The sequence below is a fragment of the Hyla sarda genome, chromosome 9, assembly GCF_029499605.1.
Source record: "Hyla sarda isolate aHylSar1 chromosome 9, aHylSar1.hap1, whole genome shotgun sequence".
NCBI classification, from domain to species: domain Eukaryota; kingdom Metazoa; phylum Chordata; class Amphibia; order Anura; family Hylidae; genus Hyla; species Hyla sarda.
The window spans coordinates 163051619-163164118 of NC_079197.1; the positions used below are offsets into that span (position 1 = coordinate 163051619).

General features: G+C 44.2%; 3 protein-coding genes across 7 annotated transcripts in view; 1 reads left to right on the forward strand and 2 right to left on the reverse strand.

Moving 5' to 3' along the window:
* Positions 1-6787: 6787 nt before the first annotated feature.
* Positions 6788-76716, reverse strand: VARS1 (valyl-tRNA synthetase 1). Of its 5 annotated transcripts, none has more exons than XM_056539525.1 (30): positions 76676-76716; positions 52383-52719; positions 52150-52293; positions 48715-48829; positions 45362-45522; positions 45083-45265; positions 42734-42861; positions 41306-41470; positions 41117-41198; positions 40913-41032; positions 39218-39331; positions 39054-39137; positions 38880-38970; positions 35939-36063; positions 35560-35663; positions 33894-34052; positions 33484-33574; positions 33122-33227; positions 25547-25617; positions 25235-25360; positions 24139-24243; positions 22942-23010; positions 22666-22744; positions 22143-22270; positions 15700-15855; positions 15403-15609; positions 14294-14405; positions 9743-9918; positions 9431-9580; positions 6788-7065 (listed from the first exon to the last, which is right to left on the reverse strand). In XM_056539525.1, the coding sequence occupies exons 1-30, from the start codon at positions 76699-76701 to the stop codon at positions 6997-6999; spliced, it is 3783 nt and encodes a 1260-aa protein (XP_056395500.1). In that variant the 5' UTR covers positions 76702-76716; the 3' UTR covers positions 6788-6996. The 5 variants fall into 5 exon arrangements, with proteins under 5 accessions (XP_056395500.1, XP_056395498.1, XP_056395501.1 ...); XM_056539523.1 differs by having other exon boundaries at positions 6795-7065; positions 45083-45268; XM_056539526.1 differs by lacking the exon at positions 76676-76716 and adding an exon at positions 75005-75030 and having other exon boundaries at positions 6795-7065; positions 45083-45268.
* Positions 76717-84085: 7369 nt separating this feature from the next.
* On the forward strand, positions 84086-104037 carry LOC130291108 (fucolectin-1-like). Its single transcript, XM_056539529.1, has 7 exons — positions 84086-84203; positions 92720-92749; positions 93495-93777; positions 96332-96480; positions 100667-100746; positions 100831-100897; positions 103848-104037. The coding sequence occupies exons 1-7, from the start codon at positions 84134-84136 to the stop codon at positions 103892-103894; spliced, it is 726 nt and encodes a 241-aa protein (XP_056395504.1). The 5' UTR covers positions 84086-84133; the 3' UTR covers positions 103895-104037.
* A 7669-nt stretch (positions 104038-111706) lies between these two features.
* Positions 111707-112500, reverse strand: part of LSM2 (LSM2 homolog, U6 small nuclear RNA and mRNA degradation associated) — a 5570-nt gene continuing 4776 nt past the window's right edge. The window contains exons 4-5 of the mRNA XM_056541277.1: positions 112246-112305; positions 111707-112134 (exon numbers count right to left, since the gene is read on the reverse strand). Of these exons, the coding sequence (XP_056397252.1) occupies positions 112009-112134; positions 112246-112305 (186 nt within the window). The 3' untranslated portion in view covers positions 111707-112008. The remainder of the gene's footprint in view (positions 112135-112245; positions 112306-112500) is intronic.

The window sequence follows — 112500 nt, forward strand, 5'->3', positions numbered from 1 at the left end:
ATATATATATATCTGTGTGTGTGTAAATTTATATTATATAAATATATATTTTTTTCATTATATATATTCACACGTCATAGAAATGAAGAGATGTCCAGCGCAGGTTCCAAGCAATATGAAAAATATTTATTCAGCAGTAACACAACATGATGACAGATAGGTAAATTCACACGTTATATAATATATACATTTTTTTACAATTTTTTTATATATATATTTAGTAAAAAAAAAAATGTGTGTATTATATTTTTTTTATATAATGTGTAAATATTTATAATAAAATATATATTTATATAATATAAATTTACACACATATATATATATATCTGTGTGTAAAGTTATATTATATAAATATATATTTTTTTCATTATATATATTCACACATTATATAAATAAAAATACATCATTTTTTACTAATTTTATATATATAATTAGTAAAAAAAAATGTATGTATTATATATTATTTATATAATGTGTAAATATATATAATGAAAAAATATATATTTATAATATAAATTTACATATATATATGTGTGTGTGTGTGTGTGTGTGTAAATTGATATTATATAAATATATATTTTTTTCATGACATATTTACACAGTATATAAAATATAATACATACTTTTTTTTTACTACAAATATATATATATTTGCTTCATTATTTTTACTGTATCTTATATAGTGCTTAGAATAAATATATATATTATACATATATTTTTTTTAAATGATATGATAATTCTATACACACACAAAAATATTTTTATTATTTTCAGATTATACAACTATATATTTTTTATTAGTATTATTTATATTAAATATTTTTTTACATTATATATATGAAAAATATAACAAATAAAAATATATTTTACATATATAGAGGTTTATTATTTATATTTATACTATAGAAATAAAAATACATATTCTTTTTCTTACTTTATATATTATATAACTATATATGTACGGTATTTTTATTATATTTGTATAATGGATTCTTTTTTATAATATATTTATGCACTAATATGTAAATGAGTGGTATTCTCAGAGAATAGCGCACTTGTTATCCTGATCTTATTCCTTGTTATTTGCAGCATTGTGAATGGGATTAGATTCTGAAGCAGTATCATGGGACCGATCCCCGCAGAGAGGACGCCGCTCGCAGCTGCAACAGCCTATTAACTCTTTAGTCTCCTTAAAGAACCTTGCATACCCTAAGAAATTGTCACCTGGGTCTGCGCCCACCCTGTGTGTCAGGGGGAGACGCCATTGTTACATACAGCTCATCATATGCTGAGTTACCTTTATCTTAAAGGAACAGTACACTTATAAACTGTACACTTTAGTATGGCATCACTGAATATTGTTTAGATCAGTGTTTTCCAACCACTGTGCCTCCAGCTGTTGTAAAATCACAATTCCCAGCAGCCTTCAGTGGTCCGGACATGCTGGGAGTTGTAGTTTTGCAGCAGCTGGAGGCACCCTGGTTGGGAAACACTGCTATATTTATAGTACACCATACTCCCAGAACGGTGTCGGCCTCCTTCAGCTCTAATCTTCTTACTTCCTCTGCCTCCAGACAGACGTTACTAAAACAAACCAAGTCCTTCCCTATCTTGTAGGGGAAGTAATAATATGGTCATTTTTTTATGGTCCATCTTACCCAGTCATTGACTGTACAGACATGACTATGGCAGCCATACGCTCTAGTACACTGCAGACAGTACATAGGGCTCCAAGTCCGCAATCGCCTAGAACGGCCGACCAACATCTCTTCAATGTGGTCACAACGACTGCGCAATTCATATGCAGACAACACGATGTCCTAGTCGGACATCGCACAACTACTTCCAAGAAACGGCCCCCTAAAGTGCAAAACAGGGGACTTAAAGGGGTACTTCGGTGAAAAAATTATTATTTTTTTTTTTTTATAAATCAACTGGTGCCAGAAAGTTAAACAGATTTGTAAATTATTTCTATTAAAAAAATATTAATCCTTCCTGTACTTATTAGCTGCTGAATACTACAGAGGAAATTATTTTCCGTTTGAAACACAGAGCTGTCTGCTGACATCACGAGCACAGTGCTCTCTGCTGACATCTCTGTCCATTTTAGGAACTGTCCAGAGTAAAAGGAAATCCTGATAGCAAACAAATGCTGTTCTGGACAGTTCCTAAAATGGACAGAGATGTCAGCAGAGAGCACTGTGCTCGTGATGTCAGCAGAGAGCTCTGTGTTTCAAACGGAAAAGAATTTCCGCTGTAGTATTCAGCAGCTAATAAGTACAGGAAGGATTAAGATTTTTTAATAGAAGTCATTTACAACTTTCTGGCAACACTTGATTTAAAAAAAAAAAAAAAAAAGTTTTACACCGGAGTACCCCTTTAACGACGCAGAAAGTATATTTACGCGGTGTCCCCGCGTCATATCGGGTCGGTTCCGGCGGCCATCAATGGCCGGGACCCGCGGCTAATACAGGACATCACCAATCGCGGTGATGCCCTGTATTAACCCTTCAGATGCGGCGATCAAAGCTGACCGCCGCGTCTGAAGTGAAAGTATCCCGGCTAGTCAGTCGGGCTGTTCGGGATCACCGCGGTGAAATCGCGGCGTCCCGAACAGCTTACAGGACACCGGGAGGGACCTTACCTGCCTCCTCAGTGTCCGATCGACGAATGACTGCTCCGTGTCTGAGATCCAGGCAGGAGCAGTCACGCGCCGATAACACTGATCACAGGCGTGTTAATACACGCCAGTGATCAGCATAGGAGATCAGTGTGTGCAGTGTTATAGGTCCCTATAGGATAATAATGATCAGTATAAGAGATCAGTGTGTGCAGTGTTATAGGTCCCTATGGGATAATAATGATCAGTATAAGAGATCAGTGTGTGCAGTGTTATAGGTCCCTATGGGATAATAATGATCAGTATAAGAGATCAGTGTGTGCAGTGTTATAGGTCCCTATGGGATAATAATGATCAGTATAAGAGATCTGTGTGTGCAGTGTTATAGGTCCCTATGGGATAATAATGATCAGTATAAGAGATCAGTGTGTGCAGTGTTATAGGTCCCTATGGGACCTATAACACTGCAAAAAAAAAGTTTAAAAAAAAAATGTGTTAATAAAGGTCATTTAACCCCTTCCCTAATAAAAGTTTGAATCACCCCCCTTTTTCCATAAAAAAAATAAAACAGTGTAAATAAAAAAAAATAAATAAACATATGTGGTATCGCCGCGTGCGTCAATGTCCGAACTATAAAAATATATCATTAATTAAACCGCACGGTCAATGGGGTACGCGCAAAAAAATTCCAAATTCCAAAAAAGCGTATTTTTGGTCACTTTTTATACCATTAAAAAATTAATAAAAAGTGATCAAAAAGTCCGATCAAAACAAAAATCATACCGATAAAAACTTCAGATCACGGCACAAAAAATGAGCCCTCATACCGCCCTGTATGTGGAAAAATAATAAGGGGTGTGGCTTTGCTAAGAAGGGGCGGAGCTTAAAAATTTCAAAATCAAGAACATATCATAAAACGGCACTCAAATTTTAATGCAAGTTTCTGGAACAAATTAACCAATAGGAGGTGTAAAGTTAGAAGGCAGAAGGATTTATTAAAGATGCGTTAAATTTATCACAAAGCGTGAACCAATGGGATGAATCTAGCACATTCTAATGGACTGCAACTCCCAGCATGTCCGGAGAGCCTTTGGCTACCCGGGCATGCTGGGATTTGCAGTTTCCGATCATTTTTGCATGCCTAAAGCACATCCCATATTTACATAGACAAGAACAAATGTTAATGCTGCCTGTTAATATATGGTAGATTTTTGTTTTGATATAATTGTTTGGTTTATAATTTTTTTTTATAATGTATATTTATATGTATTTGTATCATTTTTATATTCTGACATTTTTTTTGTTGTTTATCCATGTAAGGGTTAATGGTGTTGTATAAATACCACTGACCCTCCCTGTTCCCAATATGCCTGATGAAGCGATTTTCCGCAAAACGCGTTGCATTACGGGTAATAAACTTTCACACCATTGAAGAGATCCATGCGTCTTGCTTGATCCCGAGATCCCCCCCCTGGAGGTGTTTGTTTGATCTACAATCCTAGCATGTTTGGAGATGTAGGTTTGCAACAGCTGGAGGCACTTTGGTTGGGAAACACTGACATAAGGAGATGTGCAGCCAACAATGGTGAAAAGGAAGGGCTTCTACGTGTAAAAAGCTTCTTATATGAACACCGACCTACTGGATTGGACTCTGTTTCTTGCATATGAAAGGCTCTGACTGTCTATATTCCAGGGTTTTCAAAACTGGGTGCCGCAATACATTAGTGCAGTGTTTCCCAACCAGGGTGCCTCCAGCTGTTGCAAAACTACAACTCCCAGATTAGTGCAGTGTTTCCCAACCAGGGTGCCTCCAGCTGTTGCAAAACTACAACTCCCAGCATGCCCAGACAGCCTTTGGCTGTCTGGGCATGCTGGGAGTTGTAGTTTTGCAACAGCTGGAGGCACCCTGGTTGGGAAACACTGCATTAGTGTGTTAACAGCAATCCCTGGTGCATCGTGGGACCATCCCATCCCACAGCAGCAGCTGCTAGTCATTGTTATTAGGAGGGAACAGGCCCTACAGCTGATCTTAGCAAGACAGCCGGCATCGGGCCACTTTAAAGGGGTACTCCACTGGGAAAACATTATTATTTTTTTTTTTTTATAAATCAACTGGTGCCAGAAAGTTAAACAGATTTGTAAATTACTTCTATATAAAAATCGTAATCCTTCCAGTACTTATCAGCTGCTGTATACTACAGAGTCTGACCACAGTGCTCTCTGCTGACACCTCTGTCCATGTCAGGTACTGTCCGGAGAAGGATAGGTTTGCTATGGGGATTTGCTCCTGCTCTGGACAGTTCCGTACACGGACAGAGGTGTCAGCAGAGAGCACTGTGGTCAGACAGAAAGGAAATTAAAAAAAGAAAAGAATTTCCTCTGTAGCATACAGCAGCTGATAAGTACTGGAAGGATTAAGATTTTTTAATAGAAGTAATTTACAAATCTGTTTAAACTTTCTGGCACCAGTTGATTTTTAAGAAATTGCCGCATGTGGCACATGGGGGTTTCAAGGAGGGAATAATGAAATGGCACAGGGGGAATCAAGAGTGAAAATGAAGTATTACAAGGGGGGATTCAAAGGGGGGGGGATTGCAATGGCACAGGGGGTGATGAGATGGCTTAGTGGGGGGTAGCAGTCACATTTGTAATGCGGATACTAAATACTGGCATCACTTCGTGCTTTGTAAGATGCAATTGGTTGTACAGCGAGGGGTGTTTTACCAAAACCAAGTACAAAAATAAAGGGAGGAAGACTGGAGGCCTCGCTCATAGAAACCAACTGACTTGCATATTTTGTTTAGTTAGTGCTCAACTATTTTTCTCTAAATTTGTGAAGATGAACAAACCCTTTAAAGAGGTACTCCGCTGGGAATATTTTATTTTTTTTTTTTAAATCAACTGGTGTCAGAAAGTTTCAGGTTGACCCTAGGGCAGTATTGTAGGATGTAACCAGCAAGATTTAAAGGGGTACTCCGCTGGAAAAAAAAACATTTTTCTTTAAAAATCAACTGGTGCCAGAAAGTTAAACAGATTTGTAAATTAAATGTAGTAAGAATTGAGGACGGCACTCGCCCAAGATGGTAGCTTCAAAAAGGTTCTTTATTGTGTAACCACGGTGGCGGTGTCAGACTGGTGAATGAACAGGAACACTGAGGCCCTCGGCGTTCCTGTACAGTCATCTGTCTGACACCGCCACCGTGGTTACACAATAAAGAACCTTTTTGAAGCTACCATTAGAGAGGAGCGAACTTACAGTAAATTCGATTCGTCACGAACTTCTCGGCTCGGCAGTTGATGACTTATCCTGCATAAATTAGTTCAGCTTTCAGGTGCTCTGGTGGGCTGGAAAAGGTGGATAGAGTCCTAGGAGACTCTTTCCTAGGACTGTATCCACCTTTTCCAGCCCACGGGAGCACCTGAAAGCTGAAGTAACTTATGCAGGAAAAGTCATCAACTGCCGAGCCGAGAAGTTTGTGACGAATCGAATTTACTGTAAGTTCACTCATCTCTAGCTACCATCTTGGGTGAGTGCCGTCCTCCATTCTTACTACATTTACATTGGATTGCATCTGCTGTCTTTGGACTGAGCACCACAGAGATTTGGGTTTGTGCTTCTGCTTTTCATCTGTTGCCTGATTAATTGCCGCATATACAGCAGTGCCGGATTCTGTACCTATATCCTGTTAGATTTGTAAATCACTTCTATTTAAAAATCTTAATCCTTCCAGTACTACATATACAGTATACTACAGAGGAAATTCTTTTCTTTTGGGATTTCTTTTCTGTCACGACCACGGTGCTCTCTGCTGTCCATTTTAGGAACTGTCCAGAGCAGCATAGGTTTGCTATGTGGATTTTCTCCTGCTCTGGACAATTCCTGACACGGACAGAGGTGTCAGCAGAGAGCACTGTGGTCAGACAGAAAAGAAATCCAAAAAGAAGAGAATGTCCTCTGTAGTATACAGCCACTATTAAGTACTGGAAGGATTAAGAGTTTTTAATAGAAGTAATTTACAAATCTGTTTTAACTTTCTGGCACCAGCTGATAAAAAAAAAAAAAGTTTTCCACCGGAGTACCCCTTTAATGTTAGAAGAATAAACAAAAGTAAACTAGTCAGATAAGAAATGATTAGATGAATCTCCACTTTTCCTATTCAAGAAGTTTTTTCTGAACAGCCACCATATACATTCCATCCTCGGCCCCCAGGAAACCACACACTGAGCCTTCCTTGGTTCTACAGGATTTATTACATACAATACACCCTGCATGGCATACAATACATCTGCTTTTATCCTTCTCTAAAAAATATACGGTTTAGGAGCAGCATCAGGGCCAGTGAGACTTTCCCGGGCAAGTGGAAAATAAATTACTACTAAACAATCTTCTGGAAACTGCTCACGGCCTCCTCCACCTTCTGGTATTCTGTTTCAAACTGCTTCATCTGAGGAAAGATAGCAAGAGTAAAAATAATGTAGGAAGTGATGTCACAGTAAGGAAATATCCCTGTACTATGAATCCATGATGTCACAGTACAGGGAAAACATAGAAAGTGATGTCACAGTAAGGAAATATCCCTGTACTATGAATCCATGATGTCACAGTACAGGGAAAACATAGCAAGTGATGTCACAGTACAGAGAAAATACATATAGTGATGTCACAGTACAGAGAAAACATAGAAAGTGATGTCACAGTACAGGGAAAACATAGAAAGTGATGTCACAGTACAGAGAAAATACATATAGTGATGTAACAGTACAGAGAAAACATAGAAAGTGATGTCACAGTAAGGAAATATCCCTGTACTGTGAATCCATGATGTCACAGTACAGGGAAAACATAAAAAGTGATGTCACAGTACAGAGAAAATACATATAGTGATGTCACAGTAAGGAAATATCCCTGATGTCACAGTACAAGGATGATGTACAACACAGTGATGTCACAGTACAGGGAGTTACATTAGCCCCTCAAGTTACAATACAAATTTGGTTCCAAGGAAGACCATTGTATGTTGAAACCATAACTCTATGGGAACCTGGTAATTGGTTCTGAAGCCCCAAAAATGTCATCCAAAAAAGTGAGGATTAAAGAAAAATAAGTAGATAACTAATACAAATTAAGTCCTGAAATTAAAAAGTAATAAACATCTGCTGGGAGCTGTAATCACTGTCTATGTAGAGGACAGGAGCTTCTTCAGGGTCCTGTACAGTACACAGTGTCCTAAAAAAGTAACATGGAGCCGCCCTCACCTGGTGTCCAAAGGAGCAGCTAACCCTGGTACAGGTAAAGAGTACAGAACATGTAATATCTCCCTGTACTGTAGGGGGCGCTACCAGACACCAGTCAGTGCATACACTTCAGTAATACAGGTAAAGAGTACAGAACATGTAATACCTCCCTGTACTGTAGGGGGCGCTACCAGACACCAGTCAGTGCAGGCACTTCAGTAATACAGGTAAAGAGTACAGAACATGTAATACCTCCCTGTACTGTAGGGGGCGCTACCAGACACCAGTTAGTGCATGCACTTCAGTAATACAGGGGTTTCACCAGTGAATGCCCATTCTGATTGGTCGGTTCTTTCAGCCATTGACACGTTTCATAGATCTGTACTGTCTGTAGTATTGTATGTTGAGTCTGGTTTCATGTTACAATGGTCCAGAAAAGACAATTATATGTAATAAAATATTGCAACCTGAGGCCATTATAAGTGTAGTGATGACTGCGCACAGTGATGTCACAGTACAGAGACAACTCCCAGCATGCTCTGCCTTTCACAGAGCCATATTTTACCCTGGCTTTAAAACGCAAGTCCCAAGTTGCAGGCCCTCGCGTTCTTCAGCTCCAGCGGCGGGGAGACGCAAGCCACGCTGACGGTAGGGTTGGTGAGGCAGCCATACTTTGCTCAGCATGGTTCCGTGCATGAAAGCAATTCATCAGAAAAGGGCTCTTGCATGGAGCGTCACTGGGCGTGGCATGGTGGTCTCACCAACTGTACTGCTCAGCGTGGCATGCATCTAACCATACTGGAGATTAAAGGGGTACTCCGCTCCTAGACATCTTATCCCCTATCCAAAGGATAGGGGATAAGATGTCTGATCGTGGGGGTCCCGCTGCTGGGGACCCCCATGATCTCCCTGCTGCACCCAGTGTTAGTTTAGAGTGTCTGGTGCAGAGCCAGAGGCTCGTAATGTCCCAGCCGCACCTCGATTGTGACGTCACGGCAACGCCCCCTCATTGCATGTCTATGGGAGGGGGCGTGACTGCCGTGACGTCATGAGCCTCCGCCCCACATCGCCAGTCATTCGGCACGGAGCGAACGTCGCTCCGTGCACCGGATGTCTGGGGTGCTGCAGCCAAGATTATGGGGGTCCCCAGCAGTGGGACCCCTGCGATCAGACATCTTATCCCCTCCCTGCGGCACCCAGTGTTCGTTTAGAGCATCTGGTGAAGAACCAGAGACTCGTTACGTCACAGCCACGCCCCCTCAATGCAAGTCTATGGGAGGGGGCGTGACGGCAGTCACGCCCCCTCCCATAGACTTGCATTGAGGGGGTGTGGCCGTGAACTCACGAGCAGGGCGCGACCATGACGTCACGAGCCTCCGCCCCGCAACGCCAGTCATCCGGCACAGAGCGAAGTTCGCTCCGTGCACCGGATGTCTGGGGTGCCGCAGCCGAGATCGTGGGGGTTCCCAGCGGTGGGACCCCTGCGATCAGACATCTTATCCCCTATCCTTTGGATAGGGGATAAGATGTTTAGGGGCAGAGTACCCCCGGGCCTAAAACTTGGGCTGGCCTCACCTTTTCAGAGTCTTGCTGTTGCACTGCTGGGGGGACCTTGGCGCTGTAATCTGCTCCTCCCATCCGCTCCCGTAATTTTGACAGCTGTCGGCTCAGCTCAGTCTTCTTCACCTGCAACTTGGCCAGCTCCTTCTCCACATCAATGAGCCCCTGCAGGAGGATACAAAGCGTGTGCTCTTACAAGGTACAAGCCCATACTGGGGTTTATAGAGTGAGCCTGAAGTCTTTTGAGCTGAACCACCAAAGATGACTAGTAGCCAGCCATTGCTGCATCTATGGATGACCTAAAACACTGACGGGGATTCCTCTTACCTTGAGGTTCATGAATACAGTAGCCTTATCGGAAGCCGTATTGACAGCACTTCCCTCCGGGGCTGGATCCGAAGGCTCGAGGATTACCAGGGATCCCGAAGAAGAGAGGACGATGATATAGGAGGTGTAAGCGACCACCACGGATTTGGTATCTTCGTCCTGACATTTCACGTAACCTGTCAAAGCACAAGGACACGTTAATAGTTGAGGAGAAGATTACCCTATGGCACTGGGTTTACATGGCCTCTTAAAGGGGTACTCCACTGGAAAACATTTTTTTTTTATTTTTTTTTATCAACCTGTGCTAGAAAGTTGAACTTCTATCTACAAATCTTAAAGGGGTACTCCAGGAAAAAACATTTTTTATATCAACTGGCTCCAGAAAGTATTTGTAAATTACTTCTATTAAAAAAATCTTAATGCTTTCAATAATTATCAGCTGCTGAAGTTGAGTTGTTGTTTTCTGTCTGGCAACAGTGCTCTCTGCTGACACCTCTGCTTGTCTCGGGAACTGCACAGAGTAGAAGAGGTTTGCTATGGGGATTTGCTGCTAAACTGGGCGTTTCCCGAGACAGGTGTCATCAGAGAGCACTTAGACAGAAAAGAACAACTCAACTTCAGCAGCTCATAAGTACTGAAAGGATTAAGATTTTTTTTAATAGAAGTAATTTACAAATCTGTTTAACTTTCTGGAGCCAGTTGATATATAAAAAAAAGTTTTTTCCTGGATAACCCCTTTAATCCTTCCAGGGCTTATCAGCTGCTATTTGCTCCACAGGAAGTTCTTTTCGTTTTTGGATTTCCTTTCTGTCTGACCACAGTGCTCTCTGCTGACACCTCTGTCCATTTTTGGAACTGTCCAGAGTACAAGCAAATGCCCATAGCAAACCTCTCCTGCTCTGGACAGTTCCTGACATGGACAGAGGGGTCAGCAGAGAGCACTGTGAACAGAAAGAAAGGAAATTCAAAAAGAAAACCACTTCCTGTGGAGCAAATAGCAGCTGATAAGTACTAGAAGGATTAAGATTTTTAAATAGAAGTCATTTACAAATCTGTATAAAACTTTTCTGGCACCAGTTGATTTTTAAAGAAAAATGCTTTTTTCCAGCGGAGTACCCCTTTAATCTTGCTCGTTACACCCTACAATACTGCCCTAGGGTCAAGCTGAAAGAGCAGGTGGGCTGCTGCGGCCCAGGCCGCTAGTGCTGTGGGGGTGATGCTGCAGTCCTGATACCAACCCTATCACCTAGAGACTGCTACAGAGTGGTCCGTCACCTCCAAAGTATTTATATAGTGCTGATCAATGTCAGATAAGGAAGGGTGAAGAATTTTATCTTTTCATGGCTATAAAGGGTTAATATGCAACCAGCCCTCATGGCGATAACAGCATAGACAAAAAACTATATCTAGACATAAGCTGGAGCAAAGTCCATACACTGTATATCAGTGTTTCCCAACCAGCGCGCCTCCAGCTGTTGCAAAACTACAACTCCCAGCATGCCCGGACAGCCGTTGGCTGTCCGGGCATGCTGGGAGTTGTAGTTTTGCAACAGCTGGAGGCACCCCAGTTGGGAAACACTGGTATACAGAGACTTCACCTTGATGCTGAATAGCCTGCTATACATGTATGTCAATGGCCACCTACACAGATTTTTAAAGTAGCTTTGTAAATATGTATTTTTTTTTTTTTTTTATTAGGATTATTTGGCACTTCATTTTACATGTAAACATTATATAAAAAAAAAAAAAATAATAAATAAAAAAAAATATTTGGGAAGGTAGATTTAATCCTTTCGTTGCCAGGACAATTTCTAGAGTATTGCCTGACGCAGATAAAACTTGAATAAAAAAAATAAATAATAAAAAAATAAAAAAAATAATCATATCCTCAGAAAAGCGAAACGGACAGCAGCGTCACCCGCACTAAGGCCGGGTTAACACCACGTATTTGCTATTCACTTCCCGTATACCCTTTCAATGTGAAAACCGTACGGAACTGTATAGAAAACCGTATGCATTGACTCTCCATTGAAAACCGTATGACAAAAGATTCATCAGGTTGTGTCCGTTTTGCATGCTGTGCGGTTTTGTCAGTTTTTTTCCCGTACCCAAAGCCGTAGCCTACCACGGTTTTTGGTCCGGGTGAAAAAACCTTATTGAAACGTATAATTTTTTTTTCTTTTTTTAACATGGGAGTCAATTGGAACCGTACAGAACTGTATGTGCGTACTGTTCCATCTGGTTTTCACCATACGGTTTTTGATTTTGTACAGTTTTTTTCTTGGAATTTCAATCAAACAAGTGAAACTTTATTCATAATGGAATGAAAAAGTTAAAACGTATACTTTTTTTTCTTTAAAAAAACAGATGCAACTAGACATCATTTTTCAAAGCGTATACGGTTTTCAACACGTTTTGATTCAGTTTAGGCTGGGTTCACACCACGATTTTTCAATACGGTTCCTGTATCAGGTTTTTGATAAAAAATGGATTCCTCAAAACCGGACTAAACTGAATCAAACGTGTGTACAAATTTTTATCTGTACACGGTTGAAAAATTATGTCCGGTTGCATCAGTTTTTTAAGAAAAAAATATATACGTTTAACTTTTCACTCCATAATGAATAAAGTTTCACTTGTTTGAATGAAATTTAAAGAAAAAAAAAATGTGCAAAGTCAAAAACCGGATGGAACAGTACGCACATACAGTTCTGTACGGTTCCCATTGACTCCCATGTTTTAAAAAAACGTATACGGTTTAATGCGGTTTTTCACCCAGACCAAAAACCGTGGTAAGCCACGGTTTTCTGTCCGGAAAAGTAAACAACTGTATGGTTTGAAAAACGGAGACAACTGTATACATTATGGTGCATACAGTTTTGAATGGGAAGTCATACAGGCACGGTTTCTGTACGGTTGCATACTTTTTTTTTTTATGAAACCGAATGCCGAAACCGTATAGCAAAATCGTAGTGTGAACCCACCCTTAGTCCGGTTTTGAGGAATCTGTTTTTTATGAAAAACCTGATACGGGAACTGTATTGCCAAAACGTGGTGTGAACCCGGCCTAACCTGCTTTTACTGTGGGGGACGCTGATCACTGATGCTGGTTTTAACCCTATTCTTCTAGGTGCTGGAGGTCCTGAAATATTGCTAAAAATCCTTATATGTACATGAAGCTCTTGGTGCAGAAGTTAGACTGAATGGGATGTGGCGTTTCCCATTCATTGTTAACCAGACACAGCGCCAATCATTTGTAGTGGTCGCGCCTGGTATTGCAGCTCAGTCTCATTGACTTGAATAATATTGAGCTACAGAAAGCTGAATGGGTCACAACACTCACTGGAGCACCACGGCTTCTTCTTATTGGCCAAGGTGTAATATGTAAATGAAGCTCTTGGTGCACAGGGGGCGGTCCCTAGCCCTGAGCTGCTCTGGTTTTCCTTCCCTGCCAGTCCCTGATTCCCGCCCCCTAATGAATATTCATACTCTCTTCTCTTCACATAGCTGCTACAAGCGAGCACAGATCTCCAGCATGGCCGGTCCAGAATATCACCACACACATATGTCATCGAGGCTTGTAGTAGCTAAGTCCTGAATCCAGGACTGGCAGGGAAGAACCAGTGGACCTAAGGGCTAGGGAACACCCCGGATGCACCAGAAGCCTAATATAAAGGGGTATTTCACATGAACTGGCTCCAGAAAGTACAAATCTCTATTAAAAAATCTTAATCCTACCAGTACTTATCAGCTGCTAAAGTTGAGTTCTTCTTTTCTGTCAACAGTTCTCCCTGCTGACACCTCTGTCTGTTTCGGGAACTGACCAGAGCAGTATAGGTTTGCTATGGGGATTTGCTCCTACTCTGGACAGTTCCTGAGACAGTCAGAGGTGTCAGCAGAGAGCACTGTGGTCAGACAGAAAAGAACAACGCAACTTCAGCAGCTGATAACTACTGGAGCCAGTAGATATGAAAAATAATGTTTTTTCATGGAATACTCCTTTAAATATTAGGATTTTTAGCAATTTATTGTGACTGCCACGACCTACAAAAAAAGAAAGGTGAACACCATTTTGATCAGGGCTTCCTGTACTAACAGGCTGTACCGGCAGGTAAGTGCGGGTGGTGTTCCTGTGGGTTTTCCTTTAAATGTGCCCTCATGCAATTTTGCATTAAAGGAAAAAAACACATAAATGTTAATGGTTTGTGGCTTAAAGTCTGACTGAAGCAGAAACAACCCCTACTAAAAATAACAGATCAGAATATGTAGAGTTTATACACGGGGCTTGAGCCTATGTCTACATCTTGTCCCATATTCACCAAGTAATAAATCCGGCAGTCTACTATAAACGGTGATGCATGGAAGATGCAGAAGGCAAAATGTAAAACAAAAAAAATATGGAAAAACTTTTCCTTTTTACCCAAACAAAACATAACTTTCAATGAAAGATGAATTCAAAACAGTCCATACAGCAAGGTCCCACCAGAAGGGGCACTAGTTATGATATCATAATCTATACCAGAACTGGTCACCGGTCACCCAGATACTCACAGTCAGCCTTAGTCTTGGTGAGATTGTAGTCGGCCCGCAAAGACCGGATAGATTTCACAATAAGCAGAGCGAGCTCCATTTTTCTCTCTATTTCTTCATCCCGCCATTTGTACTAAGAAGACAGAAACAAAAATGGTCAGTGCCATCCTAGACATGGACTCGGACACAAACGGTCATCAATATAAGATCTGTGGGGGTCATTAGGTCATCGATATAAGATCAGTGGGGGTATCCGAAGTTAGACCGAAGAGGTTGCGGCGTTTCCCATTTCTGTTAACCAGACACAGCACCAGTCATTTGTAGTGGTCGCGCCTGGTATTGCAACTCAGTCTTATTAATGGGGTACTCCGCCCCTAGACATCTTATCCCCTATCCAAAGGATATGGGATAAGATGTCTGATCACGGGGTCCCACCACTGCCTGGACGTTGCCTGAGATCACTGGGGTCCCACCACTGGGGACCCCCACGAACTCAGCTGCGATGTGGAGCAGCGGCTCGTGACCTCACAATCACTCTGTCACACCCCCTCCCATAGACTTGCATTGGTGGGGCGTGGCCGTGACGTCACGAGCGGGGAGTGAATGTGGGGTCACGAGCCTCTGCCCCGCAACGCAACTGAGTTCGCGGGGGTTGCTAGGGGTGAAATCCCCGCAAAGTCAGGTAGCATTCAGGCAGTGGTGGGACCCCCGCGATCAGACATCTTATCCCCTATTCTTTGGATAGGGGATAAGATGTCTAGGGGCGGAGTACCCCATTAATGAGATTGAGTTGCAATACCAGGCGCAACCACCACAAATGACTGGCGCTGTGTCTGATTAGCAAGAAATGGGAAATGCCGCAACATCTTCAGTCTAACTTCTGATACCCCCACCGATCTTATATTAAACATCCTTTGGATAGGGGATAAGATGTCAAGGGGCGGAGTACCTCTTTAACGTGAATGGGATTATGCTGCAGGAAGTGAATGGGTTGCAACACCCCATGGCTTCTTCTGATTGGCCAAGGTGCCGTGAATTGCAAAAACCAAAGGCTGATGGGGCATGCTGGGTGTTGTAGTTTTGCAACATCTGGAGGCACTAGAACTTGATGTGACTATGGAGGTGCTCACCTCAGTAGCTTCAGGATAAGGAGTGACAGACACACTTGGGAACGTCTCGGAAGAACGTCGGGGGAGTCTCTGATAAAGTTCTTCCGTGAGGAAAGGCATGATGGGTGAGAGGAGTCGGAGGCCGGCGTCCAGACACGTGTACAGTGTGTTTCTTGCTACTGCTATGGCGACTTCATCTGTGCTGGCAAACAAAGGCTTCAAACACTCCTGGGGGAGGAAAACAAGACGGACATTGAACGTGGTGGATCATGACAAGAAGATGGATAAAGATAATTGTACTGAATCGCATGTCCTCACCAGGTAGACGTCACACAGATCATACAACCAGAAGTTGTATATGGCAGTGGTGATCCCCGGGAAGTCATAATTCTGAAAGCCAGTGTTGCAAAGATCCACCGCTAAACTGAGGCGACTCAGAATCCAGAGGTCCGCCAGACTCTCCTGTCCGGTGGGCTGAAACAATACAACATTATAGGGATCACTATATGAGGGGAGAATAAGAATGGACTATGAATACTACAGCGCTGCAGAATCTGTGTGTGCTTTATAAATAAAAAAATTGTTAATATTTATTAAATCTTTTTTTTTTAAGTTAAATCATATATTTTTTAATATTAAACAATGACTATTAATTAAAAAAAACAAAACAAAACAAAAATATTAGTTAAATAAATAAATAATAAATCAGCTGTCACCAGTCCTTAGCAATTTGGTTCTCTAAGTGTAGAGTCATAAAACAACATGGCAGCCTACACTTTCCCCTTAAAAGTGAATCTTCAGTGAAATCAAGAGAGAGTTTCCCATGTGAATCATGGCATTAAAGGGGGTACGGTGGAAAAAGGAGATTTTTTTAATACTTACCGTAAAATCTCTTTCTCGAAGGTTCCAATGGGGGACACAGACCATGGGTATATGCTGCTGTCTCTAGGAGGTATGACACTATGGCAACAAAAAAGTCGGCTCCTCCCAGCAGGATATACCCGCCTCCAGGCCCTGAGCTAATCAGTTTTAGATCCAGAGCAATAGGAGAGGACCGATAGGTCAAGGAGAAAACACGAACTGTCCAAGAACCAGAAAAAATATAACTGAACTCACCCTCGGACAGAGAACCAAAGAGAAACCCAAAAGGGCGGGAGCTGTGTCCCCCAATGGAACCTTCGAGAAAGAGATTTTACGGTAAGTATAAAAAAAATCTCCTTTTCTCTATCGGCTCCATTGGGGGACACAGACCATGGGACGTACCAAAGCCGTCCCTTGGGTGGGAAGAAGAAAACCCGGTTAGGCGGACGGCAAAACCACCGCCGCCTGCAGTACCTTCCGGCCCAGACTAGCATCAGCCGATGCGAAGGTATGAACCCGGTAAAACCTCGAGAAAGTATGCAAAGACGACCAGGTAGCCACTTGCAGATCTGCAAGGCCGAGGCCCTGTTCTGGAGAGCCCAAGATGCCCCAACAGAAGGGGTAGAATGAGCCAAAACCCTGAAGGGAGGGATCTTCACCCTACAGCGATAAGCTTCCGAAATGGCAGACCGGATCCACCGAAAAATGGTGGCCTTGGAAGCAGGTTGTCCCTTGCAACGACCTTCCGTAAGGACGAAAAAGGAATCGCACTGACGAAAGGAAGCGGTGACAGAGAGGTAGGACCGAACGGCCCGCACAACATCCAGATTGTGGAGTAAACGCTCATTGGGATGAGAAGGAGGGGAACAAAAGGACGGAAGAATGATGTCCTCATTGAGATGAAAAGCCAAAACGACCTTAGGCAAAAAGAAGGATCTGGCCGGAAAATGACCTTGTCCTGGTGAATCGCCAGAAACCAAGAACGGCAGGAAAGAGCTGCCAATTCGGACACTCTCCGAATAGAGGTGATAGCTATAAGAAACGCCACTTTCCAGGAAAGACGGCGCAAGGACACTTCCCAAAGAGGTTCAAAAGGGGGACCTTGGAGGACACCTAGAACCAGATTTAAGTCCCATGGGGGAGAAGGGGACCGATAAGGAGGGGGCAGCATGTGCCACTCCTTGAAGGAAGGTCCGGACATGAGAAATAGAAGCCAGAGGATGCTGGAAAAGAATAGAAAGGGCCGAAACCTGACCCTTAAGGGAACTGAGAAAACCCCAGTTCCAAGCCCAACTGCAAGAAAGAGAGAAGACGGGAAACCAAAAAAGTAACAGGACACAAGACCGGAGCTTCACACCAACTAAAGTAAGACTGCCAGGTACGGTGGTAAATTTTTGCCGAGGAGGGCTTACGAGCCCTGAGCATGGTGCGAATGACTTGGGAAGAAAAACCACGGGCTCTCAAAACCGCGGTCTCAACCGCCACGCCGTCAATGCAGCGACTGTAAATTGGGGTGGCAAAGAGGACCCTGAGACAGCAGGTCCGGAAGAAGTGGAAGGCGCAGCGGAGCGTCGTCCAGGAGCCTGACTACGTCGGCGTACCACATCCTTCGGGGCCAAACTGGAGCTACCAGTATGGTGGGAACGTCCTCCGCCTTGAGCTTCCTCAGAACCCTGGGAAGGAGCGGAAGGGGAGGGAACAGATAGAGCAGGGTAAACCCCGCCCAAGGAATCACTAGGGCGTCCACGGCTAGAGCCAGGGGTCCCGGAACTTTGACACAAATGGAACAATCTTCAGAATGTGCCGAGACACGTAAAGGTCCACGTCTGGAATGCCCCAGAGGTTGCAGATCTGCGCGAAGACCTCTGGATGTAGAGACCACTCGCCGTGGTTGGCTGAGGACCGGCTGAGGAAGTCCGCTTCCCAATTGAGCACACCTGGAATGTGAATCACCAAAATGGCCGGAACCTTGTTTTCCACCCAGAGGAGAATCTTTGTTGCCTCGGCCATGGCTGCCGAGCTGCGAGTGCCGCCTTGCCGTTGATGTAAGCTACGGCCGTGGCATTGTCCGACTGGAGGCGGACAGAGCGGGACTGAAGCAGGGACTCCCAATGAAGAAGACAAAGAAGAATCTCCCTCAGTTCCAAGATGTTTATTGGAAGAAGGGCTTCCCGGGGAGACCAGAGGCCTTGAACCGTCCAATTCCTGAACACACCGCCCCAGCCCGACAGACTGGCATCTGTTGTAACTACCTGCCAGTGGAGGGGAAGAAATGATCTCCCCTGAAGAAGAAGAAGGGGGGAGCGGAGCCACCAGAGCAGAGACTGACGGATCCGAAGAGGGAGAGCAATCTTGCGATCGAAAGACAGAGGAGATCTGTCCCATCGAGAGAGAATCGCCAGTTGAAGGGGACAGTAAAGAAACTGGGCAATGGGTAAGGCCTCCAAGGCCGCTACCATCCGACCCAAGACTTCCATGCAAATGCAGATGGAAACCGGGACCTGGGCTCAAAGGGAGCGGACTCCTGACAGGAGAGTCAGACGTTTGTCCGGCGGAAGGCAAATCCGGGCAGAGGCCATGTTGAATTGAAGTCCCAAGAAGATCAGAGACTGGGTGGGAGAGAGGACAGACTTGTCCCGGTTGTCCATCCACCCAAAGTGAACCAGGGTCTGGAGAGTGAGAACCACATTCTCCAGAGTCTGGACTCTGGTGGGAGCCTTGATGAGAAGGTCGTCCAGGTAAGGGATCACTGAGACTTCTCTCAACCGCAACAGTGCTATCACAGGCGCAAGGATCTTGGTAAAGACCCGAGGAGCAGTGGCCAGACCAAAGGGGAGGGCTACGAATTGAAAATGCCCCTCCGGAACCGCAAAGCGGAGGTACCGCTGATGGCCGGGAATATTGGAACATGGAGGTAGGCATCTTTGATGTCCACCCAAGAAAGAAACTCCCCTTGTTCCATGGATGCCACGGAGAGATTCCATTCGGAAGTGGTGGTTGAGAAGATGACGGTTGAAACGTTTGAGATCCAGGATTGGCCGAACAGAATCGCCCTTCTTGGGGACCACAAAAAGATTGGAATAGAAACCCAGAAAATGTTCCCCTGGAGGAACGGGGACAATAACTCCCTGGAAAAGCAGGGACTGGAGGGCCTGCCGAAACTGCTTCGCCAGAGAAGGTGACCGGGGGGCCGGGACTGAAAAAAACTATTCGGTATCCGTTGGACACCACGTCCATGACCAAAGAGTCCAGAATGTGTGTGGTCCAGATGCCTCGAAAAAGTAAGAGACGACCTCCCACCAGAGAAAAATCTGCGGGTGGGGGCTTCACTTCATGCGTTAGTGGGTTTGCGGTTGCCCAATTTGGCCGCAAAACAACCGGAACGGTTGGTGTCCGACTTCCAAGCCCAGAACGAGGGAGCCTTCTTGTCCCGCGAAGGCGCCTGCCCAGACCCCTTATTGGGGCCAAAAGTCCGAAAGAACCGGAAGGAAGAGGACTTCCTTTGGGAAGTAGTCAAGGCGCTTGCCAAAAAGACAGATACCAGTAAAGGAAGCTTGGCGAGAGACCTTTTGGAGGCGGCTTCCGCATCCCCCGCCTTAGGCCACATGGAATGCCGGAGGGCCGCTAGGTGAGCCAAAGCAAAGCCAGTAGAAGTCCATGCATGGAAGTTCCCAGCTTTAGAGCATTGGAGAACCAAAGCAGACAGATCCTCTGGGGAGGATCCGCTAGGATACAATGACGGAGTTTTGAGTACCACACCGACAGGGCCTTGGACACCCATGCAGAGGCGAAGGTAGGAAGCAGAGAAGAGCCTGCTGCTTCAGAGGCAAACTTCGCCAAGGACTCCACCTTCTTGTCCGTCGGATCCTTGAAGGCAGCTGCGTCTGCTAGCGGCAATGTAGTAGCCTTAGAAAGGCGGGAAATTGGTGGATCCACTGAGGGAGGGGTAACCAGTTTTGAGACAAGGTCCTCTTGAACCTTCTTCATACCTGGGAACCTCTTGTCTGGATGTTTCCATGCAGATTCCAGAAGGGTGTCAAATTCAGCTTGAGAGCTGAACATTTGAGGTGCTGGTTCAGCACGATGAAAGGATACTTCAGGAGTCACGTCCGAAGATCCTGGGTCCTCTAAGTGAAAGGGGTCTCTTATGGCCGCAACCAATGAGTTCACCGTTTCAACTGTATCCGAGCGGTCCTCAGAGTCAGATGCCGATTCGGAAGCCTCATCCGCCAGTTCACCAGAGAATGTATACGAGTGGAGACAGCCCTGGAGTGGGCGACCCTTATCGGGGTACGCGGCTCTGGCGAGGCAGAGCGGCGACTCCGGGAACGTCCTCTGGAGGAGCGACGTTTGTGACCAGATGACAGGGGGGGGCGGGACCCACGAGGGGGGCACCCACGTCTACTTGAAGGCTCAATGGAAGAGTCAGAAGAAACACCCCTTGTTACACTTGTGAGAGCGAGAGGCATATGGAGAAGAGGAGCGGGATCCTACAGAGGGCCGGCGCAGGGCAGACCTCTGCAAGGCAGACACCACGTCACGGGAGGCCTCAGCCACCGAACGGGTGACTTGAGTCAAGTCATCCATATACTGGGATAGGGAAGAACCCAGGCTGGAGGGGCGGCCAAATCCACCGGGACTGCTAGAGCATCAGGGGTGCCAGGGGGTCTGGGGGAGCAGTGGAGCAGGCAGAGCAAGTGGGTTCAACAGAACCAGGCATTTTGGAATTACAGCTCTTACAGACAAAATGGCAAACTAACACTCCAGTTGTCTGTTTAGAGGGAGGAACAGTTCTGGGTACAGACAATGAAAAAAGAACTCTCCCCGAGTCTGTGTCCCCAGAGCAGCTGCTGTGAGGAGAACTCCGCTCTGTGTAGATATAAAAAAAACAACCAATAGCCAGAGAGGGGCGTGCCTGAAGCAGGGGCACTGTCTGATTGGCCCCTGTCACCTTATCGCGCGCACGGCGCTGATTGGAGAGCGATTTGTGCCTCCAGTAAGCTCTGAATGCTGAAGAAGAAGAAGGTAATGGAGCCCGCTCCTTGCCCCGAGCGCACGTCAGCCGCATATGCAGCCCGCAAGCACCACTGCTGCTCTATTCATATGTAGAAAAAGGTGCCCTGTTTTTGTACTTAGTGGGGGTCCCAGTAATCTGACTTCCACCGATCAGTAATTTAATCCCCCAATATTTGATAGGTGATCATTTTTAACTCTAAAATAACCCTTTTAGTTATAGTTACTGATCACAATGCTTATTGAGCTGTGTACTGTTTATATAGCTTAAAGGGGAACTCCGGTGGAAAACATTTTTTTTTTTTTTTTTTTTTAATGAACTGGTGCCAGAAAGTTAAACAGATTTGTAAATTACTTCTATTAAAAAAATCTTAATCCTTCCAGTACTTTTTAGCAGCTGTATGCTACAGAGGAAATTCTTTACTTTTTGAATTTCTTTTTTGTCTTGTCCACAGTGCTCTCTGCTGACACCTCTGTCCGTGTCAGGAACTGTCCAGAGCAGCATAGGTTTGCTATGGGGATTTTCTCCTGTTCTGGACAGTTCCTGATAGGGGCATCAGGTGTCAGCAGAGAGCACTGTGGACAAGACAAAAAAGAAATTCAAAAAGTAAAGAATTTCCTCTGTAGCAAATAGCTGCTAATAAGTACTGAAAGGATTAAGATTTTTTAATAGAAGTAATTTACAGATCTGTTTAACTTTCTGGCACCAGTTCCTAAAAAAAAAAAAAAATTTCACCGGAGTACCCCTTTAACTAACTACCATATTGTGGTTACATTATGTTACATGCACAGCATAAAACCGACATCTCATGTCTTATGTAGTAAAAATACGAGCATTGCTACAACTACAATGTGACCTTGAGAAAACTCCCTCTTACCACACTCACCAGAGAAGATGGAGAAGGGGTGTAGCCATCTCCCAGGCCACGCATAGCGAATTTGGTTGCGTTCCACAGCTTGTTGCAGAAGTGGCGGTAACCAAGGATCCTGTTCACATCTAAGTTAATATCTCGTCCTAAAAGGAAATATTAAGAGAGCTATATAACATTAGGACTCATCAATGTCTGTCCAATGCTTAAAGAGGTATTTCCATCTTGACATTAGGCATTTTTTGGCCACCTCCGGCCTGTTTGCAGCTGCAGGGGGTGGTTGGGAAAGCCAGAAGCAACCAAAAACGGGGAAGTTATACAATTGGAGTAACTCCTATTAACTTTAATGGGAGTTGTGCAAATGACATCGCCCTATAAGCTACTCCAGGATTAAAGTCAATGGAAGCCAATTGAAGAGATGGCTTTTTAAGTACTGAGCATACTGTGGCATACATTTACAAACGGTGTGAACAATCTATGAAGTGAGCACGTGGAAACATGAAAAAAGGTGAAGATCAACCCTAAGAGACTACAAACTTACCCTGACTGGTATATGCACACAAAGCAAATCTAAGAGCGTCTGTTCCGCACTCAGGGATCCCCATGGGGTAGTCAGCTTTCTGAGGAATAAAAGGAAGAGAAAAAAAAATTGTATGCAATATCCAGTCCATCGTTTCTCAAATATTTTGGGTCTTTAAAAAAAAAAAAAAAATTATTGAGATATATATATATATATAACAATCAAAGTTTGGCAATATATAGATATGCAGCACAGTAGTGAATGGGGCACAGGACTTATCCGCAGATCTGGACTCACCTGTCCTTCCTTGGCTCTTTCCATCTCGGCAGGATCCAGATTACTGTCCAGAAGCTGAGCATGAAGACCCTAGTGAAGTAAACAAAAGGATTATCTATCCATCTCCTATCTATCCATCCGTCTATCTCGTATCTATCTGTCGCTCTCGTATCTATCTGTCGCTCTCGTATCTATCTGTCGCTCTCGTATCTGTCGCTCTCGTATCTGTCGCTCTCGTATCTGTCGCTCTCGTATCTGTCGCTCTCGTATCTGTCGCTCTCGTATCTGTCGCTCTCGTATCTGTCGCTCTCGTATCTGTCGCTCTCATATCTGTCGCTCTCATATCTGTCGCTCTCATATCTGTCGCTCTCATATCTGTCGCTCTCATATCTGTCGCTCTCATATCTGTCGCTCTCATATCTGTCGCTCTCATATCTGTCGCTCTCATATCTGTCGCTCTCATATCTATCCATCCATCTATCTCATATCTATCTATCTCATATCTATCTATCTATCTCATATCTATCCGTCTATCTCATATCTATCTATCTCATATCTGTCTAATATCTATCTATCTATCTCATATCTATCTATCTCATATCTATCTCATATCTATCTATCTATCTATCTCTCATATCTATCTATCTCACATCTATCTCATATCTATCTATCTCATATCTATCTCATATCTATCTATCTCATATCTATCTAATATCTATCTATCTCATATCTATCTATCTCATATCTATCTATCTCATATCTATCTGTCTATCTCATATCTATCTGTCTATCTCATATCTATCTAATATCTATCTATCTCATATCTAGCTCTCATATCTGTCGCTCTCATATCTATCTATCTCATATCTATCTATCTCATATCTATCTATATATCTATATATCTCATATCTATCTATTATCTATCTATCCATCTATCTCATATCTATCTATCTCATATCAATCTATCTATCTCATATCTATCTATCTCATATCTATCTATCTCATATCTATCTATCTATCTATCTATCTATCTCATATCTATCTATCTATCTCATATCGATCCATCTATCTCATATCTATCTCATATCTATCTCTCTCATATCTATCTTATATCTATATCTATCTATCTATCTCATATCTATCTATGTCTATCTGTCTATCTCATATCTATCTATCATAAACACAGATTTGACATCACCCACTATATTATGTCCTTACCTGTATGGTAATTCCCTTGATCACATCCAGAGGATCAATGACATTGCCCAATGATTTACTCATCTTGCGCCCATGAGCATCACGTACTATAGCATGGAGGTATACCTGAGAGAGCACAAAGACAATTTGTGTCATGGGAAACAGAATAAGCAGAAATGGCAGAAATCATGGAGAAGAGAAAGCAACGAGAACCACGGATTTAAAGTGTCCCTGTCACAGAAAAAAAAAAAGAACGTTGAAATTTCGCCAACAAATATGTAAAAAATGTTGGCTGGCCGGGGTCTCAGTGCTGCGACCCTCACTGATCATTAGAATTAGTGGGGAGAAGAGTGCGGTAACACGCCTCATTATTTGGCTTGCAGTAATCTCTGTCAAGCTTCACTAGACAGGCTCCATAAACTTAAAAAGTTACTAATTACTGATCCTGAGTTATATCCTGTATTTTACCTCAGAGCTGTACTCACTCTTCTGCTGGTGAGGTCACTGTGTACATACATTACATTACTTATCCTGTACTGATCCTGAGATATATCCTGTATTATACTCCAGAGCTGTACTCACTATTCTGCTGGTGAGGTCATTGTGTACATACATTACATTACTTATCCTGTACTGATCCTGAGTTATATCCTGTATTATACTCCAGAGCTGTACTCACTATTCTGCTGGTGAGGTCACTGTGCACATGCATTACATTACTTATCCTGTACTGATCCTGAGTTATATCCTGTATTATACTCCAGAGCTGTACTCACTATTCTGCTGGTGAGGTCACTGTGTACATACATTACATTACTTATCCTGTACTGATCCTGAGTTATATCCTGTATTATACTCCAGAGCTGTACTCACTATTCTGCTGGTGAGGTCACTGTGTACATACATTACATTACTTATCCTGTACTGATCCTGAGTTATATCCTGTAGCAGCTGACTCCTTCAATGGCTCAGAGTGGCAAAACCACACACAACCTGATAAAAGGTGTGGCACTGTTATTGGAAGAAACAAGACATATTTTTCTTCTCCCCATTTATGAATACCGTATAGAAAATAAAGCCCGCACTAGCTATCACAGTAAATAGTCAGGTACCTCACCTCTTTGAAGGGCAGCTCCCCAGTAAGGGTTAGACCTAGCATCACCATTCGGGCCACCCAGAAGAACAAGATGTCGTGTCCAGTCTCCAGGAGAGTGCCGGGATAGAAAACCTTTAAGTCCTCACTCTACAGGAAATAAATAAGATATCGGGTTACCTTATATTCTTCATCACAGACGTATGCGCTGCCACATTCTTAAGATGGCCGCACAAACTAGGGTAAAGTCATCCAATCACAATGGAGGTGCCCCTCCTAGTGATAGTCCTATATGACGGGAATACCCCTAAAGCTGCCATCTTTACCGGTGCTTACCTCGTTGGGCCAGCCAAAGATGGAGAATGGGAAAAGTCCAGAAGAAAACCAGGTGTCTAATACGTCTTCATCTGAAACAAAACAGGTGCATAGAGTTAAAATCGGCGATAACATATTCTGCATATTCTAACAGGAAAAAAGGAACAATAGTCCTGCGCAGAACATGTTATTTCACAATTTTATTGTAGTGAGATCAAACATGGTAAAAAAAAAAAAAAGTAATGTGACGCATTTTTGGTGTACATCACTTTTACAGGGGTTATCCACCATAAGGTGATTTTATTATGTACCTGGCAGACAGTAATGGACATGCTTAGGAAGGATCTGCGCTTGTCTTGGGGCTAAATGGCTATGCTGTGAGATTACCATAACACTGTGGCTAGCTTTTTGTGAACTGGGATTTCGTTCTCAAACTACACATCCAATAGTTCCTTGTATGTGTGAGGTGACTTTCCTCCCTCCCACACATCAGCTACCCCACCTAATGAAACTTAAATGACCAGTGTTTTCAAACCAGGGTGTCTACAGCTGTTGCAAAATGATCTCTCTCCCACTCTGAGGTTGCTCCACCCATTGAAGCGGCACTGTCTCAGTCATCTCCTGACTAGTGATGTCACGTCTCAACGCACTGCAATCCGAGACCAGAGTAATTTTGTATGCTGTTAAAAATTAATTTTGGGAAACCCCTTTAATTGTACGACTAGTATGAATAAGGGTGATGAACATGTGAAAAGCGTCTCATGACATTTTTTACCATGTCTGATCTTACGACAATAACATCTTTAAATGGGCGCTGTCAGATACAAAAACTTTTGATATGTTGTAAAGCATGTATAACCAATAGGTCATAGTGAAAAAGCCAGTAAAACAACTGCCCCCCCCCCCCCTGTCTGCTTGGACACATACTAGTCCTGCTGTGTCCATGCGTCATCACCTATGTCATGGACACACTTCCTTGATTGACAGCTGTGAGCGCAGGGCTCAGAGCTGGAGGAAAAATCCTCCCACTGTCAGCTTGTGTCCCGCTACTGTCAGTGAGGACAAGCTGGGAGTTGTAGTTTTGCTAATGCTAGGGGAGATGTGAGCATTCTGAGGGAGGGGGCGGAGACCTGCACAGTGAGGCCACGCCCCCTCCCTTTGAGAGGAATTCAGACCGGTGAGATAAATTAAAAATTTAATAAAAAAATAAATAAATGTGCTAGACACATAAAAATTAGATGTACATGGTCAGGATTAGGTACTGAGTGATATATAAAAAAAATGTCTTTTTGTTGGATCTGATTGGGACGCTTTAACCCCTTAACGACGCAGGACGTATATTTACGTCCTGCGCCGGCTCCCGCGATATGAAGCGGGGTCGCGCTGCGACCCCGCATCACATCGCGTCGGTCCCAGCGCTCATCAACGGCCGGGACCCGCGGGTAATACCACACATCGCCGATTGCGGCAATATGCGGTATTAACCCTTTAGAAGCTTTGACCGCCGCTTCTAAAGCGAAAGTGAAAGTATCCCGGCTAGTCAGTCGGGCTGTTCAGGACCGCCGCGGTGAAATCGCGGCGTCCCGAACAGCTTACAGGACACCGGGAGGGCTCTTACCTGCCGCCTCGGTGTCCGATAGACGAATGACTGCTCCGTGCCTGAGATCCAGGCAGGAGCAGTCAAGCGCCGATAACACTGATCACAGCCGTGTTAATACACGCCTGTGATCAGGATGAAAGATCAGTGTGTGCAGTGTTATAGGTCCCTATGGGAGCTATAACACTGCAAAAAAAAAGTTTAAAAAAAGTGTTAATAAAAGGTCATTTAACCCCTTCCCTAATAAAAGTTTGAATTACCCCCCTTTTTCCCATAAAAAAAAATAAAACTGTAAATAAAAAAAAATATAAACATATGTGGTATCGCCGCGTGCGTTAATGTCCGAACTATAAAAATATATCATTAATTAAACCGCACGGTCAATGGCGTACGTGCAAAAAAATTCCAAAAAAGCGTATTTTGGTCACTTTTTATTCCATTAAAAAATGAATAAAAAGTGATCAAAAAGTCCAATCAAAACTAAAATCATACCGTTAAAAACTTCAGATCAAGGTGCAAAAAATGAGCCATCCTACTGCCCTGTACGTGGAAAAGTAAAAAAGTTATAGGGGTCAGAAGATGACATTTTTAAACGTATAAATTTCCTGCATGTAGTTATGATTTTTTCCAGAAGTGCGACAAAATCAAACCTATATAAGTAGGGTATCATTTTAACCGTATGAACCTACAGAATAATGATAAGGTGTCATTTTTACCGAAATATGCACTGCGCAGAAACGGAAGCCCCCAAAAGTTACAAAATGGCTTTTTTCTTCGATTTTGTCGCACAATGATTTTTTTTTCCGTTTCACCGTGAATTTTTGGGTAAAATGAGTAATGTCAGTGCAAAGTAGAATTGGTGATGAAAAAAATAAGCCATAATATGGATTTTTAGGTGGAAAATTTAATGGGTTATGATTTTTAAAATGTAAGGAGGAAAAAACGAAAGTGCAAAAACGGAAAAACCCCGAGTCCTTAAGGAGTTAAAAGGGGTACTCCACTGGAAATTTTTTATTTATTTTTTTTAAATCAACTGGTGCCAGAAAAGTTAAACAGATGTGTAAATTACTTCTATTTAAAAATCTTAATCCTTCCAATACTTATTAGCTTCTGTATACTACAGAGGAAGTTCTTTTCTTTTTGAATTTCCTTTCTGTCTGACCACAGTGCTCTCTGCTGACACCTCTGTCCATGTCAGGAATTGTCCAGAGTAGGATAGGATTTATATGGGGATTTGCTTCTACTCTGGACAGTTCCCGACATGGACTGAGGTGTCAGCAGAGAGCACTGTGGTCAGTCAGAAAGGAAATTCAAAAAGAAAATAACTTTATCTGGAACATCCAGCAGCTGATAAGTACTGGAAGGATTAAGATTTTTTTTTTTATAGAAGTAACTTCTCTAAAAAAAAAAAAAAAAAAAATAGTTTTCTAGGGTTGTACCCCTTTAACCCCTTAAGGACCAAGGGCGTACAGGTACGCCTTTGCTCCCTGGTACTTAAGACGAAGGGCGTACCTGTACGCCGGTGGGAATTTCGGGGACCGGACCGGGTGACTGCTGATATCGATCAGCAGTCACCCCGCACAAATGCCCAGGGGGGTCATCAGACCCCCCCATATCGGCGATCGGCGCAAATCGCAAGTGAATTCACAATTGCGATTTGCGCGATTACGGGTCAATGGTGACTCGGATTATAAGGGGGATCGTGGTTGTCCAAGACACCCACGATCCCCCTGAAGGGATAGGAGTGAGGTGGCAGGGGTGCCACCCCTCCTATCCCGGCTATTGGTGGTCTAGACGCGACCACCAATAGAAGATCGGGGGCGGGGGGGTTAACTTTCGTTTTCCCCGTCCTGCCCACCCACAATAGGCGGGGCAGAACGGGGAAACGACACATGAGCGGCGCTGGAGTCCACTTACCCTGTGGGCGAGGCTGCAGGCGACGATCGGTGTCGGAGATCGGCGGGCGGCGACGTCGTGCAGCAGGCTCCCTGGATCAGACGGAAGCCGGTAAGTTGCCTAGCAACATTTGGAGGGCTACAGTCCGAGACCACTATACAGTGGTCTCTATACTGTAGCACTCCAGATGTTGCAAAACTACAACTAACAGCATGCCCAGACAGCTGTTTGGGCATGCTGGGATTTGTAGTTTTGCAACAGCTAGAGGGCTACAGTTTAAGACCACTATATGGTAGTCTTTGAACTATAGCCCTCCAGATCTTGCAAAACTACAACTCCTAGCATGCCCACACAACTGTTTGCTGTCTGGGCATGCTGGGATTTGTAGTTTTGCAACATCTGGAGGGCCACAGTTTGCAGTGGTCTCTATACTGTAGCTATCCAGATGTTGCAAAACTGCAAATCCCAGCATGCTGGGAGTTGTAGTTGAGATCCCTCCAGCTGTTGCATAACTACATCTCCCAGCATGCCCTTCGGCCATCAGTACATGCTGGGAGTTGTACTTTTGCAACAGCTGGAGGCACACTGGAAAATATTGAGTTAGATAACAGAACCTAACTGAATGTTTTCCAACCAGTGTGCCTCCAGCTGTTGCAAAAGTACAACTCCCAGCATGCACAGTCTGTCAGTACATGCTGGGAGTTGTAGTTTTGAAACTGCTGGAGGTTCTCTCCCCCCCCCCCCCCCCCCCCCATGTGAATGTACAGGGTACATTCACCCAGGCAGGTTTACAGTAAGTTTCCTGCTTCAAGTATGAGCTGTGGCAAATTTTTCGCCGCAGCGCAAACTCCTTGCAGGGAACTCACTGTAAACCTCCGCCAGTGCGAATGTACCCTAAAAACACTACACTACCACAAAATAAAGGGTAATACACCCCCTTACACTGTCCCCCCCCCCCCCCAATAAAAATTAAAAACGTCTTGTACGGCAGTATTTCCAAAACAGAGCCTCCAGCTGTTGCAAAACAACAACTCCCAGCATTTCTGGACGGCCAATGACTGTCCAGGCATGCTGGGAGTTTAGCAACAGCTAGAGGCACCCTATTGGGGAATCACTGGCGTAGAATACCCCTATGTCCACCCCTATGCAATCCCTAATTTAGTCATCAAATGCACATGGCGCTCTCTCACTTCAGAGCCCTGTCGTATTTCAAGGAAACAGTTTAGGGCCACATATGGGGTATTTCCTTACTCGGGAGAAATTACACTATAAATTTGGGGGGGGGGGGCTTTTTCTCCTTTTACCCCTTATGAAAAGGAAAAGTTGGGGTCTACACCAGCCTGTTACTGTAAAAAAAAAAAAAATGTTCTACACCAACATGTTGGTGTTGCCCTCTACTTTTATTTTCACAAGAGGTAAAAGGAAAAAAAGACCCCCAAAATTTGGAACGGAATTTCTCCTGAGTACGGAAATACCCCATATGTGGGCGTAAAATGCTCTGCGGACGCACAACAAGGCTCAGGAGTGAGAGCGCACTATGTACATTTGAGGCCTAAATTGGTGATTTGCACAGGGGTGGCTAATTTTACAGCAGTTCTGACATAAACGCGAAAACATAATTACCGACATGTGACCCCATTTTGGAAACTACACCCCTCACGGAATGTAACAAGGAGTATAGTGCGCCTTAACACCCCACAGGTGTTTGACAAATTTTCATTAAAGTTGGATGGGAAAATGAAAAAAATTATTTTTTTCACTAAAATGCTGGTGTTACCCTAAATTTTTCATTTTCACAAGGGAAAATAGGAAAAAAGCCCCCCAAAATTTGTAACCCCATGTCTTCTGAGTATGAACATACCCCACATGTGGATGAAAAGTGCTCTGCGGGTGCACTACAATGCTCAGAAAAGAAGGAGCGCCATTGGGATTTTGAAGAGAAAATGTGTCCGGAATTGAAGGCCACATGTGTTTACAAAGCCCCCATAGTGCCAGAACAATGGACCCCCCCCCCCATACACACATGTGACCCCATTTTGGAAACTACACCCCTCACGTAATGTAATAAGGGGTACAGTGAGCATTTACGCCCCACAGGTGTCTGACAGATTTTTGGAACAGTGGTCTGTGAAAATGAAAAATTGCATTTTTTATTTGCTCAGGACACTGTTCCAAAGATCTGTCAAATGCCAGTGGGGTGTAAATACTCACTGTACCCCTTATTACATTACGTGAGGGGTGTAGTTTCCAAAATGGGGTCACATGTGGGGGGTCCACAGTTCTGGCACCACGGGGGGCTTTGTAAACGCACATGGTCCCTGACTACCATTCCAAACAAATTCACTCTTCAAAAGCTCAATGGCGCTCCTCCTCTTCTGAGCATTGTAGTTCGACCGCAGAGCACTTGACGTCCACACATGGGGTATTTACATACTTAGAAGAAATGGGGTTACAAATTTTGGGGGTAATTTTCCCCTATTACCCCTTGTAAAAATGTAAAATTTGGGTGGGGAAACAGCATTTTAGTGAAAAAAAATGTTTTTTTCATTTACACATACAACTTTACCAAAAAGTTGTGAACTACCTGTGAGGTGTTAAGGCTCACTGTACCCCTTGTTACATTCCTTGAGGGGTGTAGTTTCCAAAATAGTATGCCATGTGGGCATTTTTGCTGTTCTGGCACCATAGGGGCTTCCTAAAAGCGACATGCCCCCCCAAAATCATTTCAGCAAAATTTGCTTTCCAAAAGCCATATGTGACTCTTCTGAGCATTGTAGTTCGCCCGCAGAGCATTTTACGTCCTAACATGGGGTATTTCCATACTCAGAAGAGATGGGGTTACAAATTTTGGGGGGCATTTTCTCCCATTACCCTTTATAAAAATGGTAAATTTGGAGAAAAAAAAACTACACTTAAATGGGCACTGTCACCAACTTTGTTTTTTGATATGTTGTAGTACTTATGTACTACAACATATCTCTAATATATTGTCATTATTTTTTTTTTGCTCATCAGGGTGAAATTTACGTTTACAAACCGCTGCAGCCTGGCGTGACGTCACGCCTGAAAAAGGACTGATTTTGGCCTGGCAATCAGTACTTTTTCACTTAGGCTGCTCTCGCTCCCTGCCTGTCAATCAGACAGGCAGGAACGAGCGCATTGGCTCCCCGGCCACTCCCCGTCATTTTGAATACTTTGAGGGGGTGCAGTTTTTATAATGGGGTCATTTGTGGGGTATGTCTAATATGAAGGCCCTTCAAATCCACTTCAAACCTGAACTGGTCCATGAAAAATTCTGATTTTGAAAATGTTGTGAAAAATTGGAAAATTGCTGCTGAACTTTGAAGCCATCTGATGTCTTCCAAAAGTAAAAACCATGTCAACTTTATGATGCAAACATAAAGTAGACATATTGTATTTGTGAATGGTTTGAGTGGCATTGGGGCTGCTCTGCCAGTGGGTCGTTCCCCCCCGTGGGCACTGGTGTCGCGGCGGTGGTGGTGGTCGCCGCCCGGTGCTACGCCATTTTATGCTAGGGACGTTAGGGACCCACTCTAAATAGGTGGCCTTGACGTGGCGAGTGGGCTTGTACTTTTTGATCAAAAATGTATACTAACAACCTGTTAGTTTTTGATATTATACTGAGAAGCAATCAGATCATTATACAAGATTGTAGATGTGCGACCATGTCTGTTTTCTACTCGAATTCACAATATATAATTTATTTGGAAAGTCTATTTTCCCTACAAGCAGAGAGCTTCAAAGTTAGAAAAATGCAAAAATTTTTCATCAAATTTTGGAATTTTTCCCCAAGAAATGATGCAAGTATCGACAAAACTTTACCACTGACATAAAGTAGAATATGTCATGAAAAAACAATCTCGGAATCAGAATGAAAGGTAAAAGCATCCCAGAGTTATTAATGCTTAAAGTGAAAGTGGTCAGATGTGCAAAAAATGCTCCCGTCCTACAGTGAAAAGTGGTCTGGTCCTTAAGGGGTTAAACTACATGTTCTGCACTGGACTATTGTTCCTGGTTCTTGCCTGCATTGAGTCCACAGACACACAGTGTGTTAGTAATAAGTAATATACAATAGGACTTACCCTGCTTAAGTGACACCTTCTCAGGGCCAACATTGAACTGTTTAGCCGTCTTGGCTCTCACCTCCTGCTCTGATCGGCCACTGATCCAGTACTTGCCATCAGTATCCTGCACAAATACAAACCACATATAAATATCTAACACATATAAGTTCTACTCGTACTACAATCCAAGACCTTAAAGATTCTGCATGATATCCTAACCCAGTGTTTCCAGCTGTTGCAAAACTACAACTCCCAGCATGCTCGGACAGCCATTGGCTGTCCGAGCATGCTGGGAGTTGTAGTTTTGCAACAGCTGGAGGCACCCTGGTTGGAAAACACTATCCTAACCTAATAATACACAGCCATCTTAACCATCTTACCTCCCCGGGGGGCACTGACGGGTCATCAATTGTAACAAAGTAAGCAGGGATCCGATGACCCCACCAGAGTTGCCGAGAAATGCACCAATCCCTGCCAAAAAAATAGAAATTCGATGTCAGCCGAAGTACAATTGGAAAAAGGAGGTATACTCTATGGGGGAGATTGATCAAAACCCGTCCAGAGGAAAAGTTGCCCAGTTGCCCATAGCAACCAATCAGATCGCTTCTTTCATTTTTCAGAGGCCTTTTCAAAAATGAAAGAAGCGATCTCATTGGTTGCTATGGGCAACTCAGCAACTTTTACTCTGGACAGATTTTGATAAATCTTCCCCTATAATCTCATAGAAACAATCCCAAAATAACCAAATATCTAACGCCAATACCCCCCAACCAGACGGCGCAATGCTCACCTGATGTTATCCATCCAGCTGAACCAGGTTTTGGTGTGGAACTCGGGTTTGATTGACAGGGTCCCGTCGCGGACGGCATCGGCCGCTCTCTTGCCCATCTCATCGCAGCGCACGTACCACTGAGGCTTCAGGAGCGGCTCCACGATATCCTTGGAGCGGCTAAAGAAGTAACAAAAACACAGATATAGCAAAGCTGAGCAAGTCATTTGGCACAAATCGTTATGGGGGAGATTTATCAAAACCTGTCCAGAGGAAAAGTTGCTAAGTTGCCCATAGCAACCAATCAGATCGCTGCTTTCATTTTTGAAAAGGCGTCTGCAAAATGAAAGAAGTGATCTGATTGGTTGCTATGGGCAACTCTGCAACTTTTCCATTGGGCAGGTTTTGATAAATCTCCCCCTATATGTGTGTTTTTTGGGGGGTAGTGATGCAAGCAAATCTACAGAAAAGCACTACCATAAAAGGCCTATTCACACTACAAATTTCCCGAGTGGAATACGTTACACCAGCAGCCTTCCATTGTTTTCAATGGGGATCTGCTGCACCACTCACACTATGGAAATTCTACGGCAGACATTCTGGACGCCAGATGCAGCTGAAAGAATGAACATGTCCATTCTGTCTGCAAAATCCACCTGGAAATGCATTGCAGTCTATGGGGACGGCGTATCTAGAGAGCCCACTATAGATGGAATCTCTGTCCGGAATATCTCCAGGCGAAGATTCTATAGTTTGAATGAGCCTTAAAGGGGTACTCTGCTGCTCAGCGTTTGGAACAAACTGTTCCGAACGCTGGAGCTGGGAGCTGGTTACTCCATAGCCCCGCCTCTCATGATGTAACACCCCGCCCCCTCAATGTAAGTCTATGGGAGGGGGCGTGGCGACTGCCATGCCCCCTCCCAAAGACTTACATTGAGGGGGTGGGGCGTGACATCATGAGGGGAGGGGCTATGACATCACGAGCTCCCAGCGCCGGCTCCAGTGTTCGGAACAGTACCCCTTTAACTTTTTAGGGGTTCTATAAAATTGGAAAAAACATAAAATTGTCAAGATTTATCCCAAGAAACAGCAAAACTCATCTCCCTGGGCTGTGTTTGGTATTGCTTAAAATGGGACTAAGATGCAATATCTGACACAACCTGTAGAAAAGAGGTGGCGCTGTTTTTGAAATAATTTATTTTTATATTTATGAATATGAAAAAAACTGTAACTTTTTCTTCTCCCTTACTTCTCAGAGGGTGGAATATAACCTGCCACACAAGTTCCACCAGACAGGCTGTTACTTAGATAAGGCTCTGTTAGAAGCATATTCCAAAATATTCCAATGAAAACTCTGGGACAAAAATTGTGCAACACCCATCCCTATTTGTCAAGTAAAATATCAGACACCATACCGGAAGCCCTGCGGACCCCATTATGGGTCAATGGGGTCGATCAGGTGCCATAGCAACTAAACAATGTAGAACAATGGAAAGCCCTAATAGAGTTGTGAACAAGTCAGTGTATCCAAACCAGGGTGCCTCCAGCTGTTGCAAAGTTAAACTTCCCAGCATGCCTTGACAGCCTTTGGCTGTCTGGAGCATGCTGGGAGGTGTTGTTTTGCCACAGCTGGAGGCACCCTGGTTGGGAAACACTGCCCTAAGCAATGGTTTCAAGGGCTTGTTACCTGCAGACTGGGACCACCATAGGATTGTCCTTTATTTCCTTGAATAATCCCTTATCTTTCAAAGCTTGCAGGACGGCTTTCCTGGCTTCAAAACGTTTCATTCCCTAAAATAAAACATAAAATAAAATAAATAAATATATATATATATACACACACACACACACTTTATATATAAAGATTATATTATAATGTTATAATTAAATTACATTTATTTGATATAAAAATATATATCTATCTATATCTATAAATATCTATCTATCCCTATATCTTTATCTATCTATCCCTATATCTATCTATATTATATATCTATCTATATCTTACACACACACAATATCACGAATAAGCATCACTGAAAAGGACCATTTGCTCAGCTTCTCACCAAGAACGGTGAAGGAACGTTCACCAGCAGCCCGTTGTCGTCCATGATGTTAATAAAGCCCAGAGAGTGTCTCATCCCGACCTCGTAATCGGTCTGGTCATGAGCCGGGGTGATCTTCACCGCTCCTAAAATGGTGGAAGAGAGAGAAGATGATGAGAAGACAAGAGCCACTTTCCTAGATCGGTGTTTCCCAACCAAGGGTGCCTCCAGCTGTTGCAAAACTACAACTCCCAGCAAGCCCAACAGCTGGAGGCACCCTTGGTTAGTAAAAGTAGATTTCTTTTATACTTACTGTAAAACCTCTTTCTCTGAGGATCCATTGGGGGACACAGGATCCGTGGGTATATCTTGCTGACACTAGGCATTAACAAAAATGAAGTCGACCCCTCCTGGCAGGATATACCTGGCCACTGACTCTGAGCTAATCAGTTTAGTCCCAAAGCAGTTGGAGGAAACTGACAAATCACTACAAAGTGGGTGATGTCGCCCCCAGTGGATCCTCTGAGAAAGAGATTTTACAGTAAGTATAAAAAAAATCTACTTTTCTCGTTCGGCTCCATTGGGGGACACAGGAACCGTGGGACTTACCAAAGCAGAACCCAGGGTGGGAAAGCAGAACCCAGCCAGAGAATCGGGCGGATGGCAACGTCACCGCCGCCTGCAAGACTTTTTCGCCGAAAACCGGCGTCACCGCAGAAGTGTGCACCTGGTAGAATTTGGTGAACGTGTGCACGTGCGCCTTACATACCTGCAGGGCAAAAGCCCTGATGAAGACCGCCCAGGAGGCCCCAACAGAGCGGGTGGAGTGTGCCGTAACCTGGAAAGGGGGGGGGGGGGGGGGCCTTCCCCTTAGAACGATAGGCCTCTGATTTGGCAGACCGGATCCATCGGGATATTGTCGCCTTAGAAGCTTGAAGCCCCTTGCGCCGGCCTACCAAAATGACGAACAGTGAATCAGAGTGGCAAGAAGAAGAGGTGGCCGAGAGATTAACACGCAGAGCTCTGACCACGTCCAAGTTGTGGAGAGAGCGCTCCTTGGGGTGAGACAGGGCCGGCAGAAGGAGGGAAGGACGATATCCTCATTAAGATGGAAAGAGGAGGCCACCTTCGGAAGAAAAGAAGGCAACGGTCGAAGGGGGGGGGGGGGGTCTGCAGGAGAGAGCCGCCAATTTCAATACCCGCCGGATGGAGGTCACAGCAATGAGAAAAGACACCTTCCAAGAAAGGAAGCAGAGAGAGATCTCCCGAAGGGGTTCAAATGGGACACCTTGCAAAGTGGTGAGAACCAAATTCAGGTCCCAGGGCGGAGTGGGAGGCCTGTAAGGAGGAGCGTCGTGTGCCACACCCTGAAGGTGCTAACATGAGGATCAGAAGCCAGGGGCGCTGAAAAAGAATGGAAAGCGCGGACACCTACCCCTTGAGGGAATTAAGTTCCAAACGCGTTTCCAGCCACGACTGCAGAAAGGAAAGCAGGTTTGGCAAGGAAAAAACAACAGGAGATGGAGCGGGCGTCGCACCACTGAAAATAGGCACGCCAGATTTTGTGATAAATCCTGGCAGAGGACGGTTTACGTGCCCAAAGCATGGTGCGAATAACCCGGAGAGAGAAACCGCGAGCCCTCAGCAACGCGATTTCAACTGCCACACCGTCAAACGCAGCGGCAGTGTATTGGGGTGGCAGAGAGGACCTTGAAAGAGAAGGTCGGGCCGATCCTGGAGCCGCATGACAACGTCCGCCACGAGACGAATCCTTGTCACCTTCGCAATTTGCCATGAGGCTGCGAGTGCCCCCTGGTGATATAAGCCACAGCCGTGGCGTTGTCCGTTTGGACCTGAACGCCCACGGAGTAAAAACTCCCAGTGGAGGAGACAAAGAAAGATTGCCCGAAGCTACAGGATGTGCGCGCTGGCACAGGATTGAAAGTGGCTCAGTAAAGAGAGGTGGAGCGCCGGGCCGCGCAAAAATAGTGGGCGGAGCTAACCACCGGAGGAGCAGAGCTGAAGCCGCAGGCTAAATTTACAGGCGCCCGCTGGCTGCGGCCCCCACTTCCAGGCACCACGTGCTGCCAGAATTAATATGGAAGCCAGCTGCTGACTCCGGGGGTAATGGGATTGCGGTGGCAGGAGCCGTAACAGGGCTGTGCGCATACAGAACGCCACGGCCTTAACAGAGCGCCAGCCCATGTGACTGTCATAAAGACTGTCGCACCGCTGATGAAAGGAGCTCCGCATGTTCGGGCAGTGGGAGGTCCGCACAGAGATGTCGGCAATGAAGGACTAATGAGGTACTGGGGGGGACTGGACCCCCGATCAGGCTCCCTGCCCAAGGAGAAATAAAGTAATTGATAACAAGGATCCGTAGAAGCCTAAAAGGGAGAGAGCTAAAGGCCGGAAGGGATGGAGTAGGGGGAGAGAGTTAGGGATACTTACCTAGAAGGAAGATATTCCCTATACTCACCCCTGAAGTCTTCAACCAGCCTGGTGCCACACTGCATCATGCCCGGCTATAACAGCGGGGTGAGCAGTGGCAAGAGGGGGCTCGGACCCAGAGCACGTCCCTAGAGCTGGTCGTGGCGAGAAGGGGTTAATGGTGCATACTTTATGGACCGTGCCCCTTGTTTGCAAGTGGGGGATCAGGCAGCGCCATGCTCCTGTTGCCCCAACCTAGATAAAATAACAAAGGAGAGAAAAAATTAACTCTAGCAAAACAATAAAAAGAAGACCAGGTCTGAGAACTCCAGACCTGTGTCTGCCTCCTACTAACACTAAGCTAAAAACTGATTAGCTCAGAGTCAGTGGGCGGGTATATCCTGCCAGGAGGGGCAGACTTCTTTTTTGTTAATGCCTAGTGGCAGCAAGATCAGCAAGATATACCCACGTTCCTGTGTCCCCCAATGAAGCCGAACGAGAAAACACTGTCTTACGTGGTTCCCACACTTACCAGTGCCGAAGCTCATATCCACAAACTCATCCAAGACTATGGGAAGGAGTCTGCCGGAGAACGGGTGAACCACAGACTTTCCTCTCAAGTGCTGGAATAATGAAAAAGGGCATAAGAGAGTAAGACTTATTAAAGAACATCCCAAAAATGTCATAAAAAGGAACACTCCTATACCTGGTACCGCTGATCCTGTGGATGTACCGCCACGGCCGTATCCCCCAACATGGTCTCCACACGAGTGGTGGCCACCACAACCTCCTCACCTAAGAAGGACATGATGAACAAGTCATAAGAAGACAAGAAAAAGGGACCTGGAGAGATATCAAGGTATATAGGACCTCACCTGTATCTTGAACCTTATATGCAAAGGAAACCAACACCCCAAATTCCACCCCCTCAGTGTATCCAGGCACTGGCAGTACTGTGCGACCCGTCAGCTCCTTCTTGTCTACCTGCAATACAGTATTTGTGGGTGTAAATGGTTAAATTTTGGAACAACCTAGAGCAGTGTTCCCCAACCTCCAGCTGTAAAACTACAACTCCCAGCATGCCCTGTCAGATTTAGGTATTTCAACAGCTGGAGAGCCACTCGGCAAAGATATATTTTTACTTTCTGAATATATCAAAAGTTTTTTTAAAAATTGGCAATTTTGCTAATGGTCTTCATTTAAAATTTCTTATGCAGACCTGGGTGTCTCCATGGTTACAGACTACAAAAAGACGCTGTGTAGTCAGACCATGCAGCCATATTCACTCTATATATCCCCCTACTTCTGACCTATCTATCCAATGTACGTTAGCAAGAAGTATCTTATAGTCATTATATAATTTATTTAATTTATTTAATTAATTTCTTATTTTCAAGATCTCTACTTGCAGTCAGTGAACAGAATTATTTTTTGTTTGCATCTAAGGCAGAGTTTCCCAACCAGGGCGCCTCCAGCTGTTGCAAAACTACAACTCCCAGCATGCACGGACAGCCTTCGGCTGTCCGGGCATGCTGGGAGTTGTAGTTTTGGAACAGCTGGAGGCGCCTAGTTGAGAAACGCTGATCTACAGGCTCAAAAAGGGTAATCCATAATAAAATAAATGTTTTCAAATCTGCTGGCACCAGAAAGTTATACAGATTTGTAAATGACTTCTATTTAAAAATCTTAATCCTTCCAGTACATATCAGCTGCTGTATGCTCCAGAAGAAGTTGTATAAATCTTTCCAGTCTGACCACAGTGCTCGCTGCTGACACCTTTGTTTGTGTCAGGAACTGTCTAAAGTAAGAACAAATGCCCATAAAAAAAACCTCTCCTGCTCCGGACAGTTCCAGGTGGCAGCAGAGAGCACTGTGGTCAGACTGAAAAGAACTACACAACTTCCTCTGTAGAAGACAGCAGCTGATAAGTACTGGAAGCATTAAGATTTTTATGTAGAAATAATTTACATTATTATCTGTATAACTTTCTGTCACCAGTTGATTTTAAGACATTTTTCTCCTCCAGAGTACTCTTTAAGCCCTTAAGGACCAAGCGTTTTTCAGTTTTTGCATTTTCGTTTTTTTCCTCCTTACATTTTAAAAAATCATAACCCTTTCAATTTTGCACCTAAAAATCCATTTCATGGCTTTTTTTTTTGCGCCACCAATTCTACTTTGTAATGATATCAGTCATTTTACCCAAAAATCTACGGCGAAACGGAGAAAAAAAAATCATTGTGCGACAAAATTGAAGAAAAAAACGCCGTTTTGTAAATTTTGGGGGCTTCCGTTTCTAAGCAGTAATTTTTTTGGTAAAAATGACACCTTCTCTTTATTCTGTAGGTCCATACGATTAAAATGATACCCTACTTATATAGGTTTAGACGTAAGAATAAATATAAGAATGTTCCCGTTCTATGACAGCAATCAGAGATCTTAAATGGTAGCTAAACTAGAAAGCTACACTATACTAACCCAGCCAGTAAATAAAAGCCAATCTAACTATCTTCTAGGACTATAAATAAAGAAATCCCCACAGTATCTGTCCCTGCAGCCTTTCCTCACCTCTATATCGGATATAGCAGAGTTGAGGGTGCACGACCAGTTGACAAGACGCTTGCTGCGGTAGATAATTCCGGCTTCGTGCAAACGGATAAACGCCTCCTGAACGGCTTGCGATAGTTTCTGCAGGAAGTAAATAAGAGAATTCATATGTAGGGAAGGAAAAAATTATAGAAAAAGCAATGAAGGAACATGGTGGCTTCTTACTGGTTCCATTGTGAAACATGCCCGATCCCAGTCCAGTGAACTTCCAAGAATCCTCAACTGGTGATAGATCCGGTCTCCTTTTCTAAAAGGGAAAAACCATGTGAGGCCCAGTAGTGTTTCCCCAACCAGTGTGCCTCCAGCTGTTGCAAAACGCTGTATGCAATGATGTGTAACCAGACTGTGACTCACTCTGCCTTCCACTTCCAGACCTCCTCTATGAAGCGCTCTCGGCCCAGGTCATGTCGGTTCTTCTTGTGTTCCCTCCAGAGCTTCTTCTCCACCACCACCTGAGTAGCGATCCCCGCATGGTCACAACCCGGATTCCATAAGGTCAGCTCGCCGCGCATCCGATGCCTTAACATACAGCAATAGGTGTAAGGCCGGGTTCACACCACGTTTGTGCAATACAGTTACCGTATACATTTTCAGTGTGAAAACCGTACAGAACCATATTGAAAACCGTATGCCAAACGATGCGTCAGGTTGTGTCCGTTTTGCATCCTGTACGGTTTTGTCCGGTTTTTACCCCGTACCCAAAACCGTAGCCTACCATGGTTTTTGGTCCGGGTGGAACACCGTATTAAACGGTATTTTATTTTTTATAAACGTGGGAGTCAATGGGAACCATATGTGCATACGGTTCCATCCGGTTTTCACCATACGGTTTTTGACTTTGCACAGTTTTTTTTTCATGGAATTTCAATCAAACAAGTGAAACTTTATTCATAATGGAGTGAAAAGTTAAAAACCACCTACGTTTTTTTTTTTTCTTAAAAAACGGATGCAACCAGACATCATTTTTCAAACCATATACGTTTTTTAACCGTATACGGGCTAAAATTTGTACACACGTTTTAATACAGTTTAGTCCAGTTTTGAGGAATCCGCTCTTCATCAAAAACTTCATACGGGAATTGTATTGCAAAAACGTGGTGTGAATGCAGCCTTAGGGTGGGTTCACACCACGATTTTGCTATACGGTTTTGGCATACGGTTTAATTTAAAAGACAAACAAAAACGTATGCAACCGTACGGAAAACCGTGCCCATAGACTTCCCATTCAAAAATGTATGCACCATAATGTATACAGTTGTCTCCGTTTTTCAAACCTTACGGTTTTTAACTTTTTTTTTCCCGGACAGAAAACCGTGGCCTACCACGGTTTTTGGTCCGGGTGAAACCGTAAACGTTATATGAAACCGTAAGCGTAAATGTAATTTTTTTTTAAACATGGGAGTCAATGGGAACCGTATGTGCGTACGGTTCCATCCGGTTTTCACCATACGGTTTTTGACTTTGCACTGTTTTTTTTCTTGGAATTTCAATCAAACAAGTGAAATTTTATTCATAATGGAGTGAAAAGTTAAAAACGTATATGGCTTTCTCTTAAAAAACTGATGCAACCGGACATCATTTTTCAACCGTATACAGATAAAAATTTGGACACACGTTTTGATACAGTTTAGTCCGGTTTTGGAGAATCCGTTCTTTAATCAAAAACCTGATACGGGAACTGTATTGCAAAAACGTGGTGTGAACGCAGCCTAAGAGATACATGTTCCTGCGCCATCGCATGCATCTTGAGAATGTCTTGTTATATGGATTATGAATACTCACCAGCGGGTCAGGCTGTCCTGGATGGCGTTGGTGAGGGCATGGCCAAGATGTAGAGATCCGGTGACATTTGGGGGAGGGATACACATCATAAACATGCCCTTCGGGTTGGGTTCTGAGATACTTTTTCTCTGTAGTACAAGAATAAACAAGATGATCCAATGATGGTCTCCAAACTGCAAAACTACAACTCCCAGCAATAAGGGGATGAAAGACTAACCCAACAAATCATATCTATCTGATCCCATATAGATGTCTCAATACTTTCAAAGATTCTACTTTGATAACAAGGTGGAAAGCCCGGCTTCAGAACCGTTATAGCAGTGTTTCCCAACCAGGGTGCCTCCAGATGTTGCAAAACTACAACTCCCAGCAACAGGGGACAATAGTCAGGGGTGCGGAATACACAGTGCGGTAACAGAGGGAGCGGAAGGAATGATGTGGCACATAGGAGATCAGATGGGGATTAAAGGGGTACTCCGGTGGAAAACTTTATTATTTTTTTTTTTTTTTAATCAACTGGTGCCAGAAAGTTAAACAGATTAGCAAATTATTTCTATTAAAAAATCTTAATCCTTTCAGTACTTATTAGCTGCTGAATACTACAGAGGAAATTATTATTTTTTTGGACCACAGTGCTCTCTGCTGACATCATGACCACAGTGCTCTGTGCTGACACCTCTGTCCATTTTAAGAACTGTCCCGAGTAGGAGCAAATCCCCATAGAAAACCTCTCCTGCTCTGGACAGTTCCTAAAATGGACAGAGATGTCAGCAGAGAGCAGTGTGGTCATGATGTCAGCAGAGAGCTCTGTGTTCCAAAAAGAAAATAATTTCGTATGTAGTATTCTGCAGCTAATAAGTACTGGAAGGATTACGATTTTTTTAATAGAAGTCATTTACAAATCTGTTTAACTTTCTGGCATCAGTTGATTTAAAAAAAATGTTTTTCCACCGGAGTATCCCTTTAATAATCCTAATCCATCCAGTACTTATTAGCTGATGTACCAGTTGATTTAAAAAAAAATTAAAATAAAGTCTTCCACCGGAGTACCCCTTTAAAAAAAAAAGGTACAGGGGGTATCAGAGGAGAGTTGAAGAGGCACAGGGGGTATCAGAGGGGGTTGAAAAGGCACATGGGGTATCAGAGGGGGATTGAAAAGGCACGGGGGGGGGGGATCAGGGGGGAGGGAGAGGTGTGGCACAGGGGGTGAATTGATTGGCACGGGGGGGGGGGTCAGAGGGGAAAAATGGCACAGACGGTGATACAGGGGGGGGGAATAGCACAGGGGGGGATGAAGAGTAGAATGAAATGGCACGGGTGGGGGGGGTATCAGGGGAGTTATAATATGGCACAGGGAGTGATACAGGGGGGGGGAATTGTAATAGCATAGGGGGATCAAGAGAAGGATGAAATTGCACAGGGTGGGATCAAAGGAAGGAATACGTGGCACAGGGGGGATAAAGTGGGGAATAAAATTGCTCAGTGTTTCCCAACCAGGGTGCCTCCAGCTGTTGCAAAACTACAATTTCCAGCATGCCCAGACAGCCAAAGGGATGAAATGGCACAGAGGCGTAGCAGCCACATTTTTAATGCTGATACGTGGAATTGATGGTATGGCGAGGAGTGTCTCACCAAACCATGCACGTCTTTAAATTATGTCAACAACATAAAAATTTGGGGAAAGCTCTGATCTACAGCCTTGGAGGACTTAGCATGTCTATCCATTACATAGGAAAACACATTGATGGGTGTAATGCTTCATTTCCCCTGTGCATGGAAACCAAACACTCACTGACAGGTTTCCCCTCAGATCACAGCTGATCAAGGGGGTTGCCTGTAATCATCTGATCTTTAGGGAAACGTCTTAAAGGGGTACTCCACTGGAAAACATTTTTTTTTTTTTTTTTTTAAATCAACTGGTGCCAGAAAGTTAAACAGATTTGTAAATTACTTCTATTATAAAATCTTAATCCTTCCAGTACTTATCAGCTGCTGTTATGAGATTCACAGGATGTTTCTTTTCTTTTAGAATTTCCTTTCTGTCTGACCACAGAGCTCTCTGCTGACACCTCTGTCCATGTCAGGAACTGTCCCGAGTAGGAGCAAATCCCCATAGAAAACCTCTCCTGCTCTGAACAGTTCCTAAAATGGACAGAGGTGTCAGCAGAGAGCACTGTGGTCAGGAAAGGAAAGGACATAACAGCAGCTGATAAGTACTGGAATTTACAAATCTGTTTAACTTTCTGGCACCAGTTGATTTAAAAAAAAAATAAAAAGTTTTCCAGTGGAGTGCCCCTTTAATAAAGCAGACAAACCCTGATGGAGGACTAAGGACAACATGACACTCACCCCATACTCTGGTTTGAAAAATCCTTCCTTCTCCCACCACGGGTACCAGGCAGCCTCCACATACTGAGGACTATAGGAATCCGGCATAGAACTAGAGACATCCTTCTTCTCTCCTGGAGGGGTCGGGATATCATAGGTGATCACACCGAGCTCCTTCTTGTCTTTCTTCTCCACCTTCGGTTTCTTCTGTGGTTGAGAGCAGAAGAGGAGAGACAATGGTGGGAAACATGAAGGTGGATGCTGGAATAGAAGCTAATGGCCGATCTGTGGCCTCCTCACCTCGGTCTGCTGTCCCTTCAGCTTTTCCTGCTTCTGCTGGAAGCGCTCCAGCTTCTCTTTTTTCTTGGACTCCTTCTTCAGCTGGGCAGCGGTCTTGGGAGGACCATTAAGTAGAGGAGGGTCTGATGTAACAACTGGAGGGCTCAGGTCACTCCTGGCTTCTGAGCGGGGGAACAGAAGGCGTCACAACAGCATTACATTAAATTGGGAGAAAGCAGCGCATTTTTGTGCCAATGGGGTGACACAGGGTGCCCTCGCTGTCTTACTCAGTGTTTCCCAACCAGGGTGCCTCCAGCTGTTGCAAAACTACAATTCCCAGCATGCCCGGACAGCCGAAGGCTGTCCGGGCATGTTGGGAGTTGTAGTTTTGCAACAGCTGGAGGCACTCTGGTTGGGAAAACACTGGTCTGACTGCTTAGATGTCACGGTCACTAATGACCTCTGTAGCTGCAACAGAAAGTCAGGAGTGCCCCCATATTCTCATACTATACATTCATAATGCTGGGCACTAAGGTAAAAATCAACTGTGTGCATAATGTTATCCCCTGTTGTCCCACTGCCGGATCAACCCGTACACAATAAACCTATCTGTAACAACCTGACATGAAAAAATACCTTAAAACCACACATATAAGATAATGAATAAAAATACACATTAACGTAGGAATGGTTTTAAAGGTATTTGGCTGTTACCGATATGTTTTTTGTGTACGGGTTGATCCGGCAGTGGGACAACAGGGGTTAAAGGGGTATTCCAAGAAAAAAATGTTTTATATATCAACTGGCTTCAGGAAGTTAAACAGATTTGTAAATTACTTCTATTAAAAAAATCTTAATCCTTCTAATAATTATTAGCTGCTGAAGTTGAATTGTTTTGGCTGTCTGGCAACAGTGCTCTCTGCTGACACCTCTGCATGTCTCGGGAACTGCACAGAGTAGAAGAGGTTTGCTATGGGGATTTGCTTCTAAACTGGGCGGTTCCCGAGACACGTGTCATCAGAGATCACTTAGACAGAAAAGAACAACCTTAACTTCAGAAGCTTATAAGTACTTAAAGGATTAAGATTTTTTAATAGAAGTAATTTACAAATCTGTTTAACTTTCTGGAGCCAGTTGATATATAAAAAAAAAAGTTATTTCCTGGATAACCCCTTTAATTCCCAGGATTATTCCCTGGAACTCCTCCTTCCCACTTCCGGATCCCCATATATACCTGACTATTCCTAAGACTTCGTGTGCATAGAAGAAGGGTTTTACCCGAAACGCACCCACACTGTCTTTCTGTTGCTGTTTTATTGGCTGTTTCGCATATTTTGCGGTTTTTACTGGGATCCGAATAAAGTCTTCATGATTTACCACTGGTGTTTCTGCACTTTATCCATATCACGTTGGAGTCAAGCCGTGTTGGGGATCAAGCGAGCGGACCTCCTCCCTCTCCATTGAGTGCATAGTGTGTTTCTACATTGCATGTTTAAAATTTTCCCTTTATTATCTACTTTTGCGCTATTTTTGTGTTGGCTGCGTAATTTTATGGGGGAGTTTTATCAAAACCTGTCCAGAGAAAAAGTTGCTGAGTTGCCAATAGCAACCAATCAGATCGCTTCTTTCATTTTTGAAAAGGCTTCTGAAAAGTGAAAGAAACGATCTGAACTTTCCCTCTGGACAGGTTTTGATAAATCTCCACGGTGTTTGGTGCCTAAGGGTTAAAGGGGAATTCGACTACTAGGACCGCATGCAATTTCAAGAATGGGGCCCATCTCTCCCCGCTGAGCGCTCTCTCTGGGCGCCACCTCCCGAGACAAACTGGTATCAGCAGTGACGGACCATGATAGACTATGGATAGGGGATATGTTTTTTAATACTTTTACCACCTTTTGAGGGTAGGATCACACATCAAGCATACTTGATACTGTGGATGTGCTTCCGGCAGTCACGGAGCAATGGCAGAGCAAGCGCGCTTGCTCTGCAGTCGCTCTGTGACCATCAGCAGCGTGCCCGCAGTGTCAAATGCCGCTGATGCAAGGTAAGCCTATCCCCACCCTTATAGTACATTCAGACGAGCGGATCCATAGCGTATTTTACGCCTTTAGATGGGCCTGCTCAGAGCAGCACTATGCCGCTACGAGCAGACACACTGTGCAATGTGAGAGAACGGCCGTGATGTGCGAGTACACTGCACATGGTGACTCGCACATTGCAGTGTGTCTGCACGTAGCAGCGTATGGCCACTCCGAGCAGGCACATCTGAGGCCCCCTGTAACGGTCCTTCGGCGGCGGATCCGCAGTCCAAAATACGCTGTAGATTCGCTCATCTAAACGTACTCTTAGGGTGCGTTCACACGTGAGTATTTTTGCTGCAGATTTGCTGCTACAGATTTTGTTGCCCATTGACTTCAATGGGTAGCATAATCTGCTACAGCAGATCTGCAGCAAGAACACGCACATGTGAACGCACTTAGCGTGTATTCACACGTACAGTATCCTGTGCATATTTGATGCTCAGGATTTGAAGCGGTGTTCAGTCATAAAATTTACATTGAAATCTGTGGCTTCCAATCCTGGCCATGAAATATACGCAGAATACATACGTGAGAATACACCCTTTAAGCATCAAACAATCAAGCAGTCTAAGTAAAAATTCAAAGAGAGTGTTACTACCAGGGCTCAAGTCCTGCAGGAATGCGTGGGAACTGAGTTTCTGCACTTTTTCCACAGCAGGAATACCATTCCCATTAGCAGGAGTCCAGCAGGACCAGCCCTTAAAGGGGTAGTCCGCCCCTAGACATCTTATCCCCTATCCAAAGGATAGGGGATAAGATGTCAGATCGCCGGGGTCCCGCTGCTGGGGACCCCCGGGATCGCCGCTGCAGCACCCCGCTATCATTACTGCGCAGAGCGAGATCGCTCTGCACGTAATGACGGGCAATACAGGGGCCGGAGCATCATTACATCACGGCTCCGCCCCTCGTGACGCCACGGCCCGCCCCCCGTCAATACAAGTCTATGGGAGGGGGAGTGGCGGTCGTCACGCCCCCTGCCATAGACTTTCATTAAGGGGACAGGCCGTGATGTCATGAGGGGCGGAGCCATGACGTCACGCTGCTCCGGCCCCTGTATCACCCGTCATTACGCACAGAGCGAACTCTCTCTGCGCAGTAATGATGGCGGAGTGCCGCAGCGGCGATCCCGGGGCTCCCCAGCAGTGGGACCGCGGCGATCTGACATCTTATCCCCTATCCTTTGGATAGGGGATAAGATGCCAGGGACGGAGTACCCCTTTAAGTGGGAGTTCCTACACATTTTTTTCCCCTGGACTTGACCCCTGGTTACAACCAACAGTGCCGATTCCTTACCTCCGCTTAGTGGGGCCACCTCTCCCAAAATCTCTTTAAATTGCGGCTGGTTTATACAGGTCAGGAACCAGCGGGTGACATTAGGAATAGACTGTCTGAAGAAAGGAGAGAGGACCTGGAACGGGCAACAGAGGAAAAGAAAAGGTTACCAACACTGGTAATACTTTGCAAAGGAGGCTGCTTCCCTATACAGCTCTTTAGTCAGATGAGCCAAATATATCTGTTCTGTGACTGGGATGTATGATGATATAGGGTCATGTGACCTGCGGTTGGGCTCGGACTCCAGGCCGTATTATATTCTTGTGAAAAAGGCCTAAATACGGGATTGCACGGTGACATTAGTTGGTTGCAACACCTGGAACTGGAATGACACAGTAATGCACACATTTACATATTGGCCCTGATTTACTATTAAAGGTTAAAGGAGATCTGTAGAGAAATATAAATTATCCCCTATCCAAAGGATAGGAGATAAGTTAAAGATCGTGGGGGGTCCCAGACGGTCAGACCCCCCGCAACCTCCTGAACAGGGTGTGCAAACCCCCGCACGGAGAGCCGGCAGACATGTCTGCCGGCTCTCCGTGCGGGGGTTGGCACACCCTGTTCAGGAGGTCGCGGGGGGTCTGACCGTCTGGGACCCCCCACGATCTCCCATAGAGAAACATGGAGGGGGCGTGTTGGCCGCGGCTTCTTGTGGGGGTTGGAACGGCTGCTTCCGGCAAACTGGTGGACCCCGTTTAGGAGATCACAGGGCGTTCCAGCCGTCAGAACCCCCCCGTGATCTATAAACTTATGCCTATCCTTTGGATAGGGGATAAGTTATTTTTCGCTTCACTACTCCTTTAAAGGGGTACTCCGCTGCTCAGCTTTTGGAAAAAACTGTTCTGAACACTGGAGCCTCCCCCTCATGACCTCACACCCCCTCCCATAGACTTGCCTTGAGGGGGCGGAGCGTGACGCCATGAGGGGGCGGGGCTGTGACGTCACGAGCTCCCGACATTGGCTCCAGCGTTTGTTCCAAACGCTGAGAAGCGGAGTACCCCTTTAAGAGGTATTAGGGTTTTCTGTTAAGTTGAATTCCCTTCCCAACACACTGTTTTAGACTGTATTTACTCTTCTGGCGCACGCTCAATTTTGTTGCAGTGCGACATACAAAGTTACGCGTAAGCACTAGAGATGAGCGAACTTACAGTAAGTTCGATTCGTCACGAACTTCTCGGCTCGGCAATTGATGACTTTTCCTGCATAAATTAGTTCAGCTTTCCGGTGATCCCGTGGGCTGGAAAAGGTGGATACTAGGGATGTAAGAAAAAATCGATTCTCGCGATAATCGCGATTTTTTCATTTGCCGATACAGAATCGATTCAAAATATTTTTGAATCGATTCTTTTAGGGATGTGGAATTTTTAATAAAACGCACTTTTCTTACCTGCCAACGAGCCCGCGGAGCTCCGGTACAGGTGTTCGGGTCCCCGGGCTGTATTCTTCTTACTTCCTGTTAGTCCGGCACGTCACATGGAGCTTCAGCCTATCACTGGCCGCAGCGATGTCCCGCCTCCGCTGGTGATAGGCTGAAGCTCCATGTGACGTGCCGGACTAACAGGAAGTAAGAAGAATACAGCCCGGGGACCGAACACCTGTACCGGAGCTCCGCGGGCTCGTTTGCAGGTAAGATAAAGTGCGTTTTATTTTTATTTTGCAGCCCGGACGGGATAACATAAAAAAAAGTGTGCACCGGAGTACTAGATCGCCGCTGTCAAAGCTGACAGCGGCGTCTATTGGGATCTATGAATGCTCCCAGGTGGGCGATATATTCGCGATGTATCGTCACCTAGACGGTATCGCGATATATCGCGATATATCGAATCGCCACACTGGTATCGCGATTCGAATCGAATCGCCAAATTCTTGGCGATTCACACCCCTAGTGGATACAGTCCTAAGAGACTCTTTTCTAGGACTGTATACACCTTTTCCAGCCCACCGGAGCACCTGAAAGCTGAACTAATTTATGCAGGATAAGTCATCAACTGCCGAGCCGAGAAGTTCGTGACGAATCGAATTTACTGTAAATTCGCTCATCTCCAGTAAGCACAGCTACAGGGTAGGAAAAAATTTGGTCCCCTGCTGATTTTTTATATTTTTTTGCTCACTGAGAAGTGATAAGTCTAGATTTTATTGCTCAGCTTATTTGAAAAAAAAAATAAAAACATTTTTTAAATAAAGTTATGAAATTATTTAGAATTTATTTGTATTCGATCAACCAACAAGATTTCTCCCAGGTGTCTTTTAACCAGGTTAGGCTGCATTCACACCACGTTTTTCCAATACTGTTCTCGTATACGTTTTCAATGTGAAAACCGTACAGAACTGTATTGAAAACCGAATGGATTGACTCTCCATTGAGAACCGTACGCCAAAAGATTCATCAGGTTGTGTCCGTTTTGCATCCTGTACTGTTTTGTCAGTTTTTTTTTCCCGTACCCAAAACTGTAGCCTACGACTGTTTTTTGTCCGGGTGAAAAACCGTATTAAACCATATACTTTTTTTTTTTTTTTTTTTTTTTTTAACATGGGAGTCAATGGGAACCGTGCAGAACCGTATGTGCGTACAGTTCCATCCGGTTTGCACCATACGTTTTCTTTTTACTTTGCACAGTTTTTTTTCATGGAATTTAGATCAAACAAGGGAAACTTTATTCATAATGGAGTGAAAAGTTAAAAACTTATACTTTTTTTCTTTTAAAAAAAACGGATGCAGCCGGACATCATTTGTCAAACCGTATAGAGATTAAAATTTGTGCACACGTTTTGATACAGTTTAGTCCGGTTTTGAGGAATCCGTTTTTCATCAAAAACCTGATACGGGAACTGCATTGCAAAAACGTGGTGTGACTGCAGCCTAACAAGTGGAGAGTAGCAGCCTATTCTAGGGCTAGGTTCACATGACCTAAAATGCGCGGACTGTCTGCCTGGAAAACACTGGAGGACAATCCGCATATTTGCTTGTTCTGCCAATGCTGGGGCCGCTCGGAAATGCGCCGTCTCCATAGACGGCAATGCATTTCCAAGCAGAATCCGCACAATCAATGAACCTGTTCTTTGTTTCTGTGGACGTCGAAATGAGGATTTGCGCGACCGAAACATCAAAATGCCAAATATGAGTGAAAAAACACATTAAAAGGAAAAAACGCCAAGTGGGTTTGGCGTTTTATGAATCCCTATTGAAGGCTTTAGCCATATTGTATCTCAGTGTTTCCCAACCAGTGTGCCTCCAACTGTTGCAAAACTACAACTCCCAGCATGCCCGGACAGCCTTCGGCTGTCCGGGCATGCTGGGAGTTGTAGTTTTGTAACAGCTGGAGGCACACCGGTTGGGAAACACTGTTCTGTGAGAGATGTCCAATATCTCAGCCGATCTACGGGAAATCTTACCTTGCTGTACGGATGGATGAGACAACAGGACACAGCGATGTCGGCCAGGCTCAGGCGCTCCCCTACTAAGTAAGTCCGTACTTTAAGGTGGCCCTCTAACACTTCCAGGATCCTCTTGAGCTCCGCAAGGGAGCGCTCTTTTATCTACAACAAGAAAAAAAATCAACAGAATACAATATTCGGCTAAAAATCCATGAATATAACAATTTATCGTCACTACACTATGGCTTTACCTGCGTATGGTCCACTCCATAGGCCGCCGGTAACAGGTCCGATTCGGCGTAGTTCACCCACTGCTTAATGAGAGAGAACGTTCTGGGGTCCCCTCCCCCTGAGAGGGTCTCAGGAGCCAGCATGTAAGACACGGCCCAGGCCCCCCATACTGAGCCAGTGGCGGGAGACAGCAGGCATGGGAGGGGAAGACCGCGAGGCCCTGTCTCCACCTCCTGCACCGCCGGCCGAGGGTGCGGAGAGTACTGTCCGGAGATGCGCACCCACACGCATCGCGGGTCTGAGGTAGAAGACAGAGGAAGGTAGAGAGTCGACATGGTGGAAGGGGGAAGCCAATACCTGCAAAGGAAGGGGACAACAGTAAAAGTATGGCTCCTAGAAATACAGTGAGCTACAGACCTAGGGGGAGGAAAAGTTGCTGAGTTGCCCATAGCAACCAATCAGATCGCTTCTTTCATTTTTGAAAAGGCCTCTGAGAAATGAAAGTGAAAGCGATCTGATTGGTTGCTATGGGCAACTCAGCAACTTTTCCTCCGGACAGGTTTTGATAAATCTCCCCCAACAGGCTTATACTTAGTGCCATTCAGTGTGCATGCTTCTGACAACAATATACACTTACTGGCCACTGTATCAGGTACACTTCATACTTTCTACAAGGTGCTGCAAACATTCCTCAGAGGTTTTGTTACATATGGACACGATGACATCCCACAGTCCCTCCATCAGGGACAATATGACATCCCACAGTCCCTCCATCAGGGACACGATGACATCCCACAGTCCCTCCATCAGGGACACGATGACATCCCACAGTCCCTCCATCAGGGACACGATGACATCACACAGTCCCTCCATCAGGGACACGATGACATCCCACAGTCCCTCCATCAGGGACACGATGACATCCCACAGACTGTCTCCATATGGACACGATGACATCACACAGTTCCTCCATATGGACATGATGACATCACACAGTTCCTCCATATGGACATGATGACATCACACAGTTCCTCCATATGGACATGATGACATCACACAGTTCCTCCATATGGACATGATGACATCACACAGTTCCTCCATATGGACATGATGACATCACACAGTTCCTCCATATGGACATGATGACATCACACAGTTCCTCCATATGGACATGATGACATCACACAGTTCCTCCATATGGACATGATGACATCACACAGTCGCTGTAGATTTGTCGGATCCATGATGAGAATCTCTGGTTCCACCATATCCCAGCGGTGATCATCTGGTGACTGTGGAGGCCATTTGAGTCATGTGACCTCATTGTCCTGTATGAGATGATGTCACGTGACCTCATTGTCCTGTATGAGATGATGTCACGTGACCTCATTGTCCTGTATGAGATGATGTCACGTGACCTCATTGTCCTGTATGAGATGATGTCACGTGACCTCATTGTCCTGTATGAGATGATGTCATGTGACGTCATTGTCCTGTATGAGATGATGTCATGTGACGTCATTGTCCTGTATGAGATGATGTCATGTGACATGGGGGATTATCCTGCTGGAAGTATCATCAGAAGATACAGGGGACACTGTGGTCATAAAGGGATGGACATGGTCAGTAACAATACTCAGGTAGGTTGTGGTGTTTATACCAGGATCAAGTGGTACTAAGGGGCCCAAAGTGTGCCCAGAAAATGTCCTCCCCACCATTACACCCCCACCAGCCTGAACCTGATACAAGGCAGGATGGAAAACACCGTTAGAGTAAAGTTTATAGTGAGACCATTATGTGGCAGTTATTCTCCACCTTTATAAATTGGTTCTATGTCCAGTAAGTCATTTCCATATTTGCTTGCTGTCAATGAATGGCACCATTCTAGGTCACATCTAAAATGTACAGTGCCAATGCTATTTCACAGCTGAGTGTTTGTTACAGTTGCATCCAGCCTTGACAGCTCCCTGTGAGCTAGATACATGAGCTGTCAAGGCTGGATGCAACTGTAACAAACACTCAGCTGTGAAACAGCATTAGCACTGTCCATTTTAGATGTGACCTAGAATGGTGCCATTCATTGACAGCAAACAGATATGGAAATGATGACTTACTGGACATAGAACCAATTTATGCTGGGCCTTGTAGTCACCATAAAAGGTGGAGAAGAACTGACACATATAGTCTCACTCTAAACTTTCCTCCAGCTGTTACAAAACTACAACTCCCAGCATGCCCGGACAGCCGAAGGCTGTCCGGGCATGCTGGGAGTTGTAGTTTTATAACAGTAGGAAGCACGGAAGCACTGCTCTAACCCCCCGCACTGTTACCCCATCATCCCTTATACTAAACCCCCCATTTACCCCCACATCCCCTCACTCACTTTTCAGCTCCTCGCCGGTGACGTCACACACAGTCCGCCCCACGTGTATTTTCATTCCCCATTCGACTTCCTACTTCCGCCCTCACAGCGCAGCGCCGAAGGACCCCCCCAGTTTGCCCATACAGGGCTGCCCAAGGCTTCCGCCTGCGTCTAAAGCCGACTTCCAAAATACGATTCCCATATTTCCCTTGACGTATATCTTTGAATAAAATAACACTATACACAGCTTAAGTTGTGTCACAATGTAACACGCTAGGATCTATCTACACAGGGGCTTACCCTGGCGATTCCTATTCAGGGAATAGTCAGGACAGCCCCTAATATTTGAATACAGAAGCGACATCTAGTGTTGGAGGCTGGTAATGACAGCCTGATGCAATCACATGGACATAGTAGTTCTAGGGCAGGCAGCTGTCAGTTTGTCCCTGTCTGACTAATAGTGACATTTATTAAACTTCAAAGCTTATAGTGTCATCTATTTAATGGTAAAGAGTCAGGGGGATGTGTAGGATGAGGCTGACTCAGGTCTGTGCATTTATGACTGTTCTTACAAAGAGGCGCTAAGTGCGTTTATCAAGTTGCGACCTGAATAGGTTTGCATCACGCCATGTCCGGCTATATAGGCCGTTGTAATGGCCGCCAAGATTATGTCATATCATCGTATTTATTCACGGATTCCTGGATGTGAATTATTTTTAGCATCGCATTCAACATTGCGATTTCTGCATCCGCTTAAAAAAAAAAGTATTGTTAATACAGGACGGCCTAAAACCGTATCCTAAAAAATAAAAAAACGTATGTGTCTAAAAATCCGTATACGGCAGACGTATGTTGGTATATTTTTATATGTTTTTGTCCGAATTGTAATATATATATATATATATATATATATATATATATATGGTGTACGAGTAAATGGATAGAAACGTATGGTAATAGGATTCCGCGCAATTTACATAGACAGAAATGTTTAAAGGGGTACTCTGATGGAAAACATTTTTTCTTTTTTTTTTTTTTTAAATCAACTGGTGATGCCAAAAAGATAAACAGATTTGTAAATGACTTCTATTAAAAAATCGTAATCCTTCCAGTACTTATTGGCTACTGAATACTACAGAGGAAGTTCTTTTCTTTTTGGATTTCTTTTCTGTCTGACCACAGAGCTCTCTACTGACACCTCTGTCCATTTTAGGAACTGTCCAGAGCAGCATAGGTTTGCTATGGGGATTTTCTCCTACTCTGTCTGGACAGTTCCTGACATGAATAGAGGTGTCAGCAGAGAACACTGTGGTCAGACAGAAAAGAAATCCAAAAAGAAAAGAATTTCCTTTTTAGTATTCAGCAGCTGATAAGTACTGGAAGGGTTAAAAATTTTTTTTATAGAAGTAACTTACAAATCTGTTTGAACTTTCTGGCACCAGTTGATAAAAAAAAAAAAGTTTTCCACCGGAGTACCCCTTTAAAATTGTGACAACATTTGTATTTTTATTTTTAGTTAATAAAAAAAAAAAAATAATGGATGAAAGCGTAAACAGATGTCGCCAGACATTCCATATGTGTGTGTGTGGGGGGGGGGGGGGGTGTCCATACACAGGAGATCCCAGTGGTCGGACCCCTCCCCCTCGGATCTATAACTTTTTCCCCATTCCTTTGGATAGGGGACAAGTTATCTTTCACTACAGAACTCCTTTAAAGGGGCGGTGGAAAACTTTTTCTTTAATTTTAAATCAACTGGTGCCGGAAAGTTAAACAGATTTTTAACTTACTTCTATCAAAAAAATCTTAATCCTTCCAGTACTTATTAGCTGCTGAATACTACAGATGAAATGCTTTTCTTTTTGGAACACAGAGCTCTCTGCTGACATCACGACCACAGTGCTGTCTGCTGACATCACGACCACAGTGCTCTCTGCTGACATCTCTGTCCATTTTAGGAACTGTCCAGAGCAGCATATGTTTGCTATGGGGATTTTCTCCTACTCTGGACAGTTCTTAAAATGGACAGAGATGTCAGCAGAGAGCACTGTGCTCGTGATTCAGCAGAGAGCTCTGTGTTCAAAAAAGAAAATAATTTCTTCTGTAGCATTCAGCAGCTAATAAGTACTGGAAGGATTAAGATTTTTTTTAATAGAAGTAATTTACAAATCTGTTTAACTTTCTGGTACCAGTTGGTTTAAAAAAAAAAAAAAAAAGTTTTCTACCGGAGTACCCCTTTAAGGAGACTTATCTCAAGATCAAAATTTATCACCCATCCCACATAATATCTGTTCAGGGAGAAGGGGGGGGGGGGGGGGGATCTGACTTCTGGGACCCCCATCAATCAGTAAAATGGGGCTTCCTTGTCTTATAAGTGAATGGAGCCGCAGCATGCATACTCCGTCACCGCTCTATTCACTGGCTATGGCACTGCTGAAGATAGCCGATAGAGATGAGCGAACTTACAGTAAATTCGATTCGTCACGAACTTCTCGGCTCGGCAGTTGATGACTTATCCTGCATAAATTAGTTCATCTTTCAGGTGCTCCGGTGGGCTGGAAAAGGTGGATACAGTCCTAGGAGACTCTTTCCTAGGACTGTATCCACCTTTTCCAGCCCACGGGAGCACCTGAAAGCTGAACTAATTTATGCAGGATAAGACATCAACTGCCGAGCCGAGAAGTTCGTGACGAATCGAATTTACTGTAAGTTCGCTCATCTCTAATAGCCAAGTGCAGCCCTGATAAGTAAAGAAGATTACGGCATCTACTGGTAGGTAAAAACTTCCATAAGCTTTATTTCTCTTCCAGGTGCAATCAAATAAAACACATAAATACAATGATTGCACAAGGGAAAGAAATAAAGTTTACGGAAGTTTTTATCTACAACTGGATGGAAACTTCATTGTGTGCTTAGTATTTATCCTGTGCAACCATTTAAACCAGTGGTGTCCAAACAGTGGCCCTCCAGATGTTGCAAAACTACAACTCCCAGCATGCCCGGACAGCCGTTGGCTGTCCGGGCATGCTGGAAGTTGTAGTTTTGCAACATCTGGAGGGCCACCGTTTGGACACCACTGATTTAAACCATTACTGTGCACTTCAAGGGAATGTTCACATTATGGAACTCCGCAGGCAGCGGTTGCCGACAGAATACGGCGGTGTTGGACCACTCGGAAATGCGCCATCCCCATAGGCCGGGGATTCCGCAGAGGACATGTCAATTCTTTCCATGGACCCCCGAATCAGAACTTCTGTGGCAGATATTTCTGTTGTGGAAATTCTACAGTGTGCACGGTGCAGCAGAATCCCACTGAAAAGAATGGAAGTCAGAATGGAATTTCGGAGAGAAATTCGGAAATTCCGCTGTGTGAACATATCCCTAAAATTCCACAGTGTTCACACTGCAGAATTTCTGCCGGAGATCGAGCCGGCGGCGCTAGGACGGAGCAGACGGCATTGCTGCCCCCATAGACTGCAATGCATTTCCGGGTGGATCTTTTGGAAGATCTGCTCAGAAATGCATTGCCATCTATAGGGAGGGCAATGTAGTCTGCGCGGTCCTAGTGCCGCCGGCTCGATCTCCGTCAGAAATTCTGCCCAGAAATTCCACAGTGTGAACTCAGCCTAATTCAAGAGGAATTTACTCGAGTAATTCCTCTTCAATTCTCCGCTCCATATTAATCCACATCCCCTCTGCCCATTGACATTAATGTTATTTCCGCTGTCCTGTTGACACTGCGGAAATTCTGCTAGCAGCATTCCGACGCTGAATTCCATTCCGCTTGAAGAAAGAACATGTTCATTCTTCAAGAGGAATCCGCTAGCAGAAATCAATTGAAGTCAATGGTAAAAAAAAATTCCACCCGACATCATTTTCGCGCGGAATTTGCACGGAGATGGCTGAAAAGCCCTTCACTTCTTTCTCCCCCATGTATGGGCGCAATTCCGCACAAATTGCGAATTACCCGCGAAAAAAAAAACATTATTTCCGCCCGTAAATTTTTCAGCGTGAATTACTCTCCATTTACTCCGTGTGAACGCACCCTAAGACATCTCTCACTTCCGAGGGAAATCCTACTCGGAAATTCCATTGCAGCAGAGTCCCATTGGTTGCACCGTGCACCCGGAAGAATTTTTGCAAAGGAAACATCTGCTGCGGAAATTTTGATTCCGGCTTCTGCAGAAAGAATAGACATGTCGATTCTCTATGCAGAATCCGCTTGGAAATGCATTGCTGTCTATGGAGACGCATTTCCAAGCGGTCCTAGCGCCGGCATGTTCTCCATGCTGTCTGTTGGATGTCCACATAAAAATGTATTCCGCCGTGTAAACATGGCCTAAGAGTCAGCGCATTATGTACTTGTGTAGACTTTATACAGCACTGCGCTATTTTCAGAGATCTATTCACTCAGGGGTCATCCGGCAGATACTTATCATCTGTCCTGTGGATAGGAGATAGGTTTGGGATAAACTCTTTAAAGGGGTACTCCACACCTAGACATCTTATCCCCTATCCAAAGATGTCCGCCGCTGGGGACCACTGGGATCTAGGCTGTGGCACCCAAGACATCTTCGCTCCGTGCCGGATGACTGGCGATACGGGGCGGAGGCTCGTGACGCCATGGTCATGCCCCCTCAATGCAAGTCTATGGGAGGGGGCGTGATGGCCATCACGCCCCCTCCCATCGACTTGCATTGAGGGGGCGTGGCCATGACATCATGAGTGGGGCGCAGCTGTGAGGTCACGAGCCTCCGGCGCTGAACCCGACGCTCTAAACGAACTCCGGTGCAGCATGGAGATCGCCGGGGTCCCCAGAAGCGGGACCCCGGCAATTTGACATCTTATCCCCTATGAGATGTCTAGAGGTGGAGTACCCCCTTTAAGACACCCTATATTAATGTGAGGCTTCAGACCAAGACCTCTGTACTAAATTCAAACTCCAGATCAGATCTCTGTACTAAATTCAGGCCTCAGAAGAGACAACCCCCCCATTCCCCTCCCCCCACCCCACAAAAAAATATATATATATAAATCTATCCACACCACTATATTAAAATCACATCTGCTTTTTATATTGTAAAATTTTAAATAAATACTTTCAAAAAATAAAATAAAATCACATCTGCTAAGTTCAGCCCCCCACATACAATATATTAACAAACACTAGGACCCCTGGCTAAGAGGGCATTTACTGCCTGTCAAAAATAAAGGCCAGCAAGTGAAACAGCGGGGACCATGTCTCGATTGAAAATGTAATTCATTTCCAAAATACCATAAATGTCAGACAACTCTATTAAATAATAGATAATGGCTGACTCCTTTGGGATGTTGCTCCTCCTCCCCCGGCAATCAGGCGACAACTATATCACTGGGTGACCAGGATGGAAAATAGGGCAAATTTGGGCAAGAATTGACTTGAGAACGGGATGCCAGCTATGAGAACTGGATGCCGGCTATGAGAACTGGATGCCGGCTATGAGAACTGGATGCCGGCTATGAGAACTGGATGCCGGCTATGAGAACTGGATGCCGGCTATGACAACTGGATGCCGGCTATGAGAACTGGATGCCGGCTATGAGAACTGGATGCCGGCTATGAGAACTGGATGCCGGCTATGAGAACTGGATGCCGGCTATGAGAACTGGATGCCGGCTATGAGAACTGGATGCCGGCTATGAGAACTGGATGTCGGCTATGAGAACTGTATGCCGGCTATGAGAACTGAATGCCGGCTATGAGAACTGGATGCCGGCTATGAGAACTGGATGCCGGCTATGAGAACTGAATGCCGGCTATGAGAACTGAATGCCGGCTATGAGAACTGAATGCAGGCTATGAGAACTGGATCCTGGCTATGAGAACTGGATGCTGGCTATGAGAACTGGATGGTGGCTATGAGAACTGGATGCAGGCTATAAGAACTGCATGCCGGCTATGAGAAGCATGGGTCTTGTCCACCATTTGGCCCTTTTGTCACATTAGAAGTTGCGCACAGTAGGGTAAGTGCCCTGCAGGTTTTGTACTGGGGCCTGGGAACGTTGAATTATGTCACAATAAGCTCAGCCCTGGTGAGTTGGCAGTCTAGTGAATGGGTTGAGTTGGGAGAAGGAAGGACAAAGGTAAGAATTTCAATGAAGAAAATTCCATATTAGTTTTCAAAACCATTGTTGGACCAGATCGCCAAATGTCCATTATAACAAGGATAAGCCCAAGCTCTTCTACTGTTTGGATCCAGAAGAAGGTAAAATATCCCGTGTCTATGGTGATGATAACTGCTTACCTCATACTGTGAGGAGATCTGCAGGTTACCTGATCAGTGATCAGGTCCAAATACCAAAGGGACCCCCGACTATAAGCCACTTATAGGACCCCCCATAATAAGCGAATGGCCTACCTGTCGCCCTTCCACTGGCCGGGTATAGGAATCCAACGCTGCTGTTATAGCAGTCTGTGTAATAGTGAGAGATCAGACTCTGCTTCCCTGGGATGAGCGAAACCAACATCAAAGGCGAGGAGAGAAGCGGCTATTGTTACACGTTGCAGCACTTACTCACCGAGTCCCATATTACAGGATTCTATCCTTGTGTAGTGACGCCTTAATGTGCTCTTCTGTTCTGCACTATTACTGGTCCTGTCTATGTCTTAGGTTGTCTGACTCCAATGCACCTTACAGAGGAACCATTTATAAATACCCTATTATAAGGTTCTGATTTAAAAGAGGTACTCCGGTGGAAAACGTATTTATTTATTTATTTTAAATCAACTGGTGCCAGAAAATTTAACAGATTTGTAATTTACTTCTATTAAAAAATCTTCATCCTTCCAGTACTTATTAGCTGCTGAACACTACAGAGGAAATTATTTTCTTGTTGGAACACAGTGCTCTCTGCTGAGATCACGAGCACAGTGCTCTCTGCTGACATCTCTGTCCATTTTAGGAACTGTCCAGAGCAGCAAATGTTTTCTATGGGGATTTTCTCCTACTCTGGACAGTTCTTAAAATGGACAGAGATGTCAGCAGAGAGCACTGTGGTCATGATGTCAACAGAGAGCTCTGTGTTCCAAAAAGAAAAAAATTTCCTCTGTAGTATTCAGCACCTAATAAGTCCTGGAAGGATTAAGATTTTTTTAATACAAGTAATTTACAAATCTGTTTAACTTTCTGGCAGCAGTTGATAAAAAAATAAATAAAGAAAAAGTAGTAATACCCCTCTTAAGGTGAAAATGGGCTTGGTCCTTAAGGGATTGAGTGGGTCTCTGTAGGGAAAGTCTAGTCCTACAGATCTCACTTGGGGTCTCCAGACCAGGACTTGCGGCCGTAAGATGTTTGTGTAAAACCGGCCTTATGCTTAGTGTGTCCTGAGCCTAGAAATCTGTGGTATGTGCAAAGTTGGCTAAAATGTCTCTTATCAAATCACTATTCAGACAAGTATCTGCTGCTTCAACTTGGACGTAGACCTTAAAATCTTTGTACAGCACCAGTCGGGTCAAGTGAAAGTTCTGGCTTTATTTGAGAATTCAATATAAAACATAAGAACATGCAATAAAGAAACACCTGACGTGTTTTGTGCTCTCTGGCACTTAATCATAGTGTGCCAATAAAATGTATGAGGAGGCTTTTCATTTCCTAGCTATATCTCAATGAAAAATAAAAAATGTATCTAATCGAGGGGGGGTACGACCGCTGGGACCCCCCACGAACTCCCGTACGGGGCCCCGGCTCTGCTCCTGTAATGACATGTTGCACCAAGCATGGACGTTGGTCGAAACACGCCCCCTCCATTTATCTCTATGGGAGAGGCGAAGACATACGAACGCTATGTCTCCGCCTCTCCCATAAGGATGAATAGAGGGGGCGTGTTTTAACCAGCTCACGGGGGCGCTAAAAACCACCTCACACCAGTGTGAGGTGAGATTTCCGAACCCATGCAGAAACCGAACCGCTCCTCCCCTCAGCTCTTTCGCTCCTCCCCTTCGCTCTCCGAAGTCTTCCGAAGCTAATGATACGCGCATTAGAGGAGCAGAGTAAGGGCCTCGTATGGACCCCCCCCCCCCCCACAATCAGGCACTTTTTTCCCGCCGCATATCTTCTTTATTGAAAAAGTTTTAATAATATCCAATATGGCTGCCATTACTGCTTTATCAAAGGATGATACCCAGCTTTTTCAAAATACTGAATGGAAAAACTTGCCAGTTATGGATTACTATATCCACGGTACTGCATAAGGGCCCATATCTGAAGAGAAGTAGTTCCAATGATTTCGTATTACCACATACCACCATACAGTGCCATACAATCTGTGATAAAACACATCATTGTGCCTCTTTATAAAAATCTGAGGCATTTAGAGGTACAATATAATTGTATAATAGATTGGTACAACACAGATCTCTGATTTGTAAATGACTTCTATTGAAAAATCTTAATTCTTCCAGTACTTATCAGCTGCTGTATACTACAGAGGAAGTTGTGTAGTTCTTTCCAGTCTGATCACAGTGCTCTCTGCTGACCCCTCTGTCCATGTCAGGAACTGTCCAGAGCAGGAGCAAATCCCCCATAGCAAACCTCTCCTGCTCCGGACATTTTCTGACACGGACAGAGGTGGCAGCAGAGAGCACTGTGGTCAGACTGGAAAAAAAAAACCACACAACTTCCTCTGGAGCATACAGAAGCTGATAAGTACTGGAAGGATTAAGATTTTTAAATAGAAGTCATTTACAAATCTGTTTAACTTTATGACACCAGTTGATTACAAAAAAAAAAGAAAGAAATGTGCATGAGGCTTTAGAAATAAGAGACGGCTTCTAAACTTATCACAAAACTATAAATAATATTAAAAAAAAACTTTATATAAAAGGCTTATATAAAACTTTACATAAAACTATATATAAGATTTATTGTTGTTGAAAAAGGCAAAACTACACCCAAAATGACACATCATGAAAGGGATATAAACTTTATGGTAAGTCGTCTTAACTCCTTTTAAGATATCCTCAGTAATCATTGTAGAACATCCCTAAATACATTATAAAACTATTCACAGTGGTGTTTCCACACCTAGGTGCCTCCAGCTGTTGCAAAACTACAACTCCCAGCATGCCCGGACAGCCGAAGGCTGTCCGGGCATGCTGGAAGTTGTAGTTTTGCAACAGCTGGAGGCACCTGGGTTGGGAAACACTGAATTTCAGGGTGCTATATTGTGCTGCGGATGTTGTGTGATAGGGTCTCACAGCTCTACATCCCCCCCCCTTGTGATTATAAAAACGTGAAACGTATCTGAGGGTGGGTTCACACCAAGATTTTGCTATACGGTTCCTGTATCAGGTTTTTTGATTAAAAAAAACGGATTCCTCAAAACCTGACTAAACTGTATCAAAAAGTGTGTACAAATCTATCTGTATACGGTTTGAAAAATGATGTCCGGTTGTATCTGTTTTTTTTAGAAAAAAAAACGTATACGTTTTGAACTTTTAACTTCATTATGAATAAAGTTTCACTTGTTTGATTGAAATTCCAAGAAAAAAAAATGTGGAAAGTCAAAAACCGTATGGTGAAAACTGGATGGAACCGTATGCACATACAGGTCTGTACGGTTCCCATTGACTCCCAGGTTAAAAAAAAAAAACGTATACGGGTCAATGCGATTTTTCCCCACACCAAAAACCGTGGTAGGCTACGGTTTTCTGTCCAGGAAAAAAAAAAAAGAGTAAAAAAACGTGTGGTTTGAAAAACGGAGACAACCGTATACAATATGGTGCATGCGGTTTTGAATGGAAAGTCTATGGCCACGGTTTGCTGTACGGTTACATAAGTTTTTTTGTTTTTGTTTTTTTTAAAGTATCCAAAAACTGTATAGAAAAATCGTGGTGTGAACCCACCCTGAGAACTAAGCCAAAGATGTAGAAAGAAGAGGAATAGTAATGTGAGGATCTGCACTTTTTAGGCTATGAGAATTGGCGCAGTTTGCACCTATAGGGGGAGATTTATCAAAACCTGTCCAGAGGAAAAGTTGCTGAGTTGCCCATAGCAACCAATCAGATCACTTTCACTTTTGAAAAGGCCTGTGAAAAATGAAAGTAGTGATCTGATTGGTTGCTATGGGCAACTCAGCAACTTTTCCTCTGGACAGGTTTTGATAAATCTCCCCCCATAGGGTCTCCATGGGGTAGAAGTGGGTCCTAATCTGACCAAGGACCACTTCTACATGGAAGATTTCCTCACAGTTCTTTGTTTTCCTCCATTAGTCTCCTATAAGTAAAGCCATATATACCAAAAATGAAAGTTGCCTGAACCCACCGATTCCGGTGGGATTGGCCGACCATCTAATGTAGATATGGGGGGGGGGGGGGGGAGACGGACATCCATTTATTTCACTACAGCAGATTTCAGGACAAGAGGAGGAGATGTTGGATTCAACATGCCCAATACTTTATGGAGATATCTGGCAGCGTCTTTCACCCCTCTCCCGATTCAGAATACATGCACGCTCAGCCAAGCCGAGTTTGTATATGTGTAGCGGCTGTACAGTTATCTAAAATGTGCGGCCAGATTAAAGGGGTACTCGGGTGGAAAACTTTTATTTATTTTTTTTTTAAATGAACTGGTGCCAGAAAGTTAAACAGATTTGTAAATTACTTCTATTAAAAAATATTAATCCTTCCTGTATTCATTAGTTGCTGAATACTACAGAGGAAATTCTTTTCTTTTTGGAACACAGAGCTCTCTGCTGACATTACGAGCACAGTGCTCTCTGCTGACATCTCTGTCCATTTTAGGAACTGACCAGAGCAGAATGTGTTTGCTATGGGGATTTTCTTCTTCTCTGGACAGTTCTTAAAATGGACAGAGATGTCAGCAGAGAGCACTGTGTTCCAAAAATAAAAGAATTTCCTCTGTAGTATTCAACAGCTAATTAGTACTGGAAGATTTTTTAATAGAAGTAATTTACAAATCAAAAGTGAAGCACAGTTCTATTGAATTTACTCATCATGTACCATTTTATGGTATTAGTCTAGAGGCTTATGGTACCTTTCCTCTTTTTATAATTTAAAAAATCTGTTTAACTTTCTAGCACCAGTTGATAAAAAAAATTAAAACATTTCCAACGGAGTACCCCTTTAAGACTCTACAGTACGCGTGTCAGAAATAAAGACGTCACATTATGAGCCCTATTGATGTGGGTATTGAATATATCTGCACATGACTGCAGAATATATTGGCGTTATATAATGCAACAAGAAATAAAGAACGAGAACTAACATCAAAGAATCTCCGGGATACAAAACACAACTAATGTCCAGAATAAAGGAACTGAAAAAAGCTCTTACAGCGGGTGAAATAAGACACCATTGTGACTGACATAACATTTCCCTAGATGTTAAGAACCCAGGTAATCCATACATACATACAAAGACACCAAAACAAATATGATCAGACATAAGGTTATGTGCAATATTGTGAGATGACACAGGGAAAAAGTAGGGAGTCGCAAAAAAAAAAAAAAAAAAAAAGGCATGGAAAGCCAAGACAACAGCTGAAATCAGTAATTAAAAAGCAATCTAGATCCATTGTCAGTGCAAATTAATATCAGGTGGTTCAGACCCAACTGATAGTTACAAAAAAGGTCTCATTGCCAAGGTGTCACACAAGACACAACTCATGATGGGGAAAAGCAAAGAGCCGTCTGCAGAACTTCACAACCCGATTGTTGGATAACATAACAATGGCGTTGGTTACAGGCGCATTTCTAAGGTTCTGAATGTCCCAGTGAGCAGTGTTGGGGCCATAATACAGAAGTGGGAAGACAATAATGTCAACATAAATTTGTCTCGACCAGGTGCTCCTCACAAGATACAGAGGAGTGAGAAGAACAATCAGTTGTCCAAGAGCCGAGGACACTTGTAGAGAGCTTCAAAGAGACCTGGAGTTAGCCGGGACTGTTGTCTCCAAGAAGCAGTATTTGGTATGAAAAATGGTGACGTGTTCAATACTTCAATACCCCTATGGCAGGGGTCGGATACATCTCAATCAATGCCATTGCACATACACAGTTGAGCGTTCTATCAAACTGTAACACAGCTCCTCCTATGGTAATATTTAGTATTACATTAAGCCCATCAACGTCAGTGGACAACCATAATGAATGGTCATGTTGAGTCCTCCAGAGGAAGAAACGCTTTATACACTCTCAATGCAATAACAGGCAAAAAGACAGTCGGCGACTCACCAGTCTTCGTCTTCACATCTTGACTTTATTGAAACATACTCACATAAATGGTTACAGGAGAGGGACAGTAGGGGGGGGGGGGTACAGCAGGCAACGGTAGCCGTTTTGTACGGGCTAGTGCTTCATCTGGCCTCAACGCTCTTCTGAATTGCAGGTACACATATACAGGTAAGTGAATTAGACAACCTATCACCTAGAGTTCACACCCATTCACGTAATTAAAATATGACAAGGATGGGAGGTAACCCGCATTAAAGACACACTGCCAAGTCTACTTTATCGTTCAAGCCTAAAGGACCTGTAGCATTAGTTTGGATAATCCATTGAACTTCTCTTTTCAATAAATCTTTATCAGACCTTATTCCAGGAGAAGGTATCATTTTTTTAAGTCCCAGAAATCTTAAAGGGGTACTCTGGCCCTGAGACATCTTATCCCCTATCCAAAGGATTGGGGATAAGATGTCTCACCGTGGGGGTCCCGCCGCTGGGGACCCCCGCAATCTTGTATTCTCCACCCACCTGTTTGAGCTGCACGCCGCGGTGCCAGTTCACAAACAGCCGGGTGGCGACCACGGGGCCGGAGTATCGTGACCTCACGACTCCGCCCCCGTCCACCCCCAGCTCAAACAGGTCGGTGGCGAATATAAGATTGCAGGACCCCCACGGTGAGACATCTTATCCCCTATCCTTTGGACAGAAAATAGCGTAAACAATATTTTTAGAATGACAGGTAATGAATTAATTTACAGTATGTTCTATAGGACCTATTCGCAAAGTTTTTGCGCACATATTATATTTGCAAAAATTGCAATTTCTGCACTGAAGATTTCCTTTTGGTACAAAGGCATCTAACCACATCAGGTTTTTGATTTTTATTTGTGTTTTTATGTATATCGCCTATAGTTTTATTTTTCCTTTATGCTATAAGGGGTTTCCTTTTTGCTATAGCTGTTACGTCTTCATCTGCTTCTATTATATACCAATTTCAGCGAATTTCTTGTTCTATTATTTTATTCATAGTTGTATTCTCAAAAGTGAAAACGAATCTTCTCTCTCGTTCTTTCCTTCTGTTTTTTGGTGTTAATAACTTGGTTCCATCTTGATGCTCTGCTTTTTTTTTCTACCTTCCTGTATTAAAGGACATGTCACTTTTCTTATTGTATCCGTTCCGGACTGCAACAAAAAAAGAAAATAAGCTTTCTCTTGCCTACGCTCCCCCGGTGCTCCGGTACAGGTGTTCGGTCCCCGGGCTGTATTCTTCTTACTTCCTGTTAGCCCGGCACGTCACACGAAGCTTCAGCCTATCACTGACCGAGGCGGGACATCGCTGTGGCCGGTGATAGGTTGAAGCTCCGTGTGACGTGCCGGGCTAACAGGAAGTAAGAAGAATACAGCCCGGGGACCAAACGCCTGTACCGGAGCACCGGGGGAGCCTAGGCAGGTAAGAGAAAATGTGTTTTCTTTTATTCTTCAGCCCGGAACGGATAAAATAAGAAAAGTGAGCACCGGACATCTCCTTTAAAGGACAACTGTAGTGGTACAGTTTTATATATGCCCGTGCCTGGGCCTTAAAAATAAACAAAATAAACTCATACATACCTTCCTACAAGCCCCCGTTGGTCCGGCACATGCCTCACGGCCGTAGCGATGTCCCGCCCCCTGGCCTGTGATAGGCTGAGCCCACTGTCATGTAAGAAGCCGGCCAGAGCTCCTTACATGACATTGGGCTCAGCCTATCACCAGCCGGGGCATCACAGGACAGCAAAAATATTTCTAAAATCTTGTACATCCATCTCCTTGAGCCGGTAAATATAAATACATGCTGAACATACATATGTGATAGCGGACTGTGATAACAAACTGATCCTTTGATAGTGTTGAGCAGCATAGGCCATATTCGAATTAGCGATATTTCGCAAATATATGGACGCATATTCGTCATATATTCGCTAAATTTGCATATTCGTAATATTCGCGTTTTTATTTTCGCATATGCGAAAATTCGCGTATGCAAAAATTTGCATAAGCGAACCATCCTGTATCAGGTTTTCCTGGTATTAGTCTAGAGGTGAATGGTCCCCATTTGTTTTTACTGAAATTGTTTTATTGTACTTTGTGGTGTAAGTACTATCCATTCATACCTCGACTAATTATTTGTGAGCTGCACTCCACTATTTTCTTTCTTTTTTTAGATTTGTAAATTACTTCTATTAAAAAAATCTTAATCCTTCCAGTACTTTTTAGCTGCTGAATGCTACAGAGGAAATGGTTTTCTTTTTGGAACCCAGAGCTCTCTGCAGAGAGCACTGTAGTCATGATGTCAGCAGAGAGCTCTGTGTTCCAAAAAGAAAACCATTTCCTCTGTAGTATACAGACCCTAAAAAGTACTGGAAGGATTAAGATTTTTTAATAGAAGTCATTTACAAATCTTTTTAACTTTCTGGCACCAGTTGATTTAAAAAAAAAAAAAAAAGTTTTCCACGGGAGTGCCCCTTTAAAATCCAACAATGTATTTTTAGCTACTGTTTTGCAACCTTCTTCTCTACTACCCGTCATTAGTATGCTTTTATATACCTAAGCAGTGCCAAACAGAACTTCCTTTGCATTTTCCTTTATACACTCTAGCGGTGGATCCCCGACTTGAAGATGTAAAAAGGCGTATGGGTGGGATTGTCCTAAGTAGGCGACCCCTTTTATGTATTATATAAGCACTACGGTCTAGTTGTTAGCTCTTCTCAATAGAATTTTTATTGAAAAATTTTAAAAAGTAAAAAAAAAAAAAACATGTTAGACAATATTTTGGACAAAATAAAAGAAGAACATAGAGTATGCAGGTGTTTCCAGTACTCGACAACATTATATGAATATATGAGAGAGAAATTTTTTTTTTTGTGTTGTTCGTAAGTATATAATAGTATACAAGTGATCCCTCAACTTACAATGGCCTCAACGTACAATGGTTTCAACATACAATGGTCTTTTCTGGACCATCGTAAGTTGAAACCAGACTCAACATACAATGTACGGACAGTCCAGATCTGTGAAACGTGTCAATGGCCGGAAGAACCGACCAAGCAAAATGGGCATTCACTGGTAAAACCCCTGTATTACTGAAGCGTATGCACTGACTGATGTCTGGTAGCGCCCCCCTACAGTACAGGGAGGTATTACATGTTCTGTACACTTTACCTGTCCCAGGTAGAGATGAGCGAACTTACAGTAAATTCGATTCGTCACGAACTTCTCGGCTCGGCGGTTGATGACTTTTCCTGCATAAATGAGTTCAGCTTTCAGGTGCTCCTGTGGGCTGGAAAAGGTGGATACAGTCCTAGTAAAGAGTCTCCTAGGACTGTATCCACCTTTTGCAGCCCACGGGAGCACCTGAAAGCTGAACTAAGTTATGCAGGAAAAGTCATCAACTGCCGAGCCGAGAAGTTCGTGACGAATCGAATTTACTGTAAGTTCGCTCATCTCTAGTCCCAGGATTAGCTGCTCCTTTGGACACCAGGTGAGGACGACTCCATTACTTTTTTCGGACACTGTGTACTGTATAGGACCCTGAAGAAGCTCCTGTCCTCTGCATAGACCAGTGTTTCCCAAGCAGGGTGCCCCCAGCTGTTGCAAAACTACAACTCCCAGCATGCCCAGACAGCCTTTGGCTGTCCGGGCATGCTGGGAGTTGTAGTTTTGCAACAGCTGGAGTTCTCCCTGCTTGGGAAACACTGACATAGACAGTGATTTACAGCTCCCAGCAGATCTTTCTTACTTTTATATGTAAGGATTTGCTTTATCTATATTAGTTATCTACTTATTTTTCTTTAATTCTCCCTTTTTCCTATTTTTGGATGACATTTTGGTGGCTTTAGAACCAATTACCAGGTTTCCATAGAGTTCTGGTCTCAACATACAATGGTTTCAACATGCAATGGTCGTCCCAGAACCAATTAATATTGTAACTTGAGGGACCACTGTATAGTGCTATACCACTATGTCTCAACTCTACTAAAAGCATGTATAGATCCTGTAGTTGAATATTGGAGAGAATTAAAGGGGTACTCCCGTGGAAAACTTTTTATTTTTTTTTAAATCATATAAGTTAAACAGATTTGTAAATCACTTCTATTAAAAAAAATCTTAATCCTCCCAGTACTTTTTAGGGGCTGTATACTAAAGAGAAAAAAAATAAAGAAATGCATTTCCTCTGATGTCATGACCACAGTGCTCTCTGCTGACCTCTGCTGTCCATTTTAGGAACTGTCCAGAGCAGCATATGTTTGCTATGGAGATTTTCTCCTGATCTGGAAAGTTCCTAAAATGGACAGCAGAGGTCAGCAGAGAGCACTGTGGTCATGAGATCAGAGGAAATGCATTTCTTTTTTGGATCTCTCTTTAGTATACAGTCCCTAAAAAGTACTGGAAGGATTAAGATTTTTTTAAAGGGTACCTCTCATCAAATAAACTTTTGATATATTTTAGATTAATGAATGTTGAATAACTTTCCAATAGCATGTTAATGAAAAATATGCTTCTTTCTATTGTATTTTTCCCGATCAGTCCTGTCAGTAAGCATTTCTCACTCCTGCTGGAGTCCTAAACACTCAGAGCTGCCAGCCTGCTTTGTTCACAGCCAAACAGGCTGTGAACAAAGCAGGCTGGCAGCTCTGAGTGTTCTCCTTTGTGAACAAAGCAGACTGGCAGCTCGTAGTGTTTAGGACTCCAGCATGAGTCTGAAATGCTTGCTGCCAGGACTGGTAGGGAGACCCCTAGTGGTCATTTCTTCAAAGTGGAAAATTAAATAGAAAGAAGCATATTTTTTAATAACATGCAATTGTAAAGTTATTCTGCATGTTATTCTGCATCTATAATATATTATTCATATATTAATATTCTGCATCTATTAATCTATAATATATCAAAAGTTTTTTTGATGAGAGGTGCCCTTTAATAGAAATGATTTACAAATATGTTTAACTTTCTGGCACCAGTTGATTTAAAAAAATAAAATAAAAAATTCCACGGGAGTACCCCTTTAAGCAAAACAAGAAGTGTCTTAGTCGAGATGGAATGAAAGTTAAGAAGTGTGGAACGAATTATAAACCCGAGTGATGAGTTAGAGATTTAGATTGGTGCGCACCGGAACCGAGTGAAAGTATATCTTAAATAGAGGCAGTAGGAAAAAGATACTGGCAATAGTTGGTACGTGAACTAGTACATACCTCTCTGTGATAAAGTGGTATCCCTGGACCCCGCCCAAAGCCTCCTCGGCACCTACACATGTCGAATTGGTGGAGTAGCAGTGGAAGTCAAGTGGAATTAAAATGGTCCTAGTCGCTAGCTCAAAAGCCTCCACCATGATGTGCCTCATAACATGTGAAAAGGCTCTGTGTACCGCACTGCAGAATATGTTGTCTCTATTCAAGTAAAAGGCGATCACCAGGTAAAAATGACCTACCCATCTAAGTACGCCTGGGAAATGACCTACCCATCTAAGTACGCCTGGGATATAGCAAATCCATCTCACCTCCTGCATTCACCTGTGTCTACCAGGGTTAGCGAACAATATCTTTGCACAGACAGTTATACCCGTCACCCACCATTGCTTGCCATACTAAAAAACTCCAAGTAATCCCCAGATTATAGCACCGAAAGCCTCTTAATAAACACACTTGTGAAAATCCCTAAAATATCCAGGTACTAATCCCAACAAATCTGTATGATCTCCCAACATGGCAGACAGGAATGATACGGTAGGAGCCTTACGTGGAGGCCATCTTGAAACATTCCTGAGTGGATCCGTCATCGGGTCTTAGAAGACACCAAACATAGTCATGATCTCGTCATCCTCATATAAGAAGAGCTGACAACCTTTTAAGGTTTATTGAGATGGTAATAAATGTTAGGCGCTGCGATAATGCTCTCTTTACAGATCATAAAGACCACCTGTGAATCCTCCCCTGTATTTACAAGCATTGTTTGGCTGACGCGTCCATCACAGCTATCATCGCCCCGCAAAGCCTTCAAGAACTTCCTAATAGGCATAATCTGGTGTAGTATCGGGGCATATAGACGACAATGCACTACAGTGACTTCCGTAGATCTGGGGGCCTATAGGATTTGCGGCCTAGTTCCTGCTCACTTGTGACTTACGCAGAAAGACGCTGAGTTATGTATGTTGGAAATTCTTAGAACAGTATTTTGGTTGGATTTTTCATTGAGCTGAGTGGGATGTGTTGATATGATGTTTAGCTTTTAGGTCAGGGGTATTAGAGTATTTTTGTTGCTACGGAGATTTATCTCCAAGGGCATTCTACCCTAGATCAGCGGTTTTCAACCTGCGGACCTCCGAATGTTGCAAAACTACAACTCCTAGCAGTGTTTTACCCTTTATTATGTGTTAGTGTAGTGTAGTGTTTTTAGGGTACATTTGCACTGGCTGGGGTTTACGGTGAGTTTCCCGCTAGTAGTTTGCGCTGCGGCAGGAAGCAGGAAACTCACTGTAAACCGGCCTGTGTGAATGTACCCTGTACATTCACATGGGGGGCAAACCTCCAGCTGTTTCAAAACTACAACTCCGAGTATGCACTGACAGACCGTACATGCTGGGAGTTGTAGTTTTGCAACAACTGGAGGCATACTGGTTGGAAAACCTTCAGTTAGGTTCTGTTACCTAACTCAGTATTTTCCAATTAATGTGCCTCCAGCTGTTGCAAAACTACAACTCCCAGCATGTACTGATCGCCGAAGGACATGCTGGGAGATGTAGTTATGCAACAGCTGGAGGTCTGCAACTACAACTCCCAGCATGCCGAGACAGCTGTTTGGGCATGCTGGGAGTTGTAGTTTTGCAACATCTGGAGGTCCGCAGGTTGGAGACCACTGCCTTAGATGTATGTATGCAACCAGTTCAGACCTGGGGGAATACTAGGAACGCTCTGTCTCCATAGATTCTTTTCAGAGCAGAATCTGCAGAATCAATCAACATGTTCTGAATTTCCACGGCAAAAACATTTTGTCGTGGAAATTCCACCGTGTGCACATTGCAGACGTTTCCAAGCTGAATAATTTCCGCAAAAATCCGCTTAAAAATTTTGGCGTGTGAACATAGCTTTACTGGAAGGGGGAAGAGACTGCACTTCAACATATTTTGGGGACCACAATAACATAACACCCACTTCCCTAAATCCGATAGATTATCGATATACAAAATACTGGTAGTGAAAAACTGACAAGTAACAAGACATTGGAAATCCTTGAAGGTTCCTACTAGAGATGAGTCAATTTACAGTAAATTTGATTCGTCACGAACTTCTCGGCTCAGCAGTTGATGACTTATTCTGCATAAATTAGTTCAGCTTTCAGGTGCTCCGGTGGGCTGGAAAAGGTGGATACAGTCCGAGGAAAGAGTCACCTAGGACTGTATCCACCTTTTCCAACGGGAGCACAGGAAAGCTGAACTAATTTATTCAGGAAAAGTCATGAACTGCCGAGCCGAGAAGTTCATGACGAATCGAATTTACTGTAAATTCGCTCATCTCTAGTTCCCACCATACGGAATTAATAACTCAACTTCAACACTTTTACACTTTAGAGGTGATTTAGGTAATTAAAAAAGGTCAGGTCCGGACATTTTATGAGATTTGGGATAGAAGGCGGTTGTATCAGCGTTCACAGCACGTTCTGTGTTACTCCCTATATATTCTGCTGTATACATATTTCTGCTTACTAGATGTCAGTTTAAAGGGTGCGCTCCCACCTGGCGTATACGCAGATTTGCTGCAGCAACGGGAAATACGCTGCGTATTCCTTGCTCTCTATACACACAGGGCTTTCCGGCAGCAGCCCTATGCGTGTAGTGAGTTTCGGAGGTGAAGCCGCACGTCACAGTCACGCCGGCACACGGACCCACCTCCAAAACTCACTACATGCATAGGGCTGCCGCCGGAAAGCCCTGTGTGTATAGTGAGCAAGGAATACGCAGCATATTTCCCGCCGCTGCGTGTACGCCAGGTGGGAACCTACTGTTTTCATTTTATTAGTTAGGTTGTCTTTTACCTATGTTTCATTTGGTGTCTTGTGTTTTATTTCTGATTTATGTCCATATGGGATTTATTAATATGCTTTATACTGCTGTAAGATTCATATTTCTTACTTACACTACTGACATGTTTTCCCCATACTGTCATACTGCTATGTTGTTTTAAAAATGTGCAAAATTTCACAATAAAAAACTTTAAACTTTGAGTATTTTTTGCGCTATTTTTCCCTCAATTACTCCACCTTGGAATTGTGGGGGAGATTTATCATAACCTGTCCAGAGGGAAAGTTGCCCATAGCAACCAATCAGATTGCTTCTTTTTAAAAATGAAAGAAGCGATCTGATTGGTTGCTATGGGACTCAGCAATTTTTCCTCTGGACCGGTTTTGATAAATCTCCCCCTATGTTTTTACAAGCATTTTGCTGTTTTCTGTAGAAGTACTAAGAACTTTTTGCACCCCTCGGCAACATTTGCCATACACATGGAGGTAGGGGGCGCCATCACCCCCCTCCAAGAATGGGATCGTTGGATACCCAGTAATTGTCATGGCAATTAGGAGCCTAAAGAAAACCCCCAGGCCAGCTGTGATAGTCAATTAAAATGGACGCCCTTAGCTTACTGTATCAGAATGCCACCCTAAAGTGAAGAGATCATTCAGTGTCCTAAAACCTCCTTCCAGTCCAGTCTGACTTACAGCAGGGACATGTACATTGTTCTTAGTTACCCTGACAGGATTTTGGAGACCCAGATGGAGCCACAACATCAGCAGATGAATGTGAAATAGGACAAAATCTTTCAGATGCTGATGCTGCAGCCTTTATCTAGGCCTCCAAAATCCTGTCAGGGTGACTGAGAACAACCTTCATGTCCCTACTGCCGATCAGCCTGAAATGGAAGAATGTCTTACGCTGCTCCTATGCACGTCTCCAATGGCGCTTGTGTGTACCCTTCACTTTGGGTTGGGTTTCTAATAGGATAAAGTGATGGCGGCCATTTTAATTGACTACAATGATCATCCCCAGACCAAAAAGTATTTATTAATTTACCTATTTTTATAGATTTTTTTTATTTTTTATATTTATTTTCTTAGTCCATCAGTTTTTGCAAAATTTCCATCAGTTTTGACAAATGAGGCCCATTGTATTTAGTATGCTTCTCCCACAAGGTATCACTCCCTCTCCTGTAGGATTCCATTGGTTATGTTCACACAGGGCAGACATGCTGTACATTTACAGTATATTACAGTATCAGCAAAGTGGATGGGATTTGATGAACTCTCATCCACACCCTACAGACAAATTCTAAAAAAAATAAATCATGCAAAAATGGATTTAAAATCTGTAAGTAATTTAATGTTGCAGATACGCTGCAGATTTATTGAGGGTTGGGAAACCATCAACCATGTGTGTCAGCCGTGTAGTTTGCAGGATCGGTTTCTTGGGTGCAAAAGTGGGCGCCAACAAGCCTCTCAGGGTATTTATGTCCAAATCGTGGACAATGTCATCCTTGCCTCTGCCAAACTTCCCCATACCTGACATAACCCACATACACAACAAACAGGAAGAGGGAAGCGTCTGTAGCAGTAATTCCAGTCTAGTATTATCAAGGCTCCTCGTCTACAAGACTTTTCATCACCCACAATAATAACCCCAGTAATCCTGCCCCCCATGTTATTAGCACCACTTACCTTTCCCAGGATTTGAGGTATTTCATGTTCCCGTCTGTATAAGGCGACTGCTCAGCATAGGAGGAAGACAAACATAAACAGAAGTAATAAATCAGGTGTCCTGGTCCTCCATGCGTCTCACATCATGCGTCTGTCTCTTCTAAGAAGTGATGTCTGGGAAGATCCTTCCTTAAATCCATCACCCGCTTCCCCAATAAAATCTGTCAGTAATCGTTACATCATGTCATAAAACTGCAAAGGTTTACATTGATCCACCCAATACACCTTATGTAATACACCTCACGCTAGCTGTCTGTCCTACAAAGTCTGTCTGTCTATCTATCACTTATTTATTTATTTACCTCATATCTATCTATCTATCTATCTATCTATCTATCTATATATCTATCTCATATCTATCTATCTATCTCATATCTATCTATATATCTCTCATATCTATCTATATATCTATCTCATATCTATCTATCTTTCTATCTATCATCTATCTATGTCATATCTATCTCATCTCATATCTATCTATCTCATATCTATCTAAGATAGTGATGAGCAGCACAACCCAAAGTGTAAAGGTACGCTGGGTGCCATCCGTACAGTCCCGGTCACGGTCTGTCTTGTAGTATATAGAAAAAGATGTTCCGCAGCACTCCAAATTTGTGCAAAAAATGGTGATTTATTATGCCATAGCAAAGGTGATACAACGTTTCACCGGTCTCATAGCGGCTTTTTCAAGCGTCATGCTTGAAAAAGCCGGTGTGAGACCGGTGAAACGTTGTATCACCTTTGCTATGGGATAATAAATCACCATTTTTTGCACAAATTTGGAGTGCTGCGGAACATCTTTTTCTATATATCTATCTCATATCTATCTATCTATCTCTCTTTCTATCTCATATCAATCTATCTGATGGTAAACATTAATACCAGGAGGGGTGCACGCATGTCTGAAACCGCAGTAACCTGGTCCAATACTCAATATGAAATGGATAAATGCAGCACACCGGAGAGATTAAATCAAAATAGTGATTTCATCAATGATGTATCAGAGAAATTTTTGTAGCCTCACGCTTTCTTTTTCAAGAGTTGAAATAGGTAGCGTGAGGCTACCTAAACATTGTTTCTGATACATCATTGAATAAATCACCATTTTGATTTCATCTCTACGGTGTGCTGCACTTATCCATTGCATATCTATCTATCTCCTATCTATCTATCTCATATCTATCTATCTATCTATCTCATATCTATCTATCTATCTATCTATCTCATATCTATCTATCTATCTATCTCATATCTATCTATGTATCTCATATCTAACTATACTTTTAATTAATTAGAAAGATTTTCCAGTTATTTTTATATGCTATTTGTTTAAATACCTAAAATAAATAATGATTAGTTGCTTCTCCTAAAACCTTAAATTTTAGAATACCGGTAATGTGAACTTGTCGCCTACATTTATTTTTACCGACTAGAGCCAGATACTGAAACGTGTTCTTTTTTTCCGACCTCTTTCTATTTTCTTATTGTACATTTTTATAAAATTTTTAGTACTTTATATTCATAGATTGTACGTTTTTTGCGAGCAGGGCAAATATGGTTATTGGGAAGAGTTACTGGGCAAACATGGTCCAAGGCACTGCACAGTGGCTGTTGTCCTATTGTGCTGCACCTTGAACCATGTGTACCCAATAATCGCCTATTGGAATTAAATTTCGTGGTGAGTGCCGCTACATTATTCTTACTGCTAAAAACTGATGCAAACTGGATAATGTTGTCTACATTGTAAGCTGGGTACCATAATACGTGTTACGCCGAGCGCTCCGGGTCCCTGCTCCTCCCCAGAGCGCTCGCGGCGTTCTCCTCTCTGCAGCACCCCGGTCAGACCCGCTGACCGGGAGCGCTGCACTGACATTCACGATGGGGATGCGATTCGCATAGCGGGACGCGCCCGCTCGCGAATCGCATCCCAAGCCACTTACCCATCCCAGTCCCCGGCTGTCATGTTCTGGCACGCGCGGCTCCGCTCTCTAGGGCGCGCGCGCGCGCCAGCTCTCTAAGATTTAAAGGGCCAGTGCACCAGTGATTGGTGCCTGGCCCAATCAGTCTAATTAGCTTCCACTTGCTCCCTGTCCATATAACCTCACTTCCCCTTCCCTTCCTTGCCGGATCTTGTTGCCTTGTGCCAGAGAAAGCGTTTAGTGTTGTCCAAAGCCTGTGTTTCCAGACCTTCTGCTATTGCTATTGACTACGAACCTTGCCACCTGCCCCGACCTTCTGCTACGTCTGACCTTGCCTCTGCCTAGTCCTTCTGTCCCACGCCTTCTCAGCAGTGAGCGAGGTTGAGCCGTTGCTGGTGGATACGACCTGGTTGCTATCGCCGCAGCAAGACCATCCCGCTTTGCGGCGGGCTCTGGTGAAAACCAGTAGCAACCTAGAAGGTCCACCGACACGGTCCACGCCAATCCCTCGCTGACACAGAGGATCCACATCCAGCTAGCCGAATCATAACAGTAGATCTGGCCATGGATCCCGCTGAGGTGCCGCTGCCAAGTCTCGCTGACCTACCCACGGTGGTCGCCCAGCAATCGCAGCAAATTGCCCAACAAGGACCGCAGCTGTCGCAGTTGACCGCCATGTTACAACAACTTCTGCCACTGCTACAGCAGCAACCATCTCCTCCGCCAGCTCCTGCACCTCCTCCGCAGCGAGTGGCCGCTCCTAGCCTTCGCTTGTCCCTGCCGGACAAATTTGATGGGGACTCTAAACTCTGCCGTGGTTTCCTGTCTCAATGTTCCCTACATATGGAGATGTTGTCGGACCAATTTCCTACAGAACGGTCTAAGGTGGCGTTCGTAGTTAGTCTTCTGTCTGGAAAGGCCTTGTCTTGGGCCACACCGCTCTGGGACCGCAATGATCCTGCCACAGCCACAGTCCAGTCCTTCTTCGCTGAAGTCCATAGTGTCTTCGAGGAACCAGCCCGAGCTTCTTCTGCCGAGACTGCCCTGCTGAACCTGGTCCAGGGTAATTCTTCAGTAGGCGAGTACGCCATCCAATTTCGTACTCTCGCCTCCGAATTATCTTGGAATAACAAGGCCCTCTGCGCGACCTTTAAAAAAGGCCTATCCAGTAACATCAAGGATGTGCTGGCCGCACGAGAGATTCCTGCCAACCTGCAAGAACTTATCCATTTGGCCACCCGCATTGACATGCGTTTTTCTGAAAGACTCCAGGAGCTCCGCCAGGAAAAAGACCTTGATCTCTGGGCACCTCTCCCACAGTATCCTTTGCAATCTACCCCTGTGCCTCCTGCCGAGGAGGCTATGCAAGTGGATCGGTCTCGCCTGACCCATGAAGAGAGGACTCGCCGTAGGGATAAAAATTTATGTCTGTACTCCGCTAGTACCGAACATTTCTTGGTGGATCGCCCTATTCGTCCTCCACGTCTGGGAAACACACGAACGCACGCACCCAGCTCCCGTGGGTGTGGCGTCTCTTGGTACGAAGTCTGCTTCTCCACGTCTCACTGTGCCCGTGCGGATTTCTTCTTCTGCCAACTCCTCCTTCTCAGCCGTGGCCTTCTTGGACTCTGGTTCTTCTGGAAATTTTATTCTGGCCTCTTTGGTTCATAGGTTCTGCATCCCGGTGACCCGTCTCGTCAAGCCGCTCTACATTTCTTCGCTCAACGGAGTGAAGTTGGACTGCACTGTGCGTTACCGCACAGAGCCCTTGCTCATGAGCATTGGACTGCATCACGAGAAAATTTAATTTTTCATCCTGCCCAACTGCACCTCTGAAGTCCTCCTTGGTCTGCCATGGCTCCAGCATCATTCTCCCACCCTTGACTGGACCACCGGGGAGATCAAGAATTGGGGTCCTGCTTGCCGCAAGAAAGGCCTCACGTCTGCTCCCAGTCCCGTCTGTCGGGCCTCATTGTCTCCTCCTGTGCCTGGTCTCCCCAAGGCCTATCAGGACTGTGCCGTGCCTCCTCATAGCCCCCGTCCTGGTGACACTCTGCCCCGTGACAAGCTTCACCCTCTGACCCCCCTCCCCATTCCCTCTTCTTCTGGATTACCGGCCGCTGATGTAGCTACCCAGGACTTTTTTTTTGTTCCGGAAGGAAACTCAAGAGGTGCCCCCTATGTTCTCTTCTCATTTGAAGGGACAAGGAGACAAAAAGAGAGGGAGACCTGAGGGGGGGGGGGGGTACTGTTACGCCGAGCGCTCCGGGTCCCTGCTCCGAGCGCTCGCGGCGTTCTCCTCTCTCCAGCGCCCCGGTCAGCCCCGCTGACCGGGAGCGCTGCACTGACATTCACGATGGGGATGCGATTCGCACAGCGGGACGTGCCCGCTTGCGAATCGCATCCCAAGCCAGCTGTCATGTTCTGGCGCGCGCGGCTCCGCTCTCTAGGGCGCGCGTGCGCCAGCTCTCTAAGATTTAAAGGGCCAGTGCACCAGTGATTGGTGCCTGGCCCAATCAGTCTAATTAGATTCCACCTGCTCCCTGTCCATATAACCTCACTTCCCCTTCCATTCCTTGCCGGATCTTGTTGCCTTGTGCCAGAGAAAGCGTTTAGTGTTGTCCAAAGCCTGTGTTTCCAGACCTTCTGCTATTGCTATTGACTACGAACCTTGCCGCCTGCCCCGACCTTCTGCTACGTCTGACCTTGCCTCTGCCTAGTCCTTCTGTCCCACGCCTTCTCAGCAGTCAGCGAGGTTGAGCAGTTGCCGGTGGATACGACCTGGTTGCTACCGCCGCAGCAAGACCATCCCGCTTTGCGGCGGGCTCTGGTGAAAACCAGTAGCAACCTAGAACCGGTCCACCGACACGGTCCACACCAATCCCTCGCTGACACAGAGGATCCACATCCAGCTAGCCGAATCATAACAATACGGTGAGGAGTCCTCATTTTTAAAATTAGAACTGCTGTAAATGATGGAGACGGATAGTGCTGATACATTTCTTATTATATTATAATATTATAGGGGCAGCCATCTTGCCTGAAGTGTCTTTAACAGCATTTAGAGATATGCTTTACAGCAAGACCAATGGACATGGAAAATAGACCAGAGGGGCCCTATTCACTACTTTGGGACAGTTTTCTAGCTATGCTCTGTGATCTGTGCAGAGGTCAATGTGAAGGAAGGGGGGGGGGAGGCTGAGCTATGACCATCACCTATTGTGAATGGTCCGATCCTGTCTTATCTATATCCTGATATCATCTTTCATTGTAACCATGCCTGTAATGATGAGAAGTAGACTGTGATTTCTACAGAATAGGAAGGCTCAGCTAATTATTAAGCCTTATTTTATATTAGTAAAAATGTAATAAAAAAAATATATAAATATTTAACATAAAAACTTGAAACAATTACAAATTCCTTTTAACACTTCGTCTTCCAGTTGATGTCATCGTTCTTATATGACTCTTGACCTCAGCACCACCTATTTTACTATAAATACTCACTTTACGGCATCTTTGCTCAGTGACTTTGTGTTATAGATTGAGGTTACTAACGCGTTCTCACGCAGCCATCGTCATCCTCAAGCCCTTCGTATGAGTAGACCAATGACTGCACAATGTTACTACATCATATGAACACATCAGGCTGGAGGCTCCTATATACTGGGGAAACATTAGGACAGGATTAGTGAAAAGTGTCTATGTACTCTGAATAGGATTTTCCCACTCTCATGACTCATATATACGTTGTCGAATACGTCATTGAGAAACTAGCTAAGTCACATTATATATAATGTTCCTACTGCATGTTATAGGAATATCATTTTGGGGTGCATTACTACTCATAATACACACTTCAGCCGCTGCAGACGGAGTCTGCAGCGGCTGAAGTGTGTATTATGAGTAGTAATGCACTCCCAAATGATATTCCTATAATATACAGTAGAAGCATTATATACATATAATGTGACTTAGCCTGTTGGGGGCATTAAAGGGGTACTCCCGTGGAAAACTTTTTTTTTTTTAAATCAACTGGTGCCAGAAAGTTAAACAGATTTGTAAATTACTTCTATTAAAAAATATGAATCCTTCCAGTACTTTTTAGGGGCTATATACTACGGAGGAAATGCTTATCTTTTAAGATTTCTCTGATGTCATGACCACAGTGCTCTCTGCTGACCTCTGCTGTCCATTTTAGGAACAGTCCAGAGCAGCATATGTTTGCTATGGGGATTTTCTCCTACTCTGGACAGTTCCTAAAATGGACAGTAGAGGTCAGCAGAGAGCAATGTGGTCATGACATCAGAGAAATCTAAAAAGATAAACATTTCCTCTGTAGTATATAGCCCCTAAAAAGTACTGAAAGGATTAAGATTTTTTTAATAAAAGTAATTTACAAATCTGAATTCGGGTAGAAAACAGACATGGTGCACATCTACAATCTTGTATAATGATCTGATTGCTTCTCAGCATAATATCAAAAACTAACAGGTTGTTAGTATACATTTTTGATCAAAAAGTACAAGCCCACTCGCCACGTCAAGGCCACCTATTCAGAGTGGGTCCCTAACGTCCCTAGCATAAAATGGCGTAGCACCGGGCGGCGACGACCACCGCCGCGTCACCAGTGCCCACGGGGGGGAAACGACCCACTGGCAGAGCGGCCCCAATGCCACTCAAACCAGTCTATGGGTCGCGCGCCCCCCCCCCCGCAGACATGGCGCCACGGCAGCAACGGACGCCGCACAGCACCACACCAGTGTGAACAAGGTGTAACAGCTCACTTACCATGCTCTCCCAGTCAGACTGGGAGGCTGCTAGGAAAGAAATGGCCCTTGTGTAGCTAACTACTACTTATATAGGGTTGGGCTGAGGGGGTGGGGAATTAAAAAATCTGTTTAACTTTCTGGCACCAGTTGATTTAAAAAAAAAAAAAAAAGTTTTCCACGGGAGTACCCATTTAATGCCCCCCAACACCCTAAGTCACATTGTATATAATGCTTCTACTGTATATTATAGGAATATCATTTTGGGGTGCATTACTACTCATAATACACACTTCAGCCGCTGCAGACTCCGTCTGCAGCAGCTGAAGTGTGTATTATGAGTAGTAATGCACCCCAAAATGATATTCCTATAACATGCAATAAGAAAATTATATATAATGTGACTTAGCTTGTTTCTCAATGACGTATATATATGCAAGGGAATAATATTTGCCATGATGCAAATTATCTTCCATTGACAGTAGTGTTCTTCAATGGTACGACCAACCAGAATTCCAGAGAACTCACTCCCCCCCATATATCTCAACTGCTTCACAATACATTTACATACGAGTGGTGCGAGTGGTAGCAGCAGCTCTATGTATATTATATGTTGACTTTAGGCTTAGCGACTATTGACTGCAAGGATCTTCATATACTAACACAGTCCTAATTTGCCATGTAAAATAACTGGGCGGTGGAGGGACACAGAGAGTAATGGATGAGGATCTATGTTATTATCTGGACAACTGGAAGAGATGGAGACAATCCAGGCCGTTCTCTTATTCCTCGTGTTCGGAGGTAAGTGATATCAAATATAATTATTCCTTAAATCTCTTACTATAAAATACTATGGGATATCAGATAAAAGCTGAAGGAATGCTTTGGACTCACTACATGGTACTCGGAGCAATCCATAGGCGGTGAAGATCCACTAGGCTCTGACTGACAGCACTTACCCCTTATCTCCATGGAGTACTATTGAGTTCATGCTCCTCCGGGTACCCTACCGCCTTCCCCTCCATCCTTCCTTCATTCTTCCTCCCTGTTTGGGTCTAGAGTGACAGTGGTAATAATGGCCGGACGTCATCCACTGTACGGCTCCAGGTAATCCCTCTACCGTCTCTGCAGTTGTCCTAGCGAATCTGACTCTTCTTTCCCCTGTTTCGCCTCCCTTGAATGTTATCTTCATGGAGTACTTACCCCTTATCTTCATGGAGTACTTTTGGGTTCATACTCCTCTGGGTGCCCTACCGCCTTCCCCTCCATCCCTCCCCTTCCCTGGTTTGTTCCTATTAATCTGGGTTCACCTCTTGTGTTTTATGGATCCATTGGATGGTTGTATTACATGTTTTATTTTCTTCCTCCATTTGGGTCTAGAGTGACAGCGATAATGGAATTCGGACGTCCTCCACAGTACGGCTTTTTGTAATCCCTCTACCGTCTCTGCTGTATTGTCCAAAATGTTCAGTAAATACAATGGGCCTCATTTACTAAATGTAGAGTGTAGTTATCTTTGTGGGTTTTTGTTTAGGACAGGTATTTTTCCTCTGTATTTACTATTATATCTTGTATTCAGCCATTTTCCCTACATTTTGCCAAGAGCAATCGGGTTCTCTAGACCTCTAATCCACCACATTTCATGTGGAAACTATCACGTATGGGCAGGGAACAGTGAAGCCCTAACTCTCCCACAGCCACTGTCCCTTATCAGCCCTAAGCGACGGATTGACAACCACAATGACAAACCCTCCCTGTTTAGTGCCAAAATAATAAAATACAAAAACAGTAGGAGTCGGTAAACAGCTGGAGGCACACAAACTAACAGAGATACACTAAGACACACACATGGTCAAATCAATGTCAGACTAGCCGAGGTCGATACCAGGAAATAGCGGAGTACAGGAATGCAGAGCAAGAGAAAAGTCAAGGAAAAGCCAAAGATCAATAAAAAAGCAGGTATCCAGTAAGCAGGAGGTGTCAGCTAAGGTACAACCTTTCACAGACAATGAACTGATCACTGATCCTAGCTTATATAGACAGGTGATCAGGGATACAACACCCAGACGACACAGGTGAGCTCCCAGCAGCTCCAGCCCAACTAGAGTCATTTAACTCTTCGTGTTTGGCCAGAGACAGACATTACAGAAACATTAGTAAATTTGTAGGTTTGTTTACAAAATGTGTTTGTTTGTTTTTCAGAGACCCGACCCTTTTCCCTGATGGTTCACGCCCCTTTGTAGGGTTTTCTGAGTAAAGTGGAAAGTTAGTAGGGTTTTTTGGATTATTTTTGTCGGAAATTCTGGGGCATGACACATTAAACCCTACAAAATCTACTGGGAAAAACCTTAGTAAATGAGGCCCATTGTTTAAAAAAAAAAAAAAAAGATTACTATGGGAAGGTGTGAGGGAAGGGTCTTATGTGGCCATCAAAGTGAACTACATGAATAAAACAACATCTAATAGATTGGATGGCCAGGCATCCATAAGAATCCATAAACTGCATTACTTAAAGGGGTACTCCGCCCCTAGACATCTTATCCCCATCCCAAGCATAGGGGATAAGATGTGTGATTGCGAGGGTCCTGCCGCTGGGATCTCTCCTGCTGCACCCCCATACATCAGCAGCCTGGAGCTATGTTTGCTCCGTGGCTGATGACGGGCGATACAGGGGACGGGGTATCAAGATGGCACGGCCTCGCCACTCATGATGTTACGCCCCCTTAATGCAAGCCTATGGGAGGCGGCATGACGGCCCCTGAGGCCCGCACCCAGAGTTCGGAACAAAATGTTCCGAATGCTGGGGCAGTGCACTACCCCTTTAAGTACGCAGCATAGTTCCCCCCACATTATGTTGGCAGGATAGTCTCCCCCCCCCCCACATTAGGTTGGCAGCATAGTCGTCGTCCCCCCCACACATTATGTTGGCAGCATAGTTCCCACACATTAGGTTGGCAGCATAGTTCCCCCCACATAGTTCCCCCACATTAGGTTGGGAGTATACTTCTCCCACATTAAGTTGGCAGTGGTCCCCGCAGACATACAGCCTCTAGCCATATAAAGCGTATGGCTGCAGGCTGTATGTCCTGTGTTGCTGTGTGAACTGCTCCTCCGGTCCGGGGTCACAATCTAGGCAATAGCAGCAGTTTCCGGGAGGAGCAGTGCGGTAGTCGGGGCACCGAAGCTGACATGCCGCTGGTAACTTACAATGCTGGCCTGCGCGCGTCCTCCTGCTCTTATGGGCGCACGCATGGGACGTCAGTGACGCAGGGCCACAGAGAGTTAATCAGAGCATCCTTCTGTCCCGAAAAGATCCTCCCCCCCCCCCTGTATCCGCCACTGCATAGCATTGTGTAATGCCAGCGGTTTGCCTCTGCTGGTGAACTGTGTCCTTGCACTCACTGGTGCGGAGCTGCATTCTCTGCTCCATGTTTCCACTGCTCTGGACTCACTCCTGTTACCACTGTTGCAGTTCCTGCTCTGCCCTCTAGAGTCTGTGCATGAGAATTGTCTAACTTCATAGGTCAGTGCGGTCTTCTCTAAAGATTCCCTCCCAATCCCTGTCAGGCATAAGGTTGTTGCAGTCTCTTGTTCCCTGAGCAATTTATGTAGTTTACTACTAGCTAACGTGTCTGAATTCATCTTGCTGATCGATGTTCCTAACCTGTGCCTGTTATCCTGACATTGCTTCTGCCTTATCCCTCAGTACCTTGCTGATTTTCCAGTGTGTGTCAGAATGTAGACCAAGCTTCTCAACTCTGCTGTGCTACAGACTCAGCACTGCGTAAACAACTTTTCAGCTCTACTACTCTGTACTTTGCTGTGCTGTGCTGCGCTACTACCAACTACAGCATCAGCTCACCCCCTCCTTCCTGTATCCCCTGTACTCTGCAACAGGGCCTTCTGAACTGCCTGGCAGTTGCCACCTCTTGCAGTAGTGGCCTGGTATCTCCCCTGCAACAGAAGCCCAGCTCCTGCATCCTGGAGCGGGATAAAGGGTGAAAACCATGGAAATATTTAGTTTGCGCTCCCAAGTTTGGCCCAAAGTCAAACTGGTAGGTGGCACCGCATGTCCACAGCCGTTATGACGTTACATATTGGATTTAAAGTGAGGGCGAGAGTTTACACCACCCAAAGGGAAGGATAATGGCTTTGTTTTTTTTAAAAGATGGTCGCAACAGGTCTTCTAAAATAACACAAGCAATGTGTATTAGCCTGAATGACATCTACACTCCCCCCCCCAAAAAAAAATAAAAAAAAAATAAATAAAACAATACAGTGTCACCTCGACATACAATGGCCCTGACATACGATAATTTCAACATGCGATGGCCTCTCAGAGGTGGGTCCTCTTCGGGATCCCCTGCATCGTCGGCGCTCTCCATCGACGTCATCACGTCGCTGCGCACGCCGTCCCGTCATCCAATAGGAGCGGCGTGCGTAGCGACATGATGGTGGCGACAGAGCGCGCGGATGCCGCGGGAGCAGAGGCCTTACCGGAGCGTCGGGGACACCTCGGGGACGCAGCGGCAGCGATGGACAGCGACATCCCGGGCAGCGGTGGGGGCGGTGACGGTCCGGAGCGGCGGGGACAGGTGAGTACAACTTCCTCTAACAGTGGTCTACAACCTGCAGACCTCCAGATGTTGCAAAACTACAACACCCACCATGCCCGGACAGCCAACGGCTGTCCGGGCATGCTGGGTGTTGTAGTTTTGCCACATCTGGAGGTCCGCAGATTGGAGACCACTGTCCTATACTTTACATTGCACGGATCCCTCAACATACGATGGTTTCAACAAACGATGGTCCGTTTGGAACGGATTACCATCGTATGTTGAGGGACCACTGTACTTAGAGTACTAGGTAAAAACAAACATGAACTACACACCCACAAAATACAAGATCATAAGTCTTGGAAATATAGAAATCACAGGATCTATAGACATGCTAATGATATGCAAAAAGTCATTAGTTTCACCAGGACTAACCTGTTGATACAGGTGTGTAGTGCAGGTGAAACTAATGATAACCATACTTACCTGTCCCCAATTCGTACTCCTGTTCACCAGTTATCTTCCTTGTTTGGGCAGCAGGCTTGGTGCGCGGGCTGAGCTTCAGAAGCACCCCGACATCACCGCTGCTGCATTTCTGCTGGGTCCGGCTGCGAGCAGGGAAGCAGCAGAGGTGTCGTCAGCATATTCTTCCCTCTTTTCTTGACCACGTTAATCTTAGGGAGCTCATAAGACCCCATAGAAGTAACATGTTTTGCCAGTGTATTGCTTTAATATATCATTATATACACTGCTCAAAAAAATAAAGGGAACACTTAAACAACACAATGTAACTCCAAGTCACTGACACTTCTGTGAAATCCCACTGTCCACTCAGGAAGAAACACTGATTGACAATCAATTTCACATGCTGTTGTGCAAATGGAACAGACAACACGTGGAAATTATAGGCAAATTGGCAAGACACCCCAAATAAAAGGAATGGTTTTGCAGGTGGTGAGCACAGACCATTTCTCAGTTCCTATACTCAGTTCCTATGTTTTGGGGACTTTTGAATGCTGGTGGTGCTTTCACTCTATTGGTAGCATGAGACGGAGTCTACAACCCACACAAGTGGCTCAGGTAGTGCAGCTCATCCAGGATGGCACATCAATGCGAGCTGTGGCAAGAGGGTTTTCTGTGTCTGTCAGCGTAGTGTCCAGAGCATGGAGGCGCTACCAGGAGACAGGCCAGTACATCAGGAGACATGGAGGAGGCCATAGGAGGGCAACAACCCAGCGGCAGGACCGCTACCTCCGCCTTTGTGCAAGGAGGAGCAGGAGGAGCACTGCAAAATTACTTTAATCATACAGGTAAAGAAGAAAGCGTAGTGGCACTCACCAGGTAGGTTACTTCATAGGTAGCTTTATTCCATAAGAAGGTGCATTAACATGGGCGGCATCAGATCGGCCGGACCGGGACGCCAGTGCGTTCGCTTGCTGGGTTACAATTGTTTCACGCTTGCGCGCTTCAACAGACGAGGGTCTGTTGAAGCGCGCAAGCGTGAAACAATTGTAACCCAGCAAGCGAACGCACTGGCGTCCCGGTCCGGCCGGATCTGATGCCGCCCATGTTAATGCACCTTCTTATGGAATAACGCTATCTATGAAGTAACCTACCTGGTGAGTGCCACAACGCTTTCTTCTTTACCTGTATGATTTTGGACAGTCTACATTTCCAAGTAGTTGAGCACCTCCATACGCAGTCCCCCTTGCGAATCACTTCCGACCAACACAGAGAGAGACAGAGCAGTGCCGATCAGCTGTTTCTACCTACCAGGACTTGTGCAAAATTACTTTAAGCAGGCCACAAATGTGCATGTGTCCACTCAAATGGTCAGACACAGACTCCATGAGGGTGGTATGAGGGCCCGACGGCCACAGGTGGGGGTTGTGCTTACAACCAGACACCGTGCAGGACGTTTGGTACTTGCCAGAGAACACCAAGATTGGCAAATTCTCCACTGGCGCCCTGTGCTCTTCACAGATGAAAGCAGGTTCACACTGAGCACATGTGACAGACGTGACATAGTCTGGAGACGCCGTGGAGAACGTTCTGCTGCCTGCCCTCCAGCATGAACAGTTTGGCGGTGAGTCAGTAATGGTGTGTGGTGGCATTTCTTTGGGGGGCCGCACAGTCCTCCATGTGCTTGCCAGAGGTAGCCTGACTGCCATTAGGTATTGAGATGAGATGCTCAGACCCCTTGTGAGACCATATGCTGGTACGGTTGACCCTGGGTTCCTCCTAATGCAAGACAATGTTATACCTCATGTGGCTGGAGAGTGTCTGCAGTTCCTGCAAGAGGAAGGCATTGATGCTAATGACTGGCCCGCCCGTTCCCCAGACCTTAATCCGATTGAGCACATCTGGGACATCATGTCTCGGCTCCATCCACCAACACCACAGACTGTCCAGGAGTTGGTGGATGCTTTAGTCCAGGTCTGGGAGGACATCCCTCAGGAGACCATCCTCCACCTCATCAGGAGCGTGCCCAGGCATTGTAGGGAGGTCATACGGGCACATGGAGGCCACACACACTACTGAGCCTCATTGTGACTTGTTTTAAGGACATTACATAAAGTTGGATCAGCTTGTAGTCGGGTTTTCCACTGTGATTTTGAGTGTGACTCCATATCCAGAACTCCAGGGGTTGATAAGTTTGATTTCCATTGATAATTTTTGTGTGATTTTGTTGTCAGCACCAGTGTTGCTCGCGAATATTCGCAATTCGAATATTATTCGCGAATATCGCATATTCGCGAATTCGCGAATTTCGCGAATATAGCGCTATATATTCGTAATTACGAATATTCATTTTTTTTTTTTTATTTTTTTTTTTTCTTCACAGTACACATCACAGTGATCATCCCTCTCTGCTTCCAGCTTGTGTGGTGTAAAAAAGGCTCTAATACTACTGTGTGAGACTGGCGCGCGAAAATTCGCATATACGAAAATTAGCATACGCTAATTTTCGCATATGCGAATTTCCGAGCATGCTAATTTTCTATATGTTAATTTTCGCATACGCGAAAATAAAACGAGGATATAACGAATATGCGAATATTCGCGAATATATGACGAATATTCGTCCATATATTCGCGAATATTCGCGAATTCGAATATGGCCTATGCCGCTCAACACTAGTCAGCACATTCAACTATGTAAAGACGAAAGTATTTCATACGATTACTAATAGTATAAATAGGGAAGCAGTCCTGCTAGGCTAGATAAGAGTAAAAGATATATGGTCAAAAATTAGAAAGAAGAGAAAGAGAAAACGTGTCTAAAATAGCATAAAATAATGACATTTATTTAGAAAATGATGTGAGGTCTGCGGCAGGGCCCTTGTCGCAGACTGGTCACTAGATAAAATGTATACAATGGTATAAAATACTAAAAATATTAAATATAAACAGTGATATTGCACTTCAACAATTGGACAATGAGACAATGAAAGTGCGGCAATGGGACAGTGCAAACAGTATCTTTTTAGTTCTACTGTAAAGTCATATTATAGGAGACGGGATTAATCCAGATGCAAGTGCATGGCAAAAAAGTTAATAATCCAATAGGGCAATTTTCAGTATTCAGTATACGCGTCTTAACACCAGATGCGTTTCGGGGAGCTGCGTCCCCGTTTTCTATGGTGGAGGTTCATACAGTCTTCCTGAACCTCCACCATTGAAAAAGGGGACGCAGCTCCCCGAAACCCGTCCCATCGGGGTAGAGAGGATACCTCCAGCGCTGCCATATGCTGCTACGACCGCTAGGCTACACAGCGCTGCCACACGCTGCTTCCCAGCCATCATCTCCGACCCCCCGCACCGGATCCTATCACCCCTCCTACATTTCTACATTGCCACCGGGACGTGCATCTGGATCGCAAGCACAGCCGCACACATCTGACCGTGCACACTGTAGTAGGTAAGAGGCACTAAGTGCCTGAACTGTATAGCGATTGCCCTCTTGCATTCAGTCCCCGTGCCTTCGGGGTAGAGGGGGCATCGCCTGTATCTCTGCACCTAAAAACGTTTATAGTGGGCCCCAATCTGGGAGGCTCCAGAGCTACTGAAAATTGCCCTATTGGATTATTAACTTTTTTGCCATGCACTTGCATCTGGATTAATCCCGGCTCCTATAATATGACTTTACAGTATAACTAAACAGATACTGTTTGCACTGTCCCATTGCCCCCACTTTCATTGTCTCATTGTCCAATTGTTGAAGTGCAATATCACTGTTTATATTTTTAGCATTTTTATACCATTGTAACCATTTTATCTAGTGACCAGTCTGCGACAGGGGCGCTGCCGCAGACCTCACATCATTTTCTAAATAAATGTCATTATTTTATGCTATTTTAGACACGTTTTCTCTTTCTTTCTAATTTTTGCCCATTTACCCTTTACTCTTACCTAGCCTCGCAGGACTGCCTCCCTTTTTATACTATTAGTACTCCTCATTGGCACATGGGTATGTGCAACGCAGTATCCTCGGTATAGGTTTTCCCTCTTTTTTACGTAGAGCTCCCACATTTTTTGTATATATTTCATATGATTAGTTCATTCATTCAGATCTAGGATGTGTTATCTTAGTGTTCCCTTTATTTTTTGAGCAGTGTATATGCCAGTGTTCTTCAAAAAGGTGGAAATTCTGGAGAACACTGGTTAATACTTACGGCATTTTTGTCTGTGCACTAACTTCAGAACAGACTGTTGCCTGTATACAAGATGTTCATACATGATATATATGTTGTTTTACAGGCCTCAAGTATACAAATGTGGAATCTGCCGGTAAGTAAATGGTTTCATTGTTCTAATCGCATGTTCTTCCAATGTTCTACTTTCCAAACTCTGTGGCTGTCAATTGATTGGCAACTGAAGGTGTTATCTTGGTGAGGGCCACAAAAACTGTGCCAAACTCTTATATAAATGTCCTAACTTTGGCTTGGTTCAGACTTGGTTCTACTGGCAGAATGGAGATAATGTCTCCTACATAATAAGGCCCCAGTGTCAAAGATTTTCCCCGACACGGTCCAAGCTTCTCCTCTCAAGTCTTCACCTAAAAGGGTTATGGTAAATGGTCCTTTTTACCAAAATGTTACTATACTTTTACAAGCACCAAAATACTTACTGACTCACTTCTTCCATAAATGACAATGGATGCTTTGAGACCCCCTCCATTGACCCAGCACTTTTTAGGCCTTGGCAGATTAAAAAAAAAGTTTTTTTAAAGTGACAGTGACCATTTAGTTGACACCTGCAAAAGTTATAGTCCATCCATTCATATAATCCATGGACAGTGCTGTTTATAAGGTGTCAGGAGGCATTTTTATTACCCTTGTTGTCTTCGGTCATATAGGTGTGCTGGGTATTATAGATCCATCATCACCCTAAATGGACAGAAACTCTAAAATTTGTGAAAAAGGGAATATTACTTTTGGCCTAGTAAACAGACTGGTGATAGATATGAAGGTAATACTACTGGATCTCAAGTCAAGTCCATACATATGATAGGAATGTTTTTCCTCTCTTCCAGTGTTGAACGTGACTCTGCAGGGTCTCGCCTTTCAGTCCAGCTCAGTCTCAGGACAGGGAGAAGCTCACTTAGCAATAGATGGCAACACAAATACCGATTTTTTGAAAGGGTCCTGCAGTCAGACGACCAACGAGTACCAGCCATGGTGGACTGTGGACCTAAGACGTGGCTACTATATCTCCAATGTCACCATCACTAGCCAACTTGCAACCACAACTCAGGTGCCCTGGGCTGAGATCCATGTGGGTGAGAGTCTGGAAAACTATGGTGTGTATAACCCAAGGTGAGCACAGGAAGGTAAAACCTGATTGGTATCCACTCTTATCAGGAACTGCTAATATTATGGTATCGGGTACCAATGTTTCCCATAATATTTTCCATAAAGCCCTTCAAAAGAAGATATATAGGTGGGCACCAGTCCTTTTGCTATCTTTCCTTAAGCCTGCCAGAATCCATTTTGAAACTTTACAGCGAGGTAAAGATTAGGGATCGACCGATATCGGTTTTTAGGGCCGATAACGATAATCGGTGGAGGTTAGGGCCGATAGCCGATAACTTATACCGATATTCCGGTATAAGTTATCGGCTATTTATCCCCCCTCGACACCGCTGCAGATCATTGATTTAAAGCGAGCGCTTTAAATCAATGCACTGCAGTGGCTTTTGCGGTGCCATAGGCCGCCACCGCCGCCACCCGCTTCTCTCCCCCTACCTGTCAGGGTGGTCTGGGCCATCCTTCCTGTAGTGTCCGGCGACATTCCGGGTGAACCGGTCAGGGCTGTCCTTCTCCTCCGGGGGTCATCTTCTCCACTCCGGGCAGGCTCCGGCCTAGTACGCTGCATAGACGCCGCTGCGCAGTGACGCCCGTGCGCAGCGACGCACCTGACGTCACGGCGTCTATGCAGCGTACTAGGCCGGAGCCTGCCCGGAGTGGAGAAGATGACCCCCGGAGAAGGACAGCCCGGACCGGTTCACCCTCCACCCGGAATGCCGTCGGACACTACAGGAGGGAAGGATGGCCCAGACCACCCCCATTACGGGTAAGTTTAATTTTTTTTATTGACTCGGAGGGTGGGGGAGAGGCCCGACCGGTATAGCGGTATGGGCAAAAATCCATACCGGTATACCGCCCAGCACTACGGTGGGGGGTGCGGTGCGGTGGGTCGGGGGGGGGGGGGGGGAGTTTCGGTCGCGGTGCGGGCGGTGCATTATCTGCTTATCGGCAAGGTAATTGCCGATACCGATAATGCCCAAAATCGTGATTATCGGCCGATATCGGCCATACCGATAATCGGTCGATCCCTAGTAAAGAGGCGGGTGGTCTATCAGTTCCCAACTAGAACCTCGCGGCTCGGCCGTTGCGGACTTTAGCCTACATAAATTAGCTCAGCTTTCAGGTGCTCCGGTGGGCTGGTAAAGGTGGATACAGTCCTAGAAGACTCTCTCCCTCTCTATTCCCAACCCATGGTTATATTTTTAGGGGCACAAGTTCAACAGCTGAACAGTTGGGACTTGCATACTTCTATGGGGTGTGCTGGTAACTTAGTATCTAAGCCTCTTGGAGGGGTGACCCTTATTTATCTGTTGGAGATTGCAGCGCAGACTAGTAGGCCCCCAGACCTTACCCATACTTTTATTCTAATCCACAAGGTGTGGATAAAATTTAAGGCTCTTATGAAATATACCCCTTGTGGAATATCCTATTTTGCCTGATCTTAATACCCGTTCTTATTCCTCTCTCTGGTCTATATACTTTATAGAGAATCACTGTCTTCTTATCATAGGGCATTCCCGCTGACCATTAAGGAGAAGTGGGAGTTGGATGTTGGTCCTATGTCGGATGAGCAGTGGGCTCAGGTTGTGGCCATTACCCCGAGATTTGCAGTCTCAGAGGCTCATTGTGTCTCTCAAATGTTTTTGTTGCACAGAAGTTACCGGACACCAGCCTTTCTCCACAAGGATTGGAGTTTGGCCGCACTGCTGCTGTCCTCGATGCTCCCTCCCTTATGCCCATCTACTACACGCGATGTGGGACTGTACTCATCTTACACAATTCTGGAGGGAGGTGGTCCCGCTCGTTAGGCGGGTGTATGGTCTTACGATCCCTACATCTGCTCTTACTTGTATCCTTGGATTTCTGGAGGGGTCTGATGAGGATAATGGAATGGACATTGGGGTATGTACCAGGCACCTAAACTAATAGCGCAAACTGGTTGGAGCTTCCCTGCCGACTCTGCTTGAGCTTATTTAAAAAAATGAATAACACTATCTGCCTAGAGAAGGGGTGAATGTGACATGAAAGGCTATGAGGAAATACACGTACCCGCAGCAGTCCCATATTAAGGGCGTATCTGAGGGGGATGGGAGCTGACAGTCACTGTTATTTTACCCGGGGGAAATCGCATGTTGTGCCCCCTGGATGTATTTATCGCTCTATTGTCTACTAGTTTACTAACCCTATTGGTTTGTCATACTTTAGCTCTGCCTACATGATGTACATACCGGTGATCTGGGCCGCGACTGTTGATCGTGCCCGTCTCGTTTCAGCCATTTGAGATGTTTGTTATGACTATTTTGGCTATGTTACTGTAGTCCCTTTTGGTTTAGTTTTTTTTTGATCACTCGTTCTTATATTAGTCTGGGACATCACAGCAGGTGTAATTCATGTATCTTATAATAGCCTATAATGAGGGAAGGGGGGGGGCAGGCGGGAGTTCTTTGGGATTTTTTTTGGGGGGAGGGGTATGTTTGCATTTGTTTTTCTTCTTGTGTGAACATTGAAAATTCAATAAAAAGACAGATTTAAAAAAATAAATAACTTTCCTGCCTTCTTTCAGCTGCTCGGTCATCTCCTCTATGCGTGCAGGAACAACAACGACCTTTCCATGTGGCGGGATCTATGGACGGTATGTCACTGTGGTCATACCGAGCCGCACTGATACCTTAACCCTGTGTGAGGTTCAGGTGGGAACCCTGAATGTACCAGGTAAACATGTCTGCAGAGTCTTACACGAACACTAAATGCAATACACTGACGGCTCATACCACTCTTATGCAGCTTTATCTGTTATTGCAACACAGGTGGTTTCACTTACAGTTTTTAGATTCCAAAAGTTAAAGGGGTACTCCACCCCTAGACATCTTATCCCATATCCAAAGGATAGGGGATAAGATGTCGGATCGCGGGGGTCCAGCCACTGAGGACCCCCGCGATCTCCCTGCTGCACCCACCTGTTTCTGCTCCGGAAGCGCTGGAGGGTCTGGGTCCCGACCACCGGAACGGAAGTCTGTGACGTCACGACTCCGCCCCCCGTGTGACGTCACGCCCCGTCCCCTCAATGCAAGTCTATGGGAGGTGGGTGCCGCATGCTATATTGCGGCGGTCCCCAGCGGCGGGACCCCCGAGCTCAGACATCTTATCCCCTATCCTTTGGATACGGGATAAGATGTCTAGGGGTGGAGTACCCCTTTAAGTGACAGCCAATGTGCCTACAGATCTCCTCTATGGCCGATAATTCCTAATAATGTTTTAAGGCTTCTTAAGTGGGTTGAACATTGACGAACAGCGAAGCTACCACTAATACGTACAACTAGAGAGCACATTTTTTAAAGGGGTACTGCGGTGGAAAACTACCGTATATATTATTTTTTTAAATTAACTGGTGCCAGAAAGTTATACAGATTTGTAAATTACTTCTATATAAACATCTTAACGATAATGGACGTAAATGGACGTCATGGTGCAGTGGTACTTAACGCACCACGACGTACATTTACACTCCTCCATGACCACGAGCACCAGACCGGTGCTTGAGTCATGCATGGCAGGTCTGGCTGCTATCAGCAGCCAGGGACCCGCCGGTAATGGCAAACATCCCCAATAGCGTGGATGTCCGCCATTAACCCCTCAAATGCAGTGATCAATACAGATCACTGCATCTGCGGCAGTGCGGTACTTTAAATGAATGTTCTGATCGCCCGCATCGCTGCCGCGGAGATCCCATCATCCAGCATGGCAGCCAGAGGTCCCTTCACCTGCCTCCTGCCGTCTCCTGGGGTCTTCTGCTCTGGTCTGAGATCAAGCAGACCAGAGGAGAAGATAGCCGATAATACTGATGAGTGCTATGCAAACGATTGCTATAAATAGTCCACTATGGAGAGAAAAGTCAAAAACATTTTTTAATTTTTAAAAAAAGTAAAATTATGGGAAAAATCCGGAGGATGTGAAAATGTAAATCATCCATTTTACCCCAAAAAAGCTTAAAAAATAAATAAATAAATATATATATATATATATATATATATATATATATATATATATATATTTTAATAAAACATATTTGGTATTGCATCGTGCGTAAAAGTCTGAACTATCAAAATATATTTTTAATTATCCCCTACGGTGAATGGCATAAACATAAAAAAAAAATTTTAAAAAAAGGAAAAAAATTGCTGCTTTTTTGTCACATTATATTCAAAAAAATACTAAATTTATTAAAATTATATTCCCTTATACGGGAAAATTAGAAATTTATAGGTGGTCAAAATAGGGTAATTTCAAACATATTAATTTTGTTAAAATAGTTTGCGATTTTTTTTAAAGTAGTACAATTATAAAAAGGCATACCATATATACTCGAGTATAAGCCTTCGGCTGTCTGGGCATGCTGGGAGTTTTAGTTTTGAAACATCTGGAGGTCCGCAGGTTGAAAACCACTGCCTGGGCCTTCGTCATCATCCAGCCCCCCCCTCCCCCCTTTAGTTTTGTACTCACCTCCGCTCGGCGGGACGTTAGGGTGAGCTGGTCCGGGCCATCTGTGCTGCAGGGACCTTCCGGTGGGGAGGGATAGTCGTTCTGGGCTGTCCATCTTGACCGGGTGGGCCGACGTCTCGCGCAGCTGGCCTGGACCAGCTCACCCGAACGTCTCGCGGAGGAGAGTACAAAACAAAAGGGGGGAGGGGGTCTGGATGAGGACGAAGGCCCGGGCAGTGGTCTTCAACCTGCGGACCTCCAGATGTTTCAAAACTACAACTCCCAGCATGCCCGGACAGCCGATGGCTGTCCGGGCATGCTGGGAGTTGTAGTTTTGGAACATCTGGAGGTCCACAGGTTAAAGACCACTGTTAACTCAGGCATTGACAAGCGGTGATGATGAAGGGGGTGATGTGGGATGATGACAGGGTACTGATGAAGGGGGGATGATGACAGGGTACTGATGAAGGGGGGATGATGACAGGGTACTGATGAAGGGGGGATGATGACAGGGTACTGATGAAGGGGGGATGATGACAAGCGGTGATGAAGGGGGGATGATGACAGGGTGATGATGATGAGGGTCTGGATGATGACAGGGGGGGATGATGTATTTCCCACCCTAGGCTTATAGTCGAGTCAATAACTTTTCCTGGGTTTTTGGGGTGAAATTAGGGGCCTCGGCTTATATTCGGGTCGGCTTATACGCGAGTCTATACGGTAACATGGGTATCATTTTAATCATGTTGACCCACTGAATAAAGAAAATGTCATTTTTACCGAAAAGTGTACAGCGCGAAAACAAAACCTTCCAAAATTTGCCCACATAAATAATATTTTCTTGGTTGCGCTGTACATTTTATGGTAAAATGAGTGATGTCATTAGAAAGTAAAATTGATGACGCAAAAAATAAGCCCTCATATGGGTCTGTGCATAGAAATATAAAAGAGTTATGATTTTTAGAAGACGAGGAGGAAAAAACTAAAATGCTAAAATAAAATTGACCTGGTCCTTAAGGCCAAAATGGTCCTGGTCCTTAAGTGGTTAATCCTTCCAGTACTTAGCTGCTGTATGCTCCAGAGGAACTGTCCAGAGTAGGAGCAAATCCCCATAGCAAACCGCTCCTGCTCTGGACAGTGACACGGACAGAGGTGGCAGCAGAGAGCACTGTGGTCAGACTGGAAAGAACTACACAACTTCCTCTGGAGCATACAGCAGCTGATAAGTACTGGAAGGATTAAGATTTTTTAGTAGAAGTAATTTACAAAACTGTTTAACTTTCTGGCACCAGTTGATTTAAAAAAATAATAAATTAAAATAAAGAAAATTTCCACTGGAGTTCACCTTTTAACTCCTGGAGCAAAGCTATCTTGCTTACTTTCCCCCCTAAAGCAATGTATGGTATATATATCTCCATGGCAGATTGGTACTTTTCCTAATGCAGTGTCTACCAACAAGGGTGCCTCCAGTAGTTGCAAACCTATAACTCCCAGCATCCCTAAATAGTCAAAGTCATCCTGGTTCGGAAACATTGCCCTAAGAAGACACGATTCTGTAAGTTATACAGGTTGATGTCCAGCTATGCTGGAAAATTAAATAGTACCAATATGGAACAACCAAAACCAGCAGCTAAATAAACAGAGCGAAGATTATGTATTTTAAAAGGGGTACTCCGGAGGAAATAATGCTTTTAAATCAACTGGTGCCAGAAAGTTAAACAGATTTGTAAATTACTTCTATTTAAAAATCTTAATCCTTCCAGTACTTATCAGCTGCTGTATGCTCCAGAGGAAGTTGTGTAGTTCTTTCCAGTCTGATGGCAGTGCTCTCTGCTGACACCTCTGTCCATGTCAGGAACTGTCTGGAGCAGGAGCAAATCCCCATAGAAAACCTCTCCTGCTCTGTAAAGTACCTGGCACAGACAGAGGTGAGAGCACTGTGGCCAGACTGGAAAGAACTACACAACTTCCTGTGGAGCATACAGCAGCTGATAAGTACTGGAAGGGTTAAGATTTTTATATAGAAGTAATTTACAAATCTGTTTAACTTTCTAGCACCGGCTGATTTGAAAACATTATGTTTGTCTGGAGTACCCCTTTAATGGCAACATTATATTTAGAGTTCGGCTCTGTTCACATTACCATCACCTGTTCTTAAAGGATTCTCCAATGTCCAAAATGTATTGCTAACCAGAAAGTGATAACAAGCTGATCAGTGGGCGTCCAATCCCTCGCTCTGACATATAGAAAAGGTAATGGCCCCAAACCAAGCAAATATCTTCTCCCGTCCTGTATGTGCCTTCAGTAACTGCAATTAAAAACCTGACCATATAAACACAGCCTTACGCAGTTTTATAAATGTATCAGATAATTGTACTTGGCAGCGATCACTCAATAATCCCTATAAATCTCCCAACAGATCGGCAGCTCGGACTGATGATCACGAGCACATCAACTCCTGGAACAAATGTCTTACAAAGCGCAGAAATAATGCAGGCGGTAAGTGACCCCTCCCCACCACCACCATCATGATCGACCCCTGTATTTTTTGTGATACATAATAACATTTCATATAATTATCAGCTCCGGGAGAACATCAAGACTGACAACCGGGTCCTGGGCATGGGCATTGACAACGTCCTGCAGAGAGGCGAGTCACAGGAGAAAAACATTATAAGCTTTAAAAGGGGTATTTCGGCTCTATACATCTTATCCAAAGGATAAGATGTATGATCGTAAGGATCCAGCCACTGGGGACCCCTGTGATCTCGGTGCAGCCCCCAGCATTCTGTGCCGGGCGCTGCCTCCGAAATGGGGATGACATGTCACACCATCCCCCCTCCATTCAGGTCTATGGGAGGGGGCGTGACGGCCGTCACGCCCCCTCCCATGGACATGAATGGAGTGGGTGTGGAGTGACATCACTAGGGGGTGTGGCTGTGACATCACATCCCCGTCTCAGAAGCAGCACCCGGCAAAGAATGCTGGGGGGCTGCACTGAGATCGCGGGGGTCCCCAGCGGCGTGACCTCTGCAATCATATATCTTATCCATTGTAAAGGGGATAAGATGTATAAAGCTGGAATACCCCCTTTTAAGCCCAGCATTGTATTATATTGTATTTTTTTCCTGCATTGCAGAAACATTTATCTGTAAATACAAAAGTTCAGGAAAAAAAAAAAAAAGCTTTACATACCTTTTCCGGGTGTTGGGGTTCAATATATATATATCAATTGCCGATAAGCAGTAGTGCCCTGCTTCAGTCAGAAACCTAAAAGATTGCAGTCAAGACTGGACCAAAAAAACCAAAAACAAACAAAACAAAAAAACACCTTCCACTGGATAACCCCTTTAAATTAAACAATATTCCTAACATACATAACTTGCTACTATAGTGTTCTCACAAGTTGTACTAGCTTCAGGATGTTTTTGCTTGAAATACCCGACAGGAAGTTGTGTAGTCCTCTCGTTGTCAGTGGGGTGTGGTCTCAGTCTCCTTAAACCGGGCTGGATTGTGTCAGAGCTCTTACCCCGCCCTCTGAGTGATGTCATTACCTCTGACCAGACCCTACAGCCTACATCACAATCTCCCTGACATATACATCTTTATTGGGACATTTAGGGAAGCAGGGGAGTGCCTTGTGCTTGACAGGAGCGCGAGAGACAAAGCGCGAGAGACTGATGATTACGAGCACATCAACTTCTGGAACAAATGTCTTACAAAGCGCCAAAATAATTCAGGCGGTGAGTGACCCCTCCCCACCACTATCATGATCGACTCCTGTATTTTTTGTGATACATAATAACATTTTATATTATTATCAGCTCCGCGAGAGACAAAGCATTGGTAGTAGTATGGAGGTCGCAGGGAGCAGTGTATAGGAGATAGGGAGTAGTATGTGTGTAGCACAGGTGTGTAGCAGTATCAAAAATTGAGTTGTTTTTCTGCAGTAGTCATGAATTTAACACGGGCAATGTTTGGGCCTACAAAACGGGCTGTGAACAGCATTTGTACAATGTCGCACATTTTGGCACAACGTACACAAAAAAAAAGAAAAAAAGTGTACTAGCCCCATATTGCTCACATGCCGTGCAACTATTCAATAAAATTTGGCGCACGTACACACTCCTTTACTTACAATACCCTTGATAAAAACCCTAAATGAGGCTAAAAAGCTTTAGTCAGCTCTCCCTTTTCTTGCAAGGATATATGGAGGAGAGGAAATATATATATATATATATATATATATATATATATATATATATATAAAAATAAATAAAATATAATATATATACCGTTGTAACCAACTGTTTTTAATTAAGATTCATGTGGTCATGTGACCAAACTCATGTGTATTTTAACCTGCATTATTGAGTGTATGTCTATCTACGACTAAGCACCTGAGGGTGCGAAACGCGTCAGATTGTGTCCTGCCTAAGCGTGTGAATAAAGCCATTGACAAGTTTTACCTGCATCTTCTCGAGTGCCGGACGTTTTCTTTTCTGTGAGATATATATATATATATACACACACACACACACACACATACGTAATCCACTGAGGTACTAGTCCGTACCGTATTTTGTTAGGTCTCCCAGTAATGTATAGAACAATTAGTAGCGCAAAGGGAACCTTTTAAATATTTTATTGTATAAACATAACACTCGTGGTGATGATTAAAAATCCGTATTAGCCACCATACACTACTTATATTGCCGCATCCATTTTATATCTGTAGAGATGTATCACAGGTCGTAGTCCATATATTTCTCTAGGCCACAATGTTCATCAGTGCGTTTTTAAAGTGCATATGTGAATGTGCGTTTTCTACTTGTTCATCAAGGTATGCTTGTATACTTGTGTCATCTGTCTTCTGTATGTGCCTCCCACACACCTCTATGGAAAGTAAAGCACACTAAATATTTCTGTTAACATATGCACATAACAAGTAACTGTCATTACACATTGTGTAATGACAGTTACTTGTTATGTGCATATGTTAACAGAAATATTTAGTGTGCTTTATTTTCCATAGAGGTGTTTCACTTGTATGCCTCTTTGGCAACTTAATGTCCATCGGTTAGTGGCAAATTATATCAGTCTTTTAGATATTTGCACATTATACATATTGCACATTTGGAATGTGTCTATTTGAATTGTTGCACACACTTATTGCACATATTCCTTATTGCACATTGCACTTATTCCGGCTTTTCACGTAGTTGGTGCTAATTTTTTCTTTCGGATGGGAGACTCTTTTTAGGTAATATAATATAAAAAAAATACCACACACACACACACACACACACACACACACACACATACATACATACATACATACATACACATATATACATATATATATATAGAAAAAATCCAAAGAGAACAGTACTCCTGTAGTTCCTTACAAAAATGATGAGGTGAGCTAGCCGAAACGTCGCCACCACGCCTATGTGAAGACCGCTTATTTGCATCTTATGAGAGTGCTGTCACCTATATCGTTTGCTATATATATTGACTTTATTTTCTCTCCTCCATATATCCTTGTGAGAAAAATATTAATATTCAGTGTAAAATAACATGTATTTTTATTTTTACAGTGAACCAGACCTGTATCCCTGTGAGGACAGCGAGTACTGCCGCCTGATAATATCTTCAGCATCATCTATACATACATAAAGAGTATGTAAAAAAAAAAAAAAAAAAATAGAAACTAATAGAAAAATAGAAAATAAATAGAAACAAGAAAGAATGCTAAAGAAAAATACATATAGATGCAATAAAACTGTATGTCCATCCGCAGTGATCTCCTCTATCTCTCATTGTATATGTATAGCAGATCGGCATTTATATTGTATAAAAGCAAATGAATGGTTTTATTAAAAAACCAAACGCTACACCAGTGCTCACCAAACTGCGGACCTCCAGATGTTGCAAAACTACAACTCCCAGCATGCCCGGACAGCCGTTGGCTGTCCGGGCATGCTGGGAGTTATAGTTTTGCAACATCTGGAGATCCACAGTTTGGAGACCACTCCGCTAGCCATTTTAATTTGGCCAATAACTATCCTATGATCCCTCATACACACAGTCAGGTGTAACGAAATCCAACTCAACAATTCTTCTCTCTCATCATCTGACACCACACACATAAAAAGGCAGGGTCAACTACCTTTTAAAATGGGTTAAAGGGGTACTCCAGTGAAAAGCTATTTTTTTTTCATATCAACTGCCTCCAGAAAGTTAACAGATTTGTAAATTACTTCTATAAAAAAAATCTTAATCCTTCCAGTACTTAGCTGCTGTATGCTACAGAGGAAGTCGAATTGTTCCTTTCTGTCTGACCGCAGTGCTCTCTGCTGACACCTCTGTCTCTATCAGGAACTGTCCAGAGAAGGAGCAAATCCCCATAGCAAACCTATCTAGCTCTGTACAGTTCCTGATATGGACAGAGGTGTCAGCAGAGAGCACTGGGGTCAGACTTGAAAGAACAACTAAACTTCCTATGTAGTGTACAGCAGCTGATAAGTACTGGAAGGATTAAGATTTTTTAAAATAAATAATTTACAAATCCGTTGAACTTTCTGGCACCAGTAGATTTGAAAAAAAAAAAAAAAAAAAATTGTTATCCACTGGAGTACCCCTTTAACACGTATCCAGGATTTGTAACTTGATTTCTTAAAAAAAAATAAAAAAATAAAAAAGGAGAAAAAAATTAAAAATAAATTTAAAAAAACAGCGCCACATCTCCTCAGGTTATGTGTGGTATTGCAGCTCAGTACCAATGAAGTTAAAGGGGTACTGCAGCCAAAATTAACTTCTCTTCTATCCACAGAATAGGAGATAAGTAGCTGGTTGCAGGGGGTCCAATTGCTCCAGAATGGGTCCCGGTTCCGCGTCAGGAGCGGGTCCGGTACACGCACCATTCATTTCTATGGGAGGTCCGAAGAGAACCGAGTCCTGCACTCTAGCATCATCGGAGCTCCCATAGAAATGAATGGAGCGCCTGACGTGTGGATGACACGCACTCCTCACTGAGTAGGCGGCGCCCCAGCGACATAAAAAAAAAAAAATTGGGCATTGTCGTTACAAACACATCCTATACTATTTCTAATAATTTGTAAATCCCATTAGTTACCAAAAATGACTCCTTGTACCAGAAAAATAGCTCTAAAGTCTTGGCCAACACCACTAGGTGTCTCACTTCTCTGCAGTTTGATGTCTGGCACGATGGCATAGCAGAAAGGAATATAGGGGGAGATTTATCAAAGCATGTGCAGGGAAAGGTTGACAAGTTGCCCATAGAAACCAGATGACTTATTTTTCAGAGGCCTTTTTAAAAATAAAAGAAGTGATCTGATTGGTTGCTATGAAAAACTGGTCAACTTTTCCGCTGCACAGGTTTTGACAAATCTCCCTCTAGGTGCTGTGATTGCTCAGACAAATAAGAGAGGAAGTCCATTTTGAGTACTGGTGGCAAACAGCCCAGCTCTGGTCCTGAATTTAGAAATAGCTGTGCACCATAGAAGAGGCTCTCAATGGCCCAATAACAGCAAGAGAACTAAAATGACATTGTCAACCCTCTGAAGGGTCAAAGGGGTACTCCACTGGAGAACAATTTTTTATATTTTTTTTTTATTTTATTTTTTTTAAATACAGGGATGATTGATTTAGAAATAGTCTTCCATCACCACCAGTTGACATTTATTGGCAGCAGCAGCAGCACACCTAAGACTACAGATTTGCAGCTGCCACTCATTCATTCATTGTTACAAAGCAAAGGCCTCACATTTAAAGGGGTACTCTGGTGGAAAACATTTTATTTTTTTAAATCAACTGGTGCCAGAAAATTAAACAGATTTGTAAATTACTTCTATTGTCAGCAGAAAGCACTGTGGTCAGGCAGAAAGGAAATTCAAAAAGAAAAAAAAAACACTCCTGTGGATCATAACAGCAGCTGATAAGTACTGGAAGGATTAAGATTTTTTTTTAATAGAAGTCATTTACAAATCTGTTTAACTTTCTGACACCAGTTGATTAAAAAAATAAACATTTTTCCAGTGGAGTACCCCCTTAAGGACCCAGCCCAAATATACCTTAAGGACCCGGCCATTTTTTGAACATCTGACCACTGTCACTTCAAGCAATAATAACTCTGGGATGCTTTTACCTTTCATTCTGATTCCGAGATTGTTTTTTTGTGACATATTCTACTTTATGTTAGTGGTAAAATTTTGTCGATACTTGCATCATTTCTTGGTGAAAAATTCCAAAATTTGATGAAAAAATTGAAAATGTAGCATTTTTTTAACTTTGAAGCTTTCTGCTTGTAAGGAAAATGGATATTCTAAATAAATTATACATTGATTCACATATACAATATGTCTACTTTATGTTTGCATCATAAAATTTACGTGTTTTTACTTTTGGAAGACACCAGAGGGCTTCAAAGTTCAGCAGCAATTTTCCAATTTTTCACAAAATTTTCAAAATCGGAATTTTTCAGGGACCACTTCAGTTTTGAAGTGGATTTGAAGGGCCTTCATATTAGAAATACCCCACAAATGACCCCATTATAAAAACTGCACCCCTCAAAATATTCAAAATGACATTCAGTCAGCGTTTTAACCCTTTAGGTGTTTCACAGGAATAGCAGCAAATTGAAGGAGAAAATTCAAAATCTTCATTTTTTACACTCGCATGTTCTTGTAGACCCATTTTTTGAATTTTTACAAGGGGTAATAGATGAAAAATCCCCCCAAAATTTGTAACCCTATTCCTTTCGAGTAAGGAAATACCTCATATGTGTATGTCAAGTGTTCGGCGGGTGCACTAGAGGGCTCAGAAGGGAAGGACCGAAAATAGGATTTTGGAGAGGGAATTTTGCTGAAATGTTTTTGGGGGGCATGTCACATTTAGGAAGCCCCTATGGTGCCAGAACAGCAGAAAACCCCAACATGGCATACCATTTTGGAAACTAGACCCCTCAAGGCACGTAACAAGGGGTCCAGTGAGCCTTAACACCCCACAGGTGTTTGACGACTTTTCGTTAAAGTCGGATGTGTAAATGAAAAAAAAAAATTTTCACTAAAGTGCAGTTTTTCCCTTAAATTTACCATTTTTACAAAGGGTAATGGGAGAAAATGCCTCCCCAAATTTGTAACCCCATCTCTTCTGAGTAAGGAAATACCACATGTTAGGACGTAAAATGCTCTGCGAGCGAACTACAATGCTCAGAAGAGAAGGAGTCACATTTGGCTTTTTGAAAGCAACTTTTGCTGAAATGGTTTTTTGGGGGCATGTCGCATTTAGGAAGCCCCTGTGGTGCCAGAACGGCAAAAAATACCCACATGGCATACTATTTTGGAAACTACACCCCTCAAGGAACGTAACAAGGGGTCCACTGAGCCTTAACACCCCACAGATGTTTGACGACTTTTCGTTAAAGTTGGATGTGTAAATGAAAAATTTTTTTTTTTTTTTTTTTTACTAAAATCCAGTTTTTCCCCTAAATTTTACATTTTTACAAGGGGTAATAGGAGAAAATTACCCCCAAAAAGTGTAACCCCATTTCTTCCGAGTATGGAAATACCCCATGTTAGGACGTAAAATGCTCTGCTGGTGAACTACAATGCTCAGAAGAGGAGGAGCGCCATTGAGCTTTTGGAAAGAGAATTAGTTTGGAATGGTAGTCAGGGGCCATGTGCGTTTACAAAGCTCCCCGTGGTGCCAGAACAGTGGAACCCCCCCACATGTGACCCTATTTTGGAAACTACACCCCTCACAGAATTTAATAAGGGGTGCAGTGAGTATTTACACCCCACAGATCTTTGGAACAGTGGGCTGTGCAAATGAAAAATGTTATTTTTCATTTTTACGGACCACTGTTCCAAAAATCTGTCAGACACCTGTGGGGCGTAAATTCTCAATGAGGGGTGTAGTTTCCAAAATGGGGTCACATGTGTCGGGGGTCCATTGTTCTGGCACTATGGGGGCTTTGTAAACACATGTGGCCTTCAATTCCGGACAAATTTTCTCTACAAAATCCCAATGGCGCTCGTTCTCTTCTGAGCATTGTAGTTCGCCCCAGAGCACTTTAAATTCACATATGGGGTATGTTCTTACTCAGAAGAGATGGGTTTACAAATTTGGGGGGGCTTTTTTCCTATTTCCCGATGTGAAAATGAAAAATTTAGGGTAACACCAGCATTTTAGTGAAAAAATATAATTTTTTTCATTTTCCCATCCAACTTTAATGAAAATTCGTCAGACACCTGTGGGGTGTTCAGGCGCACTATACCCCTTGTCACGTTCGGTGAGGGGTGTAGTTTCCAAAATGGGGTCACATGTGGGTATTTTTTATTTTTTTTGCGTTTGTCAGAACCGCTGTAAAATCAGCCACCCCTGTGCAAATCACCAATTTAGGCCTCAAATGTACTTGGTGCGTTCTCACTCCTGAGCCTTGTTGTGCGCCCGCAGAGCATTTTACGCCCACATATGGGGTATCTCCGTACTCAGGAGAAATTGCGTTACAAATTTTGGTGTTTTTTTTTCTCCTTTTACCGCTTGTGGAAATAAAAAGTATGGGGCAACACCAGCATGTTAGTGTTAAATTTTTTCTTTTTTTACACTAACAGGCTGGTGTAGCCCCCAACTTTTCCTTTTCACAAGCGGTAAAAGGAAAAAAAGCCCCCAAAATTTGTAGTGTAATTTCTCCCGAGTACGGAGATACCCCATATGTGGCCCTAAACTGTTGCCTTGAAATACGACAGGGCTCCGAAGTAAGAGAGCACCATGCGCATTTGAGGACTAAATTAGGGATTGCATAGGGGTGGACATAGGGGTATTCTACGCCAGTGATTCCCAAACAGGGTGCCTCCAGCTGTTGCTAAACTCCCAGCATGCCTGGACAGTCAGTGGCTTTCCAGAAATGCTGGGAGTTCTTGTTTTGCAACAGCTGGAGGCTCCGTTTTGGAAACCCTGCTGTACAAGACGTTTTAAATTGTTTATTGGGGTGGGGGACAGTGTAAGGGGGTGTATATGTAGTGTTTTACCCTTTATTATGTGCTAGTGTAGTGTAGTGTTTTTAGGGTACATTCACACTGGCGGGTTACGGTGAATTTCCCGCTAGGAGTTTGCACTGTGGCAAAAAATTTGCCGCAGCCCAAAACTTGAAGCAGGAAATTTACTGTAAACCCGCCTATGTGAATGTACCCTGTACGTTCACATGGGGGGGGGCAAACCTCCAGCTGTTTTAAAACTACAACTCCCAGCAGCATGTACTGACAGACCATGCATGCTGGGAATTGTAGTTTTGCAACAGCTGGAGGCACACTGGTTGGAAAACCTTCAGTTAGGTTCTGTTACCTAACTCAATATTTTCCAACCAGTGTGCCTCCAGCTGTTGCAAAACTACAACTCCCAGCATGTACTAATCACCGAAGGGCATGCTGGGAGATGTAGTTATGCAACAGCTGGAAGTACCCAACTACAACTCCCAGCATGCCGAGACAGCCGTTTGCTTTCTGGGCATGCTGGGAATTGCAGTTTTGCAACATCTGGAGAGCTACAGTTTTTAGACCACTGCACAGTGATCTCCAAACTGTGGACCTCCAGATGTTGCAAAACTACAACTCCCAGCATGTCCAGACAACAAACAGCTATGTGGGCATGCTAGGAGTTGTAGTTTTGCAACATCTGGAGGGATATAGTTTAGAGACCACTGTATAGTGGTCTCAAACTGCAGCCCTCCAGCTGTTGCAAAACTACATATTCCAGCATGCCCAAACAGCTGTCTGGGCATGCTGGGAGTTGTAGTTTTGCAACATCTGGAGGGCTACAGTTAGAGACCACGGTCTCAGACTGTAGCCCTCCAGATCTACTTACCGGCTTCCGTAGGATCCCAGCAGCCGTCCTCTTAAGACGCACGTGACGCCGCCCGCCGATCAACGTCGCCGCAGCCTCCGGACGGGTAAGTGGACGTCGGCGCCCGGTCCCCTTCGGTTCCCCGTTCTGCCCTGCCTATTGTGGGTGGGCAGGACGGGGAAAACGAAAGTTAACCCCCCCGCCCCCGGTCTGCTATTGGTCGTCGCCTCTGACGATCAATAGCAGACCAATAGCAGAGATAGGAGGGGTGGCAACCCTGCCACCTCACTCCTATGCCTACAGGGGGATCGTGGGTGTCTTAGACAACCGCGATCCCCCTTCTATCCCGGGTCACCGGGTCACAATAGACCCGTAATCGGCGCAAATCGCAAGTGTGAATTCACTTGCGATTTGCGCCGATCGCCGACGTGGGGGGGGTCTGATGACCCCCCCTGGGCATTTGCACGGGGTGCCTGCTGATTGATATCAGGACGTCAAGGCGTATCCATACGCCCTAGGTCCTTAAGTGGTTAATGTAACAAAACCATAATTTTTTTTTTTTTAATCTTTAGTACAGGTACACTTAAATGTACGAAAATACAAACTCTCCAACACCGACTGGTTACCACGGGCCACATGGGACCCCAAGAATATTTTATTTATAAACAAAAACAGAACCAAATCTATTATCCCCAATGGTACCTTTCATCAGAGGCAAAAGAATAGGTCAATAATAACAAAAACACAAAGTTTTCTTATGGATAACGGTAAACCGGTTCAGTTCATTTACTTAACCTGAAAATGATCATAAAAACCTAAAGATTTTATGATGAACGACCCAACAATCGCCATCATCTTCCACGGGCTGTATCTGCTATGGAAGCTTAGCTTCACTTCCAGATAGAGTTAACCCATGAGTAACAGTGATGGAGATTGTTGGCGCCATTATTAAACATCCCTTTAAATTGATCAATTTATGGGATTTATACTGCATCCATCATTTAAGATACTCCTAAAGGGTTAAAGGGGTATTCCAGGAAAAAAGTTTATTTTTTCTTCTTTATATTAACTGGCTCCAGAAAGTTAAACAGATTTGTAAATTACTTCTATTAAAAAATCTTAATCCTTTCAATAATTATCAGCTGCTAAAGTTGAGTTGTTGTTTTCTGTCTGGTAACAGTGCTCTCTGCTGACATCTCTGCCTGTCTCGGGAACAGCACAGAGTAGAAGAGGTTTGCTATGGGGATTTGCTTCTACTCTGGACAGTTCCCGAGACAGGTGTCATCAGAGAGCACTTAGACAGAAAAGTACAACTCAACTTCAGCAGCTCATAAGTACTGAAAGGATTAAGATTTTTTAATAGAAGTAATTTACAAATCTGTTTAACTTTCTGGAGCCAGTTGATATATTGATGAATAAAAAACATTTCCTGGATAACCCCTTTAACTAAATATGTACCAAGTCCAGTCACCCCCCCCCCCCCCCCTACCAGAGCTTAGGCCAGTGTTTTCCAACCAGTGTGTCTCCAGCTGTTGCAAAACTACAACTCCCTGCATGCCCGGACAGCCTTTGGCTGTCCGGGCATGCTGGGAGTCGTAGTTTTGCAATAGCTGGAGGCACACCAGTCGGAGAACATTAGCTTAAGAAGCTGAATAGAAGGTAGAGCAGTTTTGCATATGCATGGTCTTGTTTGCTGGCTATTAACCTCCTAGACAGACGCCATTTATACACAAAGAAAACAAAAAGGGTGGTTGAGTGACACCAGCAGGAGAAACAAGGTATTACACTATGGCAGGGGGAAAAAAAATGACAACTCAGGAAGGCCGTGTACTTTCAATAGTCCAAGTGCCATACTTGGATGCAAACACCCGGGAGGTGAGACGGGACAGACGCCGATCACTGTTTCTGTTGTACCGCCTCCTTCCTCGCGGCATCTTGAAGCAGCTGTGTGTCCACTTCATCAGCCGGGAGCTGGACATAGCGGACCACGGACCCCCGGATAAAGCAGTTCTTCACAGAAAGCTGTTAGAAGAGAATCAGTTCGGAATAAGGTTCAATACATTAAAAACGAATGTTGTTCCAAAAACAGCAATGGGTTAAAACATCAAAACGTGAGGATGACGGACGACTCACCATGTGTGGATACTTCTCTGGGTCTGTCACACTGATGTCTGTAAGTTTTATATTCAGATACTGGAAAAAACACATTTTATTGAGCTGCAATAAATCCTGTAGTATACTCCAGAGCTGTACTCACTATTCTGCTGGTGAGGTCACTGTGTACATACATTACATTACTTATCCTGTACTCATCCTGAGTTATATCCTGTATTATACACCAGAGCTGTACTCACTATTCTGCTGGTGAGGTCACTGTGTACATAAATT

What these genes read in the sequence shown, in the direction of transcription:
- VARS1 (XM_056539523.1), bottom strand. Translation starts at nt 76,701, where the DNA reads ATGAAATACCTCAAATCCTGGGAAAG. An exon ending in TACCTCAAATCCTGGGAAAG is followed by an intron (nt 52,720 to 76,675) that starts GTAAGTGGTGCT and finishes CTTCCTTTGCAG; the next exon opens with GTATTGGCTTCCCCCTTCCA. An exon ending in AAAGAGCCAAGGAAGGACAG is followed by an intron (nt 22,745 to 22,941) that starts GTGAGTCCAGAT and finishes TTTATTCCTCAG; the next exon opens with AAAGCTGACTACCCCATGGG.
- LOC130291108 (XM_056539529.1), top strand. Translation starts at nt 84,134, where the DNA reads ATGTTATTATCTGGACAACTGGAAGAGATGGAGACAATCCAGGCCGTT. An exon ending in GGGAACCCTGAATGTACCAG is followed by an intron (nt 96,481 to 100,666) that starts GTAAACATGTCT and finishes ATCTCCCAACAG; the next exon opens with ATCGGCAGCTCGGACTGATG. An exon ending in GCGCAGAAATAATGCAGGCG is followed by an intron (nt 100,747 to 100,830) that starts GTAAGTGACCCC and finishes TATAATTATCAG; the next exon opens with CTCCGGGAGAACATCAAGAC.